The sequence below is a fragment of the Argopecten irradians genome, chromosome 15 (assembly GCF_041381155.1).
Source record: "Argopecten irradians isolate NY chromosome 15, Ai_NY, whole genome shotgun sequence".
Classification (NCBI taxonomy): Eukaryota; Metazoa; Mollusca; class Bivalvia; order Pectinida; family Pectinidae; genus Argopecten; species Argopecten irradians.
In genome coordinates, this window is record NC_091148.1 from 25,951,379 (window position 1) to 26,067,506 (window position 116,128).

General features: G+C 36.5%; 2 protein-coding genes across 6 annotated transcripts; one reads left to right on the forward strand and one right to left on the reverse strand.

Moving 5' to 3' along the window:
- Window positions 1-2,443: 2,443 nt before the first annotated feature.
- Window positions 2,444-17,614, reverse strand: LOC138309055 (serine incorporator 3-like). 3 transcript variants are annotated; one of them, XM_069250177.1, is made up of 13 exons: window positions 17,452-17,614; window positions 16,095-16,259; window positions 15,408-15,613; window positions 14,801-14,880; window positions 14,322-14,459; window positions 13,803-13,879; window positions 13,144-13,237; window positions 12,342-12,428; window positions 11,503-11,656; window positions 8,735-8,808; window positions 4,976-4,987; window positions 3,468-3,618; window positions 2,444-2,762 (listed from the first exon to the last, which is right to left on the reverse strand). In XM_069250177.1, the coding sequence occupies exons 1-13, from the start codon at window positions 17,470-17,472 to the stop codon at window positions 2,624-2,626; spliced, it is 1,398 nt and encodes a 465-aa protein (XP_069106278.1). In that variant the 5' UTR covers window positions 17,473-17,614; the 3' UTR covers window positions 2,444-2,623. The 3 variants fall into 3 exon arrangements, with proteins under 3 accessions (XP_069106278.1, XP_069106277.1, XP_069106279.1); XM_069250176.1 differs by lacking the exon at window positions 4,976-4,987 and adding an exon at window positions 7,301-7,315; XM_069250178.1 differs by lacking the exon at window positions 4,976-4,987.
- A 23,170-nt stretch (window positions 17,615-40,784) lies between these two features.
- LOC138309371 (solute carrier organic anion transporter family member 4C1-like) lies at window positions 40,785-107,361 on the forward strand. Of its 3 annotated transcripts, none has more exons than XM_069250552.1 (12): window positions 40,785-40,934; window positions 85,845-86,211; window positions 86,488-86,763; window positions 87,198-87,365; window positions 87,877-87,979; window positions 91,866-91,987; window positions 95,437-95,697; window positions 96,392-96,587; window positions 97,881-98,034; window positions 98,747-98,931; window positions 101,950-102,014; window positions 103,341-107,361. In XM_069250552.1, the coding sequence occupies exons 2-12, from the start codon at window positions 85,965-85,967 to the stop codon at window positions 103,676-103,678; spliced, it is 2,115 nt and encodes a 704-aa protein (XP_069106653.1). In that variant the 5' UTR covers window positions 40,785-40,934; window positions 85,845-85,964; the 3' UTR covers window positions 103,679-107,361. The 3 variants fall into 3 exon arrangements, with proteins under 3 accessions (XP_069106653.1, XP_069106652.1, XP_069106651.1); XM_069250551.1 differs by lacking the exon at window positions 40,785-40,934 and adding an exon at window positions 69,979-70,262; XM_069250550.1 differs by lacking the exon at window positions 40,785-40,934 and adding an exon at window positions 73,883-74,042.
- The last annotated feature ends 8,767 nt before the right edge of the window (window positions 107,362-116,128 follow it).

Here is a 116,128-nt window from a genome sequence, read left to right on the forward strand (position 1 = left end):
AAGTTTGGCGCATGCGCATTGTCACGCACTAAAAGTAAACAAAATGGCTGAACGAAAGTGTGTGCGATGAAAAAAAAAATATCTGAATCGGCAACAAAGTGGAGGAAATTATAATGGATTCGGTAGCACCCTAGGATATCTATAGGGAATTAAATTCAGAAATGGCATGTAGCAATAGAAGAAACAGAAGCCACATCTCAAGCGGAACTTGCCGGGATCTGTTGGGACTCGTGTAACGGCATTGCACGTGGTGAGTTAAATTTCAACACATATGCCAGCGCACAAATACAGACTAACTACATGTATATTTGTTGTACAAAGTTAGCGAGCGTATGTAAGTAACATGAAGTGTTTTAGATTATATGATATGTATAAACAGTCCCTTGCACTTCGATTTGTTGTTGTTGTTTTTTTAACTAAACATGCCGTGGCAAGACTGTCACTTCTATCTGACATTTTGTTGCACGCTTCCGTATGTTGCTGCGGCCTCGTTTTGGAAAAAATACGTCATGTTCTATGTAAAGCTTGACTTCGCTCTATTTTTAGAGGAGTATTTTCCTGGTCAAGCTTGGCAACTGACCACCCATATTGTTCGCTGTATGCATTGAAAATGATCTGAAGATTATATCTATGTATAGGATAAATTTCAATTTCGTAGTCTTTATATTTCATTGGGCGAAACCTACCTTTAAAGAACTACATGTACAATATGATTGGTTTTATAAACACCAAGTATCCTGTAATAAATAACCATTACACATCTTCACTTATTTAATAATAAAGCGTGATTCTAATCTTGATACATCCCCAGCGTACGCATCCGTCTACCTATATATAGTAAGCCTACACTCAAAACTGGTAATGTCTAATAAAATGGAGAAGAAAATATCCGTTCAAAATATGACTTGAGTGTAGAACTTATAATTAAGACCGACATTTTAGCAACCAAAAATAAAGACCAGCTTATAAAAATCTTTATTGGGCACCAAAATGGACTAATTAGAACAAAATTTGAGCTGTGTTTAAACACCACCTGGCTATAAAGACCAGTTTTTTTTTTTCTTGTCTTCATAAGAATATGTTCATGTGGAAACAATGACATACAACATAGCAAAAAAATATTTATATTGTGAAAAATTCTACTCGAATATATCTAAAAACTGAAAATATCATTATCACACGAAGTGAGATTGATGAGAGTACAAAACAATAGACAACAAAACATCACAAATAATTAATAACAATTAATTCCTACCCTGACGAGAATTAGTTACGACATGGATAGCCAATGAGAGGACTGTTAATTCATTGTAAACTGTATACCAACTTATTTTTGCAGCGAATTCATTTCACATTTTCTTGTCCAGTGACTTTTTCACGGCGTTTTAATCTTACGATTTACAGATACAACGCCCTTTTTCGAACTGATTTGTTTTCCCCCGTTTTTCATTGCATGAGCAATACGAGAAATGTAATTGCCAGTTAGAATAAGTTGTTTTACAGTAATTCATAGGAACAAATTTTGATTATATGTTTATAAACGATATGTAGAGTTTGCTTTACCTCGAGAAGATACTCAATTTAGTGAAAACCTGGGTAATTAAACAGAAAATCATGGATGATTACAAATATTCTAATCCAAACAAAACAGTTATACAAGTCCCGATATTACTATCTTTATACTAACTATTAAAATAAGATGTGTAAGCTTCACATAGTATATGGAGAAAGAATATGAAAGTTCAACTGACGTATCCAATATGAAATTTATATATATTCAAAATCATAATTTTGAACTGTTTTGTAGTAAGTTTGCACATATATTAAAAAAAGTAATCTAAAGGTGGGAGTTATCTTCGTAAATGATTTTAAACGTTAATATGAAAACCGTAACCTTGGTAACTTCTTGGCTTCTTCCAAGTATTCAAAGTGATAATTAACAAAGTGTATGAAGTTTTACAAATTAAATTTCTTCATAAAAATTTTTAGCAGAAAATTATTATTTTTCATAGATACCAATAAAAAATATTAGCAGAAAATTATTATTTTTCATAGATACCTATGTAACTTTTAGTAGATATTAATTTCTACACAAACCAATGCAAGTAATCTCTCGATCAAATACTACTGCAGAAAGATGATCACCAAATGATGTGCACAAAACAAATTAAAGCACTGTGAGTATAAATAAATATTCAGCAAGGCTTGCAGGCCTTATTACCATAAAATGTATATTTAGTCTTTCAACAGAATCTTGTATTCTAGAAATGGAAAATACTCCTCAGAACTTTCATAATGAAAGAAACTGTTCTAGTCTCTAAATCAAATTTTTTCTAATGTCTTAATAGTTGACTGAGTGAATTGTGTTTCACCTTTGATCAACAGAAGCTCTATATAACAATGTTTATTTTTGGTTTTAATTCAGAAAAAAACCGCTAGTGAAAATAAAACGACTAAGTCAAATAGACATAATTAAATAATGTTCAATCGTCGTCACATAAAATATCATGACTATATCACATCTGTGTATTCCTCATCACAACTGATCAGGTCTATTCATCCAGTTGTTCATGTCTCCAACCTTAACACTTGAGTGTCTGGCTTAATTCTATGATTATCTCCCTTAGCTGAACTCTCTGTTGCGGAGGATCAAAGGAGCCACCAGTGTCCAAACGTAGAGGGCTAAACAGACCCAAGTGGAGGAGATCTTCACCCACAGGGCAGGCATGTTGTAATTCAGCGTGTTGAAGTCAGAACTCGGGCTGAAAAATAGCAAAGTCAAATGTCAAAACCAAATGAGGTTGAAGGAGGAAGAATGGGGTTAAATAGATAATGTGTACTCTTCTAATATTTCTATTCTTACTCTTGTCTTGTTCTTATTGTTTACAATTAGAAACATTGTAATATATCCTAGATTCCTGTAAGAACAGGATATTACTATTAACCTTGACATTTGACCTTTCATACATCTACCTGTTCCCCTGACCTTTCATACATCTACCTGTTCCCCTGACCTTTCATATATCTATCTGTTCCCCTGACCTTTCATTCATCTACTTGTTCCCCTAACCCTGTCATTTTAACTTGCTGAGTTTTACTTACCATGCTGGCATCAGCATATTTGACCTCATCAACACTGACCTAACCTTGACCTTTTCTTTTTACCTTGCAAACATTTTCATGTAAAGATTTGATTAATCATGACTTTAATGTCTCCCTGTAACATTTCACCTTGCCGACACTTCATTTGACCCTTTGATCTCGCAATCACTTACATGCTCTACTGACCTTGGCCTTTGAATTTGTCAACATTAAACTTTGACATAACCGACAATTAACTTGTACCAGCTGGTTAGAAAGGTCATGACTTACAGAGCCCTCAACTTTTGACCATTCAGACACTTACCTGATTTGATGACCTTGACCTTTCCCCTCGCCGAGACTTAACATTGACCTTGGACACTTACCTGTACCAGTTTGTGAGGGTCATCATGACGTACAGGGCCCCCAGACACAACATGAAGTGGAAGAAGCTGTAGCTGTAGGCGACAGTGTCCTCCTCGTTATCCCAGACGTTCTGACCTCCCTTCTCCTCATCCTTGTCAGATTCTGTGGAGGCTGAAACAGGCAATGATCTGTTATAAACCTGTCAATCCCTTACAGGTAATAAGTCATTACTGACATCTGGTTTAATAGTCAAAGCATAAAAAGCAGTGTGAATGAAGTATTCACATGTTACATTAACTACTGTAACAGCAGTAATATGGTATTAATAAGTAAGCTTTGCTGCATATAGATTCACTTCTAAGATGTGCATCTACATTTTATTGGTAAATTCCTGTTTATATTCATGCACACGTGTGTACTTCTGACAAACTTTCACTTCTCATATACCTATGAAAGTAAACCTAAACAAAGCTAAGAATTTTACCACATCTGTAAAATACTGACAAATAATGATCGCTGATGAAGTTTTACTAGACATGTGAAGCCTAAATCTGTATTCATTATAAAATGGTAATTTTTGTGTTGGTTAGTAACAAAACACACAAGTTGAAATCAAACTTTAGTGAAGTTGCTGTGATAGAGTTAAGGGATAAAACACTTGGTATACGTAGTGAGAAGGCTGTTAAGAGTTAAAAATGAAACAATACTACAGATACACATGTACATGTTATAGAACATTTACAGCTATGAAACTTTACGTGGTATTTGAATGCATTATTTTTATACTAGAATATTAATTCGCAAGTAAAATTCCCACTATAACATGTGGAACTATTGTAAAAGACATGAAGCATACTGTCTTTACTTTTGAAGTCTGTTCAGCATATGATGATATTAGGCATATCAGGAAATAAGCTCTTGTGGTTGTTAACAGCGAGGACCAAAGTAAACCAGTGTTTCATAGATCTTAAGGATACATGATGACATCTAGCTGCCTTCACTTCAACAGAAACCAGAATTTCATGATTCTTTTCCATCGAGTACATCAACTACTACAGAGTTATCATTTGGAGAGGTAATCTAATTTTGATAAATTAGCATTTTCATAAATTGAATATCTCAAAAAACATGATTTTACATATCACATCCTTTCGTATGCATGACACTTTTAAGGGCTACAAAACTGATTTGCGAAAACATAATCCAAAAGAATAAGTTCCAATTAGTAAATCACGAAATTTTACAACTATACAGTATAACGCATAAAATAACATGATTTCAATGATACATGAAATCTGGTTACCATGACTAGGAGATAAAATTCTGGTTACTATGGCTACATCATGAAATCTGGTTTCCAAAACTAACATATAACTATGAACTCTGATTATGATTATGAGAAAATCGAACAAGAAGTTTTACAAATAACACAAGATTTTAGCACGCCTCAGAACAAACAGGCAGTAAATAGAGTTTAGAGCAAAACTAAAACTTTATCATCAGACAACTACATCAACACTATACACACCTTGATATTCAGCTGTAAATAACAACAAAATCACAAACGTACAGTCATGCAAGTAGGTGGAAACAAAAAGGTTTGGTGATATTAATCTTACATAATGAATTTGACTCAATAAGCACATAGGGCACTTTAAAAATATTGAAGGGAACTTCAAAGTTGAGAGGTGGAACCAAAACTATTTTAACCTTTCAAAAGAGCTTTTGCGCAAAGTAAGCCAAAATTTTATATAAAAGCAATTGATTAATGAAAAGGGTGTGTTTATATCTAGGGAAGGGAGTATCAAATACGTGATGTTGCTTTCTTTCTTCAATTTGTTAAATATAACAATCATTAGCCTTTAATATAGGTTATCAATGATGGTTTTCCTCCTTTCATTCATCAAATTTCAAATGTAAAATCTGCACATCAACTACACCATTAAATTGACGAACGATTTTTAATATAAGCAATATCACAAGCATGTGACTGAACTGAAAGCATGTGACTGAACTAAGTGTTTTTTCAGCGTTTTACCACTGACGATAATAAGTAGATAAGAAATGCAACTTTCAACTTTTTATGCAACATTGATTGAAAGCATGCATTAGCAACACAATCGCAATCTTGGCTATGTATACAAGCTACTGCTGCCTAGTTTTGTAAGAAAAACTGGACCCTGAATGACAGAATGAATTTTATATTCAACAGATTCATCCTAGAACTTGAAAATCGATTAAAAAAATCGAAAATCAATAAAGATTTATAAATATATATAGAAGTCCTCCAACCCTAGCCAAAAGTTTGATAATGTCTTCAAATTAATTTCATTTCTAATTACAGAACTGACATTTAGGATTGGATACTCAGGTAAGTACAGTGTATGTCACAGTACAAATACCACATAATGGTATCAATGAAAAGGTACTTTATTAATTAAATAGCACATCAAATACGCAGTATTTTAACAATACTTGTACTATATCTACGATAGTCTCTATGTTTCGTTCAAGCAGAAACATATATACATAGAGATTGGCAACTCCGCCATTTTTACGATAGGCAGATGTGCTTAAGGGTTTTTAGATAAATTTTTAAATAGTTAGATACAGAAGAATAACTTTGATATGTTATAAAAGTTAAATAATTTTCAGATGGTTTGAATACAATTTTGGATAGAAAAAATATATTTTAACTTATACATTAATAAAATAAAATGCACTTCCGGTTTTGAAAGTCTGATTTTCGAAAAACCAGGTAAAATTGCTGATTTTCATGCTTTCAAAAATAATATTAAATAACATCAACCGGGAAAATTGATCACATCAAACCATGATGTAATGTGTAAACTTTGTATTGATGTAAAAATATCATGTTTAAAAGAATACACTTAAAAGTAGCTGGCCAAGGGGAAATGCGTATAAACTGGAGGTCCCGCTGCCTGTCAACAAAGACAAAGAAGGAGCTTCCTATCTCTATGTATATATGTTTCTGGTTCAAGCTTTCATGTGAGAGAAGAATGTTGAATTAATACAAATATGAACTTTATTAGCATACAACTATAGATGTTAATTGTTCTCTTCCTTTGGAATTGTATTAGATTTCAAATTTTCTCTTCGTAATGGAAACTTTGAAATCTTGATTAGCATATTTTACATACTGTATATTATTAGTATTTCATGCTTTTATTTTTTAACAAAAAACTGTAAAGGTGTTTTCAAATGTATTGTTATAACATTTTGTATGAAACCCTATTTATCTCAAAATGCTTCATGGATTTAGATAAGAAATGAAATATCATTAATAGAAGAAGTCGACAATACATGGCGAATCATGGAAAAATTACATAGCAAAACAAGAAATTATTTCATAATTCAATTAATACATCAAATAATTCCACTTTTTGTAATTAATCATACACTTTTTTCTGATGCTTTGCAGAACTTCAACACGCAGGTGAAATTATTTTATTTTTTTACCTCTAGTTGGTTCTATATAACTTGTATAACAAGTAGATTTACCCACCTATCTTTACCCACCTCTCTTTTATTGTTAATTATTTTAATTAATGCATGTGATAAAACGATCCTATTTAATGTGCTTTAAGATTATGTGATAAATCATAAACTAAAGTAGCAACATGTCATTCAAACCAACTCAGTGGGGACGAGCTTCAAAGGAAGTAAGCTTGCATTTGCTTTCTTTTATGTGGTTGGAACAGTTTAATTGGAATGATTTAATAAGGAGAACTTGACATGATTTTGATGGATTAAGAAGAAACATGGAATTTATTTTGAACTTTGTAAAATCGTTCCACGAACTATTCCAGGCACAGAAAATGATAACACTTACATAAGAGACTTTCACCTGAAGAGTGAATACAGGGACATAACTCTAATAAACTGCAATAACTCTGATATATAAGTGACCAATCGCCTGCATGTGGTACAACTAGTACTGCATACAACATGAACTCTTTATATCAAATATTCGAACAGTGAATTCACGTATGAGTTTTCCTTTGTAACATGTGTATAACGAATTAAAATTATAACAAACTAATTTCATTGGTCGCCAGACGTTTGTTATAACTATGTTTTACTGTATAGTTATGTGTGGTTTCAGAGTTGTTAAGACAGCTGGCGAACCGTCAATTTTAATATTGACTTGAAAACCAAATTACACTTTAAGCTCCAAGATCATGACACAGTCTCAAGTTGTTTATTTAAAATGTCTTAAGTTTAGACTTAGCCATTCACAGGATGATTTTACGAAAAAAAAAATGATTAGCAAACGAAAGTTTATTTAAAGCCAAAAATTGTTTCATTTTTCCAGAGCCAGAGTATTAAATGAATCATCTAATTATCATAAGATTCTTTTAAATAGCTATTGCTATAATAATCTTGGAATAATAATGAAGTACATGTGATATATAGTTACCTTTTCTAAATGTAAAAGAATTCTTTTCAAAAACTTATGTGCTATGATTATGATTCTGTCTTTTTTCAACAATCACCAATGATCTATACATTAATATATATTTCTAACCTTTTTCAATAATTAAAAGATTAGCGATAACAAAAGCGTTTTTGCCAAATGAGGATCATGATAGTGAATTCCATGATACAGAAAAGTCATGCTGCATTTCAAAAATAGCACAATTAGATTTTACAAAACATGGTTTGTAATCAGTACTGCTATCAGATAAATATAACTTGGTCTAGATTTTTAACCCTGATCTGTTTTTGTACAATAAATATGATGATACTATAATGATCATGATGACAATAATTTTTAATGTGTCTGGTATAAATATTGACACCATTAGATATGTTACATCACTTAACACTGTGGAACACAATTAAGGTGCAATGATGCAATGCTGAGCAAACAGAGTTACAACATTTCAGTGTAGTAGCATAATTACCATTTCAATCAACATTTGACATTGATTTCAAATAAAAAATCAATCACTATTTACATTTTAGTACATTTTGTTAACCTATTTCTAATTTGACTTTAACACTCAGTATAAACCGGTTCTTGTCTAATCCACATACCTGTGTAATCCGGTGTAAATGTATGATGTTTTTCTTCGTAATTTAAACTGTATACTCTGGAAACCTGGCTACATCACACTAATATGCTGGTCCCAGTGAAATCTGGTTTTATAACAATTACTTCTGCCATTGATGCGCTCTGACAATGACCATTATTTATCATTATTGGTCTTACTCAAACATTACTGAACAAACATATTGATTGGTCCGTCACTAAAAGTCATACCTGTATCAGATTGAAGAATGGTTTTCTCAGACATGGTCAACTTTCCTACTTGGCTGTGGGTAGAGGTTCGGATGCTGTAGTATTGAATGAAGAAAATATATCATAAGTATCAAATTCAACAAGTACCCTGTAATAACTAGCACCTAATACATTTCACGACATTCATAGTCCAACCATCCAACCATATTACATTACTAATGCAAGGCTGTTGAGGCCCAGTGGTCAAGTCACCCTGAAATATTACACATGCACCTGGTACTACAACTTTTTTCCATACTATCAAATATTGTTGCATTATGATATGCAGGGGTGTACAATTCCACTGGCCCGACGTCTGGGGCTAGTGAATTTCAGGTCAGGGCTAGTGGCTTCACGATCATTACTAGCCCGTGGGCTAGTGGAAATTTCCTGATAAAAATCTATCTTTACATTGAAATTTAGTTGTAAATCAGCAGTTTAGCCTTTTATTGCTGTTCAGAATTCTACTAGCAGTAAACATGTGGTCAAAACTGAAGCGAAAATATCATGAATGTAGTTTTACAACCACAGATGGTTCCCAAACGTAAATAACATTTTTCATCTAGGTGCATCAAACGCTTTGTTATGTAATTGGTGAAAGTTAAGCGCTTGAGTGACCCAGATGGCCATGTGTTTGCCGATGTTGTTGACAGACAGGGAACGGGAAAATCTAGATTTCTAGACTCTAGATAAAAATTAATTATGAAGTGACTGTTATATTATTTAGCATCACTATCATTTTAGTGTTATAAATTTGAGTATATGAGGGTTGGATTCAGAAAGTACTACTGCTGTGAGATGGATAGAGGATCGTTTTGAAGTATGAAATAATGGTAATTTTTAGTCCTGTGCACTTGCAGATCTATACATATATATAGGTATGCTTAGTTAATTGACACAAATAAATTCACTAAATGTTTTTCAAAATAACTTAAATAGAATTGAAATCTTGTAAATGAAAATTAGCAGTGCAATTTAATAATCATTTACAAAATATTTTATTGTAAATTGTCAAATTGAATTTGTGTACAGTTCTTGGAAATAATTTATATGAAATTATGGAATTGGCAACATTTTATTCAAATCTCATGCAAATGTTACTAGATAAAATGGAGTTTTTTTTTTAATATTCATAAAAATCATGGAAAATAAGTAAGATCAGTAAAAAGTAATTTTACTTCAAGATTTTGTTACAAAAATTTCATGAACTGTACTATTTACTAAATTCTAATAAGTTCATCTTACATATAAAATGAAAACAGCAGATATTTAATACTGATTGTATTCATGTTATGTTTCCTTGCAAAGCTTTAATATCAAAGTTAAACTTTAATAGATATACTGATTATGTTTTCTTTCTTTACATCTAATGATAGTTTTAAAGCAAATATTTGAGTGATATAAGAACTATAATTTCAAATCTGAAATATTTTGCATGCGATGGCATTGTTGCATTATCAATATCGACTCAATAATGTTTTCATTATTATATGAATACCTGGTTCCTGTGAAACAATCTGTGTGATATCTTTATTAGCAGATATGGTATTTAACACACTGTTTAGACATGTATTTGTTCTGTACAGGTTTGTACAAAATCCAGATAGAGTAAAATGTGCATATGAAAATGAACGAAAAATAGGGCTAGTAGTATTCTGATCAGGGCTAGTGAAAAATTGTTGCTACTAGCCCTTGGGCTAGTGCAAAATTTTTGGAATTGTACACCCCTGGATATGGCTACAATATATCTGAAAATTTGAAGTATGGCACGACTTTATACCTGATAACAGAAATAACGAATAATGAACATGAAAGGCTTGCAATTGTAGGTCAGATGGTCAATACAAAACTTTAAAATAAAGAGTGACAGCATTAGTACATCGAAGACCAAATCTATTTGTCATCATTTCTACCGTCTCTTTGTTTTGTTTTCCAAGTAGCAGATGCATTTCTGAATGAAAATATTATTTCTATTTCATGTTAATATATCTGTCACTACAATAAAATAACAATGCAATACTTATTCAAACTTATAAGATTAGTGTGTGGTAATTATTTATAAATCATGCACCCAATATTAGCAATAAATAACTAACCAAAAATCATTAAAATATTCAAATAGTTAATTAAAAAAAATATAAATTTGTCAAAAATCAATTATTAAACTTCAATTATGCTAATACTTATCGATTGTTTGCTGGAAAATAGTGATTCTAATATATCAAACTTAAAACAATACACAAAAACAGGTATCATAAATTATACTACTTATCAATGACTAGTTAGGTCAAGCTGACATAACAACGTGTTTGGGTTTTATTAGTTTAAAGTCCTATTAACAGTCAGGGTCATGTAAAGACGTGCCAGGTTTGTTGGTGGAAGAAAGCCGGAGTACCCAGAGAAAAACCACTGACAAGCAGCCAGTACCTGGCAACAACCCACATGGGATTCAAATTCGGGACCCAGAGGTGGAAGGCTTCTGGTAATATATTGAGACACCTTAACCATTCGCCACTGCGGCCCCATCTATCAACTTGCCACTGAGATTAACAGTATTAAATAAATGGTACCTGAAACATGATATCAAACATATTCTTTGGTGTGGGACTTAACAGTATTTTTTTCAAAGATATGAGATTTCTAGGGTGAACAAAAGAAAAGAAGCTGCAACTGGAACTGCTAATTTCACAAAGTACAAATAGTGCCTGCTGTAACAACAAATCTGTTTGACCTAATAAAGATACACATACCTAGAGTAGAGAACGGCAAACAGCCAGAGCAGTAGAGCCAACAGACTCTGGTAGTCAAACTGTCCGAACACCATGGAGCTGTCCGTGCCAGCCGAGGAGGGAACAGTGGTGTTACCGCTGAATATCGCTGTGATGCTTGGGTTACAGGAGGTATCTAAAACAACAAGATTTCACTAGGAATTTGTAAGACATAAATGTTCCCATCTCCGTTTCCAAATGGGATGGTATCGAATGTAACGGTGGGACGTACACAGGATTAGACGGATATGGGTAATACTTTGCCCTCAATTTCATGGCAGGGGTATTCTTTTTTTAAAGATTACATTGGTTTTACAAATATTCAAATATAATTCCATATAGCTGTGTATTTCATATAAATGAAGTTATTATGAAAGGTAACTATATTTTGCATTACTATTAGATTCTAACAATACATTAATGACAGTATTATGATTTTACAAGAAGTTTTGTCCTACACATGAATAATTCATAACAAATATTCTTAAGAGTCATATATCACTTAATTATCTGTAGACTCAGCCATACGATGTGTCATAGATAAATTATACTTTTCCTGTAATACTCCTCAAACTTTTGATAAATTTGGAGCAAATGTATATCTTCATATTGAGACTCATCAAATTTTAGAAGATCAGTGTTCTGGACTCAACATTCCTTTTTTCTGAGTAGACCGCGCTTTAGATAAATGATGGATGAATTAAGCTTGGTGAAGAAATGTGAGGACATGTAATACTACTAAATACAAAGAAAACGGTGGACGATTTGGAGAAGAAAGAAGAGATGAATACAAAATAAATCTGAAAAAGTTATAATGGTACCTGGGTTGTTAGACATGGCTGACCAGGTCAAGTACTGGACATACATGGTGATGACCGCAGACTGTAACAGGCCGGACCTAGGGTTCACTGTAAAATATAAAACACATTATAATAGGTTTTAATGACTGCAGACTGTAACAGGCTGGACCTAGGGTTCACTGTAAAATATAATGACTGCAGACTGCAACAGGCCGGACCTAGGGTTCACTGTGAAATATAAAACACATTATAATAGGTTTTAATGACTGCAGACTGCAACAGGCCGGACCTAGGGTTCACTGTGAAATATAAAACACATTATAATAGGTTTTTGTCACAAAAATGTCAGTTTACATTGTGTCTTGTGTACCATTGATTCAAAATCTAAACAATCTGTCCAAGTATGTATTATCCTTTAATTTACGCTTATTCCACAATGTTACTTTAAATAGCTTATCCAACTTATTCACCCGTAACGTTGCTTTCTGTTGTTTCACTTGAAATGTAATATACATGTCTGTTCTTTCATTTATTTATCCTAAAATCTCTTGAAAATTTGAATGATGTCCTATATAGAATTTTAATACTAACATAAAACTTTTAAGAATTTACATTTTTTTCAAATTTTTAATTTGTGTCCATAAATTCAAAAAGATTATGTTGATGTATATTAAAATACATACAGTAATTAACTACCTAGCTTTCACGTTAAATTAAATTTCGCTGGTGCTGCTTTGAATCACAAAATTACATGCATCGGTGTGAAAATGCTGTAAGGCATGAAAACATCATGATAAGTTATGTAAGAGAAGATATAGCTGACCTTCCTGGACAAAAGGTAATATCGCCAGAATAGAGACCGCCAAACACAGGATCAGGTTAAAGCTGACGAAGAACTTGTGCAGAGTACAGTCTCCCTGTAAAATATCAAGTAATGATCACAGGGGCATGATAATATAAAACACAGGTTAATACTGACAACGTCATGATCACAAGGGCAAGACACATACAAAACACAGGTTAATACTGAACTTCTGTAGATGAGTCTCCCAGTAAAATATCATGCCATAATCACAGGGACCAAACAACTGGCTGGAATCACAATAATAAAATATCCCTTTTTCAATTAATCAAGCTAAAATATCATTATGAAATGAAAATAAGAACACATTCTTTTGTGAATAGAATTAAACATAGCTCTTTAATAGACCTTATTTTTTCCCAATTGACAAATTGTCATCAATTTAATATGTACAAACTTTTCTTTTGTCCTGTATCTGAATACCCCTCTTTGCATCTACCATTGCAGGTAGGCATTGATTGTGATGTCATATGTTTGCAAGTGTAAAGACATTCTCAAGAGAAAAGGACAGGGAATTTTGATCACAAAGTATTGATGTCACAATTTATAACTTCCTGCATGGGAGATAACTATGTAATATGCAAAGTCAGAATATTACTCCTAAGAATGTTGTTACATACCGTGGCGTAGTACACGTAGAAGAGGATGATAGCGACGATGGCAATAATGTAGAAAAAGACGGTGAAGAACAGCAGTCCTGGAACAAAGCAATATTTCATTGGGTAAAGTGATATACTTATTCATCCCTAAAAATTAATAATGAACTATTCCAGCATTTATATTGGAATAGTTCAAATGTGACTTAGGGGTGAATGAGTGAATATGTATTTCAATATTCAAGAAAATATCACATAACAAAAGAAATTCTAATTGAAACATTTCAAAGGTTAATGAAATGTTTGTAAGACATAAATACCCTTGGATTCATACAAATTAGAAATGTGAGAGGACAAAAATTACACAGGTAAAACTAAATACATCCATTTTATGGCAAAGACATAAAATATCCACAAAAATAACTTACCAGGACATCTAGTAGACAAGACATTTTACTGATCTTTAAATGATAATCCAGCTTCACAACTGTGTTTCTTAAATCTTAATCTATGTCAGAAATGTCTTTTCCTTCTTAAACTTACCAAAGTAATAGCATTTAGATTCCGTCTCCTCGTATTTCTCGACCCAGCTCTCGGCCCAGCCGTGCGCGAAATCGATGATGAGGATGAGCTGTATGAGTATGAAGAGGAAGGCTCCAATCATACCAATCACCATCCACACTGTAACACAGAGGTGTGAAAATAAATACACAGTCACAACAGACAGTTTTACGGGCATTTAGGGGTATCGTATAATTATTATCATGGGCCAAATTCGTAATGAATGTTATTTCAAATTTTAGCCAAATTCGCAAAAAAATAAAGGTTACTTTTGGAAATGTTCTTCCAAACCTATCAATATTCTTCTGTAATGAGGTATAAGGCCCATCCAAAAGAATGGAGGAAAAGCAGAATCTTGTTTTTACTATCCTTCTTTTTCATCTTCATTTGTTTTCTACAGCTTCATATCCTGGTACATATACATTAATCACATTCTAACATTGTTATTGTGAGCCGAATACCTTGTCCAAACTCTCCTCTTGGGATGAAGAAAGCTCCAACACAGATAGCTACGACGATAAGTAACTTGATGGCCCAGAATCTGGAAAATGAAGAATATCACCTTGTAATGTCACAACATATATTAATCATTTGAATGGAATCCAGACCTACAAAGATTTTCTACAGAGCCTTGGTGATAGTGTGTTCAGACTTAACCTGTTGATGATGGTACCTTTTAACTAATTACATTCCATATTCTCTTAACAACTGAAATTCACCCATTGAAAATAAGGTACCAAGGTAAGCATGAAATTACATTTTTCAGCATGACATTGTGTACTTATTAAATATTTTTGTGTGATAGTTTCATTTCACGAGAGAGCTTGAACATGAAATCAAATGCACAATGTATATAAACGCATGATTATTAGTAACAACCCTGGATTGCAAATTTATGTCAGCGGGAATATCTTTTACATAACAAAGATGAGATATATACTTGAAAATTAAGTGGTTTATAGTTATCTAATGTCCTCATTCATTAAAATATCAACTTCTTTTAACAGGGCCTATGATTTAAATTACATTTATCTTGAAATACAATTTTCCCTAAAAGCAATGACTAACCCGTTCTGGATGCCAGCTCTAGGATCTTTAGAGGACTTCACGTTGATCATGATGATGGCGAAGAGGAAGAAGAATGCAGCCAATGAGAAACAGATCCTGTACACGGATAGGTAACCCACCATGTCGTCACACATCGCCGCCTTCTCACTCGCATTCTCCTCTGCAAATATGTCTATTGTGAAGTAGTCTTTACACAGTCCCGGTATCTGTAAGGTTAAAGTTTTTAAAATTACATCGTCTGTTCAAAAGTATAATAAATAAAGATGAACCTAGAACGTATTAACCTGAACTAGGACCATATAATTCAGAATTTTGATTGGCCTTAGGCCATAGAAGGGGTGTGCAATATTAGTGAATTTTCTTCATCCTTTAATTTTTGAGATGAAATTGAAAATGTAATTAATAAATTGACTATGGACACATGACGACAGACAAAAGGCAATTGGCCACATGAGACTTTGTTTCAAGTGACCTTAAAATCATTATCAAGATGATAAGATCCTAGCATTTAATGGTAAATATAATGATCAACTTATAATCAATTATGTGCTCTGTTACGAATATTAATAAACAATTTGTCAGAAATCATCCGCTGTTTTAAGTCATATTATTACAGAAACTCATATGTTAGAAGACAAACTGAATTTTTTCTGATACAATATGCATATGCCACAATTTAATCCTTACCTTATCCAGCGCTCCTCGAAGGCCAGGAGCCAGGAAAATGGAGGCGACGATGGTTCCAACAATCAGAACGAGTGAGTACCCTATCCGAGTTGCTGTGGAGTTCTTGCATGATGGACAGGCAGCACAGCACAGACTACAGGCAGCACTTCCACAGCAGCAGGCCAGCTATAAGGGAGGACAATGAAGAATATACTGAGATAGCAAAGAATTAACTCAAAATAAATTATAAACCACTTACAAATCTGCCCTATACAACATAGCACTTCCACAGCAACAGGTGAGCTAGGGAGGACAATGGTGAATACGGACATAAAATATGATTAACTCAAAATAAATTATGTGTATAAAATTATAGGCCATAAACCCTATAGTATAGCGTACATATGTAGCTGTAAGGACCAGCGTCCCATAACAACAGCTGACTATCGGTAATTATATGTAACAGGGTGCAGGATTTATAATAAATTTAATCATTGCCTTGCCAGAGATCGAACTGAGGACCTCTGGATTAATAGTCTGACGCTCAACCGATCGAGCTAAAGAGAAGTTCTCTCTAGCCGAGCGATATATTGCGGCTAGTATTGACCAGGGTTAACATTACAATAAGATAGTGGCAGGAGTTTGTATAAACTAAGTGATACACTTCACTGATGGATAGGCCTATAACGTCAGGGATAGTAACTCCTGGCGCAATAAGGATGGCGTTCCAGGTTCTCCTCTGGTTACAAAATTGGCACCCAATAAACACCCACAATGGAATATAATTCAATAATTGGGTCTCATGTACATGTATTTAAGGTAATAATCGTAACTTCTATGACGACCAGCTGCAGTTTCAAATGAAGGTTTGTTTAAAAACTCGACTTTCAACAACTGCTGTACCAAAGTTAATAATTATAAGAAATCATTATAAATATTCTTTGAATTTCAACTACATCTACAAATACTACAAAATCGGGGTCGAATCTTACTTGACTTTTTTTTATAGTTACGTATAGCGTTACTTTAACTGTTACAGTGTGATATAAAATGGCTGTCAGGGAAATCGAAAATGTTTTTCTTTCATATTTTTGAAACTCGAGTAGGCCATCTTTCAAACGTAAAAACTGACAGAAAGATTATATTATTTACTACATATATTTCATCTAAAAATATTGTAAAGTGTTGATATCAACACACTATATTTATCCATTAGGCCTACAGAACAGACAAGCAGAAATATCTCTGGTTCTAGGAAGTAAATTATAAATAAACAACCATTATCGTCTCGTGACAAAATTTTGCATTGCTAAAAATAACTACGCAGATCTCAAACTTAACACGATCGAAAGGAATATCGAACATTGTTGATACTTACCGAGCCTACAATACAGCCCATGTTTCTCTCAGATGAGCAGTTTCAATATGAGCTGAATAATTTTTTAAACCGTATGACGTTTAGTCATCAAAATCCTTCTTGTTTATGTTTTGCAAATGGCGTGTGGATATTCTAATATATAAAGCATGACCGGAAATGGATAATTCCGGATTCACACCGACGACACGAGTGCGCTTAAATCGATGGAAACACATAATCACTAGTTTGAATTGATGAAATTATTGCCGTGATTTTTTGGAATATTTTATTTTGGGATAAATCAGGGCCTTACTTTTATATCATATTTTAGTCTTTTGAGTTAGTGGTGAGGCATCTTCGCTAGCCAAGGCTTTTGATGATGTTAGGAAACATAAATTACTGCATGGGCCCGCACGAATACAACAAATAATAACAGAGATTTTAAATAGGTAAAAAAAACTCGATAAAGGTAAGTAAAATTGCTATTTAATTTTAATGTGTGTAAATAAGTGATAAGTTTTTTTAAATAATGAAATAATCATTATATCTGGTAAGATATTCTTATTATTTCTTAATCACTATGCTTTATTCTCAGAGTTTTCAGAGTGACATGTAATATTCTTTACTTGCTACAAAGGTAGAGAATTAATTTATATTACAAATCACTTGAAAAGTGAATGCACGAAAATGATAAACATTTAACTTACTTTAATAAATAACACAGTAACATATTTTTAGAATAAAGAAGTCCAAACTAAGAAAAAGTCTAAATCTTGAACTTATAGTCTTTCTTTTATAGGTTCATAAGTCCATGGAATTAATCAATAAAGGTCATTTCATTCTTTAAATTGTATCAATAATTAATTGTAAGTAGCAGTACCTGTTGATAATATTAGTTACAAGTAAATACGTACATATATGTATGTATACAAGATGTGGTGCAAGAGCGCATGGTTTGATTCCGGAAATCACTTCCGTCAACGGTATATTACAATCGACTACATTATGGAGACTTTCGCAATAAATAATATAGTCTACACCGTTGCATTTTTGTGTGCGATATAACCGTGACATACATGTATAATGTAGATACATCAGCACATTTTACATTTTATTTAGTAGCTCTACATTTTCACATTCTTTTCTATGACCTACATTTGTACATGTATCTTATTTTCACTTATGGATTACTAGAGTTAAGGATGTATTCTTCTGTGGTTTCAGTCCCGTTGAAGTCTCGTTTCGACATAGATCAAAAACGTTATGAGATTTTCAAATACGATTTATCAATATATGTAGCATGTGGTTTGTAGCAAATTTTGTGAAAAAAATACATTTCTAATTTTAGAAGATTTTTTTACACAGCGATTTTAAGAAATGGCCCATTTTGCGGCCATTTTGAAATTGTGTCTTTTTTGGCTTTGAGTAGAGCCACCGTTTTCCCATTTTTTACTTAAATTGTTTTTACTAAAATCATCACCGCGTCAACATTTTCAGCTGTATCGAGTTAATTTTTGCTGTAAATCTTCACTGGGTTCATGTTAATTAAAATATTGAACATTAATGTGTGAAATGATATACTTTTGTCACTTTATTTTTACATTCAATGGTAATTTGGGCACTTTTATTTTTTACTCAAAAATATTGAAAAATAAATATTTAAATGGGGCCAAAAAGTAAGCACACGGACCCCCCATTTTTCTGCCTGATTTAGAAAGAATAACCCTTTCCCTATAGATATGCAAACTATTGAGAAAAGTTTAATACAAGAACTTTTTCCATAAAGGGTTAAATTTGACAAAAATGGCTGAAAATGGTGTATTTTGGAGCTCAAAATTAAGGGGTAGGGGTAGCATATGTTGTTATTTTGAGAAAAAATATGACTCTTATTAATCATAACTGGTATATTTTCAATGAAGACTACTTGAAAATAAATTCTACAAACATCCATACATATCAAACACCTCATTAGGGAATTATGGCTTTAAATTCTAGTGTATGTGGTCAAAACGGCTAAATTCCAATAAAATCCACTATTTTGTCATTTTGGTATCTTTGAGTGACAATAGCTCAAAAACGAGCACAAAGACATATGTTTTTTCTTCCATTTTCTTTCATGGTATGAACTCCTGTTTCCAAAAATCTATATGAGAAAAAAAGTTTAATACAAGAATATTTTGACTTCTCAGAGGTGTACATCCTTAAGTTTAGTAGGCTTATTTAAAAAAATAAAAAACAAAAAAACTTTTTTTTTTTTAAATAATTTTCTTTTTATTCAGGTTTTTCATCATTGCAATTTACAAATTATCATAACTATCAACTCGTTAACTCTCACTCTTATATATACAAGAAATTCACTTACCCATCTGATTCACACAATAGGTATTACATTAACAAGTAGGACCATATACCCATCTGTACAAACTCATGCATGCATGCACACCTACTTTCATACACCTACAAGATGCTTTGTTATATACATTTTATTCTTGTAAATCTATAAGAAAAGGACCAAGAAAAATGCCATAGGGAGAATGTTCAGTAAATTGCAATGTTTTAGAAGAAAGAAAAATTAGATAAAGATCAAAGAAATTTAAGAAAATGAAATAGAAAAAAAAGAAAAAAAAAAAAAAAAAAAAAAAAAAAAGCAGAGAGGTTAGAAGAAGGGGAAGATAGTTGATGACAAGATGGTAGAAACTTCTGTTTCGATCTCTCCTTTAGGCCTACCTCACATATTATTGCCGATGCCCTAGAAGTGTTACATTGTTTAGCTAGATGCAAAACGTATGTCTGCATAAAATATAATATTGCTTAATTGTTATAAGTTATCTTTCAACATTTACGAACTCATAAAGAGTTACAAAAAAAAAATATTTTAAGATTATATAGTTAAAGTCTCACTACCTTTTCGAATAAAATTAATAAAAACAACTTTAAAACACTGATAACATAATAAAGTTTATATCGATGGCCTAAGATTAGGTTTACACCACCAAACAAATTAAAAGATTCTCAGCGTAATCTATTAAATTATAACAGCGAACATTCATTGTGATATTCTATCTAACGTGCGGTGCTAGGACGACGGCAGGAAACATAATACAACCCGCGATACGAACATTGACATTTGATTTATTTTAATTTCGGTGTTCAGAAGCTGATGACAAGTGTAGCCAAGGACTTTTAAGTGAGATACACTTTCCTTTAGAAAGATATTAATCAAATCCATATGGAGGAAACATTTATTTAAGATGATATATAAACGCACAGCTAAATCTAATGTCATTTAGTCGAAATGTATACGTCCATGGTGTAGACAATAACATTCGCGACTCAACAACATTTAAAAGTCAAAGAAAGTGGGCCATCAACTGTTCATCCCTGAAGACACATTTAGACTCTTCTACTTCAACCATTGGAACAGTCCATTGTGGAATTTTAGTGTCCACTCATAAATGTAGTGTTGTTTAATGTCAGATTTTAACACGTCATAATTAGCATGCATACATTCAAACCAAACAGATTATTGGTTTAGCTAAAGTACTAGTCCTTGTACAAAGTTATTACGAATGATCCCTAACATTTGATCACGTTTATTTTAGTAAATACAAAGAGGCATATACATACATGTATAGGAGAGAAATCGCATATTGTCCATAATATTGATTGTGCACACCGACCACTCCAAGGGGTTTAGATGACAAAACTAGAGAAAATTACAAGTTGACAACAGTTTCAGGAAGCGTTCGACCTACATGACAAGGAATTATGCAATTGAAACATTTTAGTTAAACTCTACGGTTAATATTAACATGAATTTAAGTTTTTTTTACAGTTATATGTTAAGTTAAGGTTCTAGGTTAAGTTTATTCTAAGGTTGATTAGGCCAAATTTACTGTAAGGTTAACATACTGGTCTATTTAAAATCATCACAATCCTGTCGGTGGAAATTATCATTTATTTAAAATGATCATTTACATAAAATGATTCAGGAACAATTGATAGAAACGAAAACCCTAAATCTAAAAAGGGCCAGATTGCGACATTTTGGATATGTAAAAGGTTTGTATTTTTTTTTTTATATTTTTTTATTTTCCAAACAATGTTTTAACAAAGACTACATTTGCCACATATACATGCACAATACTCCAATTTCCATTCATTCTGGCATTTTCCCTCATACACTAAATTACATTGTTTTTTTTATTATTATTTATGAAAAGGGGTCAGGGGTAAGAAAAAAAAGATGAAAAAAAAAACCAGATGGAAGGGGGGAGGTAAAGGGGGATAAGGGTATGAAGAGGGATGGTATATAAACTAATAAATAAACAATTAACATAAGGGGAGAGATAGAAAAGGGAAAAAAGGACAGAAAATGGATATCAGTTGACTAATGTATTCATAGTGCAAGCATGATAGATGGAAAAAACATGTTTAAATAGCTATTTCATTTCAATTTAAAATATGGACAAATTGTCAGGGGTTTGCAAGTTCCACTAGTTTTAACAATTTTTGCCAATCTTTATTGAATCCGTTAATTTCTTTTTCTCATTTACCAAAAGCTATATACTTTTGAACATAGTAATAATCTTTAATAGAGTTTGAAAAAGCTGTCACATTTAATGAACCATGTAAGCATCTAGTTTTGTAAATATAATGTTTAATATAAAGAACAATTTCATTATCAATCCTATGGTATATACAATTTTGATCTAGTTTCCCAAAAAGCATAGTTTCTTTATTAATAGCAAAAGGAATAATTTTGATTGTCTCCCTTTCTAATGCACATTTTATCACATACAGTGAGGATTATTTGAAAGACCAATAGAATATGATGGGAAATTTTGAGGAAACGTAAAACGTATCTTCTTCCAGATTTTCAATAACAATCTCCCACGAATAGCTGCGCTCCCCAGAAAAATTATCTTGAAATCTAGCAGTTGATCGCTCTTTCTTTTCTATCAATTGATAAACCCATGCATGCAGACGCAGCATACATACATGTATTCATATCTAGTATTGTTTTGTGTGATTGTGCGTTAATATAAAAATGTGTGGCAACCAAATCTGTTGCTTGGAGAAAGCTACAATAAACGAAAAGTTCAAAATGATGATTCTGAAAGTAATGCATCTAAATTGTTGTGAGAAACTTATAGTGACTTTTAAGATGACGGTAAAATTAATAATGTATATCAATAACACCACATGAACCACAAGGATAAACTTTAAACTTATCCCAATCATCAACATTGAAGAATAGTACACTTTCAGAGGTCCGTCAAACCGAGAATAGGAAACCCAAACCCATGGCCACCCCATTTCACTCTACGTTCAATGTTATATTATAATGTTGCGATGAAAATATTTAAAAAAAAAACGTTTCTACGGGAGTGTTTTATAGTCCCGTGCATGTTACCATCAATTAGCGAACTAGACCGAGAGGTAAGGTGGAATTTAGCTCAATACAATTATTTTCGAACAAAAACGATGGTTATGATGTCACTCAGGGACACAAAGAGGCATAAACTTCAAACTTTCATTATTCAGTTTCTTTCCAAAGTACAGTGTATAGAGAGAAATATATTTTCAACATTCAATAAATGCAATATAGAAGGAGGACATATTATATATATATATTTTTAAACAGAACTTTTATATTGCATTAACTTAATCTTTTGATATTGGTAGAGTTCAATAGTTGTGCAGATTTAATAATATTTGGTATCGTGTAACAGTACGAATTAACATATGACTTTCTTTCTAAGGTCAAAAATGGACACTTTAATAACAAATGGAATTCATCAACAATATCATTGGTAAAATGATAAGGACAAATCATATTTGGATTATTCATATTATTCTATCGGCAGGTTTCCACAATGAATTTATGGTTACTTGTTCAAAACTTACAAATCACAATTCTGTCATTACAAATTAATATATCAAAATATTTTCCAAATTACAGGAAGAGCATACCGCTGTTTACCAAAGCACACTAGGAAGCACAACAAGCAATACATTAGATCTAAGGGAAATCACCTTTAATGATATTACATGTATGTATACGACAATAAGCATAACTTACCATACCTAACAAGGGTCGGCTAAATTAAATGATCGTTCGAAAACCTCAGAAACCAGTTGTGTAGGATGAGGAAATGAGGAACCTACATAGTCTATGAAAAATATAAGGCTTGAGGAAACCTCAGTCCACAGAAAAGTTTTATACAAGTGGACCGAAAGCACAGGGACTTGTAACGTAGGTTGTGAGAAAGTCTGTTGTGTATAGGCCTAGTACACATGTATACACAACAGACTTTTCTCACAACCTACGTTATACAAGTCCCTGTGACCCAAAGCCAATACTAATAAAATTAGAATGTTTGTCATGTTCAGAGATGCTTGACATATATGACTAGGATTTAAAGAATTATAGATAATGATTTTATTTTCAATAATTTCCTCGTAATGAAATAAAAAAAAAAATCAAATGGATTGAATGTCAGGCATTGCTAAATATAAAGAAGAATGATGCTATACTTTCGAAAATATCTATTGTTATAGAAGCCATATTGAAATAGTCCGCTAAACCTGCCTATATTATTAGGCTTTTTTTAATACTTTTTTTTGCCTAAATATATAGACTATATATTAAGCAAAAAAAAAAAAAAAAAAAAAAAAAAAAAAAGCGTAATTATATAAGCAGGTTTAGCGGACTAATATTGAAATGTCTTGTTGGTCAAACGGACAGGAATCTTTTATTGGTCGAAAGGATAGTTAGGACTTTTTTCAATACAGGCGTAAATTGGTAGATTTTGCGTATGGGAATTGATGTTATTATGACAATATCATACCAAGTGTGATGTACATTTCATCGAATCCACGGCCTTCACCTTACGTACATGTAAGTCAACTCGGTGCACTGTGCTGGTTCACACGCCTTTGCCGTCGGTCATTATGGCGCGTCGTCAAGCCCTGAGGTTCTGAGGTTCTGTCATCTGTATAACAATACAGCCATGATAACGATGTCAGTCACTGACTAATAACCGTCTCTGATACACACCTGGAAACACATGTGTTAAATACAACAGTTCACCTACAGTATGATGACCACTAACGGACCAATGATTGATGGCCGACAGTTTAACCTCGACAAGGATTGTAAGAATCTGTTCAGGCATGAGTCCGTACCACTATTACAGAATTTATAGAAATGGATACAAATATATGTACAATGCGTTTTATCTCTTGGTTTTTAAGAACAAATATGATTATATATTTCAGAATTTTGGCATTGTGATAATTCAGAGTCATTTGCATTTAAAATGTTTAAAGATTTTTTATCTCCAAGACGATATACAAATTAGGACAAAATATTCACACATTTGCTACGCGTATTCAATGCATTTTGATACTTTCACTTTATTTACAATGTATAAATTAAAGCAAATTTTGTAAATATAACGTACGATGTGTTAAAGCAGACTATATGCATACGTTACCAATTTCCGGTGTATTTAACAGTATGCTCCAGTGAGACAGCACTGTAAATGCGTTAGGTTCCCACTGTTATATAGAGACTCACAACACGGATATACCCCAGTCTCCCTAAAACTTACAGATATACACGGACAACATGAATATACCCCAGCCTCCATAAACGTGCAGACATCCACACACAACATGAATATATCCCAGCCTCCATAAACGTGCAGACATCCACACACAACATGAATATATCCAAGCCTCCCTAAAACTTACATACATCCAGCCTCCCATAAACGTGCAGACATCCACACACAACACGGATATACCCCAGCTTCCATAAACGTGCAGACATCCACACACAACACGGATATACCCCAGCTTCCTTAAACGTGCAGACATCCACACACAACATGAATATACCCCAGCCTCCTTAAACGTGCAGACATCCACACATAACATGAATATACCCCAGCTTCCATAAACGTGCAGACATCCACACATAACATGAATATACCCCGGTCCCCTAAACGTGCAGACATCCACACACAACATGAATATATACCCCGGTCCCCTAAACGTGCAGACATCCACACACAACATGAATATACCAAGGCCTCCATACACGTGCAGACAACCACACGCAACATGAATATACCCCAGCTTCCATAAACGTGCAGACATCCACACATAACATGTATATACCCCAGTCCCCTAAACGTGCAGACATCCACACACAACATGAATATACCACAGCCTCCATACACGTGCAGACAACCACACGCAACATGAATATATCCAAGCCTCCATAAACGTGCAGACATCCACACACAACACGGATATACCCCAGCCTCCATAAACGTGCAGACATCCACACACAACATGAATATACCCCAGCCTCCATAAACGTGCAGACATCCACACACAACACGGATATACCCCAGTTTCCATAAACGTGCAGACATCCACACATAACATGAATATATCCAAGCCTCCCTAAAACTTACAGACATCCACACACAACACGGATATACCCCAGCCTCCATAAACGTGCAGACATCCACACACAACACGGATATACCCCAGCTTCCATAAACGTGCAGACATCCACACACAACACGGATATACCCCAGCTTCCTTAAACGTGCAGACATCCCAACACAACATGAATATACCCCAGCCTCCTTAAACGTGCAGACATCCACACATAACATGAATATACCCCAGCTTCCATAAACGTGCAGACATCCACACATAACATGAATATACCCCGGTCCCCTAAACGTGCAGACATCCACACACAACATGAATATACCACAGCCTCCATACACGTGCAGACAACCACACGCAACATGAATATACCCCAGCCTCCATAAACGTGTGCAGACATCCACACATAACATGAATACCCCAGCTTCCATAAACGTGCAGACATCCACACATAACATGTATATACCCCAGTCCCCTAAACGTGCAGACATCCACACACAACATGAATATACCACAGCCTCCATACACGTGCAGACAACCACACGCAACATGAATATATCCAAGCCTCCATAAACGTGCAGACATCCACACACAACACGGATATACCCCAGCCTCCATAAACGTGCAGACATCCACACACACAACATGAATATACCCCAGCCTCCATAAACGTGCAGACATCCACACACAACACGGATATACCCCAGTTTCCATAAACGTGCAGACATCCACACATAACATGAATATACCCCAGTCCCCTAAACGAGCAGACATCCACACACAACATGAATATACCACAGCCTCCATACACGTGCAGACAACCACACGCAACATGAATATACCCCAGTTTCCATAAACGTGCAGACATCCACACACAACATGAATATATCCCAGCCTCCATAAACGTGCAGACATCCACACACAACATGAATATACCCCAGCCTCCTTAAACGTGCAGACATCCACACACAACACGGATAAACCCCAGCCTCCCTAAACGTGCAGACATCTACACACAACACGAATATACTCCAGCCTCCATAAACATGCAGACATCCACACAAAGCATGAATATACCCAAGCTCCCTAAACGTGAAGACATCCACACACAACATGAATATACCCCAGCCTCCATAAACGTACAGACATCCACACACAACACGGATATACCCCAGCCTCCCTAAACGTGCAGACATCCACACACAACATGAATATACCCCAGCCTCCATAAACGTACAGACATCCACACACAACACGGATATACCCCAGCCTCCCTAAACGTGCAGACATTCACACAAAACATGAATATAACCCAGCCTCCATAAACGTGCAGACATCCACACACAGCATGAATATAACCCAGCCTCCTTAAACGTTCAGACATCCACACACAACATGAATATACCCCAGCCTCCATAAACGTGCAGACATCCACACAAAATACGGACAAACCTCAGCCTCCCTAAACATGCAGATATCCACAAACAACATGAATATACCCCAGCCTTAATAAACGTGCAGACATCCACACACAACACGGATATACCCCAGTTTCCATAAACGTGCAGACATCCACACATAACATGAATATACCCCAGTCCCCTAAACGAGCAGACATCCACACACAACATGAATATACCACAGCCTCCATAAACGTGCAGACATCCACACACAACACGGATATACCCCAGTTTCCATAAACGTGCAGACATCCACACATAACATGAATATACCCCAGTCCCCTAAACGAGCAGACATCCACACACAACATGAATATACCACAGCCTCCATAAACGTGCAGACATCCACACACAACACGGATATACCCCAGTTTCCATAAACGTGCAGACATCCACACATAACATGAATATACCCCAGTCCCCCTAAACGAGCAGACATCCACACACAACATGAATATACCACAGCCTCCATACACGTGCAGACAACCACACGCAACATGAATATATCCCAGCCTCCATAAACGTGCAGACATCCACACACAACATGAATATATCCCAGCCTCCATAAACGTGCAGACATCCACACACAACATGAATATACCCCAGCCTCCTTAAACGTGCAGACATCCACACACAACACGGATAAACCCCAGCCTCCCTAAAACGTGCAGACATCTACACACAACACGAATATACTCCAGCCTCCATAAACATGCAGACATCCACACAAAGCATGAATATACCCAAGCTCCCTAAACGTGAAGACATCCACACACAACATGAATATACCCCAGCCTCCATAAACGTACAGACATCCACACACAACACGGATATATACCCCAGCCTCCCTAAACGTGCAGACATCCACACACAACATGAATATACCCCAGCCTCCATAAACGTACAGACATCCACACACAACACGGATATACCCCAGCCTCCCTAAACGTGCAGACATTAGTGTATAACAAGAGGTCAGACATTTTTACAGAATGGATGCATGACAGGCAAAATGTAACATTATTTGCAGAGAAAATATGGAAAAATACATACATTTTAACATTTCATAATTGTAACTATATATATATAATAAACTTATCTACTACATAATCACAATGCTGGGTGATACTAGTGTGCTATAATAACTTGACTATTTTTTGGATGAACAAACTGACATTAATATATAGTTTCTTATAAAATATTGAGAACATTTCTTTAATTTTGTAGTAATTAGGATTTTTGCAATAATAATTTGGTCTGACATTTTTAACAGAATGGATGCATGACAGGCAAAATGTAACATTATTTGCAGAGAAAATATGGAAAAATACATACATTTTAACATTTCATAATTGTAACTATAAATATAATAAACTTATCTACTACATAATCACAATGCTGGGTGATACAAATGTGTTATAATAACTTGACTATTTTTTGGATGAACAAACTGACATTAATATATAGTTTCTTATAAAATATTGAGAGCATTGAGAGCATTTCTTTCATTTTATAGTAATTAGGATTTCTGTAATGGTAATTTGGGATATATTTACTACGCAATTGGGCTACATTATGGTTGTTACACACAAATAAAAAATGGAACTCGTCTCCAGTACCTGCGCTACAAAGTGGACATACTCTATCTTGACGTTGTATCCCAGCCCATTTTCCAGTTTCAACCGGAAATTTTATATTTGAGGTTCTAAATTTACATATTGTTTTCCTGTCTTTTACATTTAATCGCATAAGATAATCTTCGAATCCAAAATGGTATTTAAATATAGAGTATGTCCGTCCTGTCGGCGTGTTTTCTAATTGATTAAACCATGTTTGTATAAATTGGCCTTGCAATTTTTGAGTAATAATTGAATGTAGATATTTAATATTAGGTAAACAATTTCTCTGATGTATCCAAACAAAACTTAATCCAACACTGTCTAAAATATTTTTAACATACGACGGCAGGAAACATAATACAACCCGCGATACGAACATTGACATTTGATTTATTTTAATTTCGGTGTTCAGAAGCTGATGACAAGTGTAGCCAAGGACTTTTAAGTGAGATACACTTTCCTTTAGAAAGATATTAATCAAATCCATATGGAGGAAACATTTATTTAAGATGGTTTAAACGCACAGCTAAATCTAATGCCATTTAGTCGAAATGTATACGTCCATGGTGTAGCCAATAACATTCGCGACTCAACAACATTTAAAAATCAAAGAAAGTGGGCCTTCAACTCATTCACCCCTAAAGACACATTTAGACTCGTCTACTTCAACCATTGGAACAGTCCATTGTGGAATTTTAGTGTCCACTCATAAATGTAGTGTTGTTTAATGTCAGATTTTAACACGTCATAATTAGCATGCATACATACAAACCAAACAGATTATTGGTTTAGCTAAAGTCCTTGTACAAAGTTATTACGGATGATCCCTAACATTTGATCACGTTTATTTTAGTAAATACAAAGAGGCATATACATACATGTATAGGAGAGAAATCGCATATTGTCCATAATATTGTTTGTGCACACCGACCACTCCAAGGGGTTTAGATGACAAAACTAGAGAAAATTACAAGATGACAACAGTTTCAGGAAGCGTTCGACCTACATGACAAGGAATCATGCAATTGAAACATTTTAGTTAAACTCTACGGTTAATATATATATATATATGAAGTCACGATTAAGGTTTAACGTGAATTTAAGTTTTTTACGGTTATATGTTAAGTTAATTTACGGTTATATGTTAACTTAATTTACGGTTATAAAGTAAGTTAATTTACGGTTATATGTTAAGTTAAATTACGGTTATATGTTAAGTTAATTTACGGTTATAAAGTAAGTTAATTTACGGTTATATGTTAAGTTAAATTACGGTTATATGTTAAGTTAATTTACGGTTATATGTTAAGTTAATTTACGGTTATATGTTAAGTTAATTTACGGTTATAAAGTAAGTTAATTTACGGTTATATGTTAAGTTAAATTACGGTTATATGTTAAGTTAATTTACGGTTATATGTTAAGTTAATTTACGGTTATATGTTAAGTTAATTTACGGTTATATGTTAAGTTAATTTAATGTTATAGGTTAAGTTTATTCTAAGGTTGATTAGGCCAAATTTACTGTAAGGTTAACATACTGGTCTATTTAAAATCCTCACAATCCTGTCGGTGGAAATTATCATTTATTTTAAATGATCATTTACTTAAAATGATTCAAATACAATTGATAGAAACGAAAACCCTAAATCTAAAACGGACCAGATTGCGACATTCTGGATATGTAAAACGTTTCTATTTTTTTTTTATTTTTTATTTTTTATTTTCCGAACAATGTTTTAACAAAGACTACATTTGCCACATATACATGCACAATACTCCAATTTCCATCCATTCTGGCATTTTCCCTCACACACTAAATTACATTGTTTTTTTTTATTATTATTCATGAAAAGGGGGCAGGGGGTAAGAAAAACAAAAAACAGATGGGGAGGGGGGAAGGAGGTAAAGGGGGATAAGGGAATGAAGAGGGGTGGTATATAAACTAATAAATAAACAATTAACATAAGGGGAGAGATAGAAAATGGAAAAAAGGACAGAAAATGGATATCAGTTGACTAATGTATACATAGTGCAAGCATGACAGATGAAAAAAAAAACATGTTTAAATAGCTATTTCATTTTAATTTAAAATATGAACAAATTGTCAGGGGTTTGCAAGTTCCACTAGTTGCAACCATTTTTGCCAATCTTTATTGAATCCATTAATTTCTTTTTCTCCTTTACCAAAAGCTATATACTTTTGAACATAGTAATAATCTTTAATAGAGTTTTAAAAAGCTGTCACATTTAATGAACCATGTAAGCATCTAGTTATGTAAATATAATGTTTAATATAAAGAACAATTTCATTATCAATCCTATGGTATATACAATTTTGATCTAGTTTCCCAAAAAGCATAGCTTTTTCATTAATAGCAAAAGGAATAATTTTGATTGTCTCCCTTTCTAATGCACATAACACACAGTGAGGATTATTTGACAGACCAATTTTACAAAGATATGTTAGATATGTTAGAATATGATGGGAATATATGACTCTTTCATATGTACATATGTAGGATAGAACTATTCCACCCGAGGGTACAGAATTTTGGGTCAGAACCGAGGCTTGCCGAGGTTTCTGACCCAAAATTCTGTACCCGAGGGTGGAATAGTTCTATCCTACATAATTTACATATGAAAGAGTTATTTTCTCACATTGCTTGTCGAGTTACTTGCACGAAAGGTGAATCAGCCATTTTGTGACAAAATCTTAACTTCTTAAATAATTGATCGATTTTAAAAATAAGAACGCCATTCGAAAGAGCTCATCAAAGTTTGGTTTATATTAATAAATATAAACAAGAAATCTTAGGTAAAACGGTTTGAAATGCAAATTAAACAAATGAAATGGTAAATAAATCCGGCAAATCAATCGAAATAGAAGAAAAATGACGTCAACTTTGGCTGATATGACGTCATCTGATTGTTCGGCAATTGTGACGTCACAGCTATGTAAGATACATTTATCTTACATAGCTGTCTTTCATGGGACAACTCTATCTTACATGGCTAACTATGTGAGAAATTTTGAGGATACGTAAAACGTAAAACGTATCTTCTTCCAGATTTTTAATAACAATCTCCCACGAATAGCTGCGCTCCCCAGAAAAATTATCTTAAATTCTAGCAGTTGATCGCTTTTTCTTTTCTATCAATTGATAAACCCATGCATGCAGACGCAGCATACATACATGTATTCATATCTAGTATTGCTTTGTGTGATTGTGCGTTAATGTAAAAATGTGTGGCAACCAAATCTGGTGCTCGGAGAAAGCTACAATAAACGAAAAGTTCAAAATGATGATTCTGAAAGTAATGCATCTAAATTATTGTGAGAAACCTATAGTGACTTTTAAGATGACGGTAAAATTAATAATGTATATCAATAACACCACATGAACCACAAGGATAAACTTTAAACTTATCCCAATCATCAACATTGAAGAATAGTACACTTTCAGAGGTCCGTCAAACCGAGAATAAGAACACCATTGAAACCCATGGCCACCCCATTTCACTCTACGTTCAATGGAATATTATAATGTTGCGATGAAAATATTTTTAAAAAATAACGTTTCTACGGGAGTGTTTTATAGTCCCGTGCATGTTACCATCAATTAGCGAACTAGACCGAGAGGTAAGGTGGAATTTAGCTCAATACAATTATTTTCGAACAAAAACGATGGTTATGATGTCACTCAGGGACACAAAGAGGCATAAACTTCAAACTTCCATTATTCAGTTTCTTTCCAAAGTACAGTGTATAGAGAGAAATATATTTTCAACATTCAATAAATGCAATATAGAAGGAGGACATATTATATATATATATTTTTAAACAGAACTTTTATATTACATTAACTTAATCTTTTGATATTGGCAGAGTTCAATAGTTGTGAAAATTTAATAATATTTGGTATGGTGTAACAGTACGAATTAACATATGACTTTCTTTCTAAGGTCAAAAATGGACACTTTAATAACAAATGGAATTCATCAACAATATTATTGGTAAAACTATAAGGACAAATCATATTTGGATTATTCATAATATTCTATCGGCAGGTTTCCACAATGAATTTATGGTTACTTGTTCAAAATTTACAAATCACAATTCTGTCATTACAAATTAATATATCAAAATATTTTCCAAATTACAGGAAGAGCATGCCGCTGTTTACCAAAGCACACTAGGAAGCACAACAAGCAATACATTACATTTAGGGAAATCGCATTTAATGGTATTACATGATGTATGTGTACGACAATAAGCATAACTTACCATACCTAACAAGGGTCGGCTAAATTAAATGATCGTTCGAAAACCTCAGAAACCAGTTGTGTAGGATGAGGAAAGGAGGAACCTACATAGTCTATGAAAAATATAAGGCTTGAGGAAACCTCAGTCCACAGAAAAGTTTTATACAAGTGAACCCAAAGCACAGGGACTTGTAACGTAGGTTGTGAGAAAGTCTGTTGTGTATACATGTGTACTTTTATATAGTATATAGGCCTAGTACACATGTATACACAACAGACTTTCTCACAACCTACGTTACAAGTCCCTGTGACCCAAAGCCAATACTAATAAAATTAGAATGTTTGTCATGTTCAGAGATGCTTGACATATATGACTAGGATTTAAAGAATTATAGATTATGATTTTATTTTCAATAATTTCCTCGTAATGAAATAAAAAAAATCAAATGGATTGAATGTCAGGCATTGCTAAATATAATGATAAATATAGCAGTTTTAGGTTTACAAAGAAGAATGATGCTATACTTTCGAAAATACCTATTGTTATAGAAGCCATATTGAAATACTCCGCTAAACCTGCCTATATTATTAGGCTTTTTTAATCCTTTTTTTGCCTAATATATAGACTATATATTAAGCAAAAAAACAAAAAAAACAAAAAAAAAACAAAAAAAAAAACAAAAAACAAAAATTAAAAAGCCTAATTATATAGGCAGGTTTAGCGGACTAATATTGAAATGTCTTGTTGGTCAAACGGACAGGAATCTTTTATTGGTCGAAAGGATAGTTTGGACATTTTTCAATACAGGCGTAAATTGGTAGATTTTGCGTATGGAAATTTGATGTTATTATGACAATATCATACCAAGTGTGATGTACATTTCATCGAATCCACGGCCTTCACCTTACGTACATGTAAGTCAACTCGGTGCACTGTGCTGGTTCACACGCCTTTGCCGTCGGTCATTATGGCGCGTCGTCAAGCCCTGAGGTTCTGGACAAATTCTGTCATCTGTATAACAATACAGCCATGATAACGATGTCAGTCACCGACTAATAACCGTCACGCCACTGATACACGCCTGGAAACACATGTGTAAAATACAACAGTTCACCTACAGTATGATGACCACCTAACGGACCAATGATTGATAGCCGATAGTTTAACCTCGACAAGGACAGTAAGAATCTGTTGGGGCACTAGTCCATATGAATATAACAGTCCCTCACAACATGGCCCCAGCACTAAACGCAGACATCCACACACAACACGGATATAATCCCTAGACATCTTATACAACGTATACAGACATGCAGACAACATTATACTAAAACGCACAGACATCCACACAAACATGAATATATCCCAGCTCCATAAACGTGCAGACATCCACACACAACATGAATATAACCCCAAGCCTCCATAAATTACAGACATCCACACACAAACACTGGATATACCCAGCCAGCTAAGCCAACTCAAATGCAAACACACACTCCACACACAATGAATACTACCCATAAACGTGCCTCCAAAAACGTGCAGACATCCACATTACATATATACCCCAGCCTCCTTAAAACGTGCAGACATCCACACACAAACATGATATACCCCCAGCCTCCATAAACGTGCAGACATCCATTTGCATGAATATAACCCAGCCTCCCATAAACGTTATCTCACAAACAATATACCCCAGCCTCCATAAACATGCAGAAATCCACACATACAATGCCTCAGTCCCTAAAACACGTAAGACATCCCACACAACAACATGAATATATACCCAGCCTCCATAAACGTGCAGACATCCACACACAACACGGATATACCCCAGCAAACGTGCAGACATCCACACACAACATGAATATACCACAGCCTCCCTAAACGTGCAGACATCCACACACAACATGAATATACCACAGCCTCCATAAACGTGCAGACATCCACACACAACACGGATATACCCCAGTTTCCATAAACGTGCAGACATCCACACATAACATGAATATACCCCAGTCCCCTAAACGAGCAGACATCCACACACAACATGAATATACCACAGCCTCCATAAACGTGCAGACATCCACACACAACATTTCCATACCGTGGAGACATCCTCATAACATGAATTAACCCTAAACGTGCAGACATCCACACACAACATGAATATACCACAGCCTCCATACACAGCAGCACAACACACAAACATGATATATCCCAGCCTCCCATAAACGTTGCAGACATCCACACACAACATGGAATATATCCCCAGCCTCCATAAACGTGCAGACATCCACACACAACATGAATATACCCCAGCCTCCTTAAACGTGCAGACATCCACACACAACACGGATATACCCCAGCCTCCCTAAACGTGCAGACATCTACACAACAACACATATACCAAGCCTCCTCCATAAACATGCAGACATCCACACACAAAGCAAAACATGATGATACCCAGCTCCCTAAATGTGAAGACATCCACACACAAATGATATACCCAGCCTCCATAAACGTGCAGTACATCCACACACAACACGGATATACCCCAGCCTCCCTAAACGTGCAGACATCCACACACAACATGAATATACCCCAGCCTCCATAAACGTACAGACATCCACACACAACACGGATATACCCCAGCCTCCCTAAACGTGCAGACATTCACACAAAACATGAATATAACCCAGCCTCCATAAACGTGCAGACATCCACACACAGCATGAATATAACCCAGCCTCCTTAAACGTTCAGACATCCACACACAACATGAATATACCCCAGCCTCCATAAACGTGCAGACATCCACAAACAACATGAATATACCCCAGCCTTAATAAACGTGCAGATATCCACACACAACATGAATATACCTCAGCCTCCCTAAACGTGCTGACATCCACACACAACACAAAGCATACAGGGAACACCGTCGTGAAATTTCCCTAGCTGTCCAAAATTTTATGTATGTTTTACATTCATAATTCATTTAAAATAATAACAACTTGTAGTGTGTCTTAAATCTACATATGTTTGCACTAATGTTTCATCATGATCATATATGTTTTGATATAACACTTCCAATTTTACACATATCTCTCATTCTACATTTTATACAATTACCCCTCATTTTCTAATTTTATAAACCAAATCCACCAAATTTTCATTGTCATTTAAGTATATTTTTGGTCTTCAAAATCCATTTTTTTTGTCAATAACAAATTATTTTATGTCCTCTAGTTCATTTCTTGAATGGATTGCTGAAGATTTACTGAGACGTTTGTCTACTGGTAGTCAAATAACAGCTGCCCCAGCTATGTGATACTCAGGTAGTAATTAGGAAGGAGGAATGTAACCATCAGAAAATGGATATTTAGGGACATATATTTACATTTGCCACTGCAACTCCCATTGCGCTAATGATGAATCGTGATCTGTATTATGAGCATTATATGCAGCCTAGACTTGGTTTAAGTAATATATACGGAAAAAATGATCCTTTTAAAAAATCTTGGATAATTGAAAGTAAACTGAATTAGTTAGTGTGAAATATACATTGATATTTTGAGGTGTTTAGGACTATTATAACCACATGGAACTTGGTTGTGTTGAGGTTTAATAGGGCTGAATGCGCGTAATTGTTCAAATGTTCCACTACGCATCATAAATGTAGGTGTTTTTCTTTCAACAAGTAATGGTAAATATTGATAAATATAACAACTTAAAGGATTGTTAGCAAATTTAATAATCCAATCCTTTAATCGTGAACATAAAGTGTAAGTTGGGAAAACACTCCCTTATCAATTAGCTTGTGGCATGCGTCAAGACCGAGCCATCGAAAGTGATTTGTTTGCATAGTAATAGGATAAATGTATTTTCGCAGTAGATGTAAAAATATGATAAAGTTTTAAAGTTAATTTGCATGTGCAGAAAAGCGTAAGCAAAAATAATGAGTATTATCTAAATCAGGCCCCAGAGATCATGAAACTTAAATCCAAAACTGACTGAAGTTTAGACTTCGACAATCAAAGATGACGTATAGAACAGTTTCTTCATTAATGATTGACTTAGTCTAAACTAAGTCCAAGATTGTTTCCTGTATCCTGGAGCCAGATCCCGTCCAACCATTCCGTTGATGGCAATTATTATTGATTCGTTGTTGTTTTGTTGCATTTCTTGCGTTCAGAAAGTTCCGTTAGTAGCATTTTAAAGTGCATGTTTGACATGATACTAGATAACTTTCGTGCGATGGGGTGGATAAACAACGTACTCTCTTTAGGTAACAGGGAACAACCAACTAAATGAAAAAAAGACCTTCGAAATGGCCTCTGTGTATACACAGATTGAGCCCAGGATAGAATTTTGACCCGGCCCCCTCATTGGCTGGTTAATTATGAATTTTATAAGTAAAACTGTTTTCTGACAGATAATTATTCTTAGATGACAGTGATATGATTTTGAAAATAAGGTTCAAAATATCAATTTTGATAATGAAATTGGTAAAAACATTAGAATTTCAGGATTTTTTAGTGCAAAATGCACCTTATTTAAAAATAGCTTCCCTGGCTAGAGTTTGAGCAGAAATTTTTTTTTCTATCGAGTGTTATATGAGAACCTAGACTTTAATTATAGATCACAATAGCTAACTGATATCCAGTGTTTAATAATGCATCACAAAACTTTGACAAATTTTAACACTGTGGTGTATTTAAAATTATTTAGATGGTTGCTCTCTACACGGTTCTTATCTCTCTGTAGTTTTTTTCAGTTGTCTTTTTTTGTAAATCCACATTTTTGTATACTACTAGTAGTTAGTATCCATGATATACATTATATTTCGTTGTTGGTTTTAGTATGATGATCGTATCTGCTATTAAATGTTATAAAGTTCATGGTTATGTTTATGGATATATATACAGCAATTGAGAGTCTATCGAAACTTGATATAGATGATTAGTATATATATCTATCGAAATCATTCTTGATATACTTTAGTACTTGATTCATGTCTTTGTGAGTTACCATCAAGTCTGTTGTTCTCGTCCGCCTTAGATGTCATGCCTGCAGAAAAATCAATAATCGTATAATATAGAAGTGGGTAGAGGTAGAAACAATTTTAGAAATAATAGAGTTTGTGTATCAATTGTTAGGATAAATTTTACCCATCTGTCTAAAACACCAATTGAATTTAAGGAAGAAACATATCAAAAAAGTATTTCTGGCATACCTTGATCTGTATTTAAAGTTTCAGAGTTATTTTTGAATTGTATAAGATAAATTCAAAGGTTGGGCAAATATATTGATTTAGTAAAGAACAATAAAATGTATAACATGTACATTGTATAATATTATGTCTTTGCGTTGTATTACTGTAAATGTGTAACATGTACATTGTATAATATTATGTCTTTGCGTTGTACTGCTGTAAATGTGTAACATGTACATTGTATAAATATTATGTCTTTGCGTTGTTACTGCTGTAAATGTGTAACATGTACATTGTATAATATTATGTCTTTGCGTTGTATTACTGTAAATGTGTAACATGTACATTGTATAATATTATGTCTTTGCGTTGTACTGCTGTAAATGTGTAACATGTACATTGTATAATAATTATGTCTTTGCGTTGTACTACTGTAAATGTGTAACATGTACATTGTATAATATTATGTCTTTGCGTTGTATTACTGTAAATGTGTAACATGTACATTGTAGAATATTATGTCTTTGCGTTGTATTACTGTAAATGTGTAACATGTACATTGTATAATATTATGTCTTTGCGTTGTACTACTTTAGATGTGTAACATGTACATTGTGTAATATTATGTTCTTTGCGTTGTACTTACTGTAAATGTGTAACATGTACATTGTATAATATTATGTCTTTGCGTTGTACTACTGTAAATGTGTAACATAGTACATTGTATAATATTATGTCTTTGCGTTGTACTACTGTAAATGTGTAACATGTACATTGTATAATATTATGTCTTTGCGTTGTACTACTGTAGATGTGAATAGATGAACATTGTTTTATACTTGTGTCTTTTGCGTTGTACTCTGTAAATGTGGATATTTTCACGTGTTGTTCAATTTTCGCGATTTTGCATATACAGAAAATTTCATGGTGTATGTTATTACAACACAAGAATGTTCATATCCGGTATAATGTTTAAATGTAACTCTTCCAGTGAACAACATTATTTTAATCTGTGTATACAATGTTAATATGTTAATGTAGTTCAGTAGATTAAATTACAAAATTTGTTTTGGTACAGTGTAATTTAAGTCACGTACTGAGATCGTGGTAATTAAAAGATTCCATGGAAACTTATTATATTTGTAATACATTTTACTTTGTCAAACGATTGATGACAGTATATTCAATTATAAAAGCATTTTATGTACATTGTAATTTCATTCATTGAGATCGTGGTAATTAAAAGTTTCCATGGAAACTTATTATATTCTGTAATACATTTACTATGTCAAACGATTGATGACAGTATATTCAATTATAAAAGCATTTTATGTACATTGTAATTTCATTCATTGAGATCGTGGTAATTAAAAGTTTCCATGGAAACTTATTATATTCTGTAATACATTTACTATGTCAAACGATTGATGACAGTATATTCAATTATAAAAGCATTTTATGTACATTGTAATTTCATTCATTGATATCGTGGTAATTAAAAGTTTCCATGGAAACTTATTATATTCTGTAATACATTTACTATGTCAAACGATTGATGACAGTATATTCAATTATAAAGTATTTTGTGTACATTGTAATTTTTATTGATTGATATAATGTTAATTAAAAGTATCCATCTCATTATCATTGTGTTCTATAAGACATGTACCACATTCTATTGTGGAATGCTTTATAATAGTCGATCTGTCACCACCACCAACACCATGTTTCATCTCTGACCCCTAAAGGCGCGGTGTAATAACCAAACTGACATCTGGCGGTAACGATACTCTCAAGCTTTGTCATCTTAAGCTACCCGTGTATCAACTTACAAATCGCCGTCAAGCCTCCGTCACGAATACTCAGAATTATATTTCATTAGCGGAATTTATGTTACTTTAACTAGGTGTACCACAAGGAGCATCATGTTGCTATGGTAACGAGGAATAATACGCTTTCCTTGATTGGTATCGGTTTACGTCAAGCTTGCAATGAATGATCCTCCGTTGCGAATGTGATGTATTTGGGGATTTGTAGTGCATTGTCATTTGTATATTATCGACCTGGAATCGACGACAGTTGTGGTGGATATTTTATTATATTACAGTGCGAACTAAGATATTTACAGCATGATATAAAGGGAAATTCGTAACAGGAAACTGACGATTTAAGAAACGTCGTTTTGTGTTTTATTGACACGCCTGTTTCGTGTTTTACAAATGCGACAACAAACTTAATAGATGTTCAAACCTTGGCTCGGTGTGTAATATGGGCGTTGTTCTCACTGCTAATGTTTCTTCGACATGTACTTTCACCTGGCACTTAACGTAAATTCACACTGTTTAATAACGTTATAAGCGGCATTTAAAAGTGCGTGTTTATTTTACCCGAGGACAGTTTGTATTTCATTGTCAGCTGTGAGTTAATTATAGGACAGGAGAACAGGAGAATACTCGACACAGGTAGGTAATATTTTACTTACTGTATACAGGTCTAGAATATTAACCGGAATTAATTAATACATTGTTATACGAGGGATGTTTTAGGATTATCTATATTTCATTTACGTTAACTTACATATCCATACACACTGCAATTTTTGTGTAATTGTACCACATGTTGATGTATTATGATAATATATAGATTGACATGACTATGAATTACTATCAAATTTTTATTTCATGTTGATATATATACATAAGCATATGCCTAAAATATTTATGTACAGAAGATTCTGCTGTAAATAATTATAATTAACGACTACAACATAATCAACAAATGTCGTCATTTCATGTCTATGTCATTTATATGCCCTATTGTGTGTGGATGTACATACTATGTTATTATACAGAGAACATAACCTAGAGGTCTTATATACCACAGCTTACACAAACCATTAATTTGTACTGTATGTTAATGTATTGCATGATTAATTTGTACTGTATGTTAATGTATTGTGCAAGCATAGGATATATATATGATCATTTACATACAGAAGACTTGACTGCTTATTATAATCAACGACTATAGTGTAATTGACAACTGTGTTCATTCCATTGGCACAGCTTAGGTTTTACGCAACATGAAAGCTTTGTACATATAACAATTAAATAATACACCACAAATTAACACCAAGTTAGGTCGATTTGACTCATCTGGGAACCGGTTTTTATCAATGTTCCTTAAGGGAATTCCTTAAGTTAAAACTCTCCATAGGAAAACAGTCCAATGCAGAAGCTTTCCTTAACTATTGCAATGCTATCCAATGTAGGATGAATGAGTGATTTATTGATGTTAACGAATATTGGTTACACTGATGTATTTTTTTTAAAGATAATAATATTAAACAAGGACACAGCTACAATTGCATATTTCACTAACATACATGTATTACCCTCGGTATTCCAGGGGTTACTATCACTATCGTAATATTTACCCATGGAATATGTCATGACAAAGCAGAAAGCTTTTCAGGAGAAAAACTGACCAATACCAGGCCTTCAGAGTCTATACCATCGGAAATTAGTTAAAACCATTCTTGTTGATGTAAAAAGATTCTTGTGTTGATCTTACTCTTGCAAGGACCTTCAATTTGGTAAGAGTGGGCCTGCATCTAGCTGTCGCATAGAGAACCTTCAATTTGATAAAAGTATAATGATAAGATGGCCGTATACTGCGACATTGTGATATGAATAAAAAAACTGTCCATTGTTGCTCATCTAAAAAGCAAACTTTCTTCATAAAGATTTTCATCATGAAAATTCATCAAATGGAGTTTTGATACTGCGACAGTGAATCATAACATCTTCGTGTTCGTTAAGACCCTACCGTGTAAGTTCTGTGAGTGGATAGAAAAATTGACAATCCGTACAATCTATAACTGAGTCATGTTTTTATGCTCAAATGTATCCGGCCAGGACAAAATATCAACAGGTATCAACAAATAGATCATATCAAGGTCGTAACCATTGCCAATACAGGTTAGTGATAATGATCATTGCCCAATACAGCCCATAACTAGCAGTCCAGGAAACTAACATCAAACGTCTGTAACACATTTTGCAATATTACAGCCCATATCATATCAGGTAACATACATAATCAAAGGCAATTGCCAATACACCCAACATCTTCAGGCCTGAAACAATAACATACTTAACCAAAAGGTCTCTAAACACATTGCCAACAGCCCATATCAGTAGGCCAGGAATCTTATCAGACTAGCATCCTCTATAACACATTTGAATATTGACCCATAACTGTCAGGCCAGGAAACAATAACATACTTTCTTGGTTTCGTAAACAGTATTGACGCGCTCATATCTATCAGGCCAGAAACAATAAGTATGTACTATAGGCCAGTTCATACAGGCCAGGAAAAATACATAAACATCAAAGGTCTATAACCATTGCCAATGCCAATCATTAACAACAATACTATCAGGCCACTACAATACAGTACATAAAAAGGTTTTAACAGACTGGTCATCGACAGGTCTAATCATATATAGCCGATACAGCTCAAAGCTATCAGGCCAGGAAACATACATATCAAAGGTCTATAACACATTGCCAATACAGCTCATATCTGTCAGGCCAGGAAACAATAACATACATATCAAAGGTCTATAACACATTGCCAATACAGCTCATATCTGTCAGGCCAGGAAACAATAACATACATATCAAAGGTCTATAACACATTGCCAATACAGCCCATATCTGTCAGGCCAGGAAACAATAACATACATATCAAAGGTCTATAACACGTTGCCAATACAGCTCATATCTGTCCAGGCCAGGAAACAATAACATACATATCAAAGGTCTATAACACATTGCCAATACAGCATCTGTATCTGTCAGGGCCAGGAAACAATAACATAAACATATCAAAGGTCTATAACACATATGCCAATACAATTCATATCTATTTGTCAGGGCCAGGAAACAATAACATACATATCAAAGGTCATATAACACATTGCCAATACAGCCCATATCTGTAACAGGCCAGGCCATTGCCAAACATATCAGCCAGGTCAATAACATACATATCAAAGGTCTATAACACATTGCCAATACAGTTTCATAGTAGGGCCAGGAAACAATAACATACATATCAAAATGTCTATAACACATTGCCAATACAGATACAGCCCATATCTATCAAGGGAAGGAGGCCAGGAAACAATAACAGGAAACATAACAGTATCAAAGGGTCTATAAACACATTGCCAATACAGCCCATATCTCTAGCAGGCCAGGAAACAATAACATACATATCAAAGGTCTATAAACACATTGCCAATACAGCTATATCTGTCAGGCCAGTGAAACAATCAACATACAGATCAAAGGTCTATAACACATTGCCAATACAGTTCCATAATCTGTCAGTGCCAGGAAACAATAGTCATACATATCAACAGGTCAAATAACACAGTGCCATTACAGCTCATATCTGTCCTGGCCAGGAAACAATAAAAACATACATATAAAGTTCTATAACCCGTTGCTAAACCCGATTCATATCTGTCAGGCCAGGAAACGAATAACATACATGATTCAAAGTTCCTATAACACATTGACCGCATTACAGCTCAAAATCTGTCAGGCCAGGAAACAATAACGATACATCTCCAAGTGTCTAAACAACAAAAAAACACATTGCCAATAAGTGTCTAATGACAGGCATGACACAAAAATAATTCAAAGGTCTTAACACCCTTGCAATACAGCCCATAACATACATATCAAAGTTCAAAGGTATATGACTACAATGCCACTAATCATAGTGTGCAGGGAAAACAATATATAATATCACATACATCATCATTGCAATACTTGATATCTGTCACGGCCAGGAAACTAAAATACATATCAAAGGTCGTATAACACATTGCCAATACAAGTCCGCCCATATCTAGCAGGGCCCAGGAAAAATAACGTACATATCAAAGGTAGGGGCTGTATGAAACAACACAAGTAGGGGCCAATTACAGTTCATATCAAGGGCAGGAAACATGATAAAACATACATAGCAAAGGTCTATACAACATTGCAAATTACAGTTCATAGTCTGTCAGGCTAGGAAACAATAACCACATAACATATCACAGGTCTATAACACATTGCCCAGATACAGAATCATATCAGTAAGGTAAGGGCAGGATGAATACATAACATATCAAAGGTCCACTAACACATTGATACAGCACATATTCTGTAAGGCCAGGAAACAATAAACATACAATCATAAGTGCCTTATAACACATTTGGACAATACAGCATATATCTGGCAGGGCCAGGAAACCAGATAACATTACATATCAAAGGATATCTATAACACATAGCCAATACAGCTCATAATCTATCATATCAGAAAACAAATAACATACATATCAAAGGTTATAAACACATTATTACAATTACCAGATCAAAGTCCCATAGGGTGTATATGAGGAACATACATATCAAAGGTCTTATAACACATTTGCCAATACAGTAACATATGTCAGGCAGGGGCATAAACAATAACATACATACCAAAATAGGACCATATAACACATTGCCAATATAGTTCATACATCTTGTCATAGGCTAGGGGCTACAATAAACATACATATCAAAGGTCTATAACATAATTGCCAATACACACTATTCCACTATCTAAATTTCAAGCCAGGGGCTTATATGAACATACATATCAAAGGTTCGTATAACCAATTGCACCACGACAGCCCATATCAACGTTCAGGTCAGAAAACACTAACATACATATCAAAGGTCTATAAACACATATGCCTCAATACAGCCCATATCTGTCAGGCCAGGAAACATGACAACATAATATCAAAGGGTAATCTAAACATTGATACAATAATAGCAAATTGGTCAGGGCCAGGACCACATATCTACACAATTCAAAGGTCTATAACACATACATCATACAGCCTCATAAGGTCAGGCCAGGAAACAAAATAACATACATATCAAAGGTCTATAACACATAGCCAATACAAGCTCATATCTATAGGCCCAGAAACAATAACATACACTATCAAAGTAACACATTGCCAATATAGTAACACATGCATAGAAACAATAACCTACATATCAAAGGGTCTATAACACTATATGACAATTACGCCTCATATCAAAGGCCAGGGGAAACAATAACATACAATATCAAAGGACTAGAATCACATTTGCCAATACAGTTGCATATTTGGTAAGGCCAGAAACAATAACATGAAAAACATTTCAAAGGGTCTATATAACATACATATCAAGTTGCCCAATGACATCCCATATCTAGCAGGTAGGGGGAAACAATAACATACATATCAAAGGTCTATTAACACATATGCAATCCAGTCATAACATATCAGGCCAGGAATCAATATGACATACATACATATCAAAGGTCCCTATCAACACATTGCACTACAGTTGTCTATCAAAGTCGGCCAGGAAACAATAACATAATATCAAAGGTGGGACTAGTAAAACATGCCAATGAACATATCAATCTGTCAGGCCTAGATGGGACTAACTACATATGCAAAGGTCCTAAAAGGCTACTACACACTTGCCAATACATTCATATCTGTCAGGCCATGAAACACTACATCACATATCAAAGGTGGGGTATAATCACATTGGCCAATACAGTATCTGTCCTGCTAGGGGATGCCATGACTACATACATATCAAAGGTCTAGGGGCTATCAATTGCCAATACAGCCCATATCATTGTCAGGTAACGGGGAAACAATATTAATTACATATCAAAGGTCCTATAACACATTGCCAATACAGTACATATCTGTAAGGCCAGGAAACAATACTACATACATATCAAAAGGTCTTAAAACATATGACCAATACAGCTCAAATCTGTAGGCCAGTTATGACTAACATACATAATCAAAGTCTATAACAATTTGCCAATACAGCTCAATAAGCTTGTCAGGACGCCAGCGAAACAATAACATAAATAGGGCCTGAAATGATAATCTATAACAAAGCCAATACAGCTATCTGTATCATCAAAGGGACTATATAACTACTACAATCCAACCAGGTAGGGGCGTACATGATATCTGTCAGGCCAGGAAACATATAACTTACACTATCAAAGGTCTATAACTACATTATCCAATAGGAGTATATGATAATACATATCCAGGCCAGGAAACTATATGACTACATACATATCAGAAAGGTATATAACTATATTGCCAATACAGCCCATATCTAGCAGCCTGGACTACATGACTAGCCATACATATCAAAGGTCTAAAGACAATTGCCAATACAGCTCATGAACTTAGCAGGCCAGGGAAACAATAGACTGTACATATCAAAGGTCTATAACTCATGATGCCAATTACATTCATAGCTGTCAGGCCAGCGCAACAATTAACATACATATCAAAAGGACTAGGACTACATTGCCAATACAGTATCATAATGTAGGGGCTAGGAACAACATATCAAACATAGGGGGGCTATATCACTAAGGTACATATCAATGGTTAGGGGCTATATGGACATACAGTAACATATCAAGGTGCTGGGGACTTCTATGACTTAAATAATATCAAAGGTAGGGGCTATATGACTGACATACAGGTCATAAGGTAGGGGCTATATGACATACAAGAACAGCCCATATCCTCAGCAGGCTAGTATGGACTAACATAAAATATCAAAGGTAGGGCTATTATGACTACATCATTCTTCATAAGGTAGGGGACTATGATGATCTACATTAGCATATTCAAGGTAGGGGCTTATATGAACTACATACTTATCTCAAAGGTAGGGTCTATTTGACTACATACATATCAAAGGTTAGGACTATATGCGACTACATACATATCAAGGGCCAGGCCTACAATGACATACATACATATCAAAGGTCTATAACACTATTGACAATTCAGTTACCATTATCAAAGGTAGGGGCTATATGGACTACTTACTTATCAAAGTCTAGTAACTACATGACAATACCAGTTCTTGTCAAAGGCCAGGAAACATATGACATACAGACATATCAAAGGTCTAGGGGTATATTTGACAATACAGTATTCATATCTGTCAGGCCAGGACTAATATTGACTACCTAACATATCAAAGTGGTCAGGGGACTATATTGACTCCATACATATCATAGGTATCAGGCTATATGATACACCTATACCAAAAGGTCAATAACTATTGACTAGCATTCATACAGCCCATATCAGGTCAGGTCGGGGCTACAATATGGACTTATTACATATCTAAAGGTTCTAAGGTCTATAACATATAGCCAATACAGCTCATATCTATCAGGCCATGAAACATACATATCAGTCTATAACGCATTGGCCCATATCTGTCAGTCAGATAACATAACATATCAAAGTGTCTATAACACATTGCCAATACAGCCCATATCTAGTCAGGCCCGGAATCAATAACATACATATCAAAGGTCTATAACACATTGCCAATACAGACTCCATATCAGTCAGGCCAGGAAACTAATATCACCCATTACATACATATCCAAAGGCCTTAGGGGCTCATATCTGATTGCAGCAAGCAATACATACATAGGTCAAAGGTCTATAACACATTGCCATACAGCCCATATCTGTCAGGCCAGGAAACAATAACATACATATCAAAGGTCTATAACACATTGCCAATACACTCAATCATGTCAGGCCAGGAACTAATGAACATTACATATCAAAGGGTCTATAACCACATTGGCCAATACAGTTCATATTTGTCAGGCCAGAAACAATAACATACATATCAAAGGTAGGGACATAACAACATGCCAATACAGCCGCATATCACTAGCAGGCCTGGAAACATTACATACTTATCAAAGGTCCAGGACCTTTACAGGTACAAAAACACATAAGTTCATATCAGGCCAGGAAATAAATAACATACATATCAAAGGTCTATAACACATTGCCAATACAGTTCATATCTGTCAGGCCAGGAAACAATAACATACAGTATAAGGGTCATATATACACTTAGCCAATACATATCTGTAAGGCCAGGTAACATACATATCAAAGGTCTATAACACATTGCCAATACAGTTCATATCTGTCAGGCCAGGGAAACAATAACATACATATCAAAGGTCTATAACACATTGCCAATACAGCCCATATCTAGTCAGGACCATGGCCATACTTATCAAAGGTCTATAAACAATAACAAACATATCATAATATCAAAGGTCTATAACACATTGCCATTACAGCTCATATGTATCACAGGAAACTCATCAAAGGTCTATAACACATTGCCAATACAGCCATATCTGTCAGGCCAGGAAACAATAACATACATATCAAAGGTCTATAACACATTGCCAATACAGCCCATATCTATCAGGCCAGGAAACAATAACATACATATCAAAGGTCTATAACACATTGCCAATACAGCTCATATCTATCAGGCCAGGAAACAATAACATACATATCAAAGGTCTATAACACATTGCCAATACAGCTCATATGTATCTGGCCAGGAAACAATAACATACATATCAAAGGTCTATAACACATTGCCAATACAGCCCATATCTGTCAGGCCAGGAAACAATAACATACATATCAAAGGTCTATAACACATTGCCAATACAGCCCATATCTGTCAGGCCAGGAAACAATAACATACATATCAAAGGTCTATAACACATTGCCAATACATGCACATATGTGTCAGGCCAGGAAAACAATAACATACATATCAAAGGTCTATAACACATTGCCAATACAGCTCATATCTGTCAGGCCAGGAAACAATAACATACATATCAAAGGTCTATAACACATTGCCAATACAGCTCATATCTGTCAGGCCAGGAAACAATAACATACATATCAAAGGTCTATATAACATCTGTCATTGCCAATACATACATATCACTATAACTAGCAATAGGCCTGGAAACAATAACATACTTATCAAAGGTCTATAACACATTGCCAATACAGCCCATATCTAGCAGGCCAGGAAACAATAACATACTTATATCAAAGGTCTATAACGCATTTCCAATACAGCCCATATCTAGCAGTCCAGGAAACAATAACATACTTATCAAGGTCTATAACACATTGCCAATACAGCTCATATCTATCAGGCCAGGAAACAATAACATACATATCAAAGGTCTATAACACATTGCCAATCCAGTTCATATCAGGCCAGGAAACATTAACATACTTATCAAAGGTATATAACACATTGCCAATACAGTTCATATCAGGCCAGGAAACAATAACATACATATCAAAGGTCTATAACACATTGCCAATACAGTTCATATCTGTCAGGCCAGGAAACAATAACATACATATCAAAGGTCTATAACACATTGCCAATACAGCTCATATCTATCAGGCCAGGAAACAAAACATACATATCAAAGGTCTATAACACATTGCCAATACAGCCCATATCTGTCAGGTCAGAAAACAATAACATACATATCAAAGGTCTATAACACATTGCCCAATACAGCCCATATCTGTCAGGTCAGAAAACAATAACATACATATCAAAGGTCTATAACACATTGCCAATACAGCCCATATCTGTCAGGCCAGGAAACAATAACATACATATCAAAGGTCTATAAAACATTGCCAATACAGCCACATCATATCTGTCAGGCCAGGGAAACAATCAAACATACATATCATAAGGTCTATAACATACATTGCCAATACAGCTCATATCTGTCAGGCCAGGAAACAATAACATACATATCAAAGGTCTATAACACATTGCCAATACAGCTCATATCTGTCAGGCCAGGAAACAATAACATACATATCAAAGGTCTATAACACATTGCCAATACAGTTCATATTTGTCAGGCCAGGAAACAATAACATACACATCAAAGGTCTATAACACATTGCCAATACAGCCCACATCTAGCAGGCCTGGAAACAATAACATACTTATCAAAGGTCTATAACACATTGCCAATACAGTTCATATTTGTCAGGCCAGGAAACAATAACATACACATCAAAGGTCTATAACACATTGCCAATACAGCCCATATCTAGCAGGTCCAGGAAACAATAACGTACTTATCAAAGGTCTATAACACATTGCCAATCCAGCGTTCATATATCAGGCCAGGAAAACAATAACATACATATCAAAGGTCTATAACACATTTGCCAATACAGTTCATATCAGGCCAGGAAACAATAACATACATATCAAAGGTCCATAACACATTGCCAATTACAGTTCATCTGTCAGGCCAGTAACATACATATCAAAGGTCTATACACTTGCCAATCAGCCATATCTAGGCAGGCCAGGAAACAATAACATACATATCAAAGGTCTATAACACATTGCCAATACAGCTCATATATCAGGCCAGGAAACAATAACATACATATCAAAGGTCTATAACACATTGCCAATACAGTTCATATCTGTCAGGCCAGGAAACAATAACATTACATATCAAAGGTCTATAAACACATTGCCAATACACCCATATCATATCAGGCCAGGAAACAATAAACATACATATCAAAGGTCTATAACACATTGCCAATACAGCTCATATCTATCAGGCCAGGAAACAATAACATACATATCAAAGGTCTATAACACATTGCCAATACAGCTCATGTATCAGGCCAGGAAACAATAACATACATATCAAAGGTCTATAACACATTGCCAATACAGCTCATATCTGTCAGGCCAGGAAACAATAACATACATATCAAAGGTCTATAACACATTGCCAATACAGCTCATATCTGTCAGGCCAGGAAACAATAACATACATATCAAAGGTCTATAACACATTGCCAATACAGCTCATATCTGTCAGGCCAGGAAACAATAACATACATATCAAAGGTCTATAACACATTGCCAATACAGCCATATCTGTCAGGCCAGGAAACAATGAAACATACATATCAAAGGTCTATAACACATTGCCAATACAGCTCATATCTGTCAGGCCAGGAAACAATAACATACATATCAAAGGTCTATAACACATTGCCAATACAATTCATATCTAGCAGGCCAGGAAACAATAACATACATATCAAAGGTCTATAACACATTGCCAATACAGCTCATATCTGTCAGGCCAGGAAACAATAACATACATATCAAAGGTCTATAACACATTGCCAATACATTCATATCTGTCAGGCCAGGAAAACAATAACATACATATCAAAGGTCTATAACACATTGCCAATACAATTCATATCTAAGCAGGCCAGGAAACAATAACATACATATCAAAGGTCTATAACACATTGCCAATACAGCTCATATCTGTCAGGCCAGGAAACAATAACATACATATCAAAGGTCTATAACACATTGCCAATACATTCATATCTAGCAGGCCAGGAAACAATAACATACATATCAAAGGTCTATAACACAATGCCAATACAGCTCATATCTGTCAGGCCAGGAAACAATAACATACATATCAAAGGTCTATAACACATTGCCAATACAATTCATATCTAGTCAGGCCAGGAAACAATAACATACATATCAAAGGTCTATAACACATTGCCAATACAGCTCATATCTGTCAGGCCAGGAAACAATAACATACATATCAAAGGTCTATAACACATTGCCAATACAGCTCATATCTGTCAGGCCAGGAAACAATAACATACATATCAAAGGTCTATAACACATTGCCAATACAATTCATATCTAGTCAGGCCAGGAAACAATAACATACATATCAAAGGTCTATATAACACATTGCCAATACAGCTCATATCTGTCAGGCCAGGAAACAATAACATACATATCAAAGGTCTATAACACATTGCCAATACATCATATCTGTCAGGCCAGGAAACAATAACATACATATCAAAGGTCTATAACACATTGCCAATACAGCTCATATCTGTCAGGCCAGGAAACAATAACATACATATCAAAGGTCTATAACACATTGCCAATACAGCTCATATCTGTCAGGCCAGGAAACAATAACATACATATCAAAGGTCTATAACACATTGCCAATACAGCCCATATCTGTCAGGCCAGGAAACAATAACATACATATCAAAGGTCTATAACACATTGCCAATACATTCATATCTAGTCAGGCCAGGAAACAATAACATACATATCAAAGGTCTATAACACATTGCCAATACAGCTCATATCTTCAGGCCAGGAAACAATAACATACATATCAAAGGTCTATAACACATTGCCAATACAGCCCATATCTATCAGGCCAGGAAACAATAACATACATATCAAAGGTCTATAACACATTGCCAATACAGCTCATATCTGTCAGGCCAGGAAACAATAACATACATATCAAAGGTCTATAACACATTGCCAATACAGCCCATATCTGTCAGGCCAGGAAACAATAACATACATATCAAAGGTCTATAACACATTGCCAATACAGCTCATATCTGTCAGGCCAGGAAACAATAACATACATATCAAAGGTCTATAACACATTGCCAATACAGCCCATATCTATCAGGCCAGGAAACAATAACATACATATCAAAGGTCTATAACACATTGCCAATACAGCTCATATCTGTCAGGCCAGGAAACAATAACATACATATCAAAGGTCTATAACACATTGCCAATACAGCTCTTTACTCGTGCCCGACGGAAACTCTATCAGGCCAGGAAACAATAACATACATATCAAAGGTCTATAACACATTGCCAATACAGCTCATATCTGTCAGGCCAGGAAACAATAACATACATATCAAAGGTCTATAACACATTGCCAATACAGCTCATATCTGTCAGGCCAGGAAACAATAACATACATATCAAAGGTCTATAACACATTGCCAATACAGCTCATATCTGTCAGGCCAGGAAACAATAACATACATATCAAAGGTCTATAACACATTGCCAATACAGCTCATATCTGTCAGGCCAGGAAACAATAACATACATATCAAAGGTCTATAACACATTGCCAATACAGCTCATATCTGTCAGGCCAGGAAACAATAACATACATATCAAAGGTCTATAACACATTGCCAATACAGCTCATATCTGTCAGGCCAGGAAACAATAACATATACATATCAAAGGTCTATAACACATTGCCAATACAATTCATATCTGTCAGGCCAGGAAACAATAACATACATATCAAAGGTCTATAACACATTGCCAATACAGCTCATATCTGTCAGGCCAGGAAACAATAACATACATATCAAAGGTCTATAACACATTGCCAATACAGCCCATATCTGTCAGGCCAGGAAACAATAACATACATATCAAAGGTCTATAACACATTGCCAATACAGCTCATATCTGTCAGGCCAGGAAACAATAACATACATATCAAAGGTCTATAACACATTGCCAATACAGCCCATATCTATCAGGCCAGGAAACAATAACATACATATCAAAGGTCTATAACACATTGCCAATACAGCTCATATCTGTCAGGCCAGGAAACAATAACATACATATCAAAGGTCTATAACACATTGCCAATACAGCTCATATCTGTCAGGCCAGGAAACAATAACATACATATCAAAGGTCTATAACACATTGCCAATACAGCTCATATCTGTCAGGCCAGGAAACAATAACATACATATCAAAGGTCTATAACACATTGCCAATACAGCTCATATCTGTCAGGCCAGGAAACAATAACATACATATCAAAGGTCTATAACACATTGCCAATACAGCTCATATCTGTCAGGCCAGGAAACAATAACATACATATCAAAGGTCTATAACACATTGCCAATACAGCTCATATCTGTCAGGCCAGGAAACAATAACATACATATCAAAGGTCTATAACACATTGCCAATACAGCTCATATCTGTCAGGCCAGGAAACAATAACATACATATCAAAGGTCTATAACACATTGCCAATACAGCTCATATCTGTCAGGCCAGGAAACAATAACATACATATCAAAGGTCTATAAACACATTGCCAATACAGCCCATATCTGTCAGGCCAGGAAACAATAACATACATATCAAAGGTCTATAACACATTGCCAATACAGCTCATATCTGTCAGGCCAGGAAACAATAACATACATATCAAAGGTCTATAACACATTGCCAATAACAGCTCATATCTGTCAGGCCAGGAAACAATAACATACATATCAAAGGTCTATAACACATTGCCAATACAAAGTCTATAACACATTGCCAATACAGCATATTGTCAGGCCAGGAAACAATAACATACATATCAAAGGTCTATAACACATTGCCAATACAGCCATATCTAGTCAGGCCAGGAAACAATAACATACATATCAAAGGTCTATAACACATTGCCAATACAGCCCATATCAGGCCAGGAAACAATAACATACATATCAAAGGTCTATAACACATTGCCAATACAGCCATATATCAGGCCAGGAAACAATAACATACATATCAAAGGTCTATAACACATTGCCAATACAGTTCATATCTGTCAGGCCAGGAAACAATAACATACATATCAAAGGTCTATAACACATTGCCAATACAGCCATATCTGTCAGGCCAGGAAACAATAACATACATATCAAAGGTCTATAACACATTGCCAATACAGCCCATATCTAGCAGGCCAGGAAACAATAACATACATATCAAAGGTCTATAAACACATTGCCAATACATCATATCTACCAGGCCAGGAAACAATAACATACATATCAAAGGTCTATAACACATTGCCAATACAGCTCATATCTGTCAGGCCAGGAAACAATAACATACATATCAAAGGTCTATAACACATTGCCAATACAGCTCATATCTGTCAGGCCAGGAAACAATAACATACATATCAAAGGTCTATAACACATTGCCAATACAGCTCATATCTATCAGGCCAGGAAACAATAACATACATATCAAAGGTCTATAACACATTGCCAATACAGCCCATATCTGTCAGGCCAGGAAACAATAACATACATATCAAAGGTCTATAACACATTGCCAATACATCATATCTACAGGCCAGGAAACAATAACATACATATCAAAGGTCTATAACACATTGCCAATACAGCTCATATCTGTCAGGCCAGGAAACAATAACATACATATCAAAGGTCTATAACACATTGCCAATACAGCTCATATCTGTCAGGCCAGGAAACAATAACATACATATCAAAGGTCTATAACACATTGCCAATACAGCTCATATCTGTCAGGCCAGGAAACAATAACATACATATCAAAGGTCTATAACACATTGCCAATACAGCTCATATCTGCAGGCAGGAAACAATAACATACATATCAAAGGTCTATAACACATTGCCAATACAGCTCATATCTTCAGGCCAGGAAACAATAACATACATATCAAAGGTCTATAACACATTGCCAATACAGCTCATATCTGTCAGGCCAGGAAACAATAACATACATATCAAAGGTCTATAACACATTGCCAATACAGCTCATATCTGTCAGGCCAGGAAACAATAACATACATATCAAAGGTCTATAACACATTGCCAATACAGCCCATATCTGTCAGGCCAGGAAACAATAACATACATATCAAAGGTCTATAACACATTGCCAATACATTCATATCTAGCAGGCCAGGAAACAATAACATACATATCAAAGGTCTATAACACATTGCCAAAACAGCTCATATCTGTCAGGCCAGGAAACAATAACACACATATCAAAGGTCTATAACATATTGCCAATACAGCTCATATCTCTGTCAGGCAGGCAAGGAAAACATATCAAAGGTCTATAATATGCAATATCAATCAGGTCTATAACACATTGCCAATACAATTCATATCTACAGGCCAGGAAACAATAACATACATATCAAAGGTCTATAACACATTGCCAATACATTCATATCTATCAGGCCAGGAAACAATAACATACATATCAAAGGTTATAACACATTGCCAATACAATTCATATCTACTCAGGCCAGGAAACAATAACATACATATCAGCGAGGTCTATAACACATTGCCAATACCCATATCTTCCAGGCCAGGAAACAATAACATACATATCAAAGGTCTATAACATTTGCCAATTACAGTTCATATCTGTCAGGCAGGAAACAATAACATACATATCAAAGGTCTATAACACATTGCCAATACAGCTCATATCTGTCAGGCCAGGAAACAATAACATACATATCTAAGGTCTATAACACATTGCCAATACAGCTACCTTTACTCGTGCCCGAAGGAAACTCTCGATAAGTTTCACGTGTCCACTCTCATCCTGACACTCACGTGTCAAAAATTCGGGGGTTTTCTCAAAAACAAATTTAACAAGTTGAACACGCCTTAATTTTTCATGTTCAATACATGTTTATCCGAACATATATGTATATAGAATAGAATAATGATTATAATTTAATTCAGATAACTCATCAGGTACCAATTTAGCATAAATTTCCGTGATTATACTTACTTTTACTATTAAAAAATCGAGTTGTGGCGCATCGATATCTTATCCAATAATTCAGTTTGGCCAATGACTGCGCCGCTTTTAAAATTCCCCGCAAAAATGTTCTGTTGCCTATTAGGAAGTCATAATACTTCCGTACAATTCTTTCGGTCGACGGAAAAATAATCTCCACGATTTAACCAATAGAAATGAGTGTACCATATGAAATTGATATATAAGGAAATAAAAACAAAAAAAAAAAAAAAAAAAAAAAAAAAAAAGATAACGTAGTTACATGTATCTATTTATCCATAATGCATTGCGTAACTCGTCCAATCGTCTAAATGAAATATGCGCACATGGTAACATTTAATATATATTTACTATGCGAAAGCACGTGTTATGTGTTCAATTATTTGTTTTAATTTCGGGTAAGTAATTAAATAATTAATTATGTAATTATAATCAAGAATGTCATAAATCTTGAGGACCTTTGCCGCTTATTATATTTTAGCTTCCTAAGCCACTGATCAATTTCACCTTTTAAAATTTATAAATTTAAACCAAACGAATAAGATATATCAGAAATTGTTACCAGCCATGCACTGTCACCATTGATACACAGGTTTTTGACTCTGTAGATATAAGGACACAGAGATATGTGTAATACTAGGTACACATACATGTATAAAGATCGTCCGTATATCAATAGTCAAAAGCCTGTGTATCAAATGAAAACTTCAACATCACTTGACACAATGACTCAGGTCAAAGATTACATTCCACGACCAAAATGACATTCATTCATTTTTGAACGTATTTATTCATGTAATTTTAATTTCGATTTTATGGGAAATTAGTTAACTAAGTTTTTATTTTCGTGAATTTTGCACAACAAAATTACTCACAAAAAATAATTAACACGTGTATATCCCGCTACCGGAGTCGCCTGAATGACCAACACAGGTATACCGACACGCGTACGTGTACGTTCCCTGCACGTGCAAATAGGCGCCACCTATTGGCGTAACATATCACGGAGAAAACAATTTCAACCTAATTCCCCAGTCAAACGGTTGAAATTGTATTAATAACTTTAACTCCTGGTTGACTTCACATCATGGATGATACTGATGACACAAATTTCATATTATCATTTGGTTTGTTTAGTTTTACGTCCTATTAACAGCCAGGGTCATATAAGGACATGCCAGGTTTGTTGGTGGAGGAAAGCCGGAGTACCCGGAGAAAAACCACCGGCCAGCGGTCAGTACCTGGCAACTGCCCCACGTGGGATTCGAACCCGCATCCCAGAGGTGGAGGGCTTGTGGTAATATGTCGGGACATCTTAACCACTCGGCCACCGCGGCCCATCATATTATCACAAAAATTGTATGTTTTTTTCATATTATCACAAAACATACAATAGTTTACTATATCAGCAGTTAACCCTTCACATATATCACGGTCAACACTGAAGATACCTGGGAATTCGAAGAGAGCACACACGATTTCAGATCGGTTACTGATAAAATAGTTTATGGTTATGCAACAAATCAAGTTCAGTTGTTGAACGTAACAGCGTACATAATTATCGAGAGATCAATTACTTATTGGAATGCTGAAAGCGACTTCAGCCAAGAGCGCATTGTTCGACTTTAAGCCTATAAGTGCCTAGAGACAATCTGGTAAGGCAATTTCTGGCCAGGACACTAGACTCAGACATTATCACAGACGTCTATCTGTCATAATGTCTAAGTTAAGTGTCCGGGGTATCTCGAACTAACCTTCTATGTAATCATCGCAAAGACTAGAATTTTTATTTCTACTTATTTCATTTTATCCCCCCCCTCCCCCCCCCGCATTAACATCCCAATGACTTTCATATTTATGTCTATAACAATACAATAACCTAATGATGATTTTAGTCAAATCCAATTACTGAGGGTACACTAGTTTTAAAGTTGAAAATTATCTTTTGTCGTTTTTTACATGAACAGAGGTTAGAAGTGTTATCTACTCAGTTGATTTTATATGTCATATTTACTGTAACAATGTAACAATCGAACGGAGAAATATATCATCATACTGCGTGTCTATATCGGGTGTCAAGGAAGGACAGATACAGTTGTATCATCTCTTTCCATCCCATACGTTTTTAGAAGTCTCTTTATATTTGTGTTTCGCTATTCGATATTTTACAAATACTGTCGACCTTTTCCCCATGTTGCTCTGGTTTTTATCCCTTATTAAGGGGACGCACTATAGTCTAGAAAAGTGACACATGGTGATTTTAGGTCCGGTCACAACAAGACTAGGGTCAACCAGACAGTATAGTTAATATGACAGTCATCCTTGATACTCCAAAGGTTACAATCGCATAACGAAGAGAACGTGTGCGATCGTAGCCTGTGTAGATGATCACTGATGTCTGCCAGGTCGGAGTGTATTGCTCTTTGTCTTTGTTAGTATGTTACAGTGACACAGCACTATAAGGTAGGTAATAATCCGCTATCACAAGAGGACAAAACGCTGAAAGCCAGTCTTCATTTCTTATTCCACACGAAAATATTGCTGTACATTTATTCATAGAACTCATTATGTTTGTTTTTTCTATATAGTCATAAAAGTTATAAATGTTCTACTATTTGGTGTTCCTAAGATACATTAAATTAAGCCATTCAAACTATTAAATGCGGATATTTATTCAACGGCGTAATTGAAATTTTGTGGTCCTTATTACCTCCAGTCGGATGGTAAATGCAGATTCAATTTGTCTACATTGATAGATGAAACATAGTTAAATCACTGCTTCTAAACTTGTTTTTATGTTACATTGATCCAGAAATAGTTCTGAAAATGTCACAGCCATAAATTTGATCCTTTGTTTGCTTGAAGTCTACACCTTTAATCAGATGTCTATTTTTTATGTCAAGATTTCATATTTTGTAAAACTGGCTTAAAAGAAACGTATAAGAAACAGAAAATTCACATAAATGCAGGTGACTGATAACAGCGCATATACCAATGGAAGGTACTCATTTGAAAATTATATAACATGCCATCTTGTTACCTTTTGTAGGCCATACTTTTATTTTTGTATGCTAGTATCTAGCACATAACGGCCCATTAGCCACCTCACCGTCTTACATCCAAATATTAATTCAGGTCCATCTGTTTGTGGCTCTGTTTATATATTAGATCTAAAATTTGTACAAAGGTCAACCCCTGGTAGAACGATCTCATTTTCGGTAACACTTAGTCCTCTAGATATCGACTTTTTCTTTTCGTACCTTGTTACGAATATCTGCACAATTGTATACATATTTATGAGTTATTGGTCAATTTTATTCATCTTAAATAGAGCTTCGTATTTACGTCCGAACCATTTGCAGTTTTCTGACTGGCTTTTGAAATGTTGTCCTCAAACACTTGCTTTGCCAGATGATGTTATAACCAGGCTAGAAAACAGCCTCATACACATCGTGTATATAATATCTAAGGTGTACAAACTAAATGTAACAAAGTCAGGGGTTTGATTTTTGAATGAGTATTGCACAATTATACAGGTTAAGTACAGGTAATGGATTTAGGAGGTCAAGAAGCATTTTGTTTGAAGTTAAATGTGCCGTTACTGGGCGAAAAATTTGGCATGTTATATTTGTCTTTAGTAACGTATTGTAAACCATAATGTTTGATGATTTAAGCCGTACAAATCATTCAAATGGACGGACAAATATGTATGATGCCTTTAAAGCGTAAGTTACAACGCAGACTTATCCACTGTAAAATTCTTGTTTTTAATACCTTAATATATATTTAGATGGGATCATACCTGCCAAAAGCACTTTAACAACAAATCACACTATCAAAGTGTGGAATCGTAGACTACAACTTGGCCTCATGGTCTGACCTTATGCTCTCATTTGTCTGCACTGGAGATGCATTCTAATTATATTTTTTGCCGTGCTTTCTCTCAAAATGTTGATAAGTTTGGTGGTGAATAGTATATTAAAAGCTCTTCTTGATTCGATAGTATGGAATGTACAAGACTTCTTGGTCGTAACTGTGACACGTGGTTGGTGTTATACAACAATCCTTCGCGGTGAAATACTGAAGATCTGGATTCGTGACATGTCTACTGAAAATGCCTTCAATTTAATTCTTACGACTAAATATACCCATTCGGTCATGTCTCAAAAGGAGGTATAAATAGAAAGTCGTGATTTCAGTACAATTACTTTGTATACATGCTCATCTTGGGAATTTATATCACGGCTGATATACATATTGGGCATCTCTGTTTGCACAAAGCGGCCCCTGGACTATTCACCATGAGTGCTTTGGTCTCAATTTCACCTACTGAAAACGTAGCTAAGGCAAAACTATTGAATTATACTTAAAGATGTTCCATCGGCAAAAACGATTAATGTTTAATCGTTTAAATTTAAGATGCTTCACCACCGACAGAGCATAAATAATATTTATCATTTGAACAATGATTGATGTTGATTTGTGTTAATTATATGTTAAATTAATACAAAATATATATAAATTATTTTGAAATTTTGCTAAATGGCTTTGGGTGTTGGAAAGTATGCATTGAATATAGCTTCCAGGGCTGAATTAGGACAGCTTACTTTAGATTGTTTGATAAATACACAAGCTTTACGCTATTAAAAAGGATCTCACAAAAAGACATCAACGTCCTGGTGAAAGAAGCACTGGCTGTCAGTTAAAATATACATGCAAATGGAACGTATTCTTGGTTTTCCTATGTTTCTAATATCATAAAGGAAAATAAAATTTCTTATAACTTTGAAAATGCCAATGCTAGTTGGACGTTTAAACGTAATCTGAAACCATCATTCAAGAAATCGATACAAGGTACATTCAAAGCCATTTTTACAACTAAGATAAATAAGTCAGATAATAACAGTAAAACTTTGGTATAGTAAATATAAACGAAACTGTAAGGAAGAATAAAATCGAGGCGGGTAGGGTAAAAAAGATTCCCCTTCCTCTGCTGTTATGCAAATTTTGTAATGAAATTGAGGATGAAGCCCACTTCATTTTTAAATGTTCCGTTAACTCTACAGTATAACGATTTTCCTTAATAGCCATAAAGATGTAATTAACCACCATCTAACGGATTTTGAAAATTTGATACGACTTTTGTCTTCTAATGATCTAAACTCATGGGGGATATAGGCCTCTTTGTTAAAAAGTCATTTGAACTGAGGAAAGCTGACTTGATAAATGTTTAAGTTGTTGTTTTGATCTACTGTGTGTTATGAACATGTATGTTTTGCTATCGATCCCTTTGTATAGATGTAAGGAAGAAATGAAGTTGAATTTAATTGAATTGATATAAAACAGTCGGTCTTGCTTTTGTTGTCTGCACAATCGGTACCTCATTCCACAGAAGGCATAGTGTTATGGACATTTTTCGAGGTTTAATTAATTAAATATTTTTGAATTGATGTAAAATCAGAAGCTAAAACTTTTCACTGATGGTAATTTTGTAAAGCAAGTTACTTTTGTAACCGAAGGAAAAAAAATTCGTTTGCTACTTTTTTGATAGAGAAAAAAATGCGATTTTTCAACGATGTATCATCTTTAATATGTGTTTTAATGTCCTTAAACAAAATGTATGAGTATTTGCACCAGTACCTAAGAGGGAGCTACAGATCCAACTGGCTCACTCTCATCAAACATCAACGATTTCATGAGCAATGAGCTCCGTGTAGCGCACATTTACAGCGGTCACAAGGTTCATTTATGTCCCTTCTCCTTTCATAGTAAGTAGAGGAACCTATACAGAACTCTAAGCCTGCGTGTGTGCTTATATTGTTTAAACTAAAGCCTTCATTGTAGCAATCACAATTGCTGGAACTAAAAGTACATAAATGGGATATGTTTCTTCAAAACTATGTATTTTGTCAAAGTAAATACCAAATTACTGTTTCCTTTTGTTTCCAGACTATAACTCCAAACCGTTCAATGCAGCTCCATGAAACTTTCTGTATATATCAGATTAGTGAGATTAATGTTTATTTCTGTTATCAGCCGCTATTGTTTCAGTTTTACAATACTCGCATACATTTAAAGTTATATTTGAATAATTGTTGCTTTGATCTAGATGTACTTGGGTTTTTGTACCAACTGCGGGGCGCGGGGGATAATGCCATGCTTTGTGGCGCCTTGTTAAAATTAAAATGAAGAGATTATATCCCTTTGACGACACTCTGTATTCCAATATAATTTTACATCTGTAACCTAATTCCTGGACATACGGGGTTAAAGATGTCACAGTTTCAGTAACCCCAGGTCATCAAGAACTTCATTATCAAGTAGAGAACAAAGTATAGAGTAATATTTGTGTGTCTGTTTGTTATCTAATGTTTGCTGTCCTGAGACGGTGATCGCAGCTGAATACCGGTAACATCTCATTATTGATGTTCAGTTTATAGTTCAAGTTTAATGGCACATTTAGCACTAGATTACATAAAACAGAAGATACGATGGTGGTTATGGGACATTTTCAACAAAGCCATCACGTGAATTTCACATGAAAAAAATCAAGTAAAAATTCACGTGAAAGGGCCATAACTTGAAATTCACGTGAAAAAAATCACGTGAAATTCACGTGAAAAAATATTGCATGTATATACATCCAGGGCGGGTATTCATTTTCAATCATAGCTCAAGACAAGTCTTTTTTTTTAATTAGGCAGCTTAGCTTACACGTACGTTTTATTTTCATCAACATAAACTGTCTTAAAATACACAATGTGTGAACAATATGGATGTTTAAATAATTTATGTTTTGGTTCAGATCCATAAAAAGCATAAATATACAATTGACATAGTGGTAAATGTTGCCTGAAATATCACACGTTCTTAAAGTTTCAAACTTACAGAGGCATTGAAAAATATGTAGAACACTTTAAATGTTTTTTTCCTATGACAATATAGAAAAAAAAGTTATAGACCATAGAGCTTTAATGTCGTGTCATGTTTATATAGATGAAGAATGTAGGCTTTTGTTAGGATGTTACGTAATATAAGATCTAAGTAAATAAAACCACTGTTTCGTTTTTGTATGCTGTATTAGTGGCGAGGAGGAAGGTATTTACAATGATAAATGGAGTAACTCTCACGAGGAAATCACGTAATTATTAGTGGTGAGAAGGCAGGTATTTATAATGATAAATGGAGATGGAGTAACTCTCACAAGGAAATCACGTAATTATCAGTGGCGAGGAGGCAGGTATTTATAATGATAAATGGAGTAACTCTCACGAGGAAATCACGTAATTATCAGTGGCGAGGAGGCAGGTATTTATAATGATAAATGGAGTAACTCTCACGAGGAAATCACGTAATTATCAGTGGCGAGGAGGCAGGTATTTATAATGATAAATGGAGTAACTCTCACGAGGAAATCACGTAATTATCAGTGGCGAGGAGGCAGGTATTTATAATGATAAATGGAGTAACTCTCACGAGGAAATCACGTAATCATTAGTGGTGAAAAGGCAGGTATTTATAATGATAAATGGAGCAACTCTCACGAGGAAATCACGTAATTATCAGTGGCAAGGAGGAAGGTATTTATAATGATAAATGGAGCAACTCTCACGAGGAAATCGCGTAATCATTAGTGGTGAAAAGGCAGGTATTTATAATGATAAATGGAGCAACTCTCACGAGGAAATCACGTAATTATCAGTGGCAAGGAGGAAGGTATTTATAATGATAAATGGAGCAACTCTCACGAGGAAATCACGTAATTATCAGTGGCAAGGAGGAAGGTATTTATAATGATAAATGGAGTAACTCTCACGAGGAAATCACGTAATCATTAGTGGTGAAAAGGCAGGTATTTATATAATGATAAATGGAGCAACTCTCACGAGGAAATCACGTAATTATCAGTGGCAAGGAGGAAGGTATTTATAATGATAAATGGAGCAACTCTCACGAGGAAATCACGTAATCATTAGTGGTGAAAAGGCAGGTATTTATAATGATAAATGGAGCAACTCTCACGAGGAAATCAAGTAATTATCAGTGGCAAGGAGGAAGGTATTTATAATGATAAATGGAGCAACTCTCACGAGGAAATCACGTAATTATTAGTGGTGAGAAGGCAGGTATTTATAATGATAAATGGAGATGGAGTAACTCTCACAAGAAAATCACGTAATTATCAGTGGCGAGGAGGCAGGTATTTATAATGATAAATGGAGTAACTCTCACGAGGAAATCACGTAATTATCAGTGGCGAGGAGGCAGGTATTTATAATGATAAATGGAGTAACTCTCACGAGGAAATCACGTAATTATCAGTGGCGAGGAGGCAGGTATTTATAATGATAAATGAAGTAACTCTCACGAGGAAATCACGTAATTATCAGTGGCGAGGAGGCAGGTATTTATAATGATAAATGGAGTAACTCTCACGAGGAAATCACGTAATCATTAGTGGTGAAAAGGCAGGTATTTATAATGATAAATGGAGCAACTCTCACGAGGAAATCACGTAATTATCAGTGGCAAGGAGGAAGGTATTTATAATGATAAATGGAGCAACTCTCACGAGGAAATCACGTAATTATCAGTGGCGAGGAGGAAGGGTATTTATATATATAAAGATAAACGGAGCAACTCTCACGAGGAAATCACGCAATCATTAGTGGTGAAAAGGCAGGTATTTATAATGATAAATGGAGAAACTCTCACGAGGAAATCTCGTAATTATTAGTGATGAGAAGGCAGGTATTTATAATGATAAATGGAGTAACTCTCACGAGGACATCACATAATTGTCAGTGGCGAGAAGGCAGATATTTATAATGACACATGGAGCAACTCTCACGAGGAAATCACGTAATCATTAGTGGCGAGGAGGCAGGTATTTATAATGATAAATGGAGTAACTCTCACGAGGACATCACGTAATCATTAGTGGCGAGGAGGCAGGTATTCAAAATGATAAATGGAGTAACTCTCACGAGGACATCACGTAATCATTAGTGGCGAGGAGGCAGGTATTTATAATGATAAATGGAGTAACTCTCACGAGGACATCACGTAATCATTAGTGGCGAGGAGGCAGGTATTCATAATGATAAATGGAGTAACTCTCACGAGGACATCACGTAATTGTCAGTGGCGAGGAGGCAGGTATTTATAATGATAAATGGAGTAACTCTCACGAGAAAATCACGTAATTATTAGTGGTGAAAAGGCAGGTATTTATAATGTTAAATGGAGCAACTCTCACGAGGACATCACGTAATTGTCAGTGGCGAGGAGGCAGGTATTTATAATGATAAATGGAGTAACTCTCACGAGGACATCACGTAATTATTAGCGCTGAGGAGGCAGGTATTTATATATATAATGATAAACGGAGCAACTCTCACGAGGAAATCACGTAATTATTAGTGGTGAAAAGGCAGGTATTTATAATGATAAATGGAGTAACTCTCACGAGGAAATCACGCAATTGTTAGTGGTGAGAAAGCAGGTATTTACAATGATAAATGGTGTAACTCTCACGAGAAAATATATTTCTACACCAATCAGTTGTATGGCAGTCGATTTATACATATCAAAGCAAACTTTTATTGAATTCCGATATTAAGAGTAATTAATAACATGTTAAAATACTAAGATGTTGCACTTGTATAATGTTTAATTTGGTTCTCATCGATCAAATATACTGACTAGCCCCGTTCTCATAGAGGACGTATATCGAGATGACGATTACAATATGCAGTATAAGGGAGGTCACTCTATCATGCTTACACAATCGTACAGGTTAAACTGCAATAACTTTCGTTTACTAAATGGGAGGCTTTTGTCATAAAATCTCTTCTTTGATTAGTGCATCCTCGATATTCCAGGGGTTACTATCACTTGCTGTCGTATACAATATATAGTATATATAACTATGGACCATGTCATAGCAAAATTGAAGAATCGGTGTACGGCAACAGAATATAAAACAAGTAGTGTGGTAGTGAAAACAATGGAGTAACAATATACATCTTTGAAGTTATGCGCCGCTCTCTGTAATTTTCAAAGAAAGGCTTTGTATTGGCCTGTGGTTGATCAGTGTGTTGAAATACCTTTAGTTTTACGATGTGATGGGAAGATAGGTGAGTGAGTTTGTGTTTGCTTTTGTATGTATGTTTAAATTGATAAGCAAAATGGCTTAAAAATAATAATCAAGAACTTGAACGTGAACTATGGAATAGTCCAGGGGTGGATATAATGACAGTGACAGTAACCCCTGGAATATCGAGGATGGGAATAAACGGTTTTGACAGTTTCACTCAATTATGTTCCTCCTCCTCCTCCTCATCATCATTATCATCATCATCATCATCATCATCATCATCATCATCATCATCATCATCATCATCATCATCATTATCATATCATCATCATCATCATCATCATCATCATCATACCATTATCATCATCATCATCATCATCATATTATCATCATCATCATCATCATCATCATCATCATCATCATCATCATCATCATCATCATCATCATCATCATCATCATCATCATCATCATCATCATCATCATCATCATCATCATCATCATCATCATCATCATTTTTCATCATCATCATCATCATCATCATCATCATCATCATCATCATCATCATCATCATCATTTTTTATCATCATCATCATCATCATCATCCTCATTTTTATCATCATCATCATCATCATCATCATCATCATCATCATCATCATCATCATCATCATTTCATTTTCATCATTATCATCATACCATAATCATCATCATCATCATAATCATCATCATCATCATCACCTTCATTATCATCATCATCATTATCATCATTATCATCATCCTCATCATCATCATCATTATCATTATCATCATCATCATCATCATCATCATCATCATCATCATCATCATCATTTTTCATCATTATCATCATCATCATCATCATCATCATCATCATCAACATCACCATCATCCTCATCATCATCATAATCACCATCATCATCATAATACCATCATCATCATCATCACCATCATCATCATCAACATCATCGTCATTATTATCATTATCATCATACCATTATCATCATCATCATCATCATCACCATCACCAGCATCACCATCATTATCTTCATCCTCCTCCTCCTCATCATCCTCATCATCATTATCATCAACATCATCATCATCATCATCATCATCATCGTTATCATTATCATCATCCTCATCATCATCAACATCATTATCATCATATCATCATCATCATCATCATCATCATCATCATCATTTTTTATCATCATCATCATCATTTTTTATCATCATCATCATCATCATCATCATTTTTTATCATCATCATCATCATTTTCATCATCATTATCATCATACCATAATCATCATCATCATCATAATCATCATCATCATCATCACCTTCATTATCATCATCATCATTATCATCATCATCATCATCCTCATCATCATCATCATTATCATTATCATCATCATCATCATCATCATCATCATCATCATCATCATCATTTTTCATCATCATCATCATCATCATCATCATCAACATCACCATCAACATCATCATCATCAACATCATCATCATCATCATCATCATTTTTCATCATTATCATCATCATCATCATCATCATCAACATCACCATCAACATCATCATCACCATCATCATCATCAACATCATCGTCATCATTATCATTATCATCATTATCATCATCAACATCATCGTCATCATTATCATTATACCATCATCATCATCATCATCATCATCATCATCATCATCATCATCACCATCACCAGCATCATCATCATTATCTTCATCCTCCTCCTCCTCATCATCATTATCATCATCCTCATCATCATCATTATCATCAACATCATCATCATCATCATCATCGTTATCATTATCATCATCCTCATCATCATCAACATCATTATCATCATATCATCATCATCAACATCATTATCATCACATCATCATCATAATTTTTCATCATCATCATCATCATCATCATCATCATCATCATCACCATCATCATTATCATAATCATCATCATCCTCATCCTCATCAACATCATTATCATCCCCACATCACCATCGTCGTCGTCGTCAATTGTCATCTTCCCCAGAGATTCCTTTGCAACAAATTAATCCTCATTAGGTGGAACCATGGACACGATTATTCGTTAAATTTTTAATTAGTCACAATGTCGTCTTCGTCATCATCATCCTCATTCTCATCTTCATCATCCTCATCATCATTATCGCCATCGTCATCATCATCATCATCATCATCATCAATCATCATCATTATTACCACCACCACAACCATTACATCGTCATCATCCTCATCTAATCCTCATCATCGTCATTATCATCTCATCTTATTTATCTCTTCGTCATTATCATCGTCGTTGCTTTATGAAGCAAAAATGTTTTGATATCAGTTTTGATTTCAGTCAAGTTTTACATTGTGATGAATGACGATAGAATGGGGAGGGTGTAACAGGAATCACTACAATCGCGACCTGATACTAGATAATAAGTCAGCAATTATAAACATCAACGCCTGTTTACCGTTAAAAGTGCTAGAATGTTCGCGCGATGTGTTGTTTTCTTGAAATCTGGCAGATTTCATACTGAGCGTGGCTCGCACAATGTCAGAAATTCAGTACTGCGTCAACACGCACGTGTGGCCAGGCCTCCCTTACCCCCATACACATGTTTACCAACAGACACTTCACACACGTGTACCACACATGCCAGTCTTACCTTACGACATAACTTTTTTTAATATGTGTCACCACATGTGTAGTGCACAGCTACAGTGCAAATCACCGTGTCACTGACTCCTGTGTGTTGTTGACACTGGCGATAAGAGGATTGAAATCTGGAAGATAGCAGCTAAACCGGAAATAGATACAGAGGAGTCTCGTTGTGTCCACACGTAGTGGAAAGTTGTTTACGTTTTGTTCCGCCAAATGTTGAGACTGGAGTGTTAAAATAACCATGTGACGTCGCCATATGTGGGGATTATAATACCATGACGTGATGCCATCATGTCACCGTTGACCAGAAATCCATTATATATTCTATATGTCGGTCTGTCGGTGTGTTTGAATACACAGATCGTTTATTAACTCGCGCGGGAACCGCTATTGGATTGTAATAATGTCGATAACGGTGAGTATGTAGCCTTAGTTTGTCTGTACACACGTGCTCTTCTCGTGACGTTAAAAATAAAAGTATTTTATATGTATATATAATATACACCTTGCCTATGTATATTAGCTTATCGCCATACAGGTTAGATTTTATCAGACGGGGCGGTAATCAGTCAATGTTTCCCTTCTGAATGTTAATTATTCTATAGCTCAATACAGGGAGGGGGTGGTTATATATTTACATTGTATGACCCCCCTTCTTTCTCGCCCGCTTACAACCCTTTTTTCTCGCTCCTCGTGCGTTTGTCGGCATAGTTCCAGATTTTTAAGCTCGTGTGTAAATGAAATATGAAACACAGACTGGTAGTGAAAGGCGACTACATGTACATGTGTGGTTTATTTAGCAGTGAATGGAAATCTGTATTTGTTCAATTGCCTGAAATTCTCACCGTGACATATTTTCCTTTTCGGCAAATGTATTTTAAAAGGGAAATTCTTTGTAAAAACGTATAAAAAGCTTGACAAATCTTGGATATAACGTAAATCATACGTGTTTTTATTATCATGATTCCTAAATAATGATAGTGAAAAAATGAACATTTGATAAACAGAATAAATCACATAAACAATTAAATCATAATACCCAAACCAAACTCGTATAAAAAGGGGCATTAAAGGTAGGTTTCGCCCAATGAAATATAAAGACTACGAAATTGAAATTTATCCTATACATAGATATAATCTTCAGATCATTTTCAATGCATACAGCAAACAATATGGGTGGTCAGTTGCCTAGCTTGACCAGGAAAATACTCCTCTAAAAATAGAGCGAAGTCAAGCTTTACATAGAACATGACGTATTTTTTCCAAAACGAGGCCGCAGCAACAAACGGAAGCGTGCAACAAAATGTCAGATAGAAGTGACAGTCTTGCCACGGCATGTTTAGTTAAAAAACAACAACAACAAATCGAAGTGCGAGGGACTGTTTATACACATCATATAATCTAAAACACTTCATGTTACTTACATACGCTCGCTAACTTTGTACACCAAATATACATGTAGTAAGTCTGCGGCTGTTTGTGCGCTGGCATAGGCCCTATGTGTTGAAATTTAACTCACCACGTGCAATGCCGTTACACGAGTCCCAACAGATTCCGGCAAGTTCCGCTCGAGATGTGGCTTCTGTTTCTTCTATTGCTACATGCCACCTCTGAATTTAAATCCCTATAGATATCCTAGGGTGCTACCGAATCCATTATAATTTCCTCCACTTTGTTGCCGATTCAGATATATTTTTTTCATCTCACACACTTTCGTTCAGCCATTCTGTTTACTTTTAGTGCGTGACAATGCGCATGCGCCAAACTTCGACAACGCAATCCATAGCAGCTTCATTTGCATATTATTTTGTCTGACGGACACCGTAATAAATCAAGGATTTCCTTCAGTTTTGTATTCAAGACACATTTGTTCAATCTCAAACACATAAAGAAATTAAATTGAGATATTTTATTATGTTTTTACATCTTTTCTTCTGCTTATCGCATTTCACAAAAAAATATTTATTTGGTTGGGCGAAACCTACCTTTAACATGTTACACGCGAAAACAATTATATTTATTGATATGTGATTGTTATATGGGATATTATATCGATTTAACTTGGTATTCGTTATTCAGTCAACGATGTTGATTGTGTAATGATCGAATTTTATTACTTTATTAAAGATGCTCCACCGCTGACAAATGGTAATTTTTCACTATTAAGAACAGGAGCAGACGATTTAGTATTTTTCTTCAGTTACAAAAATTACTAACTTTACACCATTACCACCATTAAAAAATTTGAACTTCTAATTTTACTTCAAGTTCAAAATATGAAATATAATAAATTGCATCCCGAAAAAATTCCGTGACGCTATATCCTATATGGAATGAAGTACTGATTGCACATGCACCAAAGGCGAAGTAAATTATTTTTTTAAATCTTTGTGTTAATTAGACATATATATATACACGATTAAACACCAATTATTGTTCAATTGATTAATATCATTTATGCTCTGTCGGCGGTGGAGCATCATTAAGGCGTTATGTTGCATTATGTTATTAAATTCGAGTTATTTCCCCTTCTAACCTATTGAAACTGTGGTGAGACGTGAAGGAGTTTCTGCCATCGAGTTAGTTTAGGTCGACTTAGGGTAACTCGACTTTGACAAGATATATATGTCGGCAAGTCGAGTTAAAGCATGACTTGTTGAGATATTTATGTCGGTAAGATGAGTTTTAACACGACAAATCCACATATTCATATTGGAAAATCGAGATACACTATCGCGACAGACTATCGTGGATCTCGTCGTAATAAGGTAAGTCAATTTTCCAGGATATAAGTCGACTTTCCATGATGTACATTTTTTGTAAGTCGACTTGCCGACATAAATATCTCAACAAGTAATGGTATAACTCGACTGGTTGACATAATTATCTCGGCAAAGTTACGTTACATAACTTGACCTAAAATAACACGATGGCAGAAATATGCCACCATAGAGTTTTGATAAAACCTGTCTTAATCCAATCTTAATCTGATTATATTGGCCGAACTGGAAGATCATTTTGATATATTATTTTTATCTCCAGTGATCTATTGAAAACCATAAGGTTTGATGAAGCATCACAGCCTTTTTTGGCTCTAAGATATTATATAGGTGTACAGGCGTGAAATGGGTATACGATACAGGGACAATTCGTTGAGACAGGCTCACCATCATGGGTTATGTGCCCTGGCCGAGACACACCATAGTATATAAAAGTGGGCGTTTCTTCTCCTGCTTAGCGCTCAGTATAAATGGAGTGGGACGACTGGTTCGCCCGTATAATGACCGGGCGGAGTATGCTCTCTTTTTATGAGATAGCCCTATAAAACACACTGCATAAACATGAAAACCTGCCCTTAAAAATATACATGTATCTAATACCGTGCCATATATATAGAGAGAAAATGTCACCAATCAACCGCAATCAACTATGCCTTTTTAGTGCAACCGGCCAATCTAAGCCTTTTTAGTAAATCCATTTTCGTTCGTGTGCATATATATTCCCTCCTGAGTGTATTCGCGGAGTTTTAGATAGATATACAGCGAATAATTTCACGTTTAAAAAAAATCAATCGTCATACATTTCTGGTGGTCGTTACATTGAAAAGTATGCGATTTTACTGAATTGTAATACCAGATGTCATTTTGCATGACTAACGCTCTAATTTACTTACAATTTACCACTAACTGCTGCACCTCTGAGATAAAAATCTATGCGAGGCAGTAAGGTAATTACGAAGTTCGTACTTAACAAAGTCGGTGATTTGTCTCCAAATACTCCTACTTTCCTTGACCCCGTGAACTTTGAATGCCCTCAAATGATCATGGCTGCATAGGGATTATGTCTGCAAAATATAAGGACCAAATAGCTTAATGGTCCTCACTCAAACTTTTAATACTAAAAATAAAGTAATTTTCGCTCTGCTGATTTTTGACTCTATGGTGTCCTACAAGTTCACTGACTGTGTATTAGGAATATTATACAAGTGCTCGTATTCAAGCTTATTAGAGATCGGAAGGGGTTCCGGATATAGATAGCCGTGGTACAATATGGTGGTGAACATCTAGAGTACGGTTTGGGCATGTGATTGTACCGATGTGATGTTTGTTGATTAACTTTGGGATTAAGATTTTATATCAAGAGAAGAAACATGTCGACCATGAGGAAGCTGACCAAAGGCATGCACTTCCTTAAGGTAATGGTAACATACCTCAGCTTGTGATGTATGTTTGATGGGATGAGAAGATATAGGGGTGGGGACGGGATGTCTGTTTATGTCTGTCTGGATGTTTAATGGGGATGGGGAGGTATAGGGTTGGAGGGGGAAGGGATGAAGTGTGTTTATGTTTGTCTGCCTGTTTGATGGGGATGGGGAGGTATAGGGATGGAGGGGGAGGGGATGTAGTGTGTTTATGTCTATCTGAGTGTCTGATGGGGGTGGGGAGGTATAGGGGTGGAGGGGGAGGGGATGTAGTGTGTTTATGTTTGTCTGCCTGTTTGATGGGGGTGGGGAGGTATAAGGTGGAGGGGAGGGGATGTTGTGTGTTTATTTCTGTCTGTGTGTTTGATGGGATGGGGAGGTATAGGGATGGAGGGGGAGGGGATGTAGTGTGTTTATGTCTGTCTGTGTGTTTGATGGGGGTGGGGAGGTAAAGGGGTGGAGGGGGAGGGGATGTAGTGTGTCTATGTCTGTCTGTGTTTTTAATGGGGATGGGGAGATATAGGGTTGGAGGGGGAGGGGATGAAGTGTGTTTATGTTTGTCTGCCTGTTTGATGGGGATGGGGAGGTATAAGGTGGAGGGGAGGGGATGTTGTGTGTTTATGTTTGTCTGCCTGTTTGATGGGGATGGGGAGGTATAGGGGTGGAGGGGGAGGTGATGTTGTGTGTTTATGTCTGTCTGTGTGTTTGATGGGATGAGGAGGTATAGGGATGGAGGGGAGGGGATGTAGTGTGTCTATGTCTGTCTGGATGTTAATGGGGATGGGGAGATATAGGGTTGGAGGGGGAGGGGATGAAGTGTGTTTATGTTTGTCTGCCTGTTTGATGGGGATGGGGAGGTATAAGGTGGAGGGGAGGGGATGTTGTGTGTTTATGTTTGTCTGCCTGTTTGATGGGGATGGGGAGGTATAGGGATGGAGGGGGAGGGGATGTAGTGTGTTTATGTCTGTCTGTGTGTTTGATGGGGGTGGGGAGGTAAAGGGGTGGAGGGGGAGGGGATGTAGTGTGTCTATGTCTGTCTGGTTGTTAATGGGGATGGGGAGATATAGGGTTGGAGGGGGAGGGGATGAAGTGTGTTTATGTCTGTCTGTGTGTTTGATGGGGATGGGGAGGTATAAGGTGGAGGGGAGGGGATGTTGTGTGTTTATTTCTGTCTGTGTGTTTGATGGGATGAGGAGGTATAGGGATGGAGGGGGAGGGGGATGTAGTGTGTTTATGTCTGTCTGTGTGTTTGATGGGGGTGGGGAGGTATAGGGGTGGAGGGGGAGGGGATGTAGTGTGTCTATGTCTGTCTGGATGTTAATGGGGATGGGGAGATATAGGGTTGGAGGGGGAGGGGATGAAGTGTGTTTATGTCTGTCTGTGTGTTTGATGGGGATGGGGAGGTATAAGGTGGAGGGGGAGGGGATGTTGTGTGTTTATTTCTGTCTGTGTGTTTGATGGGATGAGGAGGTATAGGGATGGAGGGGGAGGGGATGTAGTGTGTTTATGTCTGTCTGTGTGTTTGATGGGGGTGGGGAGGTATAGGGGTGGAGGGGGAGGGGATGTAGTGTGTCTATGTCTGTCTGGATGTTAATGGGGATGGGGAGATATAGGGTTGGAGGGGGAGGGGATGAAGTGTGTTTATGTCTGTCTGTGTTTGATGGGGATGGGGAGGTATAAGGGTGGGGGGGGGGGATGTTGTGTGTTTATTTCTGTCTGTGTGTTTGATGGGATGAGGAGGTATAGGGATGGAGGGGAGGGGATGTAGTGTGTGTTATAGTCTGTCTGTGTGTTTGATGGGGGTGGGGAGGTATAGGGGTGGAGGGGGGAGGGGATGTAGTGTGTTTATGTCTGTCTGTGTGTTTGATGGGGGTGGGGAGGTATAGGGGTGGAGGGGGGGAGGGATGTAGTGTGTTTATGTCTGTCTGTGTGTTTGATGTGGGGTGGGGAGGTATAGGGGTGGAGGGGGAGGGGATGTAGTGTGTTTATGTCTGTCTGTGTGTTTGATGGGGGTGGGGAGGTATAGGGGTGGGGGGGGAGGGGATGTAGTGTGTTTATGTCTGTCTGTGTGTTTGATGGGGGTGGGGAGGTATAGGGGTGGAGGGGGAGGGGATGTAGTGTGTTTATGTCTGTCTGTGTGTTTGATGGGGGTGGGGGAGGTATAGGGGTGGAGGGGGAGGGGATGTAGTGTGTTTATGTCTGTCTGTGTGTTTGATGGGGGTGGGGAGGTATAGGGGTGGAGGGGGGAGGGGATGTAGTGTGTTTATGTCGTCTGTCTGTGTGTTTGATGGGGTGGGGAGGTATAGGGGTGGAGGGGGGAGGGGATGTAGTGTGTTTATGTCTGTCTGTGTGTTTGATGGGGTGGGGAGGTATAGGGGTGGAGGGGGGGGGGATGTAGTGTGTTTATGTCTGTCTGTGTGTTTGATGGGGATGGGGAGGTATAGGGGTGGAGGGGGAGGGGATTTGTGTGTGTTTATGTCTGTCTGTGTGTTTGATGGGGGTGGGGAGGTATAGGGGTGGAGGGGGAGGGGATGTAGTGTGTGTTTATGTCTGTCTGTGTGTTTGATGGGGGTGGGGAGGTATAGGGGTGGAGGGGGAGGGGATGTAGTGTGTTTATGTCTGTCTGTGTGTTTTGATGGGGTGGGGAGGTATAGGGGTGAGAGGGGGAGTGGATGTAGTGTGTTTATGTCTGTCTGTGTGTTTGATGGGGATGGGGAGGTTTAGGGGTGAGGGGGAGGGGATGTAGTGTGTTTATGTCTGTCTGTGTGTTTGATGAGGGTGGGGAGGTATAGGGGTGGGGGGAGGGGATGTAGTGTGTTTATGTCTGTCTGTGTGTTTGATGAGGGTGGGGAGGTATAAGGGTGGAGGGGGGAGGGGATGTAGTGTGTTTATGTCTGTCTGTGTGTTTGATGGGGGTGGGGAGGTATAAGGGGTGGAGGGGGGAGGGGATGTAGTGTGTTTATGTCTGTCTGTTGTGTTTGATGGGGGTGGGGAGGTATAGGGGTGGAGGGGGAGGGGATGTAGTGTGTTTATGTCTGTCTGTGTGTTTGATGGGGGTGGGGAGGTATAGGGGTGGAGGGGGAGGGGATGTAGTGTGTTTATGTCTGTCTGTGTGTTTGATGGGGGTGGGGAGGTATAGGGGTGGAGGGGGAGGGGATGTAGTGTGTTTATGTCTGTCTGTGTGTTTGATGGGGGTGGGGAGGTATAGGGGTGGAGGGGGAGGGGATGTAGTGTGTTTATGTCTGTCTGTGTGTTTGATGGGGGTGGGGAGGTATAGGGGTGGAGGGGGAGGGGATGTAGTGTGTTTATGTCTGTCTGTGTGTTTGATGGGGGTGGGGAGGTATAGGGGTGGAGGGGGAGGGGATGTAGTGTGTTTATGTCTGTCTGTGTGTTTGATGGGGGTGGGGAGGTATAGGGGTGGAGGGGGAGGGGATGTAGTGTGTTTATGTCTATCTGTGTGTTTGATGGGGGTGGGGAGGTATAGGGTGGAGGGGGAGGGGATGTAGTGTGTTTATGTCTGTCTGTGTGTTTGATGGGGGTGGGGAGGTATAGGGGTGGAGGGGGAGGGGGATGTAGTGTGTGTTTATGTCTGTCTGTGTGTTTGATGGGGGTGGGGAGGTATAGGGGTGGAGGGGGAGGGGATGTAGTGTGTTTATGTCTGTCTGTGTGTTTGATGGGGAGGGAAGGTATAGGGATGGAGGGAGAGGGGATGTAGTGTGTTTATGTCTGTCTGTGTGTTTGATGGGGATGGGGAGGTATAGGGGTGGAGGGGGAGGGGATGTAGTGTGTGTTATGTCTGTCTGTGTGTTTGATGGGTGGGGAGGTTATAGGGATGGAGGGGGAGGGGATGTAGTGTGTTTATGTCTGTTTGTGTGTTTGATGGGGGTGGGGAGGTATAGGGATGGAGGGGGGAGGGGATGTAGTGTGTTTATGTCTGTCTGTGTGTTTGATGGGGATGGGGAGGTATAGGGATGGAGGGGGAGGGGATGTAGTGTGTTTATGTCTGTTTATGTGTTTGATGGGGGTGGGGAGGTATAGGGGTGGAGGGGGAGGGGATGTAGTGTGTTTATGTCGGTCTGTGTGTTTGATGGGGGTGGGGAGGTATAGGGGTGGAGGGGGAGGGGATGTAGTGTGTTTATGTCTGTCTGTGTGTTTGATGGGGATGGGGAGGTATAGGGGTGGAGGGGGAGGGGATGTAGTGTGTTTATGTCTGTCTGTGTGTTTGATGGGGGTGGGGAGGTATAGGGGTGGAGGGGGAGGGGATGTAGTGTGTTTATGTCTGTCTGTGTGTTTGATGGGGGTGGGGAGGTATAGGGGTGGAGGGGGAGGGGATGTAGTGTGTTTATGTCTGTCTGTGTGTTTGATGGGGATGGGGAGGTATAGGGGTGGAGGGGGGGGGGATGTAGTGTGTTTATGTCTGTCTGTGTGTTTGATGGGGTGGGGAGGTATAGGGATGGAGGGGGAGGGGATGTAGTGTGTTTATGTCTGTCTGTGTGTTTGATGGGGGTGGGGAGGTATAGGGGTGGAGGAGGAGGGGACGTAGTGTGTTTATGTCTGTCTGTGTGTTTGATGGGGATGGGGAGGCATAGGGGTGGAGGGGGAGGGGATGTAGTGTGTTTATGTCTGTCTGTGTGTTTGATGGGGATGGGGAGGCATAGGGGTGGAGGGGGAGGGGATGTAGTGTGTCTATGTCTGTCTGTGTGTTTGATGGGGATGGGGAGGTATAGGGGTGGAGGGGGAGGGGATGTAGTGTGTTTATGTCTGTCTGTGTGTTTGATGGGATGGGGAGGTATAGGGGTGGAGGGGGAGGGGATGTAGTGTGTTTATATCTGTCTGTGTGTTTGATGGGGGTGGGGAGGTATAGGGGTGGAGGGGGAGGGGATGTAGTGTGTCTATGTCTGTCTGTGTGTTTGATGGGGTGGGGAGGTATAGGGGTGGAGGGGGAGGGGATGTAGTGTGTTTATGTCTGTCTGTGTGTTTGATGGGATGGGGAGGTATACGGGTGGAGGGGGAGGGGATGTAGTGTGTTTATATCTGTCTGTGTGTTTGATGGGGGTGGGGAGGTATAGGGGTGGAGGGGGGAGGGGATGTAGTATGTTTATGTCTGTCTGTGTGTTTGATGGGGTGGGGAGGTATAGGGGTGGAGGGGGAGGGGATGTAGTGTGTTTATGTCTGTTTATGTGTTTGATGGGGATGGGGAGGTATAGGGGTGGAGGGGGAGGGGATGTTGTGTGTTTATGACTGTCTGTGTGTTTGATGGGGGTGGGGAGGTTTAGGGGTGGAGGGGGGGATGTTGTGTGTTTATGTCTGTCTGTGTGTTTGATGGGGGTGGGGAGGTATAGAGGTGGAGGGGGAGGGGATGTAGTGTGTTTATGTCTGTCTGTGTGTTTGATGGGGGTGGGGAGGTATAGGGGTGGAGGGGGAGGGGATGTAGTGTGTTTATATCTGTCTGTGTGTTTGATGGGGGTGGGGAGGTTTAGGGGTGGAGGGGGGGATGTTGTGTGTTTATGTCTGTCTGTGTGTTTGATGGGGGTGGGGAGGTATAGGGGTGGAGGGGGAGGGGATGTAGTGTGTTTATGTCTGTCTGTGTGTTTGATGGGGGTGGGGAGGTATAGGGGTGGAGGGGGAGGGGATGTAGTGTGTTTATGTCTGTCGTGTGTGTTTGATGGGGGTGGGGAGGTATAGAGGTGGAGGGGGAGGGGATGTAGTGTGTTTTATGTCTGTCTGTGTGTTTGATGGGGATGGGGAGGTATAGGGTTGGAGGGGGAGGGGATGTAGTGTGTTTATATCTGTCTGTGTGTTTAATGGGTGTGGGGAGGTATAGGGGTGGAGGAGGAGGGGACGTAGTGTGTTTATGTCTGTCTGTGTGTTTGATGGGGATGGGGAGGTATAGGGATGGAGGGGGAGGGGATGTAGTGTGTCTATGTCTGTCTGTGTGTTTGATGGGGGTGGGGAGGTATAGGGGTGGAGGGGGAGGGGATGTAGTGTGTTTATGTCTGTCTGTGTGTTTGATGGGGATAGGAAGGTATAGGGATGGAGGGGGAGGGGATGTAGTGTGTCTATGTCTGTCTGTGTGTTTGATGGGGAGTGGGAGGTATAGGGGTGGAGGGGGAGGGGATGTAGTGTGTCTATGTCTGTCTGTGTGTTTGATGGGGGTGGGGAGGTATAGGGGTGGAGGGGGAGGGGATGTAGTGTGTTTATGTCTGTCTGTGTGTTTGATGGGGGTGGGAAGGTATAGGGATGGAGGGGGAGGGGATGTAGTGTGTCTATGTCTGTCTGTGTGTTTGATGGGGGTGGGGAGGTATAGGGGTGGAGGGGGAGGGGATGTAGTGTGTTTATGTCTGTCTGTGTGTTTGATGGGGATGGGGAGGTATAGGGGTGGAGGGGGAGGGGGGTGTAGTGTGTTTATGTCTGTCTGTGTGTTTGATGGGGATGGGGAGGTATAGGGGTGGAGGAGGAGGGGACGTAGTGTGTTTATGTCTGTCTGTGTGTTTGATGGGGATGGGAAGGTATAGGGGTGGAGGGGGAGGGGATGTTGTGTGTTTATGTCTGTCTGTGTGTTTGATGGGGATGGGAAGGTATAGGGATGAAGGGGGAGGGGATGTAGTGTGTCTATGTCTGTCTGTGTGTTTGATGGGGGTGGGGAGGTATAGGGGTGGAGGGGGAGGGAATGTAATGTGTTTATGTCTGGGTGTTTGATGGGGGTGGGGAGGTAAGGGGGTGGAGGGAATGATTTATGTTTGTTGGGGAGGGGTGAGGTAGGGGTGGGGTGGTTAGATAGGGGGAGGGGATGTGTGTTTATGTCTCTGTATATTTGTGTGTTGAGGGGGTATGGGTGTTAGGTAGGGAATGAAAGGGTGTTGTGTGTTTATGTCTGTGTAAGGGCTTGGGAGAGTTATATGCGGGTAAAGGTTGTTGTGTGCGTATGTATTTGGGTGGAGTTGGGGGATGTGTTATGTATGGATGGGGTTGTGTGAAAGAGCCTATGTTTTGTGTTTGGTGGTGGGGCTGGGCATCCTCATACTCCAGGGGTTACTAGGTTATACCCACGTCATTGATAGTAACCCTTGGAGTATGAGGATGGGGGCTAGGAGGTAGGGTGGGATAAGGTTGTGTGTGTATATATATATATATATTAGGGGAAGGGGTTCACCAGTGAATGTGGTAGTCCGAGGGTAGGACAGGAAGGGATGGAAGTTGGATGTTACGGATGAGAGTCTTTATCACAGGGACTGGTAATATATAAGTTAGCGTTTACAATTATATTGGATCTATCTTGGTGTCGACAGAACGTTTTCTTCCGTTTTTGGAGCCTAAAGTAAAATTCAATAGAAAAATATGCAACTAAGTTATATATATATATAAATAATCCTTAGGTGTCTATGGCGCAGTGATAATCAATTTACGCGCTGTAAAGAAGACTACGGCGGGAAACATAAGACGACCTGCGTTATGAAAATTAATATTTGATTAAATGTATTTATTTATTATTTTATTATTTAAATAGGGTTTTCATTATTTTTCAGGAGAGGCGGTACAATTGCAATTTCAGGAGGTACTTTTCTATACCATCTGTATGCTATCTAATATAATTTAGACCAAATCAGGCGGTACCACAGCCAGGTTTAACCGGCAAAAAGTACTGGGTACCGCCTGATATTGAAACCCCCTGTATTGCAAAGTTCCAAGTGTAACGCGAACGACAACACTGGGTAGAGATCGTTTTAAAGTCTTCTTTTCAGAATTTGAATTTAGGTTATTTGTGCAAATAATTATGGTCTGGTTGTCATGGAATCTTCACGAATTAGGTGATGTTAAACAAGGAATGTGGCACACTGTGACAAGGAATAATACACTATAACGCATACAGAGATGCGTTAATTAGATTGGGAAATAACAGTGACATTTAAGCAATTCCGAACAAGGAAGAAGGACAATCCGAACGGACGTGTTTTAGGATGGTAACTAAATCGATGTTAAACACTTTTAAACACTTCCTCGAATTAAAAGTATCGGGATATCTGGTGACAGTTCTCCATGTCGTCTTTATATCTGAAAAGACTGATATGTTAATTTTGTCACGAAAATATTGACGAAGCTTTTCTATCATTCAAAAAGTTTAAAGATTTTTCATTGTGTTAGTTTTATAATGAATATTCCAAATTATTTTAGGTAGGGAAAGGGACATTTGTTTTCCATTACAAGGAATAAAAAAATAGTGAATATAACACTCATAGATAGTACCTTTGGATTGATCACACCTTTCAGGCTTTCACATATTTCAGACGTTTTGAGGCCAAGATTAAAATTTCACAAAGCGAATAATTTCATTTTAACACATGTGCACCCACTGTCACCGTCAGGGATCGAACTCAGGATCTCTGGCACTGACACTCAACCGATCAAGCTAAAGAGAACATCTCTCTAACGGAGTGGTATATTGCCGTTAGTATCGACCAGGGTTTAAAATCGGTAAAATTACACCCTGTTGTATGTACACCTCTCAATGTTAACGTTACACCTGACAAATGCTGATATCGGCCCATATCTACACTCCTCCCCGAACGTCTGAAAGTTTCTAATGCCATCGGGGTTGGCCAATATATATATCTAATCTGTTTCCCAGGTGCTTTTGGGAACTATCATTTACCTAGAACTGTTACTTTCATATCAGAGACCAAGCAAGAATCGAAATATGTTTCAAAGGTTAATAAACACTTATTAGATATCTGTCTATGTTCGCATTTAAATCGTGGTAAACATTGCCAACAGTGTAAAATTATGCTTACAAAGTAGATAATAAGACTGAGGAAATGAATATTGGGATTTTCGTGTTCTATGATAGACCAATACTCGATGCAAATACTCGAAACAATATCTATCTATTGGGCAATTTTGATAAAAATGCTTACTAATCGTAAAAAGGAACTCTACGGCTTTAACAGAATATTAATTTGTTTGGCCTTCTTTCAAGGACGATTTATTGTTGTTGTCTAAAAACTCAGGCGCGTGCCAGGAACGTGTAACTGAACACGTGATAAACATGTGAATGCATTTTTCTTCTCGCATACACACGCGTCTGTTTGTGTGTGGCAATGTCTCAAAGTCGACAACACATATAGCGATGTTTACTGACTTGTGCAAGTCTAAGCTTATAGCGTTCTTCTTCATTGATATTATGATAATATATATACCCGAAATAAGATGATAATTCATAGGAAATTGAATTGCATCATGACACAATTTCTATGCATCATCGGGTTTTACCACGCTATACTTGGTTACGGCAGGATGATGCCAAATAAAGCTGTTTTGTAAAAAGTCGAAAAGTTAATCTCTTTAGAAATCGAAGTAACTCACGATGATACTTAGAGATTACGTAATCACTGGTAATTCTATGACGTAAAACATTAAATGCCCAATGATTGCGAATTGATCAATATGATGAAAAATGTTTAGGACACCTGATATATGTGAATGGACGAGTTGCTTCAGTGTGGTAACACTATATACCGGGCAATGTCACAAGGAGACACAACACAAATATACCGCAATATCACAAGGAGACACAACACAAATATACCACGATAGCACAAGGAGACACAAAAATATACCATAATGTCACAAGGAGACACAACACAAATATACCACAATGTCAGAAGGAGACACAACACCATTATACCACAATATGAAAAGGAGACACAGCACCATTATATCACAAGAAGACACAACACCAATATACCATAATATCACAAGGAGACACAACACCGATATACCACAATATCACAAGGAAACACAACGCTAATATACCACAATGTCAAAAGGAGACACAACACAAATATACCACAATATCACAAGGAGACACAACACAAATATACCACAATGTCACAAGGAGACACAACACAAATATACCACAATATCAAAAGGGAACACAACACCATTATACCACAATATCACAAGGAGACAACGCTAATATACCATCATACCTCGAGGAGACACAACGCCAATATACAACGATATCACAAGGAGACACAACACAAATATAATACAATATCACAAGGGGACACATCACCAATATACCACAATATTACAAGGAGACACAACGCTAATATACCATGATACCTCAAGGAGACACAACGCCAATATACCACGATATCACAAGGAGACACAACGCCAATATACCACAATATCACAAGGAGACACAAAACCAATATCACACAATTGCACAAGGAGAGACCACACCAATATACCACAATATCACAAGGAGACACATCGCCAATATACCACAATATCACAAGGAGACACAACACCAATAAACTATAATTTCACAAGGAAACACAATACAATTATACCAAAATATCACAAGACTACAAACAACAAGATGATATTTTCAAACTTTCTGTTTACAAAAGCAATTATATGAAGTATATGGTAAATATCAAAATGCTTCTTGCTTACGGTGTAGACTGGTAGAACCGGAATATTGTATCAACTGCAGCCCGTCTGGCATTCTTGAACGTTTTCCATCAATTGAAGTTCGCAGTTGATCACTGTTGATCGCAGTATTTAACTTGCTGCCTTCCGCTATATATGTTGCCGACTATAATGACGTCACAATAGATTATCCCGACGTCATTGAATTAGGAAACTCCCATAACGCTATATTTGGATACAACTCGACGTCAAAAGTGATTATGACGTCAAATCTTAGATCTGAAGGGAGTGTACCTCGATCAATTTTAGACACAGGTTACTGGACTCGCTGGACTGGTATCTGGACTGAGTCCAGTAACCTCGCGTGCTTTTCGCCGCCGATTTCGGGGTTGATATCGCAGTTAATGAATACTTTTGAGAAACGTATCGATTTCGGGGTTGAGAAGCGTATCGACAAATCAAAATACATAAAAAAAACCACCAGACATATAATAAATCACAATATCACAGGGAGACACAACACAAATGTACCACAATATCACAAGGAGACTATTTAGCTGATAATATCCACGGATGGTGCTTAATAGAAATGCAAAAACCATACATGTTTTATTGGAAAATTGAAATGAAAGCCTTTTTATTGTAATATAGATATTCATTCCAATGAAGTTATCTCTTACTGTTAAAAATCTCCAATAATAATGCAACATGAACATACTCCTATCCTTTTATACATGTACCATAATTATCATGCCCCAGTTTCACAAACATTTCTTAAATTTAAATTATCCTTTAACTTAAAATTCTCCACAGGAGAGCTGTACAGATTTTAAGGAAGGCTCCTTACCTTCAGAATGTTTCTTCTTTAATGCTTTCATATTGGGAATTTCAAGTGAAGGGTTTCTTTTTTCGGGAATGTTCATGAACTTGAGCCTTGGACAAGGACTGGGTATTTCACAATGATGGGAAGTTGTTTGTTTCGATGATTTGATGTTTTGTTCCTGATGATACCCTTAACACATATCTAAAGGTCAAGCCTTTCGCTTATCTAGATACGCTATATTAATAGAAGTAAAATCTCCCGGGTCCCTGCTGTGACTGTTTGTATGTTGGGGATGCTGACTTGTTTTGACGTGTTAAATATCACAAATTCTGCTGACATTTTATAAACCCAGTTTGGTCGATAAAGGTGCTGAAATACATTCCAATGTCAAATGTTTCTGACGAAAGCATTTTTAGTCGCTATAAAATCAGAACAACTACTTACAAAGCAAGGACATCGAAACACATTGTGGATACGAGAATTGTTGACTTATAGTGTAATGACGCCATAATTTACGAATTCGTGATTTTATTTTTCAGAAGAAAGCCAGTCGGACGTCGCAAAAAGACGCAAATGACGTCGACGAACTGCAACCATTGACGTTGACCGGAACTGACTTCGCCGACGACGTCTTCTACGAGGCGGCACCTATTGCTGAGATGGAGAAAAATGACAGGCGAATATCTGAAACGGACTCGGACCCTTGGGAACACAATGGGGCACCAAGTTATGAAGCGAAAAACAATTCTGTGAAAACCACCCGTAAACCGGAAGTGAGTCGCTCGATTTCTTTGGAAGATCCGGAAGTTCGATGTGGATTTGGACCCTATAAACCGGATGTGCTACAGCGATTCAATAACCCGAAATGTCTACTAGCTTTTCTCTCTTTCTTCGCCTTCATTCAAGGTATGTCGCCAAAACAAATAACCTCTTTAAATAACCTCTCTGTAGTTTCACTCCTAGACACACACCATTAGTTATCATTGTCATACGATATGTACATAAGAATATATTTGTAATTTTGCGCAGATTTATTCTTACACTTTATTCCGAAAGCCAATCCATTTTGCCATACAAAGCGTTTTGTCGCTTGTATAAGCAGCACTTTTCATTTGTGATTACAACATATCAGTTCCAGATATGCAATGTTCCTATTTTAAATCGTTTTTGCTTCCCTTTCAGGATTTGTCGTCAATGGCATAAATAATGTAAATACCACCAGTATAGAGCGACGATTTGGTCTGCCGAGTTCAAAGGTCGGCAGTATTTCTAGTGCCTACGATGTTTCCGCGGCTATAGTCGGACTAATCATCAGCTATTTCGGCTCCGGACGCCACAAACCCAAGTTTCTCTCCTTAGCCGCCGGGAGCATGGCGATTGGTTCGTTTGTAATGACCTTACCACACTTTACCAATGGGCTGTATCTGTGGGGCGAAAACATCCGGGGAACTTGCAGTGGTGAGTGAGATTTACCCAAGGGATGACCTTGACCTTCACAATCAATCATTGAAATCTCAAGTTAAACCATTCAAGTATGTACTGTAATGCTTGTTACCAGATGGTGAGCATTGGGTTAGTTACCAATTATATGAAGCGGTTAGAGTAGATAGGAATTGAATCGACAATGTTGATGGCTAGTTCAGCTTTGGTTATACAATAATTGAGTATTAATTGCTGCGGATGAAAAAAAAATTAGAAAACACAATTGAATGTTAATTAAAACACATTAAAAAAGATGATTGAAGCAGGTTTGCTTAAAATGGCATTCTTTGTGTTTTGTTTTAAGATATTCCTACTATTTGTGTTTTTGTTGTATGACATCCCTACTATTTTGTTTTAAGATATGTGTTCTTTTTTGTATTAAGACATCGCTCCTATTTTTGTGTTGACAGAGGAGTTAGATGCTGACACGTGTAGTGCAGACGAAAGTTTACAACATTACCTGTACGTGTTCCTGCTGGGCCAGGCCTTACATGGAGTGGGCGGAACTACTCTCTACATTGTGGGCGTGTCTCTCATGGACGATAGTGTGCCGGCCTCATCATCTCCACTGTATATAGGTAAGAAATAAAATTAAAAAAAAAAAATCATTAATAAATTTAAGATTTTGAAATATCACAATGTATTTTAATGAAAGTATTCACATGTAGCTTTATTTTATGCTTGAGTGACATATATGACATTCCGTCTGTGAGCGGGGCCAACAATTTAATCCTGGCACTAATCATGAGGGTGTCTGACAGCTGTCGAATCTGACCTTCTAAAGAAAGGTTAGACTGGCCGCCATTCTCTAGAATATTGTAAAAATCTTTAAACTTTGACTTGATTGTTTTTACTGATTCTAAGTTTCAAACTAGGGGGGAGATAATCTAGTGAAGACACTCTTTTAGGAAAGTCTAACCTGCTAGATAGGGTCTGGTTACCAGTCTACAGTAAGGTGTCGATCCGTTTGAACTTTGCATATTTTCTCTTTTGTTGGGAATCCATAGTTTTTATCAGTCACCAATCCGAGCACTGCTTGAATGACTATAGATGTTTAAAGCACAATAAAATTAATGATCACTTTTACAGGTATCTTCTACGCCTTCGCCACCTTCGGCCCCGCCCTCGGGTACATCTTTGGAGGTCAGATGCTGAATGTTTACGTGGACTTTAATGAGCCGACAGGTAACAGGTAACCTCACGCTACCTTATCCTTGGTTCTGTCACCTTTTGTGCACGCTGTTATTTGATTATGACGTTTATCAATGCATGCTGCCAGGTAAATATTCTTGCACCTTTTGGAATCATATTACTACCATCACACCACAGAGTTATCTAAAGGTCTTCTTTGCCACTACTTTGAGTTAAGCTTTCGCCTTTGTCATTAATGTATCATTTCTTATTGAGAACGCCCATAATTGGTATAATACTATCTAGTTACCATGTTACAGCAGTTTTTGAATGCCTCATACGTAACACCAATAATTGTGATAAATATTTTATTCTGAAGCCAAAATTTAGATTCAAAATAGACGAAACAGAGAGAAATAGGCGCATTTAGAAATACACATGGGACCACATTGAAGAAGAGTTTGACCTGTCTATCGACATCCTCGATACTCCAGGGGTTACTATTACTGTTGTTATGTCAACCCGTGGACTCTCTCATAGTAACACTGAATGCAACAGGAAAGAACAGCTAATTTAGTCCTGTGATCTAAACAAAGAATTGTAAAACGGTTCACTATGGTTGACGGTGTAACTCTCTGTGTTGTCTTCAAAGGAAGTCTTTGTAGGCCTGTAATTGGTCAGATTTTTTCTCCTGAATTGCCCCCCTAGTTTTACTAGGGGTGGATACAACGTTAGTGATAATAACCCCTGGAGTAACGGGGATGGTCTATTGATGACATCGGGTATAGGAAAGCAGGTCACCCCAGGTGACAATCACGACTGAGAATCGATTGCCGAGAACAGAATCATGTGGTATACATACGGTATCAACATTTAATGCAAAGGGAAACATTGCATTTTGTGATAAAATCGTGCTGACTATTTCACTTATCTCCTGTTTTTTCCTCAGTCTGCATGCTCAGCAATCCCGCTCAGAATAATTTGGTTTCAGTATCCTAATTGGTTTAACTGTCGTCTAAGATATCCCTTTAGGAACTAAAAATATTCTGTGAAAAGGTCTTTGACATTTTATATTAGACAGCAGTGATATATAATATCGCACACAGCTGCCATGCAGTCTAAACACACGGATATTTGATATTAGACAAGGGAGATTTATATAATATCAGAAACAGCTGCCCTTCCAAAACACAGGGATATAGTGCTAGTAGATTGAGTAACATTGATATAAGAAAACAGGCAGCATTTTTGATCTGGTTTAGACGTTCTTTAATAACGAAATGATATACATTTGTTAATTAGCATACAGCTGAAGTTGATAACCTCCATGTCATTGCGAGATAGCATACAGAGTAATTTCACAAACCCCGAGCGTCATATTTCATCATAACATTTGACTTGAGCTTTTGTCAGAGTCGCATTTGTATGGAATTTAGCAAACACACATAACAAATGTTCTCTGACCTTCGATACAGTCAGTCAGCTGTCGTCGACTGGTGTGAAAGTCTACAGGGACTAAAAAAAGCTTGTCAAGTGTGTGTTATTATGAACATATACAAAAATATGTACATAATGGATCTAATTCCCAGTGTCATTTACTTGAATGTAGTGGTTTGAAGTTTTAAAATTCAATAACAAATGTGCGGAACTGGTGTGAATTACCCAATATTTGACATCAAAATTACCCAAATTATCGTAAATATTAGTATACTATTACTCAATGCTGCACACACGGCCGTGTAACTGTGAATTGTATGACCTTTCACCTCGGTCGTTAAGGGTGATACCATTGTAAGCTCAAGTTTCGTTTGTTGACCTTTAGCGCTATGATTTATTTTACCGACAGTGATTTTATTCATGCGACGTGATTCACGTCGATACATTAAGATAGCGGCTTCTACCTCTTCCTTTAATCTCAACAAAAATTACCTTATAAACTGAATATTTCCCCTTCCAAATGGCCTTGTGTTTAGCTGAAAATGCCATTCAAAGTGAAAAGAATTGATGTAGCAAAATTACGAAACGACACATGGTTATAAATCACTGAGAAACCCGTACCTGTCTAGAATAACTCTGATTCCACTGAATAGATAAATACAGGAAAACATAACATGCCTATAGTGAAGATTATAAGCAGTTGTATCCAAGCAGACGACAAACTATGAGTTCACTAGCTGTTTAGAACTCATTTCTTGAATTTACCAGCTTGCGAAGGCGTTTTGGGCTATCATACACTTTTGTTATATTATATTCAAAATACTACCGCGTTGCACTTCCAGTATAAAAGAACATGAATGGGGATCCATCGCTCAAGCAAGCCAGCAAAAGAGTTTAAAAGTATCCATTTGATGTAGGCTTAAGAAAAAAAATTCAATAAGTGTCGTCTGCTCGTGATATCACTGCTTTAACCTTCACAATGTGTTGTCGTGTGACTATTGCTCACCTCGGATTTGATCTAGATTTGATCAATGGCGAGTGCCTGTAATGAAGGCGATAACCCATTTTTAAATACCCCATGTCAATGATTCCGTTCTGTTATAGATCTATAGTTGGTTCACGTATTACCTTCATTTGTTATTTTTGAGTTGGAATAATTTTTTGTTATTTCGTTCATGATACCTATCGACCTGTAACGGCCCGGTGTTTTGAGATACACATTATTTATCGTTTTGAGCTCTATAGCTTGATGTCTCTGGTAAACCGGATAGTGTTAACCTTTCATCGTATGTCCTCCTTTTATCAAACTAGTCAAATGTTGATAACGAATGTATTGTTTGAATTGTTTTAGCGGTGTTAAGTTTTTTGTTCAATATTATTGGAAAATTTACGATATTATGTTATAGTTCAAAACATATCTTATAAATGATTTTGAGCATATTTCATTATACAGTTCATGACCTGATATTACGATATTACGTTATAGTTCAAAACATATCTTATAAATGATTTTGAGCATATTTCATTATACAGTTCATGACCTTTGTGTCTTTGTTTTTAAGAAATAAATTATTATACTTTGATGTGACGACAATATGATTTAAGGTGTTGTGTGGTAAAACTGTTACATTGTTGATACAAACCTTTATTTTACCTTGTTCTGACGATATTTTGTTGTGACGATACTTAGTTGTACTTTGTTGTGATGATACTTTGTTGTGACGATACTTTGTTGTACTTTGTTGTTACGATATTTGTTGTGACGATACTTTGTTGTACTTTGTTGTGATAATACTTTGTTGTGACGATACTTTGTTGTACTTTGTTGTGACAATACTTTTTGTACTTTGTTTTGACAATACTTTGTTGTGACAATACTTGGTTGTACATTGTTATGACAATACTTTGTTGTGACGATACTTTGTTGTGATAATACTTTGTTGTGACGATACTTTGTTGTGACGATACTTTGTTGTACTTTGTTGTGACAATACTTTTTGTACTTTGTTTTGACTTGACAATACTTTGTTGTGACAATACTTGGTTGTACATTGTTATGACGATACTTTGTTGTGACGATACTTTGTTGCACTTTGTTGTGACAATACATTTGCTGTACTTTGTTGTGACGATACTTTGTTGTGACGATATTTTTGTTGTACTTTGCTTATGACGATACTTTGTTATTGTACTTTGACTTGACTGTATTGTATTGTACACTGCTGTGACAATACTTTGTTGTACGTTACTGTGACAATACTTTGTTGTACTTTGTTGCGAAGATACTTTGATGTACTTTGTTGTGACGATATTTTTGTTTTACTTTGATTTGACTGTACTTTATTTATTGTACTTTGTTATGACGATACTTGGCTGTGACAGACGTTTTGCTGTGCTTTGTTTTGACAATACTTTATTGTACTTGGTTGTGACGATAGTTTTGTTGTACTTGGCGTGACAATAATTTTGTTGTACTGTATTGAGACGACAGTTTGCGGTTTTTGTTTTAGCGGGAATCTAGTCCCTGGTGATCCCCGATGGGTAGGGGCTTGGTGGGTAGGCTTCCTGGTGGCCTCTCTAGTAATGGTGTCAGTAGCGATACCAATGGCTGCCTACGGCGTAGAACTACCAGGTAAGTAGGGCATACAGAATGGTAGGAATTGCAAATCAAAACGTTTTCCTGAAACCATAAGGAACTGAATACTAATCTATTGTTCTCCTGTAATTCCGACATTCCTCTATCAAAAAGCCTGGTACGGCCTTAAATTAATTTAATTATTAACACAATGCAAGCTACAACCTTATATTTTAAAACGAAAATAATGAAGACATTTGGTGTTTATCTCTACTATACTTACCAACAATCTTTAATGGCTTCTGCGGAATCAATACAATTATCGCGTTATTTTAAGTTACGAACACTTAGTTGGCAATCGTATTCCATTAAACGTACATATTACGATGTACTTTAATTAACCCTGAAAATCACCCTGACCTAAATAAACACAAGAACAGAAAAAAGCACCTGTAAGTACGTTCCAGCATCCATGCACGTGCGTCTGCTGATGTGAGATTCCCGGAATATTTCCTAGCCTTATATAATGTAACTATGTGGTGCATCATTCGAATGTGTTTTATGTGTGCGTACATATCTATCTCATAAACAGCTCACGTGTGTTTTCACGTACTTTATGCGACATAAGAATAGTTTTTATTGGTCATAGATTTGGAATTAGATCCGAATTAACTTTATTTCGGTGTCACGTGACACTTCTGTGTCGTTAAGACTACAGTGATACATGTACTCGTACTGTCAAGCTCTACTCGTGGCTATAGATTGTAAACAATTTCGCTCTCAAATCATCCACCGCCTAATGCTATCAAATGGATTTACAGTTCAGGAGATCCCGATGATTTACCTGATCCTCAACTTATTTGTTTGCTTGATTAATCAACTTTCTATAAAGAGCTAGGCTCATGTAAGGACGACCTCCCATGTATGCGATGTGTTGTTTTGTAGCACGCCGTCGAAGACATCAAGCAACACACCCTACCCGATCACATTATACCGAAAACTGGCGCACCATTCGCCCACTCCCTTAATGCCCAGCGCTAAGCAGAAACGGAAACTACCACTTTTTTGACTTCGTGTGTCTAGGCTAAGGGACATCCTATCTGATCCTATCTGAGCCTACCTTACAGGGGCAAGCGCTCAACAGAAGACAAAAAGTGAGGTGGTGTCAAGGGAGGCGTTAGGAAGAAGAAAGTTAGTTAAGAAGAAGAGCAAAGATAACATGTAAAATCTAAACGCCTTCTATGACGATGCAATAGTGGCAGCAAGTACAGTTCTGACGCCCAACCAGCAGGGCGGTGATCCTTAACTCAAAGTATAATATATCTAGTTTGCGTCTACTGATAACTTTTGATATTTGTTTTACGCATTAATTAAGTAAGAGAAATCATAATTAAAATAGTTAGTTGATCAGATTGATATTGATAAAAAATGTTTTAATTTTGTTGCATCTATTTACTATGACATTACCATTGTACCTTCTTTGCACGTGTAATTTTATTTCATTCTTTATTCATTTCTATTTAGTTTTCCTTCTTTCATTTAGTAACGATATCACAGGCAATCGCCTACCTCTAACATTAAGATATCCACTGTGTAATCTAGTGATATTTTGTATGTCTATATATCACCTCTCAGGTGTACTTGAACATCACTTAGTTGATAGATAGTGTGTACGAATCCTGACTAACCTTAGTTAATACTGTTGACGCATAACGTATTGCGTACCTTGTACATTTTGACAAAATATGCAAAAAATGTACATTTCAGGAAAGTCCACAGGGTGCGGAACATATTCCTGTCACCAAATTACCTTGGTAGTATGTTTACTAGTGTCTATTGCAGGAATAAACGAGAAGTTATTGGTAGACATAATGCATACACACTTTTGATCAATTCGTTTCTGCTTAACTGCACCTTAGGAATGATTTTTAGTCTTGTAAAATATGAGTGGATTTTAAGTGAAAGCATCACACCAGTAAAACAATACACTGCCAGTATGCTATGCCTTGTCGTGTTTTGACGTTACCGACGACACCGGAGATGGTTCGGTTTATTTATATTTTTATGAGATCCAGATGGTTTGGTATTAACTAACAGTCTCTCACGATATATAATCGCATGGAAACTTTGTAGAATAACGTTGTACCACAACCTACCTAACCAGCTATGTGTAATAGGCTATTATATCAGTGTATAGTAAAGAGCACTTCGCTTTCTTGTGATTTTTCTACAGTAATTAATGATCTATTAACTCAACTTCATGTTTTACATGGGCGGTAATTAGTCTTCATGAATAGCATCAGTCAACTTAATGTTTCACATTGGCGGTAATTAGTCTGCATGAATAGCATCAGTCAATTTAGTATGGTGTCTATAACTCGTCACATTACTATTCTACCATTGACGTCTAAGTCTAAATGTCAAAATGCAGAACATGAAACACAAACGAATTATATTGATATATGTACTAGGTTCTATATCGCATAATAACTCCGCAGATTGGGCGTTATAATTGTACTTGCTGCCCCTATTACATGTAAGGCGACAAAATTTAGGATCTTATCTATATCTTTTCGCTTTTTCCAAACTAACTTTGTTCTTCCTTACGTCTCCCTTGACATTTTTAGCCTTCTGTTGAGCGTTCGCCCCTATGAGATGGGGTCTTGATTCTGTCCCCTGGCTGAGACAAAACAAGGTCTAAAATGTGTTAGTTGCTGCCCCTGCTTATCGCTCAGCATATAACATAGGGAGAAGGACGACTGGTACGGCCGTTGTCAGTAAAATGTGACCGGGTGGGGTGTGTTGTTTGGTGTCTTCGGCGGCATGCTTCAGTGATATAGCACTATAAAAAGGGCAACAGTTCCACTATACAAGAAGACATAACACGAATATACCACACAGTCTTCTAAAACACGCACTGCACACTTCATACACACTGCATATATGGGATGATGGTCCTTCCATGACCTTGGGTGTTAACAGGACTTTAATTAATCAAACAAACAAATCTATCATATAGACTGCTGACAGACACCTTTGAAGTCACTACGTATTGCGTTGATAACTTGCTGAGTTACTCTCTAGTGTGTCTCTTACTAACAACAACTTCATTTCGATTGCACACTCCTTTTATCAATTGCAGTTGCAGTTGAAAAAGAAAAAAAAATAAAGATAGGCGTCATATACAGTTCCTTATTGAACATCTGAAATACGCCCAGCTTCGGTTTATACTCACTTCAGAATTAATCTTTATAGAAATTATCACAATATGTATATTGTTCAATAGCGTTTCAATTTTCGTTCTTCAAATTTACTACTGAAATGACGAGTTGACCTTATTCAAATGGTTCGTCCATGTTGATTAGCCTTCAATAAAAATTGACATTTTTCAGAGCTATAATGTCTTCCTCAATAGATTTATTTTGTTTATGACACAGCGTTTATTGTCTATTCAACAAAACATACATACGTAGATGTTATTTTGAAAATATTTCATGTTTTTTTAGCCGCCAAAACAGTCCGGGATACACGTGTGTCACAGATGCATAACGATCATGTGATCGACTCTAAGAGTAAAGAAGAGATCAGCGGTTCCTTGAGGGACCTACCTCGTTCCTTCTGGATTTTACTGACGAATCCAGCCTTTGCGTTGTTGACACTGGCGGGGGCAGCCGAGGGACTGTCGACATCAGGGTTCGCCACATTCATGCCGAAACTGATCCAAAACCAATTCGGCACCACTGCAGCGTGGGCATCCATACTTGGGGGTAAGTTGGGGTTTATCTGAAGCTGGCTTCAATAAAGTTTAAGAATGATGATCAACATGTTGGAGATTCTGAAGACATTACTTCTATGTATATCATTACAAAAATGATACTATTTATGTGTCATTGAGTATTATTCAGGTATGAAAGATAGATATAGAGGAAAGTGAACAGATGATGATCAATATTACATTTCTGTAATATTCTAATCATGATATGAAAGGAACTAAACCTAGAATTCGGAGTTTTGTATTTCAAATGAATATGAATCACACATTGATAACAAAATCAATACTTGATGAAGAAATGTTATGTTTATTGTGATCACCCACATCTACAGGCATCCCGAGACAGTTTGCCCTACCTCATCCTACCTAGGTCCTGTTGTAGTACCCGTATGTTGATCAGTGTTGATCAGTTTGATACAATTTGTAGAGGATATCTGTAATTTCTCTTTCTGATGTAAAACACCCTTCAATCTTTCCCTCATGTGTTGTTGCAGTTCCCGATATCATCGGAGATCACTCAGATCAGTGTGTGAGCTGCTAGCTGTGTATACTCGTATCGAGATGTTTATTTCTCTCCCAGCTAATGTTGCTGTATCCGGTACCTCCTGATATCGGGTTTTAGAGGATTTATACACCTCTCTGTGTAACATCAGCTCCTGATACTAATCACTCTTCCTCTCCTTCCCCAGGTATTGTTGCTGTGCCGGGTGCCGCCGGGGGTCAGTTTGTCAGTGGCTATTTGTGTAAACGTCTGAATCTGAAGGTCCGAGGGATGCTGCGCCTCATCATCTGTGTCTGTCTCATAGCAACCGTCCTCGACTTCTGTGTGTGGATCAGATGTGAACAGGAAACCATTGTAGGAGTTAGTTCGCAATATTCAACAAGGTAACGACCCATCAAATAGTCAGAGTAGTATTCCGTCATTGTATATTAGAGATTGACATCATTATTTGGTGAGTTATTTTCACTGAAAGTTATGACGCCACGCTTGTAAATATTAGATGTCACAATCAATACCAACCCACAAGGGCAGATAACTCTGAAATATGCAAGTATATTTTAGTTCCCTCCAATATTCACTCTATGAACAACCAAGTAGCATTCAAGCTTTTTTATCCCCCGCTTTCTCCGAAACGGGGGATATTGATTTGGGTTTGTCCGTCTGTCTGTCAGTATGTCTGTAACACTTCTTTTCCGTGTAATAACTGTAACAAATGTAAACCGATTTTCTTCAAACTTGGTGACAAGGTTAACCGATTTTCTTCAAACTTGGTGACAAGGTTAAATGCCTTAAGGGCTCGGCCAGATTCGATTGCGACTGTCGATGGACCATATTTAGTGGAGTTATGGCCCTTTGAATTTCTAAAAACATCATTTTCTGCTATTTCCGTGCAATAAGTGTATCAAATGTAACGAGGTTAAATGCTTTAAGGACTTGGCCAAGTTCGATCGCGACTTTCAACAGACCTTATTTAACGGACTTATGGCTCTTTGCTTAAATAAAAAAATCAGTTTCTGCCACTTCCGTACAATAATTAACTGTAATAAATATTAACCGATTTTCTTCAAACTTGTAAAAAGGTTGAATGCCCTAATTGCCTTGCCAGGTTCGATCAGCTCTTTCAGCAGATGTTATTTATCAGAGTTATGGCCCTTTAATTTAATGCAAATGTCATTTTTCTGCAGTTTCTGTGTAACTAACAAATGTAAAAACTGATATTGTTAAAACTTTGTAACAAAGTTAAATGCCTTAAGGGCTTAGCCAAGTCCGATTGCAACTTTTGGCAGATCTCAATTAGCAGAGTTATGGCCTTTTGATTTAATAAAAAAGTCATTTTCTGCCACTTCCGTACAATAACTGTAATAAATATTAACCGATTTCTTCAAACTTGATAACAAAGTTAAATCTCTTACTTCCAAATAAGACTTCAGTTTATTTTTCATGTTTCAACCAAGGTTAAACCTAACCTCAATAATGTTTACCTTGAATTTGTCCTGAAAGTGGGGGATGGAAATTCCACGAATTTGCTTGTTATATGATGTTATCTCATTCATAATCATGCAAATTTAGTTTTTATCGGTGATTCTTTGCTTGTAGAACCTAAACATTATGCATTAAACATGTATTTGACCTAAACATTATGCATTAAACATGTATTTGATATTTACTTTTTGCAGTTATTTCGAGGAACTTCCGAACTTACAATCCGAATCCTGTAACAAGAACTGTTCGTGTTCCTCGGAATTTTACCAGCCAGTCTGCAGTGATCAGGAGGTCCAATATTTCTCCCCTTGTCACGCGGGTTGCCATGGTCACAATGCCGACAGATCGGTAGGTAGTGCACAAATTTAATGATTGTGACATGCCTGTATCGATTGTAGCCTTACATCATTTGCCATTACCAGATGGAGACATTTGCTAAGTGTTGGCGATGGTTGACATTCTATTTCTGCTAATCACATAACCTTGCGACTCATACAACCATCTGAACACTGTTAGGTTGTTTGCCTTTTGGTTCAACATGGGACACTTAAATCTTGACCTAGTTGTAAGGTGGTTTTTTTGTAAGTCACATCAATGAGATGCAAGCGTCGACATCTATCTGTTGTAGAATTGAAGATACCAATACCTAGCCTTTGTCGCAAAAAGCTAGAACAATAATTCCTAGCTATTGACATTTCGTTTGGTTGTTTTGAATTTTAGTGTCTCCCCATTTCCATTCGTATTCGTCTTTAGCACCTTTTGAACTAAGTAACATAATCATACAGTCAATGCTTCACGGTTTAACTTCTTGAATCCCCTTTTGTAATTTTTATCTGAAGTATCCTTTATGACCTTTTTGGTTCTCCAATGTAAAGATAAAATGGACCTAGCTGTCGATGGGCCATTGGACTTAAACAAACAAATTATTGGTATTACGGACCATTTATTATTGGAAGCGCCTTCAACTTAAACTTGAAAAGATTCCAATACGATTCCTAGGAAAGTCTAACATGTACACATGTACGACATTATTTCTGTGATTGTATATGTTTGTTTACAGACCTATAACAACTGTACGTGTTTGAGTCATTATGAGGGATACTCAGCCGACAACTCCACCACCACTGTCACTTCCGGTAAATGCAGGGAAACGTGCCTTCTTCTTTATATCTTCCTGCCGGTTCTGTTATTAGACATCTTCTTCCGGTTTGCGCAGTCACCTCCAGCCTTGTCGGTAACACTAAGGTAAGACGGATGATTAAAGCAATAGGATTCGGATTACTGAATGACATGGATAAAATTGATGTAAATTCCTTGCAAAATAGCTGATATTCTAATGTACGTTTCTGGGAATATATGTATACAAAACATCGTTCACAAATTACGAATTACGTCAAAATTTTAAGTTGGTGTAAACGATAGCTTCTTTTAAAAGCAGAGAATATATATTCGTTTTGCCTTTTCGCTTTCTGAAATCTTAACAAACGAGATTATATGATGGGCATTTGATCCGACACCAAATTTATTATCCTTTTGACCGAAATTGCAAAAAAATGGATATTTGTAAATAATTCCGTATGTTTTTTTACATGTATGTAACAAAAGGTTTGGTCTTGAAACAATGGTCAATTTATGCAATTCGAAGGTATTCTCTTTTTGAAACAAGCAAATATTTCATGAGTAGAAAATCTTTTAATGTCAAGCAATTGCTTTCTATAACTAAGTTTGTTTATTATGATTGTTTTAACATATAGGGGTCAACCTTATTAACATATAGGGGTCAACCTTATTAACATATAGGGGTCAACCTTATTAACATATAGGGGTCAACCTTATCAACATATAGGGGTCAACCTTATTAACATATAGGGGTCAACCTTATCAATATATAGGGGTCAACCTTATCAACATATAGGGGTCAACCTTAAAAACATATAGGGGTCAACCACAACCAAGATACCAGCTCATGTCTGGATGTTAACAAGTTAAATGTAAATATATAAACGTTGAATGTCATGTTTTTGACATACATTGGTGTGTAACATAAATTGAGTGTTCTAGCATATCTATCATGGTGCGCTAACGTGACCATTGGATTTGCTATACACCAATGTCAAAATATGACACTCAATGATTAATAAACAGCTTTGTTAGATATAGATCGTCATACCATAATAATGGACCATACAGAAGTAATTCAATTCAATTAATAAAATGTACTATTCAGTCGTGACCCAACCAAACATTTGTGATCTGAACAGACGGTCACGTGATGTACACATGACGTCACCGACAACAATAATGAACGGCGTGACAATACCTCACGTAAAACCTTTTTCTAGCCAATCGATGGGTTCACAAGCTAGGCCGGTAATTAAGACTGTTACTTTGTAACGAATACGGGGGTAGGGATGCCATACAATATTCGTCCTGTTCAATGGCCGCTGTATTGTGGCTCTTCAATCAATACCGAGGACCCACGACAAACATTGGCTTTATTGACGTCAGTGACAAAAAGGCTACAGGCAGCGAAATGTTTAGTCAGGGAAAACCGTTTGTTTGAATTGTTACACAAAAACAAAATGGCGGCGTACTTGACATACCTTTGAGACAAACAATAAGTATAGACGTTTGTTAGGTGGTAGTATCGTGTCTAATTACAACTCACTTTCATAGCCATGTTTTGGCAAGGCATTAATTGTAGCGGTGATATGTCTTGGTCGCGCTGTGATTATTCTGCTAAAATAATGATCGCGTTATTTTATGGTAATCCGTATATGTGATAGATTTATGGGAACGTAAAATCGATAGCGCAATTCGCCGTTGGATAATATATTTAGATTCGAGTATGTTGATATAAGCCAGAGTGACAATAAGGACGAACTATGAGAAATAAGATCATATAAAAACGTTTGGAAATGACGACGATTATGATGAAAATGACATTAATATTGGTGAAAATATAGTATTTATATGGCGCTGTAAGTCTACAGCAAAAGACATTAAAGCCACCCGACAAACGTAACGGGATACAGCGCTTGAATTAATAGGTTTCCACTGTCGTAACTGAACAGCCATGTCAATAGCAATGAGCGCGGTAATCACTGTTAAATGTGGACTGTCGCCATGGGCTGAATACAGATCGGCATGATATCGATTTGTAGCGGGATGATGGGAGTACCATTGTATCTGAGTCACATCCAGCACAGTCGTGTGTCCTTGTTGTTTATATATATAGTGTAATAATTACATCTCATGACGTAAAACTTGTTTTCGAGTCGTGTTGACGAAATTAAGTCATAACGTAATAATAGAGTACCGGAAAGTTCTAATTGTAGCGTAACACTGGTTATGGAACACCGCGTTGGCGATTTAAGCTCACAAGTAACGATAGAACAACGGAAAGTCCTTATTTATTGCTTAAAACTTATGGAATCGTGTCGGCGAAATAGGTCATAAAGTAGAAATAGAAAGAAAGTCCTTTTGGACGTTTTAATGTCATATTATCACGGTGACTGCTAAATAGGACTGCGACTACGAGTTACCGCCTACATTACCCGTGGTTAGTGTTCGGATTCATCTAATTAGTCCTAATCAACATAAGGAGTGTCCCAGTGTTTTAGCAGTTCCTTCCCCATTGTTTATGAACACAACTGCTGTGCTGTGCCGGCGGATAGTTAACTCCACAGTGTTAACTACTCGAAACTATGTTTTGGCTTTAAATCCGTAAATATAATGATACGTTCAAAACATTGATACATACTTGAAGTTTCTTTTTGAAATATATTTTTGCTAAAGTGTTTGATCCGTTGGTTGTAGTGATGTTATCGATAACAATAATAACAGCACAGGTATAGGTCGATAATGGTAAGCACTGGCCCTATGTCTATGTTTTTAGGAGTTCCGATATTCCTTAGGCGTTTCCCTGAATGCTCGTTTTGGATATTGTCTACATTCAAACCACAAAATATGCATAATGTGGCATCGTTGTTATTATTTCTACTTTTTACGAGACATTCCATGAAAATCACATTAAAAAAGAGGTTTTCAGTTGTTTACAACCCACTGTGAATCCTTCGAAGAATAAAATAAGTAAATAAAAAAAATCATGAAAATATAAGAAAATATATCATCTAAAATATTCACTTTCGGTAGATATTTCTCTGACGTTCCCTTGCGGCAATACAATGAATTCAGAAATAATAGTGATGAATAAATTGAATTAAGAGCCTGGTTACTTATATTGTAATGGTTTCGTTTCAGATGTATTCATGATAAACAGAGGACTTTTGCCCTGGGGATCCAGTGGTTTGTGGTCAGACTCATGGGTAAGGCATACGTTGTTGCATAGTCGATATTTAAGGGGTTACAATCACTATCGTCACATCCACCCCTGAACTTTTCATTACAAAACTGAAGGCTTTTTATGGGGAAAAAGCTACAAATACAAGTCTTTTCTGACTCCTGTGAAGAATTCAATTAATCAATCTCTTTTTTTAATTTCATAAGGGCTCATCTACCTAATTTCATCGTATACATATGAGATCGTAGACAGAGCCTTCAGTTAAGTCTTGAAAGATCCCAGAGGAGGATATAGCGACAGTGATAGTAACCTCTTGAATATCTAGGACGAGGTTATTGCTGTTCAGGGTTATCTACAAAAATCAAGCGTTCCTGCCGTCAGTTCGAACGCCAACAGAGCATAAACGATACTAACGATGCAAATATATGTCATGGAAATAATAAAAAAAATGACTTGTTTTGCTTTTGGCTTGATCTGTCAATTATTTTTCAATATTTTTCCCTTCAAGTGAATTAATATCCACAAACTTTTCAATGGTGGTAATGGTGTAAAATAAGTATTTTTTGTAACTGAAGAAAGTACTGATTCGTCCGCTCATGTTTGTGATAGAGAAAATACCATTTGTCAGCGATGTATAAATGAACAGAATAGTTCAGTGTGACATAGTATAATGAAGGGAAGTAACTCTGATTCATCAGATGGAAAACCACTGTACATTACCTGAATGTTATTTGGGTTTCTGTAACAATTAAAGGATTGTTAGATTGCCCTAACGGGCGCTATTCTATTCATCTGCCACCCAGATTGCATTTACATCTCCAATAAATGTAATCTAACAATCCTTTAAATGTAATATTTACATTTTGCTTTCTAGTTCAAAGTAAAACATAATATATATGCGAGTGAACATTTGCGTTTCCCGCTTCAGCCATTTTACCTCAACAGCCAAGTTCAATGTGTTAAAAATAGTCCCTATAACAAATTGGAAATATAACACGATTTCAATGTTTTTCAACAGCTTTTCAATTTATTTTCAATTATCCAGACCTTCCAGGTTTTCTATGAGTTTCAGAACCAAACTAGTTCATTCAACTTCAATGTCAATTTTCCCGCGCGGACTAACATGGTGTCAAGTAAACAAGACTCAAATCCGTTAATGTAGATATTACTATACAAAATCTAGGCTGCATTTATTGACTCATACGGCAGACCACGATTGTCAGTAGAGTAATGGGAGTCGCAGTGTTAAAATGTAAATATATTAAAATATTTGTTATTTTATATTTACTGATCAGACACGTTAATTTCTTTAGTTATCTTGTACTGTAAAATCCTCGTATTCTCTCCACAGGCACGGTGCCCGGCCCTATCATGTTTGGTACTGTAATTGACAGTTCCTGTCTGGTGTGGAAGGAGAAATGCGGAGAAAACACGTCCTGTTGGATATACGATAATGCTCAACTTAGTCGGAACTTCTTCATCATTTTATTCGCAGTAAAAATCACCACCAGTATATTATTTGTCAGTGCATATAAACTCTACAAACCACCCATAGAGAAGTCTGTGTCGTATGTGGTATCAAACGGGTCGAAATCTTCGGACTCGTTACGACAAGGGGACAAGGAAGACACTAGTAGTTGTAACGGCTCTGATATAATAGAACAGCAGAGTACGGTGACAGTGTTATAGTATTAGATGTTAAAGGTGCTTTTTTGATTGTGGATCTGCGATAATCCGGACAGCAATAGTCCGGAAAACTCACAATCCGGACATAATAACCAGGGTACTGATTTTATTATTGACTAAGTGGACTTAATTCGATAGTCTGGAAAACTCACAATCCGGACAGAATTACCAGGAAACTGATTTTATTATTGACTAAGGAGACTGAATTCGATAGTCCGGAAAACTCACAATCCGGACAGAACTACCAGGGAACTGATTTTATTATTGATTAAGAAGACTGAATTCGGTAGTCAAGAAACATCATAATCTGAATAGAAATACCAGGGAACAACTAAGTAGACCGAATACGATAGTCCGGAAAATTCACAATCTAGACGGTTTGAGATAAAAACGCAAGTGTCCGGATTATCGAGGGGCCACTGTAGAGACACCAGATTCCTAAAAGTCGACCAAATGAAAATGTGTACGTCCGTCTGGTGCTATGTTGTATAATGCTATATTATTGTGTTATATTTTTGAATGGTTAATAATTTTTTGTGCTCGTCATATCAAACATATATTAACGATATTATTTTTACCATTCCAGGATGACTGTACTTGTATGTACAAAGAGTTGCTAATTTTGCATACCTTTTAGCCGGTTGGTTTTGCGGGTCAACTTTTCTCTTTATAAGACAACAAATATTTCAGCTTCGTGTGTATATGTAATATATATATATATTTATGTTCGCTGGTCATGCGCTCGCGATCATGTATCTGTCTCACTGACTGTTAAATTCGTGTATTTGTAAGTTCGCTGAAATTACCTTGACCACGAATAAAGCTAATTATATTTGTAAGTTCGCTGAAATTACCTTGACCACGAATAAAGCTAATTTTAATTCCCGCAAATAAAAACCAACAACACAGTAGCATTAAATTACTCCTTTTTACACCCAACATTGATGCTTCCGTGAAGGTATCTAGTATGAAAACAAATACTTTGTCTACATATCCTTAATTTCGCCAAAACTCTCGTTTTGCTGGACACTTCCATCCGGGTATGACATGACATTCCATAACGAAGTATTAATTAAGTGTATACAGTCAAACTTCCTTAACTCGAACTCATATATCTCGAAGACCTTGTTGAACTCGATGTTCTGATTGTACTGTTGTTGAAAACTAGCATTTATAATATAATATCAAGTTGTCTCTAATCGGTATTATTATGAAAATAATATCAAGTTGTCTTTAACCGGTATTATCATGAACAAAATTATATGAAGTTGTATTTTAAGCCTTCGCATTTTACTGCTGTACATTTGTTTTTATTTTCGTCTGATGCATGACAAAAGAGGCAGCTGAATCAATACAAGTTGTAAAATATGACGATCAAATTGGCAAATTCTCTTCACTCTTAAGAGTTACGCTGTGATTGACAAGTTTCTAATACAGTGTGAGTATAACATGGTGAAAGGTCTGCTTATGATCTGATCAGAAAAGACATTATAGAATTGTCTCAAATTTCGGTATTTGTTCCGATAAACATCTACTTATCGGAAACATTTATTATCAGTTCTTTACGGTAAATATCAAATGTTTTAATTACAAATCTTCGTAAATAACACTATTGTGAATGCATGTCATATAAAATGAAAATAGAATGGTACCATATAATGTTATCACCAATTAGTTATACACTTCATACGGGTGACTGTCCTTCGTACTATTTATTTTTCCATATGAAATTTATAGAGATTGAACAGTGTTTTGATTGCGTTAAAGGTGGTATGAACGCAATTGGATACAGATATATTCAGTGTAAACGAAGTAATTGCAGTTTATTTCGATGATCATATGACGCAACATTTTATCCAAGCGTAAACTAGAAGTAGTCCGATCCTGCATTGTGCTTGTATGCATACGTCATTGCGATTGCGCTAATTTGAACGCAACTCCCCTCCCATTGTTCATACATTTATAGGGCATATATAAAAACATCTCTGGATTTATCACAGCGTGTAGCCGTCAGATAAGATCTTTCAATAATTTTAGTATTTTTGGAATTATTAAAAAATAATTCCGGGAATTTTTTTTTAAATTTCTTATTATTTCAAGACATTTTTACAAAAAAATGAATTCAGATAATAGTTATTTTTTAATTATTTTACATTTCAGTCACAAAATAAATAGTTTTTGTTTCTTCTGCATGCATTGAAAAATAAAGTCATATGATGGAATGTACATGTTGACGGTCCTATGTTGATGATATAACTGCAATTAGTTAATGTGATAGTATCAGCGTTTTTTATCTATTGCAGAATTATAGATATATATATATAGAGATATATGAGTAGATTTAGAAGACGTTATTACTATTATTGTTAAATGGTATTCGAATGACATGGGATTTTTTTAGTTATTGTTTTGATTGCAATATCTTTACTCACTGTTTAATTGTTAGATTGTTTAAAAATGATCATTTGATGATTGTGCAGCAATGTTTTCCTTGCATAACAGCTTTCAGTTCTTCATGTTTTAGCCTTTCAGCCAGTCAGTGTTTAATTGGCAATGACGTTTTATTTTTAATTAAGTACCGTGTAATTCTGATTTTGTTCGTCCAAATTAAGAATGTATCTATATATAAACACTCCATTCACTTATTTTTTCTTCTTTATTAACTGAAAAGTGTAACTGCATGAATTTCCAACCCGGCATAATTTCTTGCAGAATCGTTTGTTTGCAGTTATGAATAAATTCATGCATAGCGAATCAATTTGATTAATTCATATTATATTATATTATTTCTTCTTCTTCTAAAATTAACACTTTGATATATCTCCAGAAGACGATTATTTGTAATAAGTTGAGAAGTCAGTTGATCATGTTTAACGTCCTGTCAACAGCTGGAGTCGTCTAAGCGCAGCTTGTCCTGTCTGCAGTATATTGTGTACGAATGCGTATATGTTTTGGGAGGCTGCAGTATATTCATTAAATACACAATAAGCTTGCAGTGTAAGCCAATAAGATCAATTTACTCAAGGCGCTGGTCTAACTTCTGAAAAAAGTAGAAGATATTAGATTTAAAGTAATGAAATACTGCAATAATGCCGGATTGCGATCAAATAAAAATAAATAAGAAAACAAATGCAACGGAAAGTAAAATTCAAATTTTATTGTTTATTTTTTTGATCGAGTGGGGACAACATTCCTTATTTGCGCCATGTGTTAAAAGATATATTTGTTTTATTTCCTGTCTGATCGATAGTGCTATCCCACCAAAGTCTCCTCTCAAAGACATGAGGACATGATGAACAGATCCAAAAACTAGTAATGGATGGAGTCGAAGTAAGAAGTTAGGTCTGGAGATATTGTAATATATTGACGGTTATGACGTAACGAGAGTATGGTGCTGTCTATATATGGTGCTTATACATTGTGTCTCTTTTGTACAATCCCTCCAAGTATGTTAATACATAGTGAATGCGGTTGTCTGTTTATTACTGCTTTTTCTCGTGCGCAATTCGTTTTACTTACTGTCTCCTGTGTGGATGTGTGACGTTACGTAGTTACAACATCTCATTAATGTCTACTGCAAGTTTTATGAAATCTATGAAAGAACAATATCAAAACCAACTTAAAATGTTTAACATAGGCTATTTTTATAGAGGAATATTGTTATTGAATAAAAATATTTCAACTACTTTGACGTTCTCTTGTTTTTACTAAGCAGTTTAAGAGTTAGGTTCATCCTTTTCTGTAGAAATACTTGGCGCTCTTCTGTTTCATTGTGAGAATTAAATAGTATCCTCTTTTTTTCCGCTTATAATATACACGTATCTGGCGTTCTCGTTTTTTATTGTACGTCCTGAAGTGATATTAGGGTATTAGAAATTAAATCGGTCATATTTTGAAAAATAATGCGGTGAGGTATACTTTTTATTGGCTTATTGCAAATAAGTCAATCTTCATGGGGATTATAAAAAAATCGAATTTTCCTGATATCATTTTTCAGATAAAAAGAAAACATGACTATTTTGATGCAATTTTTCACTAAAATTGGGTCCGGATTTAATTCTAAAATAATGATATTTCGTTTTATTGAGAAAACCCCAGCTTATTTGATAAAGTTATGAAATCTATATCATCTACTGAAGTTATGAACATGTTACGGGCATATTCTTTATATGTTAAGGGATGTTACACGGAGGAAATATTATTTATTGACAAAACTTTAAAATCAGGAATTTTATGTCATTAGTACATATCTTAAGCAACCCTAGAAGAAAAATTAACCAGGTGACATATGATTTTAAGTGGCTTTTGTGATCGGGTTATACCTAAAATCAAAACATGAACGAAATCCCTGAGAGGAAACCAGAAGGGACGGTATACCTTAAGTTATCGCACGGAAACAGTTTCCCGGACGCTGACATAGTGATACCTATGTGTCGCCCTTGCACTGCAGGCGACACAAAAAATAGGGTATACAGAACCCTGACAAAGTGGATTATATATATATGGTTCTGCATTGTTCCCTATTAATGGGGGGAGAGGGTTTTAATTTCGCTATCTTTGTGGTCAAGCTAATTTCCGGGAAAAATAATACCCGGGAATAATATGGCTATAGCTTCAAAAATGCAGCGCCAATAAGTTTCATAAACAAATACACACGGAAATATGTACGTGTACTGTATGTTTTATAGTGCATTGATAAGATTACTAGTACAAAATAATGTCAAAATTTTACTAGGAACAAAGTATACAACATTTCATAACTAATGTTTGTATCGTATAGTGCTGATTAATTATATCTAAACAATGAAGGAAGATACAAATAAATTTTGAAATATTTAATGACACAATTTATATTACAAAAATATTGAATAACAAACAGAAACGTCATCGCAATCCATTCTTAAAGAAAGAAAATGTTAATGTTTTATATAAAATAAAGTTTTTAAAGTGAACAGTCGGGCAAGGATGGCTAAAGTCGGTAAAAATGGTGTGAATGTATCCAGTATAATTTCTTATGAAATAGAAAAATAAAATCTCTCGCCAAAATCTGTCTGCGTACGAAGAAATTAATTTAAATTATAGAAATCCTAAAACGTCCTCCCGGCTGACTATGTCCGTGTTACATTTACACGCAGCCTCGCTTTCAATGCTTTCAACTTTCCTTTACTTTAATGGTCAGAACTGGGAAACGTAAGCAGAACTTGGCCGTCATATTAGTATGTGAGAACTTTTGGAAGGCCAATGAACGCATTTAGACTGGTTTTCTTTGCCCGACTATTCACTTTAAGATCAATTCATTAAGATTTTTGAATTAGTGTAAATTAATTAAGTTAAGATAATCCAGCAATTTTTTATCTTAATATAGAAGCTGCTTTTTCACTTTATGTTAATTCATCTTCCTATTTCAAATTTTTAAAAGTGGTATTAATGACTTTACATACCAACGTCGGTAGGTGAGAAAGAGAACAATCTGAGAAACGTGGAAGTCTAAAAGTAACAACATAAACAATAAGTTTAAATAATAGGACGTGATTCATCACTAGTAGGAATGTTAGTTACAAAATAATGTAGTTAAAAATAAATACAAAAGAAAAAAGTGTAAACTAATTAAAATACGTAAACTTTATAATTCAATTAACTGTGGAATTTGACATACTAAAAGTGTTTGTTAAGTAAAAGATTTAGCAAAACGTATATGGATAAAAAACTATGAATCCAAACAAAATTTATAAACAGTATTGATTATGATACATGTTATTGACTAAAATCTGATGGAGTTATATAGGCCAATTGTTATTACAACTACATTACCGGGGTACATGTAAATAGGTAAGTATTGATTTTAATACCAGAAACGTTAATGACATACCATGTAATAAGCTTTTTTTTAAATATATTACGCGTGCTAGTACATAATCTACAAAAGAGGATCGTTAGTATGGCAACAATTTATACATTATCTTTCATTTTAGTTTGCATATTGGACAGCATACCCATTTGCTTTTGCGTTAAACAGATAATTATAACACAGTGTACACATATACAGTTCCCTTTGTAAACAAATTACCAGTTACCAGAACCAGAAACAATACCATCACATTTTCAATTCCGTTTTGTTTAATCATAAATCAAAATATCATAATGTCATTCTATTTTTCATGACTTTTATTTTTGCATTTCACCAAGCATGGTGTACCAGAAATTCCAAACTCAAATCTGATTTTCAAAAGCTATAATAGCCATCAGTCTAGAAAATATTTTATACGAAATAAAAAAAAAGTTAATCATCCTATAACGCTAATGATATAAAAGGCACTTATGAAATACTGCATACATTTTTCGGAATAATTCCATATCATAAAATTAAAATGTAAAGGACCATCTAATAAAACGAATTTACTCCCAGAGACTGTATTGTTCGTTTTGTGGTACAAAATCACACTACCTCAAAAAGGTAAATAGGTTTTATTCTAGAAACCGATATGTTAATATAGATTTGTATCATATTTATCTTCAGTAGGCAAAATACTGCCGTTATTCGTATGTAGCGAGTTAATCAGAATACATGTATATTTCGTTGCATTGATCTTCTTGTAAGATGTATATTTCTACTTTGTAAATCAAAGACCACACACAGTTCATTTAGTTATCACATACTTCTTTCATCTGGAGGCAAATTGTGAACAATATTTTAAAAAAAGACAACTTCTTCCACCTGGAGGCAAATTGTGAACATTATTTAAAAAAAGACAACTCCATTTCTATTCAACACCTCATATATGAATCAACATATGCATAATAGATAAAACTTGTTCTAAATAACAAAGTAGAAACGTGCTAACAGAGTTATTATCTGTATACGTTTGCATGGCGGATGTATTTCTAACAAAAACTCTTCAGTATTTTTTATTAACAAATCACCCGATCGCGTTTTATGTTCCTTTCTTTTACAAAAGTGACTATTAAAAATATCTAGATGTAGACTTCGTTGAATAATTTAATGCTTGTAGATTATAGTTAACATAAAAAGAAAATTTATATCTAACATTGGTCGATTATGATGGATAATTTTTTTTACAAAATTAAGGTTACGAGACAACAGTTCGGAATTTTTAAATCAACATAAACTTTGTGTCCGCAGTGTTCTTTTTATATACTCATTGCATATAGTTGTGTTTACATCATTAAAAATCAATCATTGTTAATAGGCACGTGCTCATTAAAATATTGAATACAACCGTGAAAACACACAAACACACACGTGAAACATTGAAACCATTTGTTGTAGAATAAACTGTGCATAAAATGTCCTCAGATATGGTATATATATATAGCGTTATACTTTAACATCGAGATTGATGTACATTTCATTGTGCAGCTGTATAAAAAGTAAAACGAATCATAGCTAAAAGATAAATGATTGAAAATTAAATAATGCTCTGAAGATAATTTATAACCTGCTAGTAATGTACTGGCCATGTTGTAATTAAATAGCCCAAAACATCAACGATGTAGCATTCATTCCTCAAACATAATTCTATCGGCCTGCAGTTTAGCTTGATGATTTGTTATGTATCCCGTTAAGCACTCGCGGGCTATCGGAAATGATTTGTATATCATAAGTTACATGACTTGTTTCGTAATCGATGTAAAAAAATATAGGAGCTGCCTTGATAAATATCTGATAATTAATTAAATGTTTAAATGAACATTTATATGTAGCAAATGTGACAGATCTTCTTTAACAATGAGCTTGTAGTGATGTCATTTTGTTATTATGATATGACGTCATTTTCGATGGGCAAAAAGACGTCAAAATATTCCGTAATTAGCACAATTCCCTGACTAAAACAATCGTGAGAAAATAGAATGAAGAATAGTGAAAAATATATTTAAGTTTACTTTTACATAGGGTTCTTCAAAGATTGACAAATTATTCGAAAAAGCCCCGAAAATTTCTAAAGGAAATATGAAACAGCAAATTAACAAGAAAACTGACGTCCGTCCGAGAGGACCCGGTTTTAGTGATATTATGCAGTGTTTCCAGACCCCGTCAAAACCATGACCGTTGCATCCAGTGTCCCTTATAACCTCTAGAGGTAATTTTCAACTGTTCATTACATTTTGGCCATCCTGGATTTCTTAGTAAAAATTCGAACTTATAATGGAGATATATATACTATACTATTGACTGTTACCTTGTGCAATTTAAAAAAAAGAAGACTACTGGTTTTCGAGGAAATGTTTGGAAACCAATTATGGACGGACATACAGACGGACGTGGTGAATTACAGAGGAGTATGCCGTTATGACATGAGACAAAGTAAACACGATAAATAATCTATCCCGGATAGTGCTACAAAGCAATAATAAAAACAATAGGCCCAGAGGGCCTGTATCGCTCACCTGGTTTGTAATGCCAAGTAATGTTCTGCATACAGGTTCATTGTTTCTTTTCTGAATGAATTTTAATATTAACCTCTAAATCCCCTATTGGGCCCAACCCCTCCTGCCCCCAGGGGGTCAGAGCCAAAATTTATACAAGTTCTGTTCCCCTTCCCCCAAGGATGTTTATGGCCAAATTTGGTCATAATCCAAGTAAAACTCTAGGACAAGTAGTGATTTATAGGATTTATCTCTATTTCCCCTATTGGGCCCCACCCGTCCTGCCCCCAGGTGACCAGAGCCAAAATTTATACAAGTTCTGTTCCCCTTCCAAAAGGATGTTTGTGGCCAAATTTGGTTACATTCCATGCAGAACTCTATGACTAGTAGCGATTTAAAGGATTTACCTCTATTTCCTCTATAGGGCCCCACCTCTCCTGCCCCCCGGGTGTCAGAGCCAAAATTTATAAAAGTTCTGTTCCCCTTCCAAAAGGATGTTTGTGGCCAAATTTGGTTACAATCCATGCAGAACTCTATGACTAGTAGCGATTTAAAGGATTCACTTCTATTTCCCCTATTGGGCCCCGCCCCTCCTGCGCCCGGGGGATCAGAGCCAAAATTTATACCAGTTCTGTTCCCCTTCCCCCAAGGATGTTTGTAGCCAAATTTGGTTACAATCCATGAAGAACTCTAGGACAAGTAGCGATTTAAAGGATTTACCTCTATTTCCCCTATTGGGCCCCGCCCCTCCTGCCCCCCGGGGACCAGAGTTAAAATTTATACAAGTTCTGTTCCCCCTCGCCCAAGGATGCTTGTGGCCAAATTTGGTTACAATTCATGTAGAACTCTATGACTAGTAGCGATTTAAAGGATTTACCTCTATTTCCCCTATTGGGCCCCACCCCTCCTGCCCCCGTAGGGTCAGAGCCAAAATTTATACAAGTTTTATTCCCCTTCCCCAAAGGATGTTTGTGGCCAAATTTGGTTACATTCCATTCAGAACTCTATGACTAGTAGCGATTTAAAGGATTTATCTCTATTACCCCTATTGGGCCCCACCCCTCCTGCCCCCGGGGGACCAGAGCCAAAATTTATACAAGTTCTGTTCCCCTTCCCCCAAGGATGTTTGTGGCCAAATTTGGTTACATTCCATTCAGAACTCTATGACTAGTAGCGATTTAAAGGATTTACCTCTATTTCCCCTATTGGGCCCAGCGCCTCCTGCCCCCGTGGGGTCAGAGCCAAAATTTATACAAGTTCTGTTCCCCCTCCCCCAAGGATGTTTGTGGCCAAATTTGGTTACAAATCATGAGGAACTCTATGACTAGTAGCGATTTAAAGGATTTACCTCTATTTCCCCCCTATTGGGCCCCGCCCCTCCTGCCCCCGGGGGGTCAGAGCCAAAATTTATAAAAGTTCTGTTCCCCTTCCCCCAAGGATGTTTGTGGCCAAATTTGGTTACAATCCATGCAGAACTCTATGACTAGTAGCGATTTAAAGGATTCACTTCTATTTCCCCTATTGGGCCCCGCCCCTCCTGCGCCCGGGGGATCAGAGCCAAAATTTATACCAGTTCTGTTCCCCTTCCCCCAAGGATGTTTGTAGCCAAATTTGGTTACAATCCATGAAGAACTCTAGGACAAGTAGCGATTTAAAGGATTTACCTCTATTTCCCCTATTGGGCCCCGCCCCTCCTGCCCCCCGGGGACCAGAGTTAAAATTTATACAAGTTCTGTTCCCCCTCGCCCAAGGATGCTTGTAGCCAAATTTGGTTTCAATTCATGTAGAACTCTATGACTAGTAGCGATTTAAAGGATTTACCTCTATTTCCCCTATTGGGCCCCACCCCTCCTGCCCCCGTAGGGTCAGAGCCAAAATTTATACAAGTTTTATTCCCCTTCCCCAAAGGATGTTTGTGGCCAAATTTGGTTACATTCCATTCAGAACTCTATGACTAGTAGCGATTTTAAAGGATTTACCTCTATTACCCCTATTGGGCCCCGCCCCTCCTGCCCCCGGGGACCAGAGCCAAAATTTATACAAGTTCTGTTCCCCTTCCCCCAAGGATGTTTGTGGCCAAATTTGGTTACATTCCATTCAGAACTCTATGACTAGTAGCGATTTAAAGGATTTACCTCTATTTCCCCTATTGGGCCCAGCGCCTCCTGCCCCCGTGGGGTCAGAGCCAAAATTTATACAAGTTCTGTTCCCCCTCCCCCAAGGATGTTTGTGGCCAAATTTGGTTACAAATCATGAAGAACTCTATGACTAGTAGCGATTTAAAGGATTTACCTCTATTTCCCCTATTGGGCCCCGCCCCTCCTGCCCCCGGGGGGTCAGAGCCAAAATTTATAAAAGTTCTGTTCCCCTTCCCAAAAGGATGTTTGTGGCCAAATATGGTTACATTCCATTCAGAACTCTATGACTAGTAGCTATTTAAAGGATTTACCTCTATTACCCCTATTGGGCCCCGCCCCTCCTGCCCCTTGGGGATCAGAGCCAAAATTTATACAAGTTCTGTTCCCCTTCCCCCAAGGATGTTTGTGGCCAAATTTGGTTACAATTCATGTAGAACTCTATGACTAGTAGCGATTTAAAGGATTTACCTCTATTACCCCTATTGGGCCCCGCCCCTCCTGCCCCCGGGGACCAGAGTTAAAATTTATACAAGTTCTGTTCCCCCTCGCCCAAGGATGCTTGTGGCCAAATTTGGTTACAATTCATTGTAGAACTCTATGACTAGTAGCGATTTAAAGGATTTACCTCTATTTCCCCTTTTGGGCCCCACCCCTCCTGCCCCCGTAGGGTCAGAGCCAAAATTTATACAAGTTTTATTCCCCTTCCCCAAAGGATGTTTGTGGCCAAATTTGGTTACATTCCATTCAGAACTCTATGACTAGTAGCGATTTAAAGGATTTACCTCTATTACCCCTATTGGGCCCCGCCCCTCCTGCCCCCGGGGACCAGAGCCAAAATTTATACAAGTTCTGTTCCCCTTCCCCCAAGGATGTTTGTGGCCAAATTTGGTTACATTCCATTCAGAACTCTATGACTAGTAGCGATTTAAAGGATTTACCTCTATTTCCCCTATTGGGCCCAGCGCCTCCTGCCCCCGTGGGGTCAGAGCCAAAATTTATACAAGTTCTGTTCCCCCTCCCCCAAGGATGTTTGTGGCTAAATTTGGTTACAAATCATGAAGAACTCTATGACTAGTAGCGATTTAAAGGATTTACCTCTATTTCCCCTATTGGGCCCCGCCCCTCCTGCCCCCGGGGGGTCAGAGCCAAAATTTATAAAAGTTCTGTTCCCCTTCCCAAAAGGATGTTTGTGGCCAAATATGGTTACATTCCATTCAGAACTATATGACTAGTAGCTATTTAAAAGATTTACCTCTATTACCCCTATTGGGCCCCGCCCCTCCTGCCCCTTGGGGATCAGAGCCAAAATTTATACAAGTTCTGTTCCCCTTCCCCAAGGATGTTTGTGGCCAAATTTGGTTACAATTCATGTAGAACTCTATGACTAGTAGCGATTTAAAGGATTTACCTCTATTACCCCTATTGGGCCCCACCCCTCCTGCCCCCGTGGGGTCAGAGCCAAAATTTATACAAGTTTTGTTCCCCTTTCCCCAAGGATGTTTGTGGCTAATTTTGGTTACAATCCATGCAGAACTCTAGGACAAGTAGCGATTTAAAGGATTTACCTCTATTTCCCCTATTGGGCCCCGCCCCTCCTGTCCCCGGGGGGTCAGAGCCAAAATTTATACAAGTTCTGTTCCCCTTCCCCCAAGGATGTTTGTGGCCAAATTTGGTTACAATCCATGCAGAACTCTATGACTAGTAGCGATTGAAAGGAAATGTTGACGGATAGACGGACGCCGACGTACGCCGACGGACGACGGACGACGGACGCCGCGCCATGACATAAGCTCACCGGCCCTTCGGGCCAGGTGAGCTAACAATACATTGATCATGTATTAAATGGTAAAAATATAATATACATAAATATCACCAAATAATTTCCCAATAATATTAATTGTGCAAAAGGACAATCATGTTGGTAATACTT

What these genes read in the sequence shown, in the direction of transcription:
- LOC138309055 (XM_069250176.1), bottom strand. Translation starts at nt 17,472, where the DNA reads ATGGGCTGTATTGTAGGCTCG. An exon ending in AAGAGGAGAGTTTGGACAAG is followed by an intron (nt 14,460 to 14,800) that starts GTATTCGGCTCA and finishes TCTGTGTTACAG; the next exon opens with TGTGGATGGTGATTGGTATG. An exon ending in AGCCATGTCTAACAACCCAG is followed by an intron (nt 11,657 to 12,341) that starts GTACCATTATAA and finishes TTGTTGTTTTAG; the next exon opens with ATACCTCCTGTAACCCAAGC.
- LOC138309371 (XM_069250550.1), top strand. Translation starts at nt 73,998, where the DNA reads ATGTCGACCATGAGGAAGCTGACCAAAGGCATGCACTTCCTTAAG. An exon ending in TTTCTTCGCCTTCATTCAAG is followed by an intron (nt 86,212 to 86,487) that starts GTATGTCGCCAA and finishes CTTCCCTTTCAG; the next exon opens with GATTTGTCGTCAATGGCATA. An exon ending in GTTTGTGGTCAGACTCATGG is followed by an intron (nt 102,015 to 103,340) that starts GTAAGGCATACG and finishes TTCTCTCCACAG; the next exon opens with GCACGGTGCCCGGCCCTATC.